The sequence below is a fragment of the Lycium barbarum genome, chromosome 8, assembly GCF_019175385.1.
Source record: "Lycium barbarum isolate Lr01 chromosome 8, ASM1917538v2, whole genome shotgun sequence".
NCBI classification, from domain to species: domain Eukaryota; kingdom Viridiplantae; phylum Streptophyta; class Magnoliopsida; order Solanales; family Solanaceae; genus Lycium; species Lycium barbarum.
In genome coordinates, this window is record NC_083344.1 from 2,345,513 (window position 1) to 2,478,996 (window position 133,484).

At 34.0% G+C, this 133,484-nt stretch overlaps 5 protein-coding genes, 2 long non-coding RNA genes and 2 pseudogenes across 8 annotated transcripts; 3 read left to right on the forward strand and 6 right to left on the reverse strand.

Moving 5' to 3' along the window:
* Positions 1–6,760: 6,760 nt before the first annotated feature.
* On the forward strand, positions 6,761–10,491 carry LOC132605665 (disease resistance protein RPP13-like). The gene is made up of 2 exons (XM_060318826.1): positions 6,761–9,709; positions 10,236–10,491. Exon 1 carries the CDS (start codon positions 7,127–7,129, stop codon positions 9,683–9,685), a length of 2,559 nt encoding a protein of 852 aa, XP_060174809.1. The 5' UTR covers positions 6,761–7,126; the 3' UTR covers positions 9,686–9,709; positions 10,236–10,491.
* Positions 10,492–30,060: 19,569 nt separating this feature from the next.
* Positions 30,061–42,778, reverse strand: LOC132605666 (uncharacterized). The gene is made up of 4 exons (XR_009569398.1): positions 42,520–42,778; positions 33,057–33,125; positions 32,675–32,933; positions 30,061–30,675 (listed from the first exon to the last, which is right to left on the reverse strand). It is a non-coding gene; the product is annotated as an uncharacterized LOC132605666 (long non-coding RNA).
* Positions 42,779–56,763: 13,985 nt separating this feature from the next.
* On the reverse strand, positions 56,764–57,786 carry LOC132604929 (uncharacterized). Its single transcript, XR_009568934.1, has 3 exons — positions 57,480–57,786; positions 57,300–57,324; positions 56,764–57,203 (listed from the first exon to the last, which is right to left on the reverse strand). It is a non-coding gene; the product is annotated as an uncharacterized LOC132604929 (long non-coding RNA).
* An 8,398-nt stretch (positions 57,787–66,184) lies between these two features.
* On the reverse strand, positions 66,185–73,311 carry LOC132606059 (pentatricopeptide repeat-containing protein At1g62670, mitochondrial-like; annotated as a pseudogene).
* A 5,603-nt stretch (positions 73,312–78,914) lies between these two features.
* On the forward strand, positions 78,915–88,844 carry LOC132605667 (elongator complex protein 2). 2 transcript variants are annotated; one of them, XM_060318827.1, is made up of 10 exons: positions 78,915–79,178; positions 80,475–80,562; positions 82,038–82,123; positions 82,968–83,121; positions 83,615–83,775; positions 83,869–84,513; positions 84,953–85,274; positions 86,085–86,302; positions 87,586–87,763; positions 88,213–88,844. In XM_060318827.1, exons 1-10 carry the CDS (start codon positions 79,056–79,058, stop codon positions 88,683–88,685), a joined length of 2,448 nt encoding a protein of 815 aa, XP_060174810.1. In that variant the 5' UTR covers positions 78,915–79,055; the 3' UTR covers positions 88,686–88,844. The 2 variants fall into 2 exon arrangements, with proteins under 2 accessions (XP_060174810.1, XP_060174811.1); XM_060318828.1 differs by having other exon boundaries at positions 86,088–86,302.
* Positions 88,845–89,311: 467 nt separating this feature from the next.
* On the reverse strand, positions 89,312–92,991 carry LOC132605668 (auxin response factor 9-like). Its single transcript, XM_060318829.1, has 5 exons — positions 90,854–92,991; positions 90,673–90,745; positions 90,437–90,575; positions 89,952–90,127; positions 89,312–89,855 (listed from the first exon to the last, which is right to left on the reverse strand). Exons 1-4 carry the CDS (start codon positions 90,982–90,984, stop codon positions 90,066–90,068), a joined length of 405 nt encoding a protein of 134 aa, XP_060174812.1. The 5' UTR covers positions 90,985–92,991; the 3' UTR covers positions 89,312–89,855; positions 89,952–90,065.
* A 5,784-nt stretch (positions 92,992–98,775) lies between these two features.
* Positions 98,776–103,557, forward strand: LOC132606061 (elongator complex protein 2-like). Its single transcript, XM_060319373.1, has 6 exons — positions 98,776–98,846; positions 98,999–99,224; positions 99,664–99,985; positions 100,797–101,014; positions 102,298–102,475; positions 102,926–103,557. The coding sequence occupies exons 1-6, from the start codon at positions 98,776–98,778 to the stop codon at positions 103,396–103,398; spliced, it is 1,488 nt and encodes a 495-aa protein (XP_060175356.1). The 3' UTR covers positions 103,399–103,557.
* A 486-nt stretch (positions 103,558–104,043) lies between these two features.
* LOC132606063 (auxin response factor 9-like) lies at positions 104,044–109,509 on the reverse strand (annotated as a pseudogene).
* A 4,101-nt stretch (positions 109,510–113,610) lies between these two features.
* Positions 113,611–124,113, reverse strand: LOC132605669 (casein kinase 1-like protein 10). The gene is made up of 14 exons (XM_060318830.1): positions 123,433–124,113; positions 123,226–123,266; positions 122,010–122,079; positions 121,485–121,633; positions 121,288–121,383; positions 119,884–119,954; positions 118,238–118,299; positions 118,065–118,128; positions 117,875–117,959; positions 116,584–116,710; positions 116,215–116,288; positions 116,061–116,124; positions 115,001–115,134; positions 113,611–114,179 (listed from the first exon to the last, which is right to left on the reverse strand). The coding sequence occupies exons 1-14, from the start codon at positions 123,506–123,508 to the stop codon at positions 113,916–113,918; spliced, it is 1,377 nt and encodes a 458-aa protein (XP_060174813.1). The 5' UTR covers positions 123,509–124,113; the 3' UTR covers positions 113,611–113,915.
* Between the last annotated feature and the right edge of the window lie 9,371 nt (positions 124,114–133,484).

Sequence of the window (133,484 nt, forward strand, 5' to 3'; positions counted from 1 at the left end):
CAAGATATTAGAGCAAAATTCTCGCATGATCCCAATGTTTAGAAATAGTTGCACGTATAATACACAACAACAATTAGCTAAAATAGAAAAGTATGAAACATTGGCCTTTGAAGTGCATGATGATTGAAACTCTGCTTTTATCATATTGAACCGCCTACGCTGATAAGCTACCAAGAAATATAACATTAGAATTTCTCACTTTGAAACAAAACTAGATCAAATCAGACAATAAAAGGACAGCAAAACGAAAAAGAACACATTTTTGTATTCACTCCTAGTAATAAGATTAAAAACGGAAATATTTACCCAAAAAAATGTAACATTTGATTGTGAGCCTATGCGTTGATTACTTTGACAGCCTCATAAACAGGCAATGCCAATGAATCAGAAAACTTCAAATGAAAAGCTCTAACACCACCCAATTTTTTCGGAACAAACTCAACAATTCCTTCAATGGCAGCTAAAACATTTTCCATAACTTCACCATTTTCCATTCCTCCTCTTCCAATTTTCAAAACACTACAAGTCCCACTCCCTAAACACTACAAAGTCGATGAACATGCTCTTTATATACTATTATAGTTGCACGTATAATACACATAACATAAGTAGCTACAATAGAAAAGGATGACAATATTAGATCAAATCAGACAATAAAGGGACAGCAAAAGGAAAAGGAACATATTGTTGTATTCACTACCCGGTAATAAGAATTAAATGGGAACACTTCATCCAAATTTACCACGAAATATAACATTTGATTGTGATCGAGCCTATACGTCAATTACTTAGGCTGATTTCTAGCTGGAAAAATCTTTTGAAGAGCCAAGATTTCACTTTCTCTACTTCTTTTTCTTCTCAGTATTTTCTCTTTGATCAGGCAAAGCCTCATACACAAGCAATGCCAATGAATCCGAAACTTCAAATGAAAAGCTCTAACACCACCCAATCTTTCCAGAACAAACTCAACAATCCCATCAATGGCAGCTAAAACATTTTCCATAACTTCACCACTTTCCATCCCATTTCTCCCAATCCTCAAAACACTACAAGTCCCACTCCCTGTTTTTAGAAGGTACTACAAGTCCCACTCCCTCAACACAACAAAATTCTCGCCGTATAATACACACAACAACTACTAAATTAGAAAAAGATGATTGAGCGCATGATGATTGAAACTCACACTTTTATCATAAATTGAACCGACTACACTGATAAGCTAGAGATGTAACATTAGAATTTCCTAATTGAAACAACTCCGAAACAGACAATAAAAGGACAGTAAAAAGAAAAAGAACACATTGTTGTGGTATTCACTGCCAAGTAAGCATAAAAATGCAAACACTTCATCAAGATTTACCATAAAAAGTAACATTTGATAGTGATCGAGCCTATGCGTCAATTCTAGCTGGAAAAATCTTCACTTTCTCTACTTCTTTTTCTTCAGAGTATTTTCTCTTTGATCAGGCAAAGCTTCATAAATAGGCAATGCTAATGAATCCGAAAACTTCAAATGAAAAGCTCTAACACCACTCAATTTTTTTGGAACAAATTCAACAACACCATCAATAACAGCTAAAACATTCTCCATAACTTCACCACTTTCCATCATTTCTCCCAACTTTCAGAACACTACAAGTCCCATCCCCTAAACACAACACAGTAGATGAACACACTCTTTCTATGAGTGACTGGTCAAGCTATTAGAGCAAAATTCTCGCATGATCGCAATGCTTAGAAATAGTTGCACGTATAATGCACATAACAAACTAGCTAAAAATAGAAAAGGATGAAACAACTGGCCTTTTGAGCACATGATGATTGAAACTCTCGCTTTTATCATAAATTGAACTGAATTACACTGATAAACTACCAAGAAATATAACATTAGAATTTCCCATTTGAAACAACACTAGGTCAAATCAGACAAATAGAAGGAAAAAGAACAAGACTGTTGTATTCACTGCGTAGTAAGCATAAAAATGGAAACACTTCTCAAAATTTACCACAAAACATAATATTTGTGGGAATACACTGGGTATGTTGTCGTGTTGTTGCTTCAATTACATACGCGCTAGGAAAATCTTTTGAAGAGCCAAGATCTGGCTTTCTCTACTACAGAAAAGGACAAAACATATTTTGATATTTTTTTCATTTTTAAGAAAAAAAGTGAAGAGACAAAAAGAAAAAGGAAAAGACAAAGAAAAAAATAAAGAAAGGAGGTGAAAGAAAGCACTAGACCAATACCATTTTCTAAATAAAACAGGAAAGGACAAAATATATTTTGATATTTTTTTCATTTTTAAAATAAAAGTGAAGAGACAAAAAGAAAAAGGAAAAGACAAAGTAAAAAATAAAGAAAGCAGGTTAAAGATAGCACTGAAGCATTTAAAACAAAACAGAAACGGACAGAACATATTTTGATATTTTTTCATTTTTAAAAAGAAAAGTGAAGAGACAAAAAGAAAAAGGAAAAGACAGAGAAAAAAATAAAGAGAGGAGGTTAAAGAAAGCACTGGAGCATTTTCAAAATAAAACAGAAACGGACAAAACATATTTTGATATTTTTTGCATTTTTAAAAAGAAAAGTGAAGAGACAAAAGAAAAAGGAAAAGACAAAGAAATAAATAAAGAGAGGAGGTGAAAGAAAGCACTGGAGCATCTTCAAAATAAAACAGAAAACGACAAAACATATTTTTTTTTCATTTTTTTCATTTTTAAAAAGAAAAGTGAAGAGACAAAAAGAAAAAGGAAAAGACACCAAATATATGTTTTGTCATGTTGTCTCCTCTATCTGGGCAATCTAGTCTTAGACAACCTGCTAGAATGCTTGTTAATGTAGATTCTATTCTGCTTCAAATAAGTAAAGAATCAAATGATTCCTGACAATCGTGTCTTACACTATATATGCAAAGATGCATCTCTCAGCAATCTATCAAGACTATCTCTGTTGACGCTGAGTAGGTGTCTTATTAAAAAATGTTTCCTCGAAAATTACTAAGATAAAAAGCTAAAGAATCTAATACCTCAAGCGTAGATGAACCAACGATAGTGTCTACAACACACATCTTAATTAATCTCATTATATATAAATGCAAAGTTAGATGAAAAACTCAATGCGAAAAGAATTCCTCTAAAAGAGAGTGTGAGGCATTTTTTCCTTTGTACAGAAAGAAGACTGATTTTAATCAATGTATTCAATTTTGATATGTATAAACTGCCCAAAGAAACAGAGCTATTAAAAGTTCCTTACCAAAATTCTTGTGCCAAACTTTGAGCCTAAAAAAATGCATATTAAGTTTTGTCACATGCCTGAGCGTTTATTCATGCGGTCAGAGACTCTACCTCTAGTTTGAAAATGTATTCTCGTAATTTAGCTGTCAATCCATACTTTTCATTCTAAACTGCATTCTGCAGGTCTGCACTGGAAGAAGCAACAACTGATCAGAGATGCAGATGCTTCAAAATCTTACTGTAGAATTTATACAATCGGTTAATCTAAATAAGCATTAGACCATGTAAAGATATAGTCTATATGTAAAAATGAAAATTTACCCTGGTTTGTGTTTTGTCTTCTACCATTAATTAAATCAAAAAGCTAAAAGAATAAAGCATAATGTCAGGTTAAGAACATGAAGTTTCCGCCTAACTCTTATTCCAATTTGTTGTACTATTTCTCTAGGAAACCCTTCCAACCCCACTGCACTATGCAAAAGTGACAATTTGCAAAGAAACAAACCTAGAGATAAGAAACTCATTTTTTCACCAGAGATAAGAAGCTCATTCAAAAAAAGAGATTAATAATCATCAACAACAAACCTCTATACAACTTCTCTAATATACCAGTATCTTCTCATCCAGAACTTAACTCAAGCTAAAGAAAAGCACAAAAACGGTAATCAAACAGAGTGTACCTCTAAGGATTCTTACCTCCATTTTGTAATCTTTCAGGAACAAATTGAAATGGATCAAAAGCAGAACCTTCAAGAATTTGAGAGTATTTCGAGAAACAATGATAACTCCTCCTCCGTTTGCGTCATTATGCAATTGCGATAACTCACCACTTGTTGTTGTATCTGCCTCAAATTTGTCTGCCCTAAAACTACCACTATCACAAATAGGGAAGAAACTGTTAATCTGCCGCAGTTACATTCTTGTGATTTCTCACTTGTTGTATCTGCCTCAAATTTGTCTACCCTAAAACTACCACTATCACAAATAGGGAAGAAACTGTTGATCTGCCGCAGTTACATTCTTGCGACTTCTCACCCTTTCTGAAGAACTATATAAACTGAAATGGTAACTTTGGAGTTTGGATAGAATCTTGTATCAATATATGGTTATGATAAAGCCAGTTAGCATATTAATTTGGTTAGATACATAATGTGATTTCAAAGTTTTGAAAAAACATACGAAAAATGAAAAGTTCAGAAGAATCAAAGTTTTTGAAAAAAAAAAGTGGGGAACGTGTGAGAAGTTGTACCAGTTTCAAACCTGAAAACTGCAACCGGTTAGGATTTTAATCGAAATTAGAACTTATAATACAAAGACTTACTGTTAGGATAAAGAGACAGAGTTAAATATGGACCATGGCAGAAGCTTTTGCGGAAATTCAAAGTGGAAATCACGACAGAAAATGTTTGAACTTCACCATAGCAGAAGCTTTTGCAGAAATTCAAAGTGGAAATCACGACAGAAAATGTTTGAACTTCAAAGACAGCCTTACACTTACTTCATTGGTAGTTCTAAATTTACGTAATAATCTGCAGTTGAAACAAGAAATTAGAATTTACATGAATGTCCTGATTGTGATAAAAGCCAAAAAGTCACAATGCATCCCAAATCTCCTAGCTTTCAATAATAATGTTTGAGATTGCTTAATTCATCTCAAATACAGCTTTGGATTAACTCACGAATAAGTATATTACACGAAAACTAAATTGAAATCTCTGTAACTGAAGCACGAAATTGGAAAAAAGAAAGAAAAAGACACCCAGATGAAGACAAAACCCAAAAGCACAATACTATCATTCCAAAACAGCCAATCAAATCACCTGCTTTAATTTTCTCGTCTAGATTACAATTCTTGTGATGTGGAATTTGGGAAAATAGTAATAGAAGAATTAAAAAATAGGAGTGTATATATATATTGGAGAATGTAGAATTTGCTTTTAGAAGAAAAAAGTAATAGAAGAATTAAAAATATATATACATTGGGGAATGTGAATTTGCTTTTAGAGGAAAAAAGTAAAAGAACGATTTAAATTTTTTTTATATATATTGGAGAATGTAGAATTTGCTTTTAGAGCGAAAAAGTAAAAGAAAAAATTAAAGTAGTCAAAGCATACAATTGTCATGAATAAGAATTAGGGCCTGTTTGGAAAGCCACCTGGTAATTGGAATTGGTGTAATTACTAGGGTAGTAATTACACAGCCTAGTAATTACACAGTAGTGTAATTACAACGACCTGTTTGTTTGTCATAACGTAATTACAGTGTAATTACAAGCGTGTTGTTTGGTTGCACAAGTGTAATTACACAATCAGTTTAATTTAAAATTAATATTTAAAAAATATTTCCTTTATAAATGATATTAAATTATTTATTTAATAACACATTGTTTCTTGAAAATATATTAATTAATAATCATATATTTGTAACTAATATTGTAACAAAAATAATTGATATATATTTTTCAAATTAATATTTAATTTTAATTAATTATAAAACTTAAAAGAAGACTTTTTTTGTGAGAACGTCATGGATTGGATGTTTGATAAAAAAATAATATTAATAAATATAATGCCATAACATTATTCAGATGTTTGACACAAAAAATTCATCAAATGTAAGTGAAAAATAAACAACATGCAATGTGAAAGCAAATAACTTAAAATTCAAAATATAACCTAAATTCAAAATCCAAAAGAAAAAGTTCAACATAATACTCTTATGTCAAATTCCAACATTACATAAGTAAGTTCCAACGTAACTTAAGTAAATAATTCAAAAGAAAGGAAAAATATAAGTCTATAACCCTATTCACAATGAAATTATACTTTAATAACATCACCTGTTATATGTCAAGTTTGTTAATAACTCATTCTTTCCAATATTAAGAGGTGTAGTTTCAAATATTAGAATAATAACACGGTTATGCTAAATGAATAAAATAAAAAAATAAAAAAAAAATACGAGCAATTACATGGAATCACAAGAAGTAAAGGTTGGGAATGAAAAAAAAAATAAAAAAAATAATATAAAAAGAAAAATACATTTTAAAAAATAAAAATAATAAAAAAGTAAAAATAAAAAAGAAATTAAAATAATAGAAATAAAAAAATATTTAAAATAAAAAAAATTAAAATAATAGAAATAAAATAAATTAAAAATAAAAAAGAATTAAAGTAAAAAAATAAACAGACTAAAAAGTAACCTTGTAATTACAGGGTGTAATTACACCCAATTCTCAGCCTCCCCTTGAGAATTGGAGAGTGTAATTACACCCTGTCAATTACACCCAATTCCCACCTAACTGTGTAATTACCTGGTCAAACAAACAGGCCAAACTGTGTAATTACACCCAATTACACCCAATTCCAATTACCTGGGTGGCTTTCCAAACAGGCCCTTAGTGATATTCTCATGCTACAACAAATTTTCTGTCACAGATACTCATTTGCATTACTATAACAAATTTCTTTACTTTTTATGCAGCACCACTTATTGGCTATAACAAATGGGACACATTTCACTTTCATTGCTCTAATTTTTCTTTATCATTTCCCCATTATTGTCCAAACAGAATTATTAGGTAGTGTACCAATGTGCAACACATATAATTGTTACTTTTAACTTTTCCCCACATAAATTTTTCCACAAGCCCCATGTTTATTCGGATTTTTTATGCTTTAATCACATTATAAATGGACCATCTTAAACATTCAATTCATTAACACAAAAAAAGTATTTATCTCTTATCAAACTCACAATCAACAGCTTCAGATTCTTCAACTTGATCTTAGTTTTATCTCTACTGTTTCTCTTTCTCCAGCTTTCTTCCAATTTTTCCATACAGCCCATTTTTTTCCAGCTCTGAGTATACTAAATATCAAGACTCTTGAAAATGGTTGATGCCTTTGTGTCATTTGCAGTTGAAAGCCTGGGGAATTTCCTCATACAGGAAGTTAACCTGCGGTTAAGTCTGAGAGAGAAAGTGCAGTGGCTGCGAGATGAGCTTCTCTTCATGCAGTCTTTCCTCAAAGATGCAGAAGAAAAGCAAGTTGGAGATCAAAGAGTTCAACAATGGGTGTTTCAAATTAACGATTTTGCTAATGACGTTGTCGCTATACTGGAGACTTACAGTTTCGAGGCTCGTAAAGGTGATGAGGGAGGATTTGCTAGTCGTCTTAAGGCTTGCGCTTGCGTATGTAGGAAGGAGGCCAAACTCTACAAGGTTAGCAAGGAAATTCAATCCCTCAAGAAGCGAATCACGGATATCTCTCGCAAGCGAGAGACTTATGGTATTAGAGATATCAATAATGTAGGAGAAGGGCCAAATAATTATAGGCCAAACAATCAGAGATCTGGCTTGAGGAGAACTATCTCCTACATGGATAAGCAGGATCAGATTTTTGTTGGCTTTGAGGATGTCGTAGAAATATTGCTTGCTGAACTTGTCAAAGAAGAGCCACGCCGAACCGTCATCTCCATTTATGGCATGGGCGAGTTAGGCAAGACTACTCTTGCAAAACATCTCTACCACTCCCCTAGCCTAACCGATATCTTCAATGCACGTGCTTGGGTATATGTTTCTCAACAGTATAACACCATGTATCTTTTTAAGATTATCGTCAAATCCATCCAAGGACGTGATAGGGGAACTCTAGATCTAATGGAAAAGATGACGGTCACTGATCTAGAAGAGCACCTTCAGGATCTACTGAAAGAGAAAAAATACCTTCTGGTGGTCGATGATGTATGGCAGAGAGAAGCATGGCAAAGTCTGGAAAGAGCACTCCCAGATAGCAATAATGGAAGCAGAATTATTATTACCACGCGCAATGCGGATGTGGCCAAAAGAGCAGATGACAATGGTCTTCCCCATAACCTCCGTTTCCTAATAGAAGAAGAAAGTTGGGACCTCTTTTGCAGGAAACTACTCGACATTGAGGCAATGATCCCAGCAATGGAAACGCTGGCTAGGGATATGGTGGGAAAATGTGGAGGCTTACCTCTTGCAATTGCTACACTAAGCGGGCTTCTTTCACATAAAAGGGGGCTAGAAGAATGGGAAAGAGTGAAGGAACACCTTTGGAGCCATGTGAAAAATGACTCCATTGCAATCTCGGACATACTATCACTGAGCTACAATGATTTGCCAACTGTGCTCAAATACTGTTTTCTTTACTTGGGTATTTTTCCTGAAGATCGTCCGATTATTGCTAAAAACCTAATGTGGTTGTGGATGGCTGATGGATTGATACCAAGAGGAGAAGAAAGAATGGAGGATGTAGCTCAAGACTTCCTGAATGAGCTGATAAGGCGAAGCTTGGTTCAAGTGGTAGAGACATTTTGGGAAGAAGTTACTGAATGTAGGATTCATGATCTACTTCGGGATCTTGCCATACAAAAGGCATTGGAGGTAAACTTCCTTGACACTTATGGTCCGAGAAAGCAATCCATTTCCTCCTTATGTCATAGACATACCATCCATGGTCAAGGAGAAAGGTACCTCACTCTTGATCTTTCCAAATTAAAGTTAAGGTCAGTTACATTCTTTGATCTAGAAGGTCTTAAGCTGGATAGGATAAAGTTCCGCAATATGTTCCAACATTTATATGTGCTATACTTGGAGTTTGGTTATGACAGAGTTACACTACCAGATGCCATAGGAAGTTTGTACAGCCTCAGATACTTAGGCTTTACAGGTCATGTTGATATCCCCTCCTCCATAGGCAACCTCAAGAATTTACTAACACTCCATTCTCCAATTACTGGTGGAGGCTACTGCCGACTACCTCCTGAGACAGCTAACCTAGTAAATCTAAGACATTTAGAAGTTCTATACACAGAACCTCTGCAACATATAAACAAACTCACAAGTCTTCAAGTTCTTAGACGCATTTGTCCTGATCAGTGGCGAGATGTTAACCCTGTTGATTTGGTCAATCTTCGAGAATTAAGCATGGATACTGTTGAGGAATCTTACTCCCTAAATAACATTAGCAGCTTGAAAAGCCTTAGCACTCTCGAATTGTGGTGTTTTGGTGATGAATCATTCCCAGCCCTCGAATTTTTTAGTTCTTGTCAAAAGCTCCAGAAATTGAGGTTAGTTGGGAGAATAGAAAAACTGCCCCCATTTCCAAATTCAATCACAATGATGATCCTTGATGACTCACAACTCATGGAAGATCCGATGCCTATTCTGGGAATGTTGTCAAAGCTAAGGGATCTCAAATTAGTAGGAGCTTATGAAGGAAAAGAAATTACCTGCAGTGAAAGCAGCTTCAGTCAACTGGAGATCCTTCGTCTTGATACTCTTCCAAACCTAGAAAGATGGGATTTAGGCACAAGTGCAATGCCTCTCATTAAAGGTCTCGGTATCTATGACTGTCCAAAGCTAAAGGAGATTCCCGAGAGAATGAAAGGCGTGGAGAAGTTGGAGAGATGTCGTTATTCATGAAGCTTTTCAAGCATAATAGCAGAGGTAAGAAGATCCCAATCCCTAATGACCCATTTCTTTAATTGATTTTACTCATTCATTCTGCCGCACATCTCTTAGTATTAGGTTTTTTTTTTACATCACAAACTTACTAATAAAAGTCAATTACAAACAATTGGCTATAAGTAAATTAATTATGGCTGAGATTTTATCTTGTATGACAAAAGTAATTATTTTGATTTTCATGGGGTATACTTTCCTAAAAAATGTTTGTTGGTGTTTAGTACTAGAATGAAAATAACTTCGAAAACACATATCTTACAATTACAAATTATTATTATTATTATTATTAGCACATTGGAGAGTTTCTTGATGAAAATTTGAATACTAAAAATTATTAAAACTGTTTCAGTGTAGATTGGAGGAACTAATATGAAGTTAAATATAATTCTATAGAAAATGAGACTCACCATTAAGTGAACATTATAATTCCTCTTTCATTTAGGTAATTGATAAGTTTGTTGTCTTTTATTGAATACATTATTTATGTCTTACAATTTGGGTGAAACAGGAGAAGCAACTAGCTCTTAGTGAAAAATAAAATGGCAGATGCGGGTATTGTTGTGAACCACTTGAAGACATTCACATTGTAGAAGCATTAATCAGATTTCAGGACTCTCAATGAGAGCTTATCTCAAACTTGAATATTTTGCTTTGGTTTTTGAGTGTTTAATTTCCTTTTGTTTTGGGTTTTATTGAGTGTGTGGAATTGGTTTGAATAGAATTGTTTCTGGGATTCTATGCAAGATGATTTTGTGATGTTTTAATTAATTGTTTTGCAAAAATGTTTTCTTTTACTCTCTTTAACAGCTTAAGTGTGGTTATGTATTTGTTGAGGATTATGATTCAGCATGGGAAGACGATTCAGATAAAGTTATTTATGACGTATCCTATGGGTTCGCTCTATCTCGGGGGTAGTTGGATGATGGCCACTGCCACTGTCTGCCTCTGTTTCAATTTATTTTGGGAGTCAACAATGTAGTTCTTTGATCACGTTTTTCTTATATTTTTTTTTAAATTATTTATATTATAAATTACCATGACTTATAGTACTTTTTATGTAGTTTCTAAATATAAATTTTATTTTTACAAACTTGAAAAATTTATGTCAAAATTTACGGTAACGTTATAAAGTTTGATCCTTGTAATCGAAAAAGATTCACATACATTGAAGGGAGTAATAGTTGATGGCTTAATAAATAAATTCATTAAGATTAATTTCATAGGGCATCCTTAAAAATAAGGACATTTTAGAGCCAAAAGGTTGACGGGAGCATGGAGGGGGTATTTTAGAGCCATAAGGGTATTAGTTCTACTGACTTAAATTTACAGCCAAATATTGTACTAGTGCAGAAAATAATATTACTTTATTTTTCTTATTGATTCAGCACTCAGCCAAAATTAGAGGTGAATTTAAGACTTAAGCTTTACGTTTTAATTTGAAAATCTTCAACATTAAATCTATTATATTTAATTGATTCAAACCTATATTTTATTACATTTTAATGAATTTTTGTATTCAAATTAATGCATTGACATAATAAGGGGCAAATCTGAAGGAAAAGCCGAGAGGAAGGAACAACATAAAAAATAGAATTGACATAAAGACAATGAGAGAAGGCAAGGTAGTTGTCAAAATTTTTAAGGTACATTAATATAGAGAAAAGTATTTAACATAAAAAAGAAAAAGAAAGATGAAAGCAGGACAAATATTGTTTCATGGACATTGGAGGGTGATGAATTATCAAAAGATAGAGCATTTTTCGTGCTTTACAAGCCGGCCAATCTTGACGTGATGTTGTCGAACTAGTGACTTTATACAAAAAAGAAAAAGGAAACAAAGGATCTTTTATTTATTATCAAGAAAAATGAATAAAAAGAAAGGGCGACGCTTAGTTAGTGATATTCATGGCATAATAAATCAAAAAGTGTTTTTAATCACTCTCTTAATTAGTGATATTCATGGCATAATAAATCAAAAAGTGTTTTTAATCACTCTAACGATTTTTGAGATGGTTGAAATTTCTTCACTATTAATTAAAGATTTCATAATCAAATTTTAGAAATCAAGAACTTTATGATATACAAAGCTCGAATTTGTAAATTTCGAATATCGGTTGGTTAAATAAAAAAGTCTTTACTGCAAATTTAATTAAGTTTCAACAATTGATATAATTGAGATACATATTTTTTGTTATTAACTAAAAGAACCAGTGGTTTGATGTGTGGGATTTATTTGTTCATATCAAACAATAAACAAGTAATATATTCCTTACTATCTTTACGACGTCAGGTTTTATATTAAAACTGTCATAGATATAGTTTTCTTTGAATAAAAAATACTCTTTCTTTAAAGTAAAAAAAAAAAAAGAATTGATCTCAAAATGGTCCTTAAATTTCAAAAAGTGCTTCAAGGTATATGATGCCAAATGGTTTGTACAAAAAGAACTTGTTTTAAAAATTTGATTGTTGAAAAAATAATTTCAAACAAAGGCTAACTAACCTCGTGTTGTTGTTGTTGTATATTGTCAAGAAAAGAGACGTGCAAATAATTTTAACAATTGATTAAGAAGACCAAGATGATAAAAATACTTGACAAGTCAATGAATTGTATGTTAATATCACCAATGAACTGTCAATCTAGATCAACACCTTTAGTCTAATATACTACTACTACTCGTTTTCAGATGAATTCATCCATTATATTTTTAATTTTTTTTGGTAACTGATTATTTTATAACCAAATTGATCTTTACAAACAAAATTGAGACTATGGCAAGTCGCCCAGTTATCAACAAAAGTTGTGTTTCCATCTAAAATGAGCATGGAAGCTAACTGGCAAAATCAGATAACCATTCAGGCAAATAACTCTGTTAGGGAAGGGCTTTTCTCTCACTACGATTTGTAGTAGTTGTGGTTATGCAGAAGACAATTGGCTAACAGAAAAGAATTGTCTTTTAATTCTTTTGCGTATGGTTAACACTTAACACCACGTTGATGTACATTAATAAAAATGATTTGACCTGTAAAAGAAAAAACAGAAGATTTTGTGACAATAGAACAATATGTTTCAAGAATTTTAGAAGATGTTCAACTGTCACAGAAAAGTTTGTCACAGGGCTAAGCAAATGTATGTTTGTCGAGAATTTTTGAAGATGTTAAGCATCCGGCGTTACACTAAACTAACATCCCATTAGGTTGAATTAACTCTAGAGTCACCAGAGAAAATGACTCTCAATTGAAGGAAAAAAAATATAGTTCCATCCATTTTTGACGTTTTATTTCCGTTCAATAGATTAGGTTTCACAAAGATTGTCAAAATAATTAAAAATAGACGGAGTCCAAAATAATTCAACGGAATTTTGGTATACTTTTCTGACTTTTTTTCCGTTGCACATTTCTACTTCAATACAGATCAGAGTATCAAAAATTAAACGAAGTCTTAGAGACTAATTAAGAGCATGAATGAGTTGTTTGTTTGTTGATCCAACAGGAAGCTCAAAATTCTGGAATTAAAATAGTGTGGTGTGGAGGAGAAGAGGAATAATAATACCAAATAATTGTCTTGGGTTTAATGTTTTTAAAAAGACTAAGAGGACTTCTTTTAGATATGCCAAGTAGTAATAAAACAAAAGTAGAAAGCAAAAGCATGAATAAATGGAGCCTCACTTGTCTGCCATAAAGTGTAAAAGGAAAAAAGAAAAGAAAGCAGTGACAGAGATTGATAATTAGGTTTAGTTTAATTTAATTAGAAAGCTAATCAAGATTTCTCATAGGAACAATATTCTATTCAGTTTATATTACTTTTTCCGTTTCATTTTGTTCGGCACTATTTTCATATTAGTCGGTTCAGATAATAATGACATTCTTATAATTTCTTAATTAAAAGCTTTTATAGCCATACACATACTATAACATGTTTACGATCGCAAGTTTTATAATCACATAAATATTTTAAGATCACAAGTTTCAAAAATTTATTTCTTTATTAAGCTTTGTGCAAAGTCAAAGTATAGCAGATAATGGCACCAAATAATTGTATTGGGTTTAATGTTTATAAAAAGACCAAAAGGACGAACTTCTTTTAGATATGCCAAGTAGTAATAAAACAAAGGGAAAAGGGTCATATATACTCTTCTATTTTATTTTATTAGCTAACTTTACACTCCGTTAGTGATTATGGATAAATATACCCCTGTTGTTTACAAACATAACACTTATATCCAATTTGGATGGCAAATCCAAATTCTCTTAAATTACCCAATTTCAAAAAAGATTTTTTTTTTACCTAATTCCCTGACCCCCCTCCCCCCGACCCAGCTATTAAACACAACCCCGCAACAATCATAGGTCCCCATTTCCGACCAAAAAAGAATGGACAGTCCGACACACACACTTCCTCACATCCTGCAATATTTTGTACAAAAAAAATACAGCTTAAGAACATTGCAAGGTAAAACAGAGTAATGCCTTTGATCTTCAACCAGTAAAAAGGTTTTCCTCATCATCAATAAAACTAGAACAATTTTCTGTTTGATAATCCAAGTCCAACTGAACAAAAGTTAAGGTATGCAAAAAAAAAAAAGAACAAAAAGAATCACATTCCATAGGAAAATTCACTACAACACAAGGCATATATTGCTATAAAATACGTTGAAGCTAAATATGAAATTTTTCGTGGCTAAACATTTTAGCCACAATATTTTTTCCTGTAGCATTCGTAGCAAAATGTAGCGTAGCTAAAAGTTAGCTACAGACTTTACATGGTCCGTGGCTAAGGACTTATACCTATTGCTATGGAATATTTTTGTTTGTAGTTGCGATGGTAAAAGAAATTTGCCACGAAAAATATACTTATAGCAAGTGATTTTATTTTTTTGCCACGACAAATAAAATTTATAGCTATCTTCATATTGTGGCCACAGAGTGTTGTATTGTAGCAAAAGATTCAATCTGTTTGCCACACAAACTCAAATTTTATGGCTATTTCTATAACTTAATCTCGTAGCAATAGTACTCAGATTTAGTTACGAATTAAAAATTCCATAGCTATGAATTAATGTATTTGCCACAAATACTTTTATATGTAGCTAAAAGTTCATACCTTTAACCATGAAATATATAGCATGATAGCTAAAAAATCTTCATCAGCTACGGAAAGTGAACATTTATAGCCATGTTCTTGATGCGTGGCAATTATAAAAGTATATGTCTAGCTACGAATTCAAAACTCATAGCTAGGATTTCACAACTTATTTTGTTAGGAGGGATAAATTATAGAAAAAGATTTTTTTTTATTTGCTATGGAAATGAAATCATTTTCTTATTTGCGTAGCTATAATATGCATGTGTTACCAATTCAAAAAAAATTGTAGCTGCAACATATTTAGCACAAATAATGTTAGCCACAATAATTTATAAATGTAGCTAAGAATTTATTTTTTACTTGAATTTAATAGACAACTGTAACAGAATATCTTCAATTGTGTAATAGATAAAATATATTAGAAAAATGACTTAACAAAGGCTCAACAATATCATTCAAAATAATGAAATATCATTTTATTCATGCATATCAATATATTTTTACAAGAGAAAAAATAATTATTCATGTCCCCTTCGATTTTGATTTTCATCACTCTCCACAAGCTGCAATAACAAATAAAAACAAATAAGAAAATGATACAATAAAGTATTCTTATATAAATTAAAGATCAAATAGATAACGTCAAGTAAAAATATTGATAGAAGTAAAAAAAAATAAAGAGTACTTGTGGAATACGCAAATTCGTGTACTCCCATAACTGCTTTGTTCACCTCTTCTGACAGGTTATTCCTATCACTTTTTTCTCGAAGAAAAATACTCATAAAAATATCACAATCTTTCGGTAGCATAAGTTTTATCAAGCCATAATTATTTATAAAAAAAAAATTATGAAAACATAAGCATTATAAATAAATAACATGCAGTTCGTGAACAAAATTCTGTTGTTGTAAATGACATTTTAATAATTGAATAAAATTTTTCGTTAAACAAAATTGTAAATAAGAGAAGAAGTAAAATAAAAAATTTACAAGAACGTGGATGTTTTATGTATCTAACAAGGCAAAAAGAAACTTTGTTTAATTTAAATAATAATGGGAAAAGCAAGCAACAAAAGAAAAAGGATATAAAATTTACCTTAGCTATGGCTTGAGAACAAAAATTGAAACTAGGGATTGAGATGACGACACCTTTTTTTGGCTTTCTCTTGAGTGCTCAGTCTTTTAGGGTTTTGGCTCTCTATTCTCTTTAATAGGAATATAAAGTTGTGATTTTGGGGTAAAAAAATAGTGGAAATAAATTGGAGGGAACTTTTTTGTTTTTGTTTTTTGTGTTATTAATTAGGTCTACTCTTCAAATTTAAGCACAGCTTTTACTTTTATATTGATTTCGTAATTAGAGGAACTATTATGAAGTCATCACGTTACCCTCCTACGTTCTAATAATCAAACCAAAAAAAAAAGTTAGGTAGATTTTTCTTAATTCCATTGTAATTAGGTGTAAAGTAATTAATTTTATCCATTTTAGTTTATAACTTGTTAATTATTGAACATTGTTTGTGGTTAGTACTTCTTTTAGGTATGTTCATGGTCGGTTGGGTCAGTTTTTGGTTTAGATCAAAATTAAATCAATAAGTCGGTTTTTTAATTATTAAAACCAAACCAAATATAATTCACATCCATTGGTTTGGTTTGATTTTTACAGTTTTAAAAATCAAATGGTATTTCTCTCTTTCATTTTTTTTTCCTACCATTAAAAAAAATCATCCTTTTCCAACTTATAATCCGTTTTTAACATTTATTGTGGTGGCTACATATTTTCTTGAATTATAAAGAAAAATGTCTTAAATCTATATATAAGATTTAATCAAGTTCATAAGAAATACAAAGAGATATAGGTATATATCATAGTTGTTTCTTTAAATAATTGAGTTTGGATTTACGATTTTCTTTGAATAATTGAGTTTGGAATTATGATTTTCTTTTTAAAAATGAGCTTAAAGTGTAAAGCCCATTAATCTAGTAGAGATAGGTAATTTTTTCATGAAAAAATATACAAAGTATTTAAAGTTTTTTATAAAAGTTAATATATTTTGGATGTGTATATATAAAACAAAATATTAATAAAACCAAACTGAAACTTTACAAAAAATTGATTTGCTTCGCTTTACGTTTTGAATCGGTTTTTAACCAAACATTGAATACATCTGAATTAATTGATCTAAATTATGATAAATATTCACTTCTATATTAGCTATATTAAATTATTAATCCTGAATATTACTAATTATAATTAAAATTTCAATAGTCATTAAGTAATTGAAATAGTAGAAATTAATAAAGTTATTGTCCCAATAGGTTTGTTATTTGTTAGTATTAAATTGTGCGAGTTTGCATATGCACGATTCTTGAAGCACTAGATCAGGACGAAGCTTGAATTGGGCTTAGATATTTAGACATTATTACTTATTTATATAAATTATATTTAAACTTAGATCCCGTAAAATTAAATTAAATCGAATTATTATGAACATCTAATCATATTAAATCGGTGTAAGGTATTGTCTAAATAATAGAGGCCTGAGTCTAAATAACAAATTTTTAAGCACTAGTTCAGAGTGAAGCTTTAGCGACCCTTAATGAAGTTATGTTTAAATCCAATATAAGAAGTCAATTTAATTTAATTAGATATAATCTAACTATTTATTTAAATTATATCTGAAACTTACAATAAGGCCATGTGAAATTAAATCAAAAAGAACGATCACCACCTAATTATCAGAGGCAGAGCTAGGATTCTAAATTTATGTGTTGAACTAGTCCTTCAAAGTTATTGGATTCTAAATTAATAATTTATACATATTAAATAATTTTTTAATACAAATATAGAATTTGGACCAAAGCTACTGGATTTGGCCGAACCTGCAAGCGATAAGCTAGCTTCGCCCCTGCTAATTACACTAGATCGATAGATGAATTGTCCAATTGAATAGGTTCGATTCAAATAATAATTCTCGAAGCACTTGATCAAGATGAACTTGAGTGAGATTTAGTGAAGTTTGAATTTTAAATTCAATATAATTACTTAATCAAAAAATTCGCTATAATTACATAATCAAAGGTTATTAGATATAATTACTATTTAGTCAAATTATATTTGAAACTTACAAGTATGTTTGTAAAACATTCATCAAGTATGTTTATGTAAGCATTTATACCTATCAGAATGTAGAAATCTCTTAGAAAGCGCATCTAAATACATATTTCTGTAACTCTTTATCTCCGTATAAAAATTTGTTAGAACTAATTATTGTGAGTAGTACTGCTTTATGGTAACTTCAACTGTACGAAAATTGTTTAATGTGGCTAAAAGATTATTATTTCTAGACCAAATTTCAACTACCGATTAAAAATAATGATTAGGTATGAAGTTTATCACGATATATATATATATATATATTTAGCTATAATATTTTTTTTAATAAATTTTTGTGGCTAAAAGGATAATACTGATACAGTAAGTTTCAAGTCATGCAAAAAATTGCTGCAATATAATTAGCTACTGATTTTTGTTATAGCAAAAACTATGTGGCTATATCATTTAATTATTGCCACAATTTTTAGAACTTGAAGCAAAATATGCATTTAGCTATAATATTTTATTTCAAATAATTTATTGTGGCTAAAAGATTACTATTGCTACAGTTAGTTTCAACTCGTAGCAAAAATTAATAGTTAGCTACGAAATTTTGTTATAGCAAAACATTTGTGGCTATATCATTTAACTATTGCCACAAATTTTAAAAACTTGAAGCAAATGTTTTTATTTAGCTACAACATTTTGTTTCAAATAATTTGTTGTGGCTAAAAGGTGAGTATTGCTACAATAAGTTTTACCTCGTGGCAAAAATTAATAATTAGCCATGCAATTTTGTTATAGCAAAAATTCTGTGGCTATATCATTTAACTATTGCCACAATTTTTGATAATTTGAAGCAAAAGTATTTATTTAGCTACAGCATTGTGTTTCAAATAATTTATTGTGGCTAAAAGGTAACTATTGCTACAGTTAGTTTCAACTCGTGGCAAAAGTTAATAATTAGCTACGAAATTTTGTTACAACAATAACGTTGTAGCTATTTAAGTAATAATTGCCACGATTTTTAGCAATTGTGGCAAAAACGAAGAATTAGCTTTGTCAATTTAATTTTCGTGGCTAAGAAATTTTACGAATTTGTAAATAGCCACGGAATTTAAATTTTTGTGGCTATTACTAAGTACTAGCCATGCTTTATAAATTCATAGCTAAGATTTCGTAGCTATATATGTCTTTTGTTGTAGTGATTTTTTAGAACAAAAAAAATAAAAGTTTATAGACGGCAGGGATATATTTATCCACAATCACTAACGAAGGATAAAGTTAGCTAATAAAATAAAATAGAGAGATATATTTGACCTCTTTCCCTAAAACAAAAGTAGAAAGTAAAAGCACAAATAAATGGTGCCTCACCTGTCTGCCACAAAGTCTAAAAGGAAAAAAAGGAAAGAAAACAGTAACAGAGATTGATAATTAGGTTTAGTTTAATTTAATCCGAAAGTGAAAAAAGTTTTATTCATTTTATTAGCTTTTCTTTTGCGTGTTGTCTTAGACCTTACAAATTCATGTCATGGAATCTGTGATTGCCAATTTCCTTTGTTAAAATATTGCATTTTGGCCGCACCCAATTTCTACTCATTTGTTTAGTAGACTTATTATTTTAAAGTCACGTGATAATTTTTTTTTCCGGATGAATCAGGTCTGTTTCTTGTTAAAAAATGGGTAGACTAATAATTTCATCGGTGAGAGGGATTTTTTTTCTATCCACATAGCCTCTTCTATTTCTTCTATTTTAATTTTAATGCTATCCACATATGAGGCAAAAGATCATTATTTAGAATTGTCACGATCCATACCTTGTTGGGAAAAAAATAGGACCCCAGTTTGAACAACTTTTTTTTCTTCAATATTTTCCAGAACTTCTCATAATCAGAAAACTATAGTGCTCCTTCCAAGAGTGATTACTTTGCTAGGGACTCATCAACTTTCTCAAGCTGAGATGCTCTTAATTTTTTTATTTTTTATATATCTATGTAATCAAAAAGTTTTTGGCAAAAATTCCACGAGAATATTAAAGGAAAATAAAATTGAATGCCAGCACCTAGTTCTCGGGGACCAAAGGGCATATATATTTTTTGGGTGGAGTATCTCAAGAATTTTCATCATAACACTTCTAGTTTGTATCTTTCTTCTTTACGTTTTTGCCTATTTAACTAAAGTGAAAATGAAGTAGGCATGCATTTATGCAATATTTGAGTGGAGGTTGAAAAAAGGAGTGTCTAAAGTTGAAATTGAAAAAATTTAGACAATATTTGAGAAAGGAGAAAAAAATAAATTGAAGTCGAGGTTAGTAAAAGAAAACGCGGTAAGTTGAAATCACCACTTGTTTGTGAACTATATTTGAAATTAGAAAAGTTTGTAAATGTTAATTGATGCATTAATGAAAGAAAATCAAAACTCTTGTTTGTGAGCTCTATTTGAAATTAGAAAAGTTTGTAAATGTTAATCGATGATTAATCAAAGAAAATCAATTTGTATCTCATTTGATTGAAGTTCAGTATTTGGATAATTCTCGTGACCAAACTAATATTTGCAAATATTGAAGTTCACCATATGCAAATACTGAAATAATATATATACTTAAACGGCCCTGAATTGTTTGTGAAAATAACCATTTAATATTTAATTCATTTGGTGTCACCGCTATCCGTTTGGGGCTCAATTTGTAGTCCAAATTCGCCTCCAGAAATTACGTATGAGAGTGTTCATTTAAAGTTCAAATATTGAACTGATCCCTATGACCAAATAAATATATAATGGGCAAAATTTTATAAATATACAATTTACTCACTTACATTGCAAAAAAAAAAAAAAAAAAAAAAAACTCAAAACTTACATTGCAAACCTATAATTCACATACAATATTATAACCCATATTTTGGTTTCTTTGAGATGAGAAAAAAAAATAAAACGGGTAATCTACATTTTTCCCCCTGTTTTATGCTGATCTTTAATTTTTGCTATATATATTTTCGAATCATAATATCCCACAACTTATGTCCCGCACCCTTAAAGAACTTATGCCCCGCTAGGCATAAGTCCCATTGCTAAAGGCAAAAATTAAAGACCAGCCCATTTGAAGGACAAAACGTGCAATTTCTCCAATTTCAAAATCCATTCAATATAGATGCCCACAGTTAACAATAAAACTTCAAAATCATGTTTTTTCGTGAAGAAAAAAAGGACTCAGAGTTCAAGTCCATATGCCAACGAACTCAATTCCTAGTCAAATTACTCAATTTGTCAAACGAATCCCTAAAGCAACACATAGTTTAGAGTTACCCATATCCACTTCATAATTTAATCTATTCAAGTGCTAGAAAATTAATCACAGTGCAGGTTATCTTAACTATGTTTTTCATAGTGACTAGATTAATGTCACCATGATCAATTAGACGCCAAAATACAATTAAATATGCTTGTAGCCCCACAATTTCCAAGTTGTCATATCATATTTCAATCTCTTAACTTGATTGTACTTCACACATAATGATACACGTAAGATTAAAAGCTAAATTCATAGGTAGAGTTCGATTCTTACCTCAAATACGTGAAATCCTCGGATTATGGGGACATGTGACCTTCTATACTTACAACTCCAATAAAAACTAGTAGTGGTCGTTTGGTTTAAGGTATAACATGGGTTATATCGGTACTAATTTTTATACCACGTTTGGTATAAGGTATAGATTTATCCCGGGATTATTTTATACCTTGTACCAAACGTGGTATAAAAATTAGTGCTGGAATAACTCAACTTATACCTTCTTAACCCACTTATACTGGTATTATTTTATACCATCTTTCAGATGGTATAAAATAATACCAACAGATGGTATAAATTAGTCCCGAGATTGTAATCCCGGGACTATTTTGACCTCAAACCAAACGACCACGTAGAGTAATGGAGCCTCAAAATTCTACTAGTTCAATGTTCTCTACTCCATCAATCCCAAAGTATTTTGAATGAATATGGAATATGGGTAGAAGATTTGAAACTACTATTCCCTCTTTTTACAGTTTACTTGTCTTAATTTTTTTTTTGTCTGTTTAAAATACTTATATATTTAGTAATTTTGAAGTTGTAATTTTAATTTTTTATAATATATATTTTGACTCATAGGTTTATATTTTGCAAACAAAGACCCATCATTTTTAATTTTGCAAGAAACGACCCATGATCGATGTGAAAGATTGTCTGTATCAAGTGGGAGAACTATCTTAAAGAATAGCTAGCTACCACTATTGTTGATTTATTGGGCTACTGGATCTTTGTAACATCATGTATATTTAAAAGTTTATAACAACATGCAATTATAAGATACCACCTATACTGATCTTTTTCTTCCTAATAATATGCAAGTTAACAAAAATTAAATTTAAAAAAAAAAGGGTAGATGAGAAAAATTACTGCAACAGTGAGCCCGCGAAAAATGTCAAGCGAAAGAAGGCGACCATTAGAACCATTCTTATTAGCCTTACTAAAATACCGACTGCCAATATGATCACCACTTGATTTAGGCAATGTAGTAGACAATGGAGATGTTGGTGATACAACAAATTTTTGGAAAGCTAATTCCAAATCATTATCCTTTGTTGATTCACTTGTAATAACCTCAATCCTAGGTGACAAATTCTTGGTTTCTAATTGAATTTGAACATCACCTTGTTGTGGATCCCATCTTAATCTTGCATCATTAGTACCTTTTTTCTCTCTAATTAATTGATAAGATCCCATTTTTAGAGCAAATGCTTATGCCCTTTATATCTTTATACCCAAATTCCTAATTTTTACACCAATTTTCAAGATTTTGGTGCAAAGAATCAATCTTTATACCCAAATTTCCATTTTTACACCATTTTTCAAGATTTTGAGGCACACCCTTAGCAATAATCTGTGTGAAACTTGTAAAGAATCAATCTTTAATGGCGCCAATTCTTGCGGAATAAATCTTCACCTTTTTTGGCACTGCAAAAAAATGAAAAGAAAAAAATTATTTCCAAAGATCAGGTGTTATATTTGTTTCTAAAAATAATGAGATAACAGATAATAACAAAAACGCATGAAAGTAGTAATAAATTTTGGAGGTGTCTAGATATCATTTTGTTAGTTAAAGTGTTCAACTGATAAAGTGGAGACAAGTTGAGGTGCCTATTTTTGCACACTCAAAGTTGGAGGGCATACTTAAAAAATGAGGCAAGTTGAAGGGCCTATCTATGTATTATGCCAAAAAAAAAAAAGTACAGAATGGGTATGAAGAAGAAAATAGTAATAAATATTCACCCTTATTGGCGCTGCAAACATGGATTTTTTTTTAAATTTATTTACAAAGGATTAGATGTTAATTTGTTTATAAAAATAATGATAGATAACAAATAACAACAAAAATGCATAATGGGTATCTGAAAACAAAGCAAAAGAAAAAGAAATTAGTACTAAAAATTCTTGCAGAATAAATCTTCACCCTGTTTGGCACTTCAAAAATGGATTTTTTATTTATTTATAGAAGATCAGGTATTAAAATTGTTTCTAAAAATAATAATAATGAAGATAACGGATAAGAACAAAAATGCAAAATGGGTATTTGAAGAAGAAGAAATTAGTTATATATTCTTTTAAAAAAAAAAGGCTTGGTATTCTCACTTAAACTATTTGGCGAAGAAATTGTCATCTTGATAAATAGAAAAAGAAGTGATCGATCCTATATAAATATAGAGCATGAAAACCAAAAAATAAACAAAATGAAAAAAGAAAAGAAATACTCAAGAACAGGATTACAAATGGAAAGAAATTGATAAAACATATCTACTCAAGAACAAGATTGGGAAAAGGTTTTGTAGGACGTCAAGGGCAATTTTGTGTTGCATATCCAGGTATTAATAACTTTAATATTGTTAATGTCATGGTTTACTATACATGAGAATAGTATTGAATAAGGTATATAAGTAATACTGATATTAATTGTACCGACTTAAATTTACAGCCAAACATTGTACTAAAATTTTACATCGGCACTTTTCTATACAGAGGCGAATCTAGGATTTCATGAGGATGGATTCACCATTGCTTGAAGAAAGATATAAAATTTTATAGTGACATCGATTCTCGTTGTAGATTATTCCATGGAGTTTTTTTTTTTTTTTTTTTGGCTTTTTGAGACTTTGTATAATTAGAAATAAATGAAAGAAAAGTCATCTGATGCAATATAAAATAAAAACATGTTTTTTACTTGGTTAATAATTTAAAAGGAAGGTCAAAAGGTAGCTTTAAAAAATAATAGCAAAAACGTGCAAGAGCTGGGGATTGAACCTGTGACTTGAGGATGTAAACATAGCCTCTACCCAGTGCTCCACTCAACTTATTTGGACCATGTGTTCCTTTAGTTAATATTAGATATATTTTTAGAATTATACACATAATATATCGAGTTTAGTTGAGTGACCATGTGTTCACGTGACTCAAAATCTATGCATAAATTCGCCCCTGATTCTATACCTCATATAGTCTACCAAACGACCCATTACTGTTGTGATTGGGTTGTTGACTCAATGTTTGGGTAATTAAACACACAAGTTTTAACTGACATGATAGCATTTGTGTCTAGTGTAGAAAATTACTTTATTTTTCTTATTGATTCAGCGTTCAGCCAAAATTAGAGGTGAATTTAAGACTTAAGCTTTATATTTTAATTTTTAAATTTTTTAATATTAAATCTATTATATTTTATTGATTCAATCCTATATTTTATTACATTTTAGTGAATTTTTGTATTTAAATTTATGCACGCATTAATGCATTGACAGAATAAGGGGCAAATTTGAAGGAAAAAAAGAGAGGAAGGAACAACATAAAAAATAGAATTGACATAAAGAAAATGAGAGAAGGCAAGTTAGCTGTCAAAATCTTTAAGATATATTAAAATAGAGAAAAGTATTTAACATAGAAAAAGCAAAAGAAAGATGAAAGCAGGACAAATATTGTTTCACGGACATTGGAGGGTGATGAATTATCAAAAGATAAAGCATTATTCGTGCTTTACAAGCCAGCCAATCTTGACGTGGGGTGGAACTAGTGTAACTTTATACAAAAAGAAAAAAGAAATAAAGGATCTTTTATTTATTATCAAGAAAAATGAATAAAAAGAAAGAGCGACGCGTAGTTAGTGATATTCATGGCATAATAAATCAAAAAGTGTTTTTAATCACTCAACGATTTTTGAGATGGTTGAAATTTCTTCACTATTAATTAAAGATTTCATAATCAAATTTTAGAAATCAAGAACATTACGATATACAAAGCACGAATTTGTAAATTTCGAATATCGGTTGGTTAAATCAAAAAGTCTTTACTGCAAATTTAATTAAGTTTTCAACAATTAATATAATTGAGATACATATTTTTTGTTATTAACTAAAAGAACTAGTGATTTAATGTGTGGGATTTATTTGTTCATATCAAAGAGTAAACAAGTAATATATTCCTTACTATCTTTACGACGTCCGGTTTTATATTAAAACTGTCATAGATATAGTTTTCAGTTTGAATAAAAAATACTCTTTCTTTAAAGTAAAAAAAAAAATGATCTCAAAATGGTCCTTAAATTTCAAAAAGTGCTTCAAGGTATATGATGCGAAATGGTTTGTACAAAAAGAACTTGTTTTAAAAAATTGATTGTTTAAAAAATAATTTCAAACAAAGGCTACCTAACCTCTTGTTGTTGTTGTATATTGTCAAGAAAAGAGGCGTGCAAATAATTTTAACAATTGATTAAGAAGACCAAGATGATAAAAATACTTGACAAGTCAATGAATTGTATTTTAATATCACTTTTTGAACTGTCAATCTAGATCTACACCTTTAGTCTAATATACTACTACTACTCGTTTTCCGATGAATCCATCCATCATATTTTTAATTTTTTTTTGGTAACTGATGATTTTATAACCAAATTGATCTTTGCAAACAAAACTGAGACTATGGCAAGTCGCCCAGTTATTAACAAAAGTTGTGTTTCCATGAGCATGGAAACTAACTAGGCAAAGTCGGATAATCATTCAGACAAATAACTCTGTTAGGGAAGGGCTTTTCTCTCACTACGATTTGTAGTAGTTGCGGTTGTGCAGAATCCAATTGACTAACAGAAAAGAATTGTCTTTTAATGCTTTTGTGTATGGTTAACATTTAACACCACATTTATGTATATTTATAAAAATGATTTGACCTGTAAAAGGAAAAACAGAAGATTTTGTGACAATAGAACAATATGTTTCAAGAATTTTAGAAGTTGTTCAACTGTCACACAAAAGTTTGTCACATGGCTAAGCAAATGTATGTTTGTCAAGAATTTTAGAAGATGTTAAGCATCAGGTGTTACGCTAAACTAACATCCCATTAGGTTAAATTGATTCTAGAGTCACTAGAGAAAATGACTCTCAATTGAAGGAAAAAGAATATACTTCCATCCATTTGACTTTTTATTTCCGTTCAACAGATTAGGTTCCACAAAGATTGTCAAAATAATTAAAAATAGACGGAGTCCAAAATAATTCAACGGATTTTTGGTTATACTTTTCTGATTTTTTTTCCATTGCACATTTCTACTTCAATACAGATCAGAGTATCAAAAATTAGACGAAGTCTTAGAGACTAATTAAGAACAAGAACGAGTTGTTTGTTTGTTGATCCAACAGGAAGCTCAAAATTCTGGAATTAAAATAGTGTGGTGTGGAGGAGAAGAGGAATAATAATACCAAATAATTGTCTTGGGTTTAATGTTTATAAAAAGACTAAAAGGACTTCTTTTAGATATGCCAAGTAGTAATAAAACAAAAGTAAAAAGCAAAAGCATGAATAAATGGAGCCTCACTTGTGTTGTCTGCCACAAAGTCTAAAAGGAAAAAAGAAAAGAAAGCAGTGACAGAGATTGATAATTAGGTTGAGTTTAATTTAATTAGAAAGCTAATCAAGATTTCTCATAGGAACAATATTTTGTTCACTTTATATTCCTTTTTCCGTTTCATTTTGTTTGTCACTATTTTCATATTAGTCCGTTCAGATAATAATGACATTCTTATAATTTCTTAATTAAAAGCTTTTATTGCCAAACACATACTATTACGTGTTTACGATCGCAAGTTTTATAATCACATAAATGTTTTAAAATCACAAATTTCAAAAGTTTCTTTCTTTATTAAGCTTTGTGCAAAGTCAAAATATAGCAGATAATGGCACCAAATAATTGTATTGGGTTTAATGTTTATAAAAAGACCAAAAGGACTTCTTTTAGATATGCCAAGTAGTAATAAAACAAAGGGAAAAAGGATCATATATACTCCTCTATTTTGTTTTATTAGCTAGCTTTACACTCCGTTAGTGATTGTGGATAAATATACCCTGCTGTTTACAAACATAACACTTATACCCAATTTGGATGGCAAACCTAAATTTTCTTAAATTACCCAGTTTCAAAAAAGAAAAAAAATTTACCTAATTCCCTGACCCCCCCCCCCCCCCCGATCCAGCTATTAAACATAGCCCCGCAACAATCACAGGTCCCCATTTCCGACCAAAAAAGAATGGACAGACCGACACACACACTTCCTCACATCCTGCAATATTTTGCACAAAAAAATACAGCTTAAGAACATTGCAAGGTAAAACAGAGTAATGCCTTTGATCTTCAACCAGTAAAAAGGTTTTTCTCATCATCAATAAAACTAGAACAATTTTCTGTTTGATAATCCAAGTCCAACTGAACAAAAGTTAAGGTATGCAAAAAAAAAAAGAACAAAAAGAATCACATTCCATAGGATCGAGCCCAAATTTTAACTGAGTGGTCCCAACATATAGATCTTAAATGTGAACGGTGAAGATCGAATTTCGAGGTCTGTAGCTATGCGCTTCCAGCTATGAACAGTAGCTGCGAATTTGATGGATATTTATAGTTTATTGGTCATACAAACCTCAATTTGGTAGAATGATTCTTTGAAGCATGGAGCTTACGTTTGGAATATTTTAACGGGATTTAAGATATGTCTCTTTTAAAAATCATTTTTGGCTATAAAGATTATTTGTATGTCTCTTTAAAAATAAAATCTTTTTTGAATATAAAGGTAATTTGTATATCTCTTTAAAGAAAATCCTTTTGACTATGAAGGTGTTTTGTATGTCTATATTTCAAAATCCGTCTTTTCATATATGTCTAGATTTTCCCAAAAATCTTCCTTGAAGTATGTCTATATTCCAAAAATCATCTTTTCAACTATGTCTACTTGTGAAGTACGCTTGCATTGTGAAAGCATGAATTGCATTTGAGAATCCTTCCTTGATTGTTTGTGTAAGTTGTAAGTCTTGTTTGGTGAAATTTATTCTGGAATTAAAGATAATTTCTTTTAGACAAGGTCATGCGTGTGTAGGGTCAAGCCCGCATCGAACCTTATACGAACTATACTACTTTGTGAATCTCGTTTTTGCCATTATTGGTGATTGAACTTATTTTCTAAAGGTTGGACCTTAAACTTGTTTTGCTGTTAAATGGATTTTGTTGAATTTAAAAATTGAATAAGACTCTAAATGGATTATAACTTGAAATGCCTCTATTTTTAGATGATGACTTGAGAAGTGAGATTCGGCTCTAAGCCATGATTAATAATTTGGTAATAGGACATGATTTGTATTTTGTTTGTGTTTGGGTCTGTATGGGCAAGCTGTGCTAGTCCAGAGGACGATTAGCCGTTATGGATCCTAACGTATCGATACGAGTATTGCTGTGTCAGTCCAGAGGACGATTGACCTCTGTTGCTTCCTAGACCGGAGTATCTATGGCTGTGCTAGTCCAAAGGACGATTAGCCTCTGTTGCTTCCTAGCGCGGAGTATCTATTCTTGTGCTAGTCCAGGGGACGATTAGCCTCCGTATCTTTCTAGACCAGAGTATCTATGGCTGTGCTAGTCCAGAGGTCGATTAGCCTCCGTTGCTTCTAAGCCCGGAGTATCTATTGTTGTGCTAGTCCAGAGGACGATTAGCCTCCACGGTTTCCTAACCCGAACCTGTGGGTGGCTTGTTTCATATCTTGTTGCCTGTGAGTGGCTTGTGGTGATTTGAATTCGTCAGTGAAATACTTGGCCTGGTAAATGGTAAGGAGTTAAGTTAATGTGTCTGTCATTGTTGGGTTCTTTGATGACTCTTTGATGTTGCTGACTCACTTTATTCCTGAGTTTGAACTGTTATTTTCATTAATATCATTTTATTGATTTTATTCACTATATCTTGTTTTGTTAACTATTGCCCCTTAGACACTCACTGATTACCCAGTACTCAGGCATACCATTGTTGTTTTTTATGGTATGTTAGGTATCATTGAGGAGCAGGTTCGTGATACGCCTACGACTTAAGAGAACTTGTTGCTTTCGAGACTATTCGGTGAGCCCACATGATTGTTCGTGGGGCACCATTCTATCTTTACTTTTCGTCTTTTAGTTTCAGGCTGCGTCCCGATGATTTACACATTGCTCATTATTTTAGAAGCTCCATAGTATACGTTCTTATGGGTAGTTGTTGAGTTATTGATCAACTCTCGGGCACATTATTACGTTTGACTAAGTATTTGGTGAATAAAGACTTCCGCTAATTTAATTTATATATCCATGATTTGTTACATTTACTTTATAAACTGTTAGAGGCGAATGTTGAACCAGACGGGTTCAAGTGTTATTATTGTATCGTTTAGGTTCTTTCGATGTTGTTCATGACGTCGGATGCCGGTCACGTCTAGGATAGGTTTTGGGGCGTGACACATATACTCCTCTACTTTGTTTTACTAGCTAACTTTACCCTCTGTTAGTGATTGTGGATAAATATACCCCTGCTGTTTACAAACTTAACACTTATACCCAATTTGGATGGCAAACCCAAATTCTCTTAAATTACCCAATTTCAAAAAAAGAAAAGAAAAAAATTACCTAATTCCCTAACCCCCTCGACCCAGCTATTAAACACAGCCCCGCAACAATCACGGGTCCCCATTTCCGACCAAAAAAGAATGGACAGTCCGACAAACACACTTCCTCACATCCTGCAATATTTTGTACAAAAAAATACAGCTTAAGAACATTGCAAGGTAAAACAGAGTAATGCCTTTGATCTTCAACCAGTAAAAAGGTTTTCCTCATCATTAATAAAACTAGAACAATTTTCTGTTTGATAATCCAAGTCCAACTGCACAAAAGTTAAGGTATGCAAAAAAAAGAACAAAAAGAATCACATTCCATAGGAAAATTTTTTAGAACAAAAAAAAATAAAAGTTTGTATTCGGCAGGGGTATATTTATCCACAATCAAATGGACCAAGATACAATCAAATGACAAGATCATTACTTCTCACTAGCAGCACTACATGCCAACAATTACACAGAAAAACAGTACATGCTGCTGCCACATTCTTTGACCAGGCACTACAAGCGAAGATGCAGCCAGATAAGCCCTTAACTTCCAAGTGATGCACGACACAATCAAATGAAGAAGAGAATACCCATAGAAAAACAGAAAAGAAAGTCATCTTTGAGCCGTATTCAAGCCCACTTGCCAGAACATATGATTTGATTAAGGGTGGCAAAATTAGCCCATGAAAACATGACCGACCCAACCCGCCCATTTATTAGCTTGGCCCATTTCAGCCCGTCTAAAGATTGGGCTGACATCTGGGAACGTCTCATGCCGTTCTTCCTTTTGAGGCCTTCTTTAAAATTATTTGACTGTAGAAGTAAATATAGCAAGCTTAAATTTCTATTCCTAAAGCATTTTTTATCTAACTATAGCATAGTTTTATAATCAACAATTGTTAGAATCACATATAAAAGCTTAAAAATTATTCCAATCTTTTACAAATTTGCTGAAGTTTTATTTTTCATCTACTGAAGTATAAGTTCACTTGGGAGTATGTGGAGTTTTTAATTTTTATATATAGTCCCAAAATAAATAAATTTTTACATAACCAAGAACTCAAATTAAATTGGTATTCTATTTAATTAAGAATAATTTAGTAAAAACGCTTCCTACTTTTCAGAGGTGAGTGATTTCTTAAGGAGTGTGCTCAAACTAAAAACGCCTACACATAAGGACCGGAGGAGTACCTTTTACATTATTTCTCCTTATATATTAGTTTAGATAATTTTGGAGCATAAAGACTTGACACATAAGATAAGAGTGAAAATTAATTAATATCAAAAGAAAACCATTTCTATTGTATTTATAGGAAAATCACATGCTCACAAATTCATAAAAATACAAAAATACTATTCTTTATGATCTTCCTTGAGTTGTAATTATCACACTTTATCATGTTAGTTTATACTTCACTTGCGTCACTTTGGTATTTGCTAATTTCCTACTAACCTTGCTTCCTCATCAATAAATTTTCTTTAAATATTTTCCACTTAAGTAACGAAGGAACTTCAATAATTATGAAAACATATCAACAAGATATGATTAAGTTGCAGTAATATTTTATTAATTATTTAGTAGAAAAATGTGACACAAATTATAATTATTATCAAAATTAAGTACTATTTTTATATTTTGAGTTTGAGCCCGACTTAGCACGGGCCTCGAGCAACTAGTATAGTTATAGTAAAGAAGAAAATAGTTTTATTAGGTTTATTCATTTTACTTTTCAAAAAATAGTTTTATCAAGTACTGAAAATTTATAAAATAACAAACAAAAAAACAGAAACCTAGTAAGAATTAGGCGAGTTGGGTTTACCACCCATTTTTTAGCCCATGTCAGCCCAAGTAACTTTTGGACGGGTCAATAACCCGCTTATTTATTAACTCATCCCATTTTGACCCTTCCAAATTCAGCCCAACCCGCCCATTTGACAACCCTAGCTTTGATAAAGCCCATTAAGATAGTTGCAATGTCCCACATTGATTGAGGGAATCCAATGTTGTCTCCTTAATTGGTCTTGGACAACCCTCACCTAATGAGCTAATAACATTCTATGTTGAGTTAGGTTCAAAGTTCATTTTCATTACATGGTATCCAAGCCGGATCCATCCTCTTGTTGTCTTTGTTGGGCATCATATTATGTTGTCCACATTTAAGCGCACATGGGAATGTTAGAGTCCCACATAGGTTAGAGGGATTGAGATGTTGTCTTGTTATATAGTCTTAGACAATTCTCTATCTCATTAACTTGCTCAATCTCGTTAACTTTCTTTTTGAGGTAGAGTTAGGCCCCAAGTATATTTTCTTAACAAGCACGTCATATTAGGATATAGGACTCAGTACCTCTTATTTCATACTCAGAGAAGAGATAACTTAAAGGTACAAGCTTTTGAGGAACGCCAATGGATATAGATACCCCAACTTAATCCAACAAATGGGATCTGGGGAGGGTGGTGTGTATGCAGCCTTGCCCCTACCTTGTGAAGGTAAAGAGGTTGATTCCGATAGACCCTCGGCTCAAGTAAGGCATATTAAATCAGGTATGAAAAGGAAGGTTATATACTTATATTAATCAGATTCGCTCTCTTTGAGAGTCGAACTCAAGACTTCCCGCTTATACTTTATATATATATATATATATATATATATATATATATATATATATATATATATATATATATATAGTATAAGCATGTTTTCCTGTTACGCAAGAAAAGATAAACTATTGGTGTTTATAAGGAAAAAAAGTTTTATTAGTTTTAGTTCAATAACTTTATGAGAAAATATATGAAATCTTACTAAATGACCTTATCAGCTTCACATTCAGGATCCTCTTCCATGTGATCAACATGATCATCAAGTATCCAAGGCCTACGCCTAACAGGACTCTTAAGCTTTCCTGTGCTAATAATTGTTGAAGTAGAAGCACCTGGCTAGGACCTTCCTGACTATTTTCAACCTTCTTTAGTGTGAAGGACGTTAACGATTCATAATCGGGTGGAATAGAAAACTTTTTCCTGTCGTCACTTTCACCCTGTGATCTTGTGCGCTTGGCCCCCGTTAGCACTGAAACAAAAGGGAAAGTATTAGCGGACATGAAATGTGGCATGGACTTACTTTACCTTGTAACACTAAGGAAGAAAATAACCAAATACAGGCATACTTCATCAATGTTCATGTAACTAGTACCTCTTAACTTCGCCTTTATAGCTCTATCAAGTACAATTAGACATTTGTCTGTGAGAACTTCAGACTAACCTGCAACAAGAGAACACAGATAAATAGGTAAATACTAGCCAAATATGACGTATAGTCAAAGATTAAGGCTCCGTTTTTCCATAGATACAAAAAAAAAAATCACTCTTTTGGGGACTTTGGAGTTCGAGTTGTGTTTAGCTATAGTTTTCGAAATTGTAGTTTTTGGTGAAATGTAGTTGTAAAAAAGTGAAAAAAGTGATTTTTTTTTAAAAACAAGCTTTTTGAGTTTTTGGTATTCCAGAATACAACTTCAAGTTGTATTCGGAATTCTCATGGCCAAACGCTGATTCCGGAAAAAAGTGAAAAAAATTCCGGAATAAAGTGAATAATTCTTATGGCCAAACGGGGGCTAAATACTCTGTATATACACATACAAAAGAGTAAAGACTAACAACAAATGGATTTGGTCGTGCCTGGTATTGTAAGCAGTGTTATCAAAAGCGAAAAGCGCGAAAAAAGCTCTAAGGTCAGCTGGGGCTTTAAGCGCGAAGCGCATATAAAGCGTGGGCTTTAATGAAAAAGAGCACAATGGTGTAAAAATACAAATATATATATGTTTTTAGTCCAAGATTAATAATAATAAGCATGAATAACAAATATATGGACAAAGAAATTGTAAAAATATTAGGATCATTGGCAAGGAAAAGTATGTCTTAGAGCCTGGATGACGACACTGAAGCGCACATAAAGCGAGGCGAAGCGCTCAACATGTTTTGAGCCTCGCTTCAGGGCTTAAGCGCGCTTAAAGCGCGCCTTTGATAACACTGATTGTAAGGTAAAAAAAAAAGTGTAGATAAATTTTAACCAAATTCTTCATTTTTTTAAATCAAGTAAATGTATTTTCATTCATAAACATGGCCAAAAATCTATAGTGTGATTTTGAGTGTTTTTTTATGTTGTATTCTCTCTCTAGAAATGCTTCCAGGCACTCTCCCCAAGAAAGTTCTCTCTCCTACTTCTTAGGAGGGGAACTAACCCTTTTCCGGTGACTTTCTACCGGAATTTCTTTCTATCTCTCTCATCTATTCTCAAGTTATTACCTTCTGTGATATCTTATCCTTCTCTTTCAGTTCGGCAACTTAGATTCTCTTCTCAAACATGGGTGATAATAGAATTTACTTCAATGCAGGATTTAAATCCTTTGACATTACTAGATGGTCCTCCAGAAACTCTGACTAGTATGAATGGGTAGAAAGAAGTAGAAAGATGATGAGGAGGGCATCCATAAGTAGCAAAATCATGGAGTGGATCATTTTCACTTTGAAAGAAGCCTCAACAGATCAGGTGGTGAGGAGATAGAAAACCTCTGAACGAGAAGCAGAGCACTTTTGCACCAGGAAACACAATGAGCATGGGAGATATATGAGCATCCTATCATTAAATGGTAGTGGCAGATCAGTCCTAATTATTCCAGAGCCTGTATTGAATGCTGGATGGGTTGACTTAGCATTTAATATTGAAAGATTCATTAAGTGCCACACAAAGCAGGAACAAGCAGCCCCTCCTAGAATTAATGAAACCAACTACCCTTTCTCAAAGGTAGTACAAGAGATTAAATGGCAATCGAGAAATCTCCGTACAACAGAGGTTAAAAGCAAGAAGGGAAGCATTGAAATATCAGAATCATCTGCAAATCAGGAAAATGGACTCTTGAAGAGATGTTTAGTTGGATGTTGTGGAGAAAAGTAAAAGGAAAAACCTACCCTAGCAGATATAAGGAGGTGGTCTTCATCCAACTAGAAAAAGGCTATTGGGACAAACATCTATGAGCTATACAATGATATGTTCCTATTTGAATTCCCAAATAGACATATGGCTGAACAAACTCTCCAAGGACAATGGAGGTAGAAGAACATCTGTTTTAACCTCGAATGGTGGAGCCCATTATCAGGAATTGTCCCAAACTCCATTGAAGTAAAGGAGACTTGGATCAGAGCAGTGGGCATTCCCCTGCATTTGTGGTCACAAAAATTTTTCCAAGAAATATGAGAAATCTTTGGGGGATAGGTGGCTACAGAGGAGACAGAACTCAAGAACCATATGAAATGGGCAAGAATCTTGGTGTCCAATGATGGTAGATTTATTCCGAGGGAGGTATCGATCAATCATAATGGAACCACGTATTACTTCCCAATCTGGGTTGAAAGTAAAACGAGATTCGAAATCATGCCGGAAAAGGAAGGAAGAACCTTCAGAGATGCTGCTGTGTAAGATCCAGGTAAAGCTATTGCATGCTGGGTAAAAAGAGATGACCTTTGCAAAGAAGTACAAGAATCCCATCCTCCTAGGGATTCTAAAGATACGCATCACATGGGACTGTCAGATACAATGGTTGACTTCACATCAGAGGTATCACGTGATGGGCAAGTGAACAATTTACATGAAATTTCAGGATTGGGCCGGGTATGTGAGCCCACACCTAAGAAACCTCTGAAAGTGATAAATGGGCTTGATTTTGCTGGAAAAGTTATCTTTAATGACTTAACTTGTGATTATTACTTGCCCTCAACATCGTACAACGACAATTGGCACTGCATGACCATGGCTGAGCTCTTAAAACAATAAGAAAGGCATGCATGCACACAAACGGCAAAGGAAGTGAACACTTTTGCAGAAGTGGTGATGAACTTGTCTGGGGAGGTGATTGGGGAAACTTCAAAAGTGGTGGAAAAACATGATTGGCAGATAGTGGCTGGGGAAAGTGGCGGAAAGAGGGTGGCAGAGGACCTATCTGAGATAGCAGATCTGAATCCTTTCAATGCTATTGAAAACTGGGAAGTTGAGGAGGTAGAGCCTATCTAAATTCAGCAACAGTAAACAATCATGGATAAAGTGCAAGAAGCTTTGGTATGGGTACAACAAAATATGAGTAAATTCAATAAAAATTTTGGGGTAGATTTCCAGGGGCATGAGGAAGAGGCTATGGAACTATTACTACAAATTGACAGCAACAGACAAGCAAGAAGAATAGTGCAGGATTCTGAATGCAGAAAAACAAGGTTTAAGGGTGCACAAGAGCTGAAAGGTCTTGTTTCTTTCGATGTTAATTACAAGAGCAATGAGAATAGGTACAAGGGGAGAAGTATCATCCCTGTTTCTTAATGCAGTTCAAACTAGTAACATGGAATGTTAGGGGATTAAACAATAGGGACAAAAGGAGATTGGTGAGCAGTTTAGTTTTTGACTGGAGAGCAGATATCATCTGTTTTCAGGAAACTAAAATTGAGGGTGACTTTATGGAACTGGTGAAACAAATCTGGGGGGAAGATTGATTAGTTTTGCTTGTTTGAAAGCAAGTGGAACAAGAGGGGGGATTCTGTTGATGTGGGATAAAAGAGTATGGAGGGCGGATATTCTTGAAATAGGTGCTTACACTCTAACCTGTAAGTTTGAAGCACAATTACAAAACTTCTCATGCCATATCACAGGAGTGTATGCTCCAAACTCTTATAAAGAAAGAAGATCGGTGTGGGAAGAATTAGGTTCTGTGAGGGGCTTAATGGAAGGGCCATGGGCTGTTTATGGAGATTATAATGTCACTAGGTTTATCTCAAAGAAGAAAAACTGTACTCAAAGAACCAGGGGGATGAAGGAATTTTCTGATTTCATTGAAGACATGAACCTAATTGACCTACAGCTTGAGGATGCTACTTATACTTGGTTCAAAGGTGACAATCTAGAGATAGCTTCGAGAATTGACAGGATATTAATCTCAAAAGAGTTTGATAATAGTTTCAACAATTTGAAACAGAATCCTCTTCAAAGACCGGTTTCAGACTATATTCTTGTTGCTTTACAAGGTGGTTCATGGAATAGGAGTAAAAGTTATTTTAAATTTGAAAACTGGTGGCTAGGTTCAGAGGGTTTTGTGGATAGAGTTAGGGGTTGGTGGAATTCTTTTAACTTCACAAGCAAACCAGACTACATACTTGCTTGTAAATTAAAAGCTTTAAAGTCTAATATCAAGACTTGGAGCAGAAGTGAGGATGGAAACTTGGGCTCTAAAAGAAGAAGTTTGCTAGGACAGATGGCTGAAATGGATGTAGTGCTGGAAGAAAGAGTCCTAACAGAAGAGGAATCAATCAAGAAGGCAACTTTACTTATGGAGTATGAGGAGTTGGTCAAGAATGAAGAAATATCTTGGAGACAGAAATCAAGATCACTCTGGTTAAAAGAAGGGGGCAAGAACACTAAGTTCTTTCACCAAATGGCAAATGCTCACAGAAGATATAACAATATTGATCAGCTTGTGATTTAGGGAGAAACAATTGAGGAGCCAGCTAGAATTGAAGAAGAGATAATTGATTACTATCAAAAGTTGTATTATGAGACCACACAATGGAGGCCAGCCTGTAACTTCACAAATTGCCCTACTGTATCAGAAGAGGAAAAGGAGTCTTTACAAAGCAGTTTTGAAGAAAATGAAGTATTGAGATGTCTAAAATTGTGTGCAGTTGACAAAGCTCCAGGCCCTGATGGATTCACCATGGGTTTCTTTATAAAATGTTGGGAAGTAGTGAAGCATGACATAATGAACACTTTTCACAACTTCCATGAGCAAGGAGTTTTTGAGAAAAGTTTTAATGCAACTTTCATTACTCTCATTCCAAAGAAGAAAGGTGATAAGGAACTAAGGGATTTCAGGCCTATCAGTTTGATAGGTAGTATTTATAAAATCTTTTCCAAAGTGTTGACTGAAAGAATGAAAAGGGTCATTGCAAAACTAGTGGACTCTCAGCAGATGGCCTTCATTAAAGGCAGACAAATTATGGATGTTGTACTAGTAGCTAATGAAGCAGTAGATTCCAGGTCTAAGCAGAAGAAACCTGGAATACTTTGCAAGTTAGATATTGAAAAAGCATATGATCATGTAAACTGGAGGTACTTACTCCAGGTTTTGGAGATGATAGGTTTTGGACAGAAATGGATCCAATGGATCAAATTCTCCATATCAACTGCTAGTTTCTCAGTTCTGATTAATGGTTCCCTAGCAAGTTTTTTTAAAGAACAAAGAGGTCTCAGACAAGATGACCCCTTGTCACCTTTCCTATTTTTGATTGCAATGGAAGGTCTAAACAATATGATCAAGACAGCAAAGGTGAATGGATGGATAAATGGTTTTGAGCTGGCTAGAGCTGGTAATGAAAGTCTGGAGGTGACACACCTCCAATATGCAGATGACACACTGATCTTTTGTGATGCTGAAGAGGAGCAACTAAGGTTTTTAAGGATGATACTAGTCCTATTTGAAGGAATCTCTAGGTTGCACATTACCCTGGAGGAAGAGTTTTTTGTATCCTCTCAGTGAAGTCCCAAACATGAACTTCTTGGCTGCAAATCTAGGTGGTGAAGTTGGTACTCTGCCAACTATCTATCTGGGAATGCCTCTGGGAGCCAAATCTAATTCAACAGAGATTTGGAACAATATGATTGAAAAAAGTGAGAGGAAACTAGCCAGATGGAAGAGCCAATATTTGTCCTTGGGGGCTAGAGTGACATTCATCAACTCAGTCCTTGATGCCCTACCAACATATATGATGTCTCTGTTCCCAATTCCAGCAGGGATTATCAAGAGGTTGGATAGCATCCGGAGGAAATTCCTGTGGCAAGGAAATAAAGAAAAAAAAAGGATTTCACTTGGTGAAGTGGAAAGTAGTGATTACTGGCAAGATGAGTGGGGAACTGGGAATAAAAGATATGAAAATGCAGAGCAAAGCACTCAGAATGAAGTGGCTATGGAAGTATGCCAATGAAAATCAACTTTTATGGAGAAAAGTTATCAATGCAAAATATGAAGAGGAAGATAGCTGGATGACAAAAGAGGTTACTACACCATATGGGGTTAGTCTGTGAAGATCCATAAGAGCCTTATGGAATAAGTTAAGTGCAACTCTAAGATCAAAGAAGTGAATGGGGTCAAAACCAGATTCTGGAAGGATAATTGGCTTGAGGTTGGTCATCTGGAAACACTATTTCTAGATATATACAACATTGTCTTAGATCATCAAAGGACTGTGGCTGATTTGTGGACACCTCAAGGATGGAATTTCACTTTCAGAAGGCAAATCAATGATTGGGAGATACAAAGAGTGGCTGATTATCTTAACATACTGGAACAATTTTAAGGGACTTCAGGTAGGAGAGGACGTTGTTTGGTGGCTGGGGAATAAAAAAGGAATGCTCAAAGTTAGTTCAGCCTACAGGATGATGAATCAATCAATTCAACAGATTACCAACTGGCCCTGGAAACACATTTGGAGATCCAAAATTCCACATAAGGTTAGCTGCTTTGTGTGGCTTTTAGCTAAAGAAGCAGTTCTTACATAGGATAATTTGATGAAAAGGGGGATAATTTTATGCTCTAGATGTTTCCTCTGTGGAGAAACAGCAGAGACAGTTAACCATCTGTTTCTACAATGTAAATTTACACAATAACTTTGGAGAATATTTTTAAATCTCAAAGATAATAGCCTGGACCATGCCTAGCAAGGTTTCAGAGGCTCTAAAGAGTTGGGAAGAGGCAGGATTGCAGGCAAAGAACAGAAATAGATGGAGAATTGTCCCTGCCAGCATACGGTGGGCAATATGGAAGGAGAGAAACTCCAGATGTTTTGAGAGCATAGAGAATGGAGTGCAGAAGGTCAAGTTGAATTGTATTTTATTGCTTTGTTTTTGGTGTAATCAGGCTTACTCGGATGATACTATTTCCATTATTGATGTATTAGATTCAATATAGGATTAGAATAGTAGAGTCTTGGAGTACTTTCGTAGATATGGTTTCAGTACAACCTATGTACTATATTGTTCAGATGGAATACAATATAGTTACCAGTTTAAAAAAAAAAAAAAAAAAACATGGCCAAAAATCTGGCTGTATACAAGGGGCGTGAAAAAAGGTAACCAAACTCTTCATAAAATTCCATTTTTTTAATTGCAGAACATAAATCTTGTTAACCAGGGAACACCAAAAGTAATGGGGGAAAAGGGATACACAACAAAAATGCCTTCACTTCCCTTCTTGACACTACTTTCCTTTTTCTCAGAAAAATCAAGTATCAACTACGTCTCAATCTCAATCTAATTAGTCAACTGTATAATTCTATTTTGGGTCCATTTCGTTCTTTCGTACTAGATTCCGAAAAAGAATGATGTTGGCATTAAATCCACTACAAACTAGAACAAACGCATTTCATACCGGCACAATCACAAATGACAAATAAAAATACACACACATATATGACATCTATTTTCCATTTGAAAAATTGAAATGAACCAAAACTTGAAAAATAAAACATGTATAAAGCAATAGGAGATTGAAAATATGTTGAAGTAACTAGAAATTGGACCATAAAAGGTGATAGTAGTTTTCTCATTCTTTGATACTAAACTCCCAAAGAGAATGATAACAACAACAACAACATACCCAGTGTAATCCGATAAGTGGGGTCTAGGGAGGGTAGGATGTACACAGACCTTATTCCTACCTTTGTAGGGTAGAGAGACTGTTTCTAATAGACTTCCCAAAGAGAATAATGGGGGCACTAAATCCACCCAACTTACTAAGTCGTAAGAACTAAATCAAACTAGCACAAACACATGTCATATTTCAGCACAATGACAGAGAACAAACAGAAACACACACATATGACACATCTATTGTCCATGCGAAATAATCGAAGCTTTTTTTTTTCCTAATAGGTATGAAAAAGTCAAAGCTTAGGCCAAAACTTTCAACTGTACATAAGACATGTATGAAGCAGTATAAGAATAAGAACACGTTTACCAAAGTTCCCAAAAAGAACGGTGTGGGCATTAAATCCACTAAACTTAATCAGCTCTTGGAAGTATTACACACTAGCACAAACCCATTTATATTTCAGCATAATGACAAATACAGATACATAAACATGACACATCTATTGTCGATGTGAAAAATCGAAGCTTGAACCAAAAACTTGCAACTGTAAGTAAGACAAGTATGAATTTTGCTTAGGGACGGCAAACGTGGGGGGCGGTGCGATTGCTGGGAAAACCTGCGGACGCGAAGACTCCAAACCGCACCAAAAATTTCTATTTTCAATCCGCCCTGCCTCGCATAATTCTTTTTAAAGGAGTTGCCAATTGTGGAACTCTATGAAATGGACTAATTGGCTGACCAACTAGACCATATACATAGACATTGAAACGAATTCTTAAGGGTGCAAAAGATGAGTGATTTACGATAAATAGAATTGCTAGAAAGTTACTTCCTGTAATGGTGAAAACGTATAAATTTCATACTAAGAGAATGAACATAACTAAGAAGATTAATCAGATATGGGTCATAGTTCACAAAGCAAGTAGGTGGAGAACAAAGCAGTACTCGAAAATATTAGGAGAATCATACGTAATATATATCAAAAATACATTAAAAACAAACAAGAGCTCTACTGTATCAAGAAAAGAAATCAGATTTGAAAAAAAAAATATTAAAACCGCAACCCGCCCCGCCAGAAAAGCCTAAAACCCGCACTGCCCCGCATATCCTGAAACACGCACCGCCCCCTTGCCATCCCTAATTTTGCTATAAAATTCTAATTAAAGTAAGCTATATGAATCCATTTTGCTCTACTTGAGCCAATTTTCATTTTTTGATACTAAATTCCCAAAGAAGAATAATGTGGTCATCAAATCCAACCAACTTAATCAGTTCTTAGAAAATATCACAAACTAGCACATACCATTTGCATATTTCAGCACAATAACAAAGAATAAATAGAAATACACGCATATGAATCCATTTTGCTCTATTTGGGTCAATTTTCATTCTTTGATACTAAATTCCCTAAAAAGAATGATGGTGACATTAAATCTACTCAACTTAATCAGTTCTTAGAAAATACCACAAACTACCACGTAACCTTTTCACATTTCAGCACAATAACAAAAATAAACACAAATAACAGCGAAAAATCGAATCTTGAACCAAAATTTGCAGTATCAGAATATATGAATCTTGTGTATCGATTTTGCTTTATTTGGGTCAATTTTCATTCTTTGGTACTAAATTCCCAAAAAAAGAATAATCTTGGCATTAAATACACTCAACTTCATCAGTTCTTAGAAATATAACAAAACTAGCACATACCCTTATCATATTTCAGCACAATAACAGAGAATAAGCAGATATAAACAGCAAAAAACCAAAACTTGGGTCAATTTTCATTCTTTGATACTAAATTCCCAAAAAGAGAATGATCTTGGCATTAAATCCACCAAACTGTTCTTAGAAAACATCACAAAACTAGCACAACCCCGCTTCACATTTCAGCACAATAACAAAAAATAAATAGAAATAACAGCAAAAAATCAGGTCTTGAACCAAAATTGCAGTATAAAATTGAGAATACGTTACCTAAAAGGAGTTGCAGTGTTATAAGATTCTCCTTAATCTTTGATTTGTACTGAAAAACAGTAATTAGCAGAACTTGTTGTGTTGAAAATGGAGAAAAGGGTTTGAACAGAGGAGGAAAAAAAGCATAAACCTAGTACTTAAAGACAAGACTTATGTTTGAGGTACTTAAAGGAATCTAACTATGGAGGAATTTTATCGAGATTCTGCTTCCCCAACTCTCAACTGAAATAATCAGAGAAAATGACAAAAATAGTCCTTATGTTTGAGGTAGGTTCAAATTAGTCACCTAAATATATAGTATTAAGTAATTTTGGTCCTTCAAGGTTTTTGCAAAAGAGTTGCTAAAAATATATTTTATGTCTTTGTCAAGTTTTTGTCGAATTGTGTCTGTTAGATTGAACGAGGACTATAAAAGGAAAAAGGAGATTAGTGGGATCCACATTTATAAGGTATAATTATTGTAGTTTTTGTATCATTACATTATGTATATTTATAGTCTTGTGTAGCCTTGTAGTTGTTTGATGTGTAGTTTTTGTTATTTTTTATATTATTTTTGGTGTTTAGTGTAATTTTTTGAGTTACGTTTTTTTAAATTTGATGGAACTTTTTTGTGTTTAAGATTAAAAAATCATTGTTTCTGTCAAATTTAGCAAACATAAACTATTAGGCCCCGTTTGTCCATAGATACAAAAAAAAAATCACTTTTTTGAAATTTTGGAGTTGGAGTTGTGTTGGTCATAGTTTTTTAAAGTGTAGTTTTTGATAAAATGTAGTTGTAAAAAAGTGAAAAAAAAATGATTTTTTTAAAAAAACAAGTTTTTTGAATTCCGGAATACAACTTCAAGTTGTATTCAGAATTCTTATGGCCAAACGCTGAAAAGTGAAAAAAGTGAAAAAATATTCCTGAATAAAGTGAATAATTCTTATGGCCAAACGCCTACTTAGATATTTGATAGTGACGCAAAGTGTTAATTTTTAGCAAATTTAGAAAAATGGAAGCTTGAACCAAAACTTGCAATACAAGAATGAGAATATGTTACCTTGAAAGTAGACAATAAAAGATTGACGATAGTTTTGCAGTAAAGAGGGAGAACTTGTGTTGAAAATAGAGAAAAGGGTTTGAACAGAGATGAAAAAAGCATAAACCTAGTACCTAAGACAAGAATTTAAGGAGTCTAATAGCTTGTTTGGCCAAGCTTCTAAAATAGTTTATTTCAAAAAGTGTTTTTTTTCAAAAAAGACTTTTAGCTAAAAATCAGTTTGTGCTTGGCTAATCTATAATATATTAAAATTACGAAGGATCTTAGAAATATTGATTGAACTTTTTCCCCTTCATTAAAAGACTCTATAATATACAAAATCGTCATTTACTATTTTTCTCAAATTATTATTGTATTATTTTTATAATATTTTTCTAGGGTTTTTATGTGAAATCGTATCAAAAAAGGACTAGGATTAGGGTTTGGGTCAAATTATAAATAGACCAAAAGGAAAATAAGCAGAGAGCAATGGAGAGGGGAAAATCTATATATTTCATGCCCATAGCTATAGTTAACCATGTAGTAATTTTCCTTTGTTGTCTTGATTGAGAACAATATTAGATGTAACGACAATAATGAAGTACACGTGGAACTGCTTGTATACCCAATTTAGTCCAAATAATTATGAATGTTGTTTTAAGTGGAAGCATGGGTGTTGTTCTATAGAATATTATCGTCCATTCTTTTGTATATATATTAGGACTCAGTTACAGTTAGTCCACCTTTATTTAAAAATCAAATATTTACATATCGTGTACAATAAAAATTCTCAGTTACACCTTATACGATGTATATCGGTAATATATTAAAATATAATCATTAAAAGACAAACTAATACTATAAATAAGACCTTTTTATTAATAACTTTTGTGAAATCTTAAAACGAAAATAAAAAAGTTTTACAAAATATTTTACTAATGCCTTTGTTATAAAAATAATAAATATTTTTTGAAACATTTATTTTTCGATACTCTTAAATAGGAAAATTTACACGAATTATTTAACAAGATGTACCAACTATATTAGTAATAACTTTTTTGCACTTTAAATATGTAAGTAATTTATAATTTTATTTCATTATAATATTTATTATATAGAAATTTCTCTTTTTTATTTTAGCTTTTAAATTTATTTTTACACTTCAAAATTATTTTATATACTTTGTTAGATGAAATTTCATTTGTGTAGGATTTTCATTATTAAAAGGTTTAAATTCTTTTAGAAAAAAATAACATCATAAGAGGTGTAAATGCAGAATTTTCATAATATGCGGAGTGTAAATATTTGATTTTAAAATACAGGGAGTTATCCATAATTGAGTCAGAGTACGTGAATCTTTACTGTAGTTAACCCATTAAATTATAAAGGGTCAAAAATACCCCTCTATCTTGAAAAAAAGGTTAAAATATCCTCCATTTATAAATTTTGATCAAAAATAGTCCTCTCGTCATCAAAGTTTTTAAATATATTCCTATCTTAATGAAAATTCTTAACATAATCAAATTTCATTTTTAAATTCACTCTAATTAATTTCGACCTAACTAAATAAAAAAATCATATGGAGGGGTCACATATGCTATTCCAAAATTTTAACACCACTATGAAAAGAACATTCCAAGTAAAATCTCTGAAGGACGTTAAAAGAATACAATTAGACTTGGCCATTTCAGGATATCATCTGATGGAATGTCAATGATGGCACGGCCATTTCACTTAATTTACTGCTAAGTGATTTGACTTAATTTTGTCTAATAATGTGTTGAAAAGCATTTACTACTGACATCAAACAGTAATGGCTCAAGTTACTATTTACCTCTGTCCACTTAAAAAAATAAAAAATAAAAAAAATCTATGGAGGAAATATTTGAACAAGCATGTTATTCTCCCATGCACATTATCCCAAGTCAATTTATAATCTTTCTAAGTTTAAACTTTGCAAGCTCATGTCATATTAATATTTTGACTTCTCTCTCAATGGGGCCAGTTTCATTTATCCTTCTAACTTGGAAAAAGGAGAAAATGTTTTTGCAGTGAAAATAGTTCTCTTGCCTTATACAGTGACACTTATTATTTTCTGGTATATAGGAAGCAGTATACCATTCTACTCATCTCAAGTTATGCGTCTTGTTTTTACTTTTTAACTTTTTATTAAATTTGGGATAAAGAAGGGCAAATAAATGAAGAGACTACAAGGTGGGAAATTGAACATTCACCACTAAGGTGAAAATTCAAGTAGTAAACTAACTGAACTTTTAAAATTCTCCATCTCAAGTTATGTGGTGAAATTTGATTAATTACGAAAATCTAAAAAGAAAGAAAGATATTTAAAAATTATGAAAATTTAAAATTAAATTCTTACTAAATATAAAAATATCCCTAACATTTATTTGAAAACAATAGTACTTGCATTTTATAAGAGGGAGAGGGTTTCATTTTTTTTTCTTTTTTTTTTTTGAGATTGATTTTCTACGGGAGAAACGAAGTGCCAAGGCCCTACTGAAGGGTCTGTATCGACTAATCTTTCGTTCCTGAAAATAATAATCAAGACAAGAAAAATAGCGACAAAGAATAATATTTGATTTCAAGAATTTGTGCGGGGGTTATAATCTTTATGAAATCTTAAATAAAAAGATGTAATCCTCTGATTCTTCTCCTCACGATACGACCGTCAATCAAGGGATTTTGCTTGTTCTTGAATGGACGAATCACTTGTTGTTGATATTTCACTACGAATGCGGAGCCGAGCTTTAATCACAAACGTAGAGGTATGGAAACTTGCGGCTCACCACTTGGAGCGAAGACTTCTTAGTATGTGTAAGACTTGCGGCTGAGAGCTTCTCTATGTATTTTTCTTCCTGGCTTTGTGAAGACCCCTATTTATAGTTGCGGAGGGGAGCTAGGGTTTGTATATGATTGGTTGAACCATGTCATTTGAACACTTGGCGACGTTTGGTTGGTTCTTCTATTAAACTTGACATGCTGCGTCACTTATGCACGTGACATGATTTTATTGGTCGTTGACTTGACTTGGCGCTCCACGTCATTTGACACGTGGCATGGACCTTGGGCTAATAGAGTGGGCTCATCATGTGAAGTCCGACAAGATAGACTAGCTGGCACAATTGAATTGGTCTTTCAATTAAATCCATACCAATTGAACTTAAGCAATTAATCCAATTATATTAGCCTATAATATTTGTTCGGACGAATATATTTTGGATTTAATATAATTCGAATTTCTTGTGGATTTACTTTTAATAAAATTTTGTCATCTACAAATGCCCCCTGCTTCAAGGTTTGTCGGAATGTCCAAACTTTTGTAGACTAGGCTTGAAGTATTAACTTAATGCTCTAATTGCAATGTTATGCCACACCAAGTAAGGATATGATGGACGTTGAATTAAATGTTCACGTGATGTCTCTTATGAAAATTTTAGTCCATACTACATTAAATCATACTTTTCAAATAGGGTTTTACTTTTCCTTGTATGCCAATATACTAACCCCTTGGTAATATATTTTCCCGAATGTGTATGGTTCCTCCTAGTTTGTATATGATTAGGAGACTTCCAAAGCTGATGCGTTTTTTTTTTCTTAAAGGAATTAGGACACCCAGTTGATTTTGGACAATATGTTAATCACCGTCCATTCCAACTTTAGCTATATAGCCGCCTTTCAGATCATTGAAAATAGAGATATGCTTCTCTTTCGGTTGGCGTCGTCAATCAGGAAGATGCTTTTAATCCCGAGCAAATCATATTACCAACATGTATAACTCTCCTATATTTTCCATATTTGCATGGTATTTCTTTGTGATTTATGAGGAGAAAATATGAACTTTCCATAAGTTTAAACTTTCCATGTGTAAGCCCTTTCTCATATTAGGAGAGAATAATGACTTTCCATAAGCCTAGACCTTCCATATATAAAGCCTAAACTTTTCATAAGCTTAAGCTTTCCATGTGTAGATTCCAACTGGAGCAAGGATTTCTTTGTGTAGTCCATGTAGGAACCAGATTTTGACATCTATAAATACACCCCTTCTCTTGGTGTTTGAGCGTCAATTTGAAGTATCGTCGAGCTGGTTCGACCCATCGCTATCAGGTAATTTCCTTCTTCCATATGTATTTTCGTCACTTTCTTCACAGTTCTGCATGTCTGTGGTAGAAAATTTATATCTCAATGTAGGAATGTCGAAATCATGATCCGCTTGATGTTTCGGAAACTAGACTCGTATAGCTTCGTCATACGCAGAAACCGTGACCAAATTGCTTATATATTTACTCAGATATTGATCGAGAATCAGACCTTCAGTTCTGGTTCACTGGTTCAGTAGTTTTGTGCGTCCTAACGAAAAATCTTATATCTTGACTTAGGAACATCGCAATCACGAACGGTTTGTGGCGTCAGAAATAAGACTCATAGAGCTACGTCATATACGAAAACCACAATAAAATTGCTTCTATATTGGCTCAGGTATATTTCTTTTAATCAGCCACAAAATCTGATTTTGCTCTCTTGGCTTTGGACATGTTCTACGAAACTTACCTGTCCCTTTTTTTTATTTCTTTTGCAGGTCTTTGGGCGCATCTGTACGACTTTAAATTTGAACAAAGATGATGTACTTTCGTGATCGCGATACGCCGCATCCTCATCTAGAGATAGTGAGCGACAAACGAAATCCGAACGCCAAAGTCCTTGCCTTGGAGGTTCAACCTTCGGTGATCGGTGCCTTCTCACTTGACGGAGAGCTTTCTACGCTTCATCTTGCTGAATGGTCTAAAAAGGAGACCAAAGACGTCATGAGCAACTTCTCAGGCAAGGCTACTGTTATGGACGTCCCTCTGTTGAAGTCCGCAATTCATCGAGAAGTCGCGCCCACCGAATCTTCTCATCCCAATGGATGTTTCAATACTTGGATTATTCCCCTTTCCGTATTTGGTAAAGTTCGCCAGTTGAGTTCTTGACAACAGATCCAATGGACATGCCAAGACGACTTAGCATTAGTGGCAGAGAGATTGATATTCAAGATCAAACTATTGGCCGCAAGATAAAGCTTCGTGATATTGGGGCCTCAATCCATGTCTATCGTGCCAAATTGAAGCGTCGTGTCGTTGGCACTGAGAGCTCAAGTTTTTTTTTTTTTTTTTGCAGGTTTTCAGAGAGTGTTTCGCTATCAAACTAAGGATATTTAACTGTTGGCTAAATGACTGGCGAAGAACCACTTGGTATACCTTCGTTTGCAGTTACGGCTTTGGCGCCGAATCACACGTGGTGCATTTTTTTTGGCGACGAAGCTCATGAATCATGGAGCATCCTCTTCTTGAGTTTGTCGAAGATGTACATGGTGAATTCTTCGTCCCATATTTGGCATTGAAGTAGATGAAGCTGTCTCCTCTTTGCGGCTCGGTAAAAAAAAAGCACTTGGAGCACTCCTTTGGCAGCGTTTAGCATCCCCTGTTGAAGCTTGGAGAGAAACTATGTGGTGCATATCATCATTGCGACTTGGCGAGGTTGACTCTTGGGGTATTCCTTTCCAAACTTCGGCGATCAAGTACTTGGCGTATCTTTGCAAAAATATTTATTCTTTGATGTAGGAATGATGGAATGGAGATCCTCTTGATTCTGAAGAAACTAGACTTCAAAAGAGGCTACATATCAAAATATTAGAGCCAAACTCCTTCAAGATCGGCTTGAATTAAATTTTGAAGTTGATCAATGGATCTGCCGCAATGACTTTCCAGATTTGCATGCTTGGGTGGGAGAAAATTCATAACTCGGAGTACGAGCGTTGGAATCACAAGATTCCAATTTCTATGGAAAGAGGACTCATTGATCTACAATATATATAAAAATCACGGCCAAATTCCTTTTAGATTTGCACAGATAATTCTCCAAATTTTAACTCCGATGCTGCCTTGTTCTATTTTTCAGCTTTGCGCTTCGGTGGGAGAAAATTCATAACTTGTGATACGAGTGCCGAAATGACGAGATTCCAATTTCTATGGAAAGAGGACTCATTTATCTACAATATATATAAAAATCACGACCAAATTCCTTTTATATTTGTACAGATAATTCTCCAAATTTCAACTCCGATGCTGCCTTTTTTTTTCAGCTTTGCGCTTCGGTGGGAGAAAATTCATAACTTGGGGTACGAGTGCCGAAATGATGAGATTCCAATTTTGTTGGAAAGACGACTCATTGAACTACAATATTTTTAAAAATGACTGTCAAATGCCCTCTACATCTGTATAGATAATTCTCCAAGTTCAGCTTAGAATATATCTTGTTCGACTCTTCAGCTTTGCGCATTTGTGGGAAAAAAAAAATCTCAACTTGTCATATGAGCGACATTAAAGCTTTGGCGAGCGACTACTTGAAGCATCCATCAGATTTTTAGTGGCATCATTCTTTGAAGAAGTAATGCTGACTTGATATAAGCGTTTAAAACGAACTGCAATCATCTTTGGCTTCAATTGTTGTGAATTGTCTTCTTCTTTCCAGTCATGTTTGTCTCCTCGCTGAAAGAGGTCAAGCGTCGATCTCATATCGCCGTGCTATATATGTGTATTTAAGTTTTTTTTAATTTTTTTTTACCTCATGCGACTGAACTTAGAATATCGTAGTTCAGAAGACAAAAAAAGGATTTTTTTATGCAACTGAACTTAGAATGAAACTCTAAGCGCCTACGTACCTCGGTGAAGAGGATCAAGTCATTTCGTAGTTCCGAAAAAGAAGAGTTTTTTTTTTGTTCTAACTTTTGCCTAGGTCGTCCCTTTCGAGGTTTTCAACCTAGCGGACTTTTTTTTTGGGGGGGGGGGGGGGGCATACACAGTTTAAACTCATGCGGGCTAGGAGTATCATCTTGAAGACGGAGCTTTTGTAACTTTATGAATCTGCTTGATTTTGAAGAGCTTAGTAACTTCAGAATTTAGCTCAAATTTGAAGAGCTTTAAAACTTGAAGATTTGGCTCGTATTTGAAGATCTTTGCAACACGAAGACTCGGCTCGTATTTGAAGAGCTTGTGACGTACAGTTTAGACTCTTGTGTCAAGGAGCATTTCAACTTGCAGTTTATGCTCATGCGTCAAGGTGCAATTCAACTTGCAGTTTAGGCTCTTGCGTCAAGGAGCGGTTCAACTTGCAGTTTAGGCTCTTGCATCGAGGAGCGTTTCAACTTGCAGTTTAGGCTCTTGCGTCGAGGAGAGTTTCGACTTGCAGTTTAGGCTCTTGCATCGAGGAGCGTTTCAACTTGCAGTTTAGGCTCTTGCGTCGAGGAGCAATTCAACTTGCAGTTTAGGCTCTTGCGTCAAGGAGTGGTTCAACTTGCAGTTTAGGCTCTTGCGTCGAGGAGCGTTTCAACTTGCAGTTTAGGCTCTTGCGTCGAGGAGCGTTTCAACTTGAAGTTTAGGCTCTTGCGTCGAGGAGCACTTCAACTTGCAGTTTAGGCTCTTGCGTCGAGGAGCGTTTCAACTTGCAGTTTAGGCTCTTGCGTCGAGGAGCACTTCAACTTGCAGTTTAGGCTCTTGCGTCGAGGAGCGTTTCAACTTGCAGTTTAGGCTCTTGCGTCGAGGAGCGTTGTAACATACATGGACTTTTCTATTTCATCTTCGGATTCAAACTTGCCCCCACTATGGATGTCTTTTATATCTTCATCTTCGTGAGGCTCACGGACAGAAAACCATTGATCTCCATTTGTATCAATGCTTAATTCCATATCATGTGCACGAGTTGCCAACTCTTCAAATGTCTTGGGCTTTATTCCTTGCAATATGTAACGAAGACCCCAATGCATACCTTGGATGCAAATTTCGATCCCAGAAGCTTCACTAAGTCTATCTTTGCAGTTTAGACTTGCATGCCTCCATCGGTTGATGAAGTCAATAACTGGTTCTTCCTTTCGCTGGCGAGTGTTTGTAAGTTCCACCATGCTTACGGTGCGTCTTGTGCTATAGAAGCGGTTGAGAAACTCATGCTCCATTTGCTCCCAACTATCAATGGAACCAGACTCAAGGTCTGTGTACCAATCAAAAGCATAGCCTTTAAGGGAACGAACAAACTGTTTGGTAAGGTAATCACCATATGTTCCAGCGTTGTTGCATGTTTCAATGAAGTGTGCCACATATTGCTTCGGATTTCCCTTGCCATCAAACTGCTGAAACTTAGGAGGTTGATAGCTAGCAGGCATCTTCAACTTATCAATCCTTCGCGTATAAGGCTTTGCATATGTAAGTGAAGATTTGAGTGCGGGCTCAAATTTATCCTTGATAGCCACCATGATGAAGTCCTTCAACTGGCCAGTGGGAATCAGACCTTCGGGGGGGACTTGGACCTTCTTGATCGTTGTTGCTTGTTTTGCGGATGACTCTTCTTCCTCTTGTGTTTCATGAAGCTTCACAGGTGCTTGGGTAGACTCTCCTTCGGCCATGCTCTCCAATTTATTTGTTAACTTGGTGATTTTAGCATCTTGATCTTTAACATACCTTGATAGGTCTTCAACTGCTTTCGTCAAATTTTCAAGTTGTTCTTCTATGGTTGAAGCATTAGTCACCATTGCATGTGCCACCATCGTAGGTGATGGAGAAGAACATGGATTTTCGCTAACATATGATGCGAACATGTTATGCGGAGTAGATCCAGTGCTTAAGACATCATCATCGGCTTGCATGAAGGATTTCTTGGACTTAGATAAACTAAGTTGGGCAAGAACCCTCTCCACCATCTTGGCGACATTCTCCCCTTCTTCAGTGGTGTTTGCGGAAGACGAACCAAAGACGACAGCAGGTTCAGGCTGTGCTTGCGGAACTCGTTGCCCTAGCAATTTGGCTTGGTTCCTTGTGATAGGTCTGATGCTCCCCTCAGTAACATCTAGGATGTTGTCAACAGCAACGGAGAATTTGGATCCGACAGTTTTTGCGGATGCGGATTTCAAGTTGACCTTCTTGCACTACTAAAAAAACAGCGTTTAGTGACGGACGTATTCCGTCACTAATCAGCATATATCTGTTGCTAAACATGTGTTGCGACGGATTAGCGATGGAATGTCGTCTGTTGCGATTTTGCGCGTTGCTAACCTATTAGCGACGGAAAAATGAAATCCGTAGCAAACTTAGCGACAGAGTAGCGACGTATGAAATCCGTTCCACATTATAGCAACGGATTATTTTGTTGCTATTGTTATGAATTCCGTGACTAATTTCATATTTCATTTCGTCGTTTTAGTAAATTAGCGACGAAAATATTGTCGCTAATCCGTCGCAAAATCTTTGAATTATTTGTGCCTGCATTTAGCGACAATACAATGTTTGTCGCAGTCTGTAGCCTACTGTTTTCCCTCTAGCAACGACCAAAATCCGTCGCAAATCTGTCACAAATATTTTTCTTCCAATTTTTTATTTTATTTTAAATACACCTATTAACACATACTAAATACAAAGTAATAAATACCCTTAAAAATAACTGACATTCACATAAAATAATATTTATAAAAAAGATTCAAAATAGATAGCGAAATCCTAATCGTTAAGTCCAAAACACCGACAACACCAAGCTGTCAACTATCAAAAGAACCCACACATCCATCAAGTATTGTTAGTGCATAATTTTGTTCTTTCCAACAAAAAGCAGATAACTTTGTGCTTGAGATCCAAGACCATATATTCTTTCTCTTCCTTGTTCCCCTAGCAGCTTCGTAATATGCTTCACATTGATCAATATCAGACTGAGATCAACAGCATTGCCCTTGGCATCCTGCAAAAATTAAAAGAGCTTTAGCCATCCGATATCTTGTCACGGTTACAGCTTAAGCCGCATAATCCTGAGAAAGAACTACTCTCAATCAATAATGTTTCATTACTTATCAACATCAAAACAGAATTGAAACCAAAACGTTAGACTATAAAGAAACTAAAACAAGCCCCACAAAATGCATATATCACAAGTTAATTGGCTGCTAGCACTAAGCTAATACCATATACCACAAGTTTACACCTTCTGCTCATATTTTCCTTTCTGTTTTACTGATAAGTTTAATCAATTGCATTAATAGCACTTAGATGGTTGGAAAATGTATACAATACACTATGCTTGTGTTGTTCAACCACATCCATTTTAACAAAATATCCCAATTATCTACACGTCATAGCTAGAACCCTTTACACCAAAACTATAAGTAACATGGAGAAAAGTATCCAAATGTTCAAGTATAAGAAAGGTATGATTTCCAGTGACCCTATTTCATAATTCATTAGTTTTGAATTTCATCTACTTACAGCTTCAATAACTTCTTCTGCCAAAGCTTGATAAACTCTAGAATGTGGCAACTACTGCCTGCCCATTTATACAACAGAATGTGGCAACTACTGCCTGCCCATTTAACACTGATAAGGCTCCAATTGCAGTAACGGTTAACCAAAAATATGCAGTAATAGCTTACCTGATGTTCAGCAGCCAAATGATCCAAAATGCAGCAGTTTCTTACCAACAAACCCAACTCCAAATGTGGCTCGAAAAAACAACAGCAGGCAGCAGTCACTCCATTTCAAGTTTAGCAGCAAATTAGGGATTTCGATAAGCCCCCAAGTTATGCAAAATGTAACTTCTTAGAATAATGGTTTTACATATACAAAGACTCAATCGAAGTAGCCAATTTACATTGCAATTTTCCTACTAAAACGTATTTCTTATTCCAAGCAAATCATTCTTATAGACAAGTTAATAAACAGTAATTGAAAACCATGAAACGACATTGGTAATTCATAGATTGTATTCAACCATCTTTATTGGCATTCAAGTTCAAAGGAAACGAACACGATCAACACCTATATATTAGAAAGTTAAGAATAAACCTACTCATTTGTCAACGTCAAGAATATACTTTTCTGCATGGGATAGCACTTCTCAATAATTTGAAGATCTTGTGATCCTCCAAAGGAACTATTGGAGATATGGTGAGATATGGTCTGCATTTCTGCACAGTTTTTCAGCATTTCTGCACAATTTTTCAGCATTTCTGCACAGCGTTTCAGCATTTCTGCACTGTTTTTCAGCATTTCTGCACTGCGTTCAGCATTTCTGCACTGCGTTTCAGCATTTCTGCACTGCGTTTCAGCATTTCTGCACAGTTTTTCAGCATTTCTGCACTGCGTTTTCAGCATTTCTGCAATGCGTTTCAGCATTTCTGCACGATTTTCTAAACTGCGTTTCAGTATTTTTTTAGTGTTGTGCTTCAGCAGTGATTTTTTCTGCACTGCCTATTTGTATTTTTGCACTGCATTTTTCGCATTTCTGCATAGGTTTTTCAGCATTTCTGTACTAAGTTTCAGCATTTTAGTACAGTATTTTTAGCATTTTTGCACTGCATTTCAGAAATGCTGAAATGCAGTGCAGAAATGCTGAAACGCAGTGTAGAAATGCTGAAAATGCAGTGCAAAAATGCTGAAAAACTGTGCAGAAATGCTGAAATGTTGTGCAGAAATGCTGAAACGCAGTGCAGAAATGCTGAAAAACTGTGCAGAAATGCTGAAACGCAGTGCAGAGATGCTGAAAATCTGTGCAGAAATGCTAAAACGCAGTGCAGAGATGCTGAAACGCTGTGCAGAATTGCTGAAACGCATTGCAGAAATGCTGAAACGCTGTGCAGAAATGCTGAAAAATTGTGCAGAAATGCTGAAACGCAGTGCAGAAATGCTGAAACGCAGTGCAGAAATGCTGAAAACGCAGTGTAGAAATGCTGAAAAACTAGCATTTTTGCACTGCATTTCATTAGCATTAGCAGTACAAAAATGCTAAAAATACTGTACTAAAAGCACACCAGTAACAACATAGAACATCAACAGCAATGCAGCTTTATATCCCATTTGTAACAAAAGCATACATATATCTGAGCATACATATATCTGAGCAGTAACAAAAAGCATACATATATACCATTTGTAAAAATATAAAGCAGATTAAAGGAAACATATGAAAATATATATAAATATACCTGGAGATGGCTTGCCACATTCCCTCTTGTAACTCCTTCAACATTTATCAGGTCAAAATCTTCTTACGGACATTAGAAACAGGACGAAAAAATTAGTCCATTAATATGGAAGTATGCATATAATAAAAGATACACAAAGACTAACCACAGTGATGCTAAAGAAAATCACCTCTAATGCATAAATATGACTGCAATTTGCGGATACCATTTATGCGGATGACTGCAATTTGAAATCGATTACAGTAGAAAAATCATAGTACAACAGTAGATGATATACTTTTTTTATCTTTTAATATGTACAAACAAAAAGGTTCTTATATACTTTCATGCAGTAAACAAGAAATGAGATACAATTCTTATGTAAGGTCTGTAATCAACTTTTCTAGCAGCAGTGGAACTGCTGAATTGCCTTAAGAAATTACAAATACCAAAAGAAGCTTCAGTTTCCATATTCCAAGGGAGCAAATAATAATCCACACCACCTATCCAACAAGAAAGTGCTAGAATCATTAATTATCGGTTGGCTGCTATAGTCTTGCAACTACAACTTCATAGTGTTACAAATCACCAAATAGCAAAGGGCATATTATACTCCACAAGTAGAATCAGTAAAGCACAGAAACATAAACTTGGCATGATGTCAATCTATGCCTGCACACATAGCTACAACACAAAAAGAGCAAGAACTGCCGAAACGCCCCAAATAGACTCAGCAGAAATCATTCTCACCGTTTTGTCAATAATAATTGAATTTTGACATGAGTAATCGTCTTATCTCAAGTAATCGTACTAGTTCTCCACAATACAGCATGAACATTTTAATAACAAAATGACGGAAGGAGATCTAGGAACTACGCAGATCTTGCAGTCTCAATAAATGTCATTTAAAAAAAGTATATCATCTTCTGTGTTTTAACAAAATGCAGTCACTTCTTTGCCTTCTAAAAGACAACAATCATGTCAAGTGTAACAGCTTCTATCAAATGCACAACTATATATTAAGAGCAACAGTTTTACCCCAACATACAACAGCAAAATGACTAAAAGTGCAGCAATTTTTATTCAGGATTTTCGCAATGTAGCATCAATTCTTGTTTGGCAAAAGTAGGCACCAATCAAGTATAGGAGTTTCTATCTCAAAGACCACATATGTTTGTTGTAAATGCAATCATTCAAACACAGTAAAAAACTCTCAAAGTGCAGATACAAAACTCATTCAAATGTAGTAGCAGTTCATCAAATAGCAAAGTAAGGCACAAAATATGTCTCCACTATAGCAGTTGCTTGCCTAAAAAACAATCAGCAACCTGACACTTATTTCAGCTTCTAAAGATGCAGTAACATTTCAAGTACTATAAGTCACAATATTTTATACTAAACATTGTTTACATATAAATATATGAACAATCTATGTAACAAACAGTGTGTATTCACTAATGGGGTTGAATTGTTTACATATAAATATATAAACAATCTATGTAACAAACAGAGTGTATTGACTAATGGGGTTGATAAAAAATTCACCTTTGGACCCATAGTGACTTAACAGCATCAGCAAGTTCTTCAATACCTTGAAGCATTGCAGCTCGAGCTTCAACACCAAATCTAATATCCTTTGCAGCATAACTTCTACTCCAATTTAACCTTCCACCAATCTGCAACAAAAACCATTTATAAACAGACAATCCAAAATACAGCTCTTCTTGATCTATACCAAAAAAAAAAAAAGTATCTTGCAAAATAGTACTCACTTGTTGGGTGTTGGTTCTTGCCACTCTGTACAAAACAAGAAAATGGGTATTTGTTAAAAGTAATAAAGATTACATTTTTCTAACACAAAAAAGAAAAACAAGAAAATGGGTATTTCTTAAAAGTAATAAAGAATACATTTTTCTAACAGAAAAATCCAAGTTATAAAATGTGAATATTACCTGGCTTTGGAAGCAAGATTTGCTACAAAACGATACATTTTGCTAATGAGAAATGCTGCTAAGAGAGAAGAACAAGCTGAAATAACTTATTGAAACAGAAAATATCATTCACCTTTTAGTTAAAAAAAATGACAAACTGAAATAAAAAAAATCGAGTAAGAAACCCAGTTCACTAACACTGATTTCAAATCACAGAATATAAAGAATGTTGAGTTCTTCAAGCTTTTTCTCGACATGCAACGAATTAAAACAAACTTTAACCACCAAATAATATTATCCTACAAGATTTAGCACAAACAAAGGTCGAATTTCCATTTTCATCAGATTTGGCCGAAATAGAGATTCCCAACACTTAACCTTCAAATAAATTATAAACCCAATAGTTTTCAACACACCCAACTTCGATTTTAGCCCAACGACGGAATAACGACGAATTTTATATTCCGTCGCTAAATAATACATTCATTTCTTTTAATAATTAATATTGCGACAAAATATTTCGTTGCTGCAAATATATATTTTTTTGTAGAAAAATTAAAGGCCTAGCGACGGATATTTCGTTGCTGAATCTGTCGCTAATTAAAAATAAAATTTGTCGCGCCTCTTCTGTTGCTAAATCTGTAGTGAAATTTAAGGCGCCAAAAATTCGCGCTAATTATTAGTAACGAAACGCAGTTTTCGTTGCTAATCCGTCACTATATAATGAGATAAAATTTTAGTTGCTAGTCTTGCGACAAAATGAGAAATCCGTAGCTAATCCGTCGTTAATTAGCGACAGAATATGGTCTGTCGCTAATATTCCGTCACTAAACGCTGATTTTTTAGTAGTGTTGGAAGCCATCTTAGTGTTTTTGAAGTTCGATGAGAGAAGAGATGAGAGGTAAAGATTGTCCCACTGGGCGTGCCAAATTTGTATCGACTAATCTTTCGTTCCTGAAAATAATAATCAAGACAAGAAAAATAGCGACAAAGAATAATATTTGATTTCAAGAATTTGTGCGAGGGTTACAATCTTTATGAAATCTTAAATAAAAAGATGTAATCCTCTGATTCTTCTCCTCACGATACGGCCGTCAATCAAGGGCTTTTGCTTATTCTTGAATGGACGAATCACTTGTTGTTGATATTTCACTACGAATGCGGAGCCGAGCTTTAATCACAAACGTAGAGGTATGGAAACTTGTGGCTCACCACTTGGAGCGAAGACTTCTTAGTATGTGTAAGACTTGCGGCTGAGAGCTTCTCTATGTATTTTTCTTCCTGGCTTTGTGAAGACTCCTATTTATAATTGCGGAGGGGAGCTAGGGTTTGTATATGATTGGTTGAACCATGTCATTTGAACACTTGGCGACGTTTGGTTGGTTCTTCTATTGACTTGACATGCTGCGTCACTTATGCACGTGACATGATTTTATTGGTCGTTGACTTGACTTGGCGCGCCACGTCATTTGACACGTGGCATGGACCTTGGGCTAATAGAGTGGACTCATCATGTGAAGTCCGACAAGATAGACTAGCTGGCACAATTGAATTGGTCTTTCAATTAAATCCATACCAATTGGACTTAAGCAATTAATCCAATTATATTAGCCCATAATATTTGTTCGGACAAATATATTTTGGATTTAATATAATTCGAATTTCTTGTGGATTTACTTTTAATAAAATTTCGTCATCTACGAGGTCTAATCGCCAATAAAATATGCCTTCAATAATGAAATTAGAAAAGAAAAACAAGAAAGTTAATAGTTTTGAACTGCATAAATCTTAATCAGGAGTACTATTTGTATGAATTGACACTGCTATGAAAGAAACGAAAAAGATTAGGAAAACTATAGCTCATTTGTTTTTGCTTGGAGGGCTGTTTAAAATTCTTTGGCTTTGCTATTGATTTTACTAAAAAGGACGAACAAAGATTTACAAGCTATGACCAAAATTATAGTTGTATTTCCACAGTATAGAAGAGTGAAGCCCTTGGATGACCAAGGGCAATCTTGTCATTTAACAAAGAAAGAAATCTGAAAATTGTATCGCATAAAAATAAAAAATAATAGGTAGAGTATTTGCAAGCAGTGCCATACTCCCTACTATTGGTCCACGTGAGCGATGGGGTAATCATTAGTCAACATTGACACAGTGTACTTAGGACAATGTTGGCATTTGCAATGGACTCGGATAAAATGACAATAATGTCCTTGGACGACCATCTTCACCTTTCTATATTACAGAAAAATATAGGCCAAACCCATCGATAGATACTTGTGGTCGTCCGATTCTTTCACTTGAACACCTCATAAATTTTGTTTCATTTAGACACCCAAGATAGGATCCGACTGTTCCATTTAGACACTTTTCGTTGACTTAGCTAAATATGTAAAGAGTGTGTAACATACTCGCTGATGATGTGGCAAAATATTTACATATAGATTTGGTTATTTGGGGGTTGGGGGTAATTTTCATTGAGTAACAAAATAATAGTTTTGAAATTTTAAGGCAATATGATCTAATATGAGTAAATCCAAAATTTGAAATAACTAGAAATAATATTTTAGTGGTATATTAGTGATAAAGAAAAATAGAAGAGCTAGAATGGGTTATTGCTCATACTCTAACTCAAAATGTTTGTCTTACTTTTAAAAGGTAACCTCCCAAAGTATAAGACTTATTAGAATTTAAAATAAGAAAAATTGGAATTATATTATAAAAAAATAAATTATAGCTAAGACTTCTGTAACACCCCTCATCTTGGAACTGAGTTTAAGCTCATATCATTAGAGTTCTAGTGGAAACACTGAAGGTTTGAACGTTTTGCAAAAATGATTGATAGGCCTACTTCGGGCAGCGATAACTCCTTGATCGGTTTGGAATTTTGAAAAGCACCCTCAAGGAAGTTGTAGTATGTAGAAATACCTTTCTAACGATATAAGGACCAAGCTAATCAGAGATCGGAGCAAGGAGATATGATCGTCTCAATATGGCTAATAGTAAGGCACTTGAAATCCTATAGAATCGGCTAAGTTTTCGATACGTCTGCCTTCTAGTTAAATTTCGTGAAAATCCGTTGGGGATTTTGAGAAAACTTCCTTGATGAAAGTTGTATCCCTTTGAAATATCTTTCCAACGGTATATTATGGGGGTCAAACGGACATCTGTGCAAAGAGTTATGCCCATTTTACAGAAGCCTGTTCGCTGGAAATTTCACCTGAGTTACGGTCACTGTTACGGACCGTAACACGTGTTACGGGCCGTAACAGTGGACCGTAACACACCAAAAATTTCCATAACCTCACTGTAAATTTTCACCAAGGTACGGTACCAAGTTACGGTCCGTACTTCGTGTTACGGGACCGTAACAGTGACCGTATCTTGGTCCGTAAGTACGTTTCGGGTCACCTGACTTCGGGAGGCCATAACCCTATCATAAATTGGGAATTTGGGAAAACTCAAAGAACTAAAGTTGTATATAATTGAAATAACTTTCCAACCATAGGTCGTGATCTCACAGGTGACATCGGGATAGGGAGATATGGGTATTTTAAGACAGAAAGGTCCCAACCCGATTTCAAGTTGGGTCAAACCCATTTCCCCTTGGTATTTAAGGTAAATGTTAACCCTAGCAGCCCCATTTCCTCCATATTTTCAGATTTTATAGAGAGAAAGGGATATAGAGGAGAATTATAGAGAGAAACTAGAGAATCAACCAAGTTGAAGGCCCTGAATCCCGAGGCTCGTGAAGGATAAAGTGTAGTACAAGTTGTTGCCGTCATTCTAAGGTAAAAATCGAACTTGGGGATGTTGATTTCGTGGTGACTACTTATAAAAGGTAATGTTTCTACTCTCTAATCATTTATAGTTGTGAATTGATGAATTCTTGGGAGAATAATAATTGGGTTGATGAAGAGAATTATATGAACTATGCTAGAGTTGTTGAATTGTTGACTTGGGATTGTTGTATTCATATGGGTGATGAAGAATGATGTTAATTACATCTAAATGAGATTGTAGAATCATCTAGAAGTAATAGAATGGGATTGGGTGAAGAAAACACCATTAATGAAGGTGGTGGAGCTTCATGCCCACCAAGTGTTTGATAAAATGCTTAGATGAACAAAGCATGGATATTGTTGCTAATATAGAATCCCTATGACCTGTATTGCTATAGATTAAAGTTGAAGGGATTGAAGGAAATCGTGATACGCTTAAAAGCGGGAAGTTAAGGTATGTAGAACTTCCATCCACATGTGGGAATCTCTACGTTCTTCCCCATGATCCATTTTTGTAAAATCCATGAAGTTCAAATCCTAGGGCATTAAACCCAACATATTGGTAGCCCGTAATTATGTATGTATGTACATGAATTTTGTATCTATGTTCATTATTGTATTCCTACTCTTCCATTACGGATATTAGGAATCCTCGCTTAATCCATGAATCATGAATTCTTCCTCATGTGTTCTCATTATGTTCATATGAAACTTATGATTTTATTTTTGCAAGTTACAACCATGTTTTCAAGTCAATTACACATATATGATTATGAACTATTGTTATTACTCATGAATCAAGAATATGTTTACAAGCTATTTCATGAAACTATGTTTACAAGTTATTTCGTGAAATCATTATTACAAGACAAGTACAAGTTAATTCACGAAAATCATGGGCTTCTTAGCCAACTATATTATGTTAATGTTTTTGGAAGTTGCGCGAATTACCGAGAAGGCTCAAATAGCCTGAAACTATGTAGCCACCATAGGACAAGGATCGCTCCGCCTAGTTAGTACGATACCTTAATTTTACACTGAATAGATCCATTAGGTACGTTACCACCTTATACCCTGGCAAGGTATAGGGGCTCTGCTGGTCCGGCGAGGTACCAGACTCCACGTACCCACGTGATGCTATCACATGTCGGTTTATGAAATGCTCTCCCTACTTGTCATGTTTTACTTATGTTATATATATACATATGTACTCATGCTCATGTTCATGTCCAGGTTTTCAGTTTCAGTTCTTATCATGTTATTCCATGTCCCATGTTATTTCTTTCGGTTGCTTTACATACCAGTACATTCAATGTGCTGACGTCCCCTTTTATTGCCCGGGGCCTGCATTTCACGATGCAGATACTGATATACAGGACGACACATCTGCTCAGTAGGACAACATTTGTATCAGCTTATTGGTGAGCCCCATCTCATTCGGGGTTTAGTCAACTTTTGTTTTATGATTAATTATGCATCTAAAGGTATGCTGGGGGCCTTGACCCAGTAAGCATGTTTTCCAGTCAGACTCATGATAGAGGTTTCATAGACTAGACAAGTCAGTTATGTCATGTCAGACATTTGGAGTCGTATAGCCATTTTGGCTCACTCATGTTTAAACAAGTATTTTATTAAGTATTATGACTTACCATGTTTTATAAAGGTTCATCACGCATTCACGTTATATTCCGCTTATGTTATGTATCATGATGATTCAGCAAGCCATGTGGTTCGCTCGGTCACATGCAGTCAGGCACCGAGTGTCGTGTTACGTCCAGGCCATGGTTCGGGGCGTGACAACTTCATAACAGAAGATTTAAAATATAAAATATTGAATATAATATGTAGAAAACTAATTAAATACGAGAGAAAGAATGTACAAAAGGGGGGGGGGGGGTATATTTATACTTGGAATTAATTTTAAGAATATAATGAAGTAATTGGATAATACACAAAATATTATTCATAATTTAAGAAATTGAAGAGTTGTGAACAATGAAATATTTTCATATAGATTTGGTTATTTGGGGGTTGGGGGTAATTTTCAGTGACTAACAAAATAATAGTTTTGAAATTTTTCAGGAAATATGATCTAATATGAGTAAATCAAAAACTGAAATAATTAGAAATAATATTTAAGTGGTATATTAGTGATAAAGAAAAATATAAGAGCTGGAATGGGTTATTGCTAATACTCTAACTCAAAATATTTGTCTTACTTTTAAAAGGTAAACTCCCAGAGTATAAGACTTATTAGAATTTAAAATAAAAATATTTGAAAGTATATTATAAAAAAATAAATTATAAATAAGACTTCATAACGGAAGATTTAAAATTTAAAATATTGAATATAATACGAGAGAAAACTAATTAAATACGAGAGAAAGAATGTACATAGAGAGTTGTGGGGGGGGGGGGGTATATTTATACTTGAAATTAATTTTAAGAATATAATGAAGTAATTGGATAATACACAAAATATTATTCATAATTTAAGAAATTGAAGAGTTGTGAACAATGAAATATTTTCATATGGATTTGGTTATTTGGGGGTTGGGGGTAATTTTCATTGAGTAACAAAATAATAGCTTTGAAATTTTTAAGGCAATATGATCTAATATGAGTAAATCAAAATTTGAAATAATTAAAATAATATTTTCTTAATATTGTCCGTGCATCGGACGGGTACATATATTAGTGATAAATAAAAATAGAAGAGCTAGAATGGGTTATTACTCATACTCTAACTCAAAATGTTTGTCTTACTTTTAAAAAGTAACGTCCCAGAGTATAAGACTTATTAGAAGTTCAAAATAAGAATATTTGAAATTATATTATAAAAAAAATTATAGACAAGACTACGTAACGGAAGATTTAAAATTTAAAATATTGAATATAAAAAGAATCCAAGTACCAAATTAAAAAAAATTAAAAATACAAAAATAAAATAGCATGTGGGTAAATTTAAAACACAACATTCACAAATTCTTTTCTTTCCAAAGCACATTTAGAAGTAAATACCTTAAATAATAGTTATGCCAAATAAACTTTTTCTTTTGTAGTGATATGATTTTTTATATGTTAGAGATGAAGATCAGGATTGTGTAATGATATAAGGTTAATCATCACATGATAATTAAATATTTGTTAAATTAATATAATTCAATGTGCTCAAATAAGTAAAACTATAATTTAATATTATTTCAGCATCAACTAATTTTCAGTAAATTTTTATTTAAGTTTTACATTACTCATGATGTTAATCAGTAATTATTTTAATATTTCACAAATTAAATAATTATAAATATGTCAAACAAATAAGATAATAATTTTCTATGACTAATTTCATTTGATACCGACCGCGCATCGCGCAAGTACGAATATTAGTATGTAAAGAGTGTGTAACACACTCGTTGATGATGTGGCAAAATAACCAATTAACTTATTACATGTGGCATTTTGGGTCCGAAATAATATTTAAAAATGAATTATTCAAAAAATAAAAATAAAAAAACCCCAAACCCACCTACCCAGCCCCTTATTCCCTTTTCTAAACAAATTCCACATACTTCTGGCCGGAAAATGAATAGTCTTTGTTGGAAAAAAAATTTCAGTGAACTTTTTTTTTTTAAAAAAGTTCAGATCTATTTTCCTTTGTAGGCTGAAATTTTGTATTACTTCTAAGATAATTATTTATTTATCAAAGTCAACCACTGAAAAATATTTCGAAAGGGTGGCCGGAGAAGAAGAGGACACGGGGTGGGCTAATTTTATTTTTTTTGGCTGAAATTCTTTAATATTAAACTCAAAATTCATTTTTGATTTTATATAAAAATTGCCACATGTTCTTAGAAAATGGGGGTGTTATTCCTTTTTCTGGTAAGCAAGATAATAATGGTGGAAGGTTTATTAATGGTAGAATATTAAGTGGAGAAGAAAGAGAAAAGGAATAAAGAAGAAGAAGAACAAGGAGGAGAAGGAGGAGGAGGAGGAGGAGGAGGAAATAAAAAAAATAAAAAAATCTGTTGTTTTAGCCTTTTCACGCGCTTTTTTGTGTGAAAATCACACAATTTGCCAAGTCAGCGAAATGTGTCCAAATGGCACAGTCGAACCCTACCCTAAATTAGGCCTGTGCACAAATCGGTTCAACTCGAATTTTTGAACCGATTCGAAGTAATTCGGATAATACAATTTGGATAATACAATTCGAATTTGGTATACGAATTCAATTATAAATTATTATGATTTCACGGTTCGGATACAGTTGGGTATATTTACAAACCGAACCAACTGACAAACTGAATTGTGTATACACTTTATTGCCCGAGCCCAAATCCCAATACATCCCCTTCGATATTTTGCTAATTCCTAGACGTAAACCTGATTTTCTCACCTCAGTTCTCTCACTCACCTTCGATAGACAGTCTCTCTCAATCTTAAGAGTCCAGAGATTCCAGCCGTCTCCTGTGACTTTCATGTGTTGTTGGCTGCTGACTACTGGATTTGTATGCTTGCACAAGTTTTTTAAGCTCTTGTTTTGTTATTATGCTTGCAAGTTTATGTTCTTTTTGTTAGTTAATGTCTTGGTTATAAGACTGCAAATTTAGGACACCATTACTTTTGGTTATATTTGCTGTAAAACTGAAATGAATATAGTTGCTTGTTTAAATTTCAAAATCGAATAAACCGAACAAACTGATTCGTGTAATCGAACTAAAATAATAAAAAACAAATCGAATTGGACCTAGAATGTGTCACGCCCCGAACCATGGCCTGGACGTAACACGACACTCGGTGCCTGACTGCATGTGACCTAGCGAACCACATGGCTTGCTGAATTATCATGAGGCATACATGAGCGGAAATATAACGTGAATGCATGATGAGCCTTTATAAAACGTGATAAGTCATAATACTTAATAAAAATACTTATTTAAACATGAGTGCAGAAATAACATGAATGAGCCAAAAATGGCTATACGACTCTGAATGTCTGACATAACATAACTGACTTGTCTAGTGTATGAAACCTCTATCATGATCTGACTGGAAAACATACTTACTGGGACAAGGCCCCCAGCATACCTTAGATGCATAACTAAGCATAAAACAAAAGTTGACTAAACCCCGAATGAGATGGGGCTCACCAATAAGCTGATACGAATGTCGTCTTACTGAGCAGATGTGTCATCCTGTATATCAGTACCTGCATCGTGAAATGCAGGCCCCCGGGCAATAAAAAAGGACGTCAGCACATTGAATGTACCGGTATGTAAAACAACTAAAAGAAATAACATGGGACATGGAATAGCATGATAAGAACTGAAACTGAAAACCTGGACATGAACATGAGCATGAGCATGAGTGTGTGTGTGTGTATATATATATATATATATATATATATATATATATATATATATATATATATATATATATCATAAGTAAAACATGATAAGTAGGGAGAGCATTTCATAAACCGACACATGATATCACCGCGTGGATACGTGGAGTCTGGTACCTCGCCGGACCAGCATAGCCCCTATACCTTGCCAGGGTATAAGGTGGTAACGTACCTGATGGATCCATTCAGTAAAAAAATTAAGGTATCGTCCTAACTGGGCGGAGCGATCCTTGTCCTATGGTGGCTACATAGTTTCAGGCTATCTGAGCCTTCTCAGTAATTCGTGCAACTCCCAAAAACTTGAACATAATATAGTTGGCTACGAAGCCCATGACTTTCATGAATTAACTTGTAATCATGATTCCACGAAATAACTTGTAACATGGTTTCGTGAATTAACTTGTACTTGTCTTGTAATCATGATTTCACGAAATAACTTGTAAACATGGTTTCATGAAATAACTTATAAACATGGTTTCATGAAATAATTGGTAAACATGGTTTCATGAAATAACTTGTAAACATGGTTTCATGAAATAACTTGTAAAATAGTTTCATAAGATAATTTGTCATAGTCTTGCAAGCATGTTCTTGATTCATGAGTAATAAGAATAGTTCATAATCATCTATATGTAATTGACTTGAAAACATGCTTGTAACTTGCAAAATAAAATCATTAAGTTTCATATGACCATAATGAGAACACATGAGGAAGAATTCATGATTCATGGATTAGCTAGGGTTCCTAACAACCGTAATGGAAGATAAGGAATACAATAACGAATATAGATATAAAATTCATGTACATAAATACATAAACACGGGCTACCAATATGTTGGGTTTAATGCCCTAGGATTTGAACTTCATGGATTTCAAGGAAACGACGTATGGGGAAGAACATAGAGATTCCCACATGTGAATGGAAGTTCTACATACCTTAATTGCTCCAAAACTTGAATTAGAGACTTGAGTTTTGAAAAAGATTTCCTAAATCTCGATTCTTGAATCTTGAGATGGGTTTTATTGAAAACCCTAGAATAGGAATGATGATTTCTTGTTTAGATTACAAGGATATATGTTAGAATTGAGTTGGAATAATTAGAATGGACTTACCTTGGTGTTCTTGATGTTGGAGGAGAGTAGGAAGTCGTTCTAGGGTTTGAGGGAGTGAAAAATAATGAGTTGAACTGATATGGACGAATATATAGTGTTCTGGAACATTGCACTTTACGTCCAGCAAAATACTGGCCGTATTTCAGTTTACTGGCCGTATTTTGCCCTATGGACTGCACTGCATCGCTTCAGTAAAATGGCCATAACTCTTTGTACAGATGTCCATTTGACCCCCATAAGATACCGTTGGAAAGGTATTTCAAAGCTCTACAACTTTCATCAAGGAAGTTTTTCCAAATTCCAAATACGGTTTGAAATACGGGCCGTAAAGTGAAATACGGTCCGTATTTAACCCTATGACCTCAAAATGTCAAATTCCAGAATGTTCAGAAATTCTTGGTTTCAGTTCACGACTTGGTTCATGGCCAGTAAACTGAAATACGACCACTGTTCATGGGCGTAAACCACCATATCACAACTGAACAGGAAAATTTCAACTCCACATTCTTTATATGATTTTCTAAGTCTAGGATCGTGGTCAAAACTTTCGTTAAAGGTACGGGGTGTTACAGAATAGATCGACTTTGGATGAGAATTTTAGAAAATCGAAATTCAAAATTTCAAATCGATGATGGCCGAAATCGAACCGAACCGATTCGTGCACAAGCCTGCCCTAGATGTCTAAATGGAATAAGGTTTAGTTGAGGTGTCTAAGTGAAAGATGTTGTCAACTACAGGTGTCTCTCAATGGGTTTGACTAAGGGAGACGTGTTGGTATGTGGTTGCTTATGAGGAATACAGGGTCCCACCTGTTAGTGAAATCATCCAAGAGAGGAACGACCACTTTATATATGGATCATAAATCATCGTCGGGGATAGATTTTGGGCCGAGTATGACAAGCTTTACAAGGATTGGTTGAGGTTACACTTGCAAGGCACCCTCACTTCAGATCCCGACGTTTATCATTGTGTCCAAGACAAATTCTAAGGTCGTACTCAAGATACGCCTAATCTAAAGATAATCCTATGATAGGGACAAGAAGTACTGTGAGAAGATGGAATACGATGGGAGAACCATAGCTAATCTAACTCACGAGTTAGGGATTGTCATCCAATACGTGAAAGATCTTGATAAAAGGTTGAAGGGACAAATGCTCACTCTTGGACCATTGGAGTTGAAGGAAAAGGGGCGTTTGGAAGATGCATTCATGCTTTGAACCATTTTCGGATTCAGACAGCTCTTGGGAAGGTCAAGAGGATCTGGATCGGTGAAGGATCATCTACCACTCCTCAGTAGCAGCTCACTTGTTTTTGTTTACTTTCTGTCCACTATTATAACCCTCTTTTGGCTTGCTACATTTTTGTAACTTTTAGGGGAATATTATTAAATATGAAATTTTGATTGTGGGGGCAATGGATTGGTTCACAAAATGGCATATTTACCTTTCAAATGTTAGGATGACCTTAACATAAAAGGTCACACATATATAGGACTCGCTTTAAAAACAAATTATGTGATTTATTTTCTTTCTGTGATTATGTGCTTTCATACATTTTGTCTAAATGTGATTAATCTGTTCTTCCTACAACCTTTTTAGCTAGCAAATCGTCATTCTTACAATCAGGAGCACATATTTTTATTCATTTAATATTTTTATAATTCAGACGCATTATTTAGTATTTTTAAAAATTATTTACTTACTATCATGGATAGTTTTATTAAAAATTAATTAATTAAAGAGTCTTAGTACTTGAAATTAAATTTGAAATCAACTAAAACCTTATTTGTTAAAGATTTCCATATTTGATTTATGATGCAAGAAGTCCTAATATTAAGCATACTAAAAACAATAAAACATTTTCCTTGTAAAAAATTTCCAAAACTTTCTAATAATTCAAATTTCAATGTTTTAATCTGTCATCATTGATTCGGATTCAAGTCATTAAAATAAAATATTGAAAAACTACCAAATAACATTTTTTGACGAAAATAATTACTACTAGTCTAGATTAGGAATTTAGCTTAAAATAAGCCAAACATATGACGAATATGAGGTATTTAATTTCTATTTTTGTTAATCACATTTGTTGTTGTAGGTTTAGGCTAAGAGTTATTCCATATGTTCTAGGTTTGCAGTCCTAAAAGAATTACCATTATTAATTAACTTGTTTCTCGATGTAGCTTCAGGAGTCCTTATTCTATGTGCTTTAGGTTTAGTTTTCCTTAGTACAATAGTTTTAATAATAAAAAGGAAATATATAGTTAGTTTTACTCTTTAAAAATAGATTTCACATTAGGTAAATTTTCATTTAATATTTTTCTAACATTTAGGATTTAGGACTTTCAATCAACTAAAACTTTATTTATTAAAACATTCCATATTTGAACTATTATGTAGGGTGTCCTAATATTAAGGACATTAAACCAACTACGAAATTTGTACAATTCAAGTCCTAATATTTGGGACGAAAAATATTGCACCAAATGAAGACCAAATATAAGAACCAAATCATCCGAATAAAAAGTTTTCTTTGAATTGTTTGATCTAAGTAAGAGTTCCTAATATTTTAGGATCTAATTAAAATAAGAAAAAATAGAATAAGTTGGATTTAATGTTTTTTTTTTTTTTAATTTTGTAGGATATCGCAAGGCTATTTAAAAAATCGGGGAGAGAAAAAGGTAATGAGGATTGGTTGTCACAATTCTCAGATATCAGAAGATAGTGTATGTTGAATTTATTTAGAAACTTTTAAAAGTCAATTGTTGGTGTTTGTCTTAAACATTATGTTGTTAGTTCTTTGTCTAATTGCTAATAAGGGTTTGAAAAGTGTACAGGCCATTGATAATTGCATTGAATATTGTGCCAAGGTATGTGTTCGACATGCAATATGTAGAATCTCTAAAGTTAAAGTGCCAAGACCAACACTGTACTGCTGAAATCAAGTTAGATTTAGGGGGGAAAATTACAACAAAAGGCTACCTGCAGAAGGATGTAATCGTAACCAAAGCTTGTTGTAACATCTCTAGAGTCTGATGTTAGAGACACCTGCATGGAAGAAAAGAGTTTAAGAAAAGCAAGTCACAAATGCAGCCGTTAAGATACTACAACAATAGTACTAGTGACTCTTAAAACCTTACAAAAAAATTCTGAACTTAACTCAGTGAAAGCATTCCAGTACTATCAACTTGCCCTGCAGCAACCTGCAGAAAAATTAACAAACACTAAATAATGCGAAAATCCTTAAAAGAAATAAAAAGTAGAAAAATGAAACACCTATGAAAAAGACAATTATAAATAATTAACGCTGGTGAAATCGGCAAAAGATAATATAGTAGATATTGTTATTTTTTTCTCTTTGGGAGGTTTTACTCAGAAACATGAATATTTTAATGTTCCTGAAGACAACTAAATAGCACTGCAAATGATAATACTAGAACTAGACTTATAGTGTATACACGTAAGGAAACTCACTATTATTCCTTTTTTTTTTTTCAAAAAATCATAGTCGATATCATTTGTTCTCATATTAAGAGTGCATAAACATTTGATTTCTAAGAAAAAGAGAGACTGGAAAAAAACCTTAAAATATCAAAATTGATGTAACTCCTCAATAAGCCTCCCTGGTAAGCTCAGGCAGCGTTCTAATTGGCTTCAACTTCTGCAATTGCATTGCATGCCATTTCTTTTGCAGGGATAAAAAGGAAATTGTATCACACTCACAGCGTAGCCGAATAAACCAAGCGAAAAAAATATTCACTTCTTATTTATCGAATGAAGCTTTGGCATCATGTCAAGGACATAAGGTTTCTCCCTAATAACGTTTATCAATAACTTAGTTGTAGTTGCATCGAACAAGAAGCCCCTTCCAACCATTTCCTTCATAAAAGTTGCCATCTCACTAAATTTGTTGCATCTTAGATATCCTCTCACAAAAACACCGTAAGTAACATTATTTGGCATACAACCGTTGTCCTCCATTTTTCTAAGCGTATCTTTACCTTCATCGAACAACCCTCGTAGACAAAATCCAGTTATCATCGTATTATATGTTCTTGCATCCGGAAGCACCCGAATTAAAGAAAGCGTCTCAAAGATAGCACAAACTTTATTGAGTTTACCATTTTTGCACAATCCATTAATGATGATATTGTAAATATAATATCAGTATTTTCTCTCTTTCTTTCCAATTTATGAAAGAGTGACATAGCTTCTTCAACAAGTCCGTACTTAAAATAACCATTGAGCAAAATGCAATGAGTGTATATATCAGGTACGGCCCCGCAGATAGCGTCTCTATCATAAATTTGTTTTGCATCGCCAATTCTTCCAACTTCAAACAAACCTTGCAAAATAGTATTGTAGGTAATAATATCAGGCTTTGATCTTTTTTTAGAAATTTCATGAAACAATTGCACGGCCTCGGTCACTTTCTTTTCCTTACAGTATCCACGTATAAGTATATTATAGCTAATAATGGTAGGTTCAATATTCTTATCTATCATGGAATCAAAAACCCTCCTCGCTCTATCCAGTTGACGGCACAAACAATATCCATCCATTATCGCACTGTAGGTGATTATATTAGGCTCCACACCTTTTTCGATCATGTGTTTCATTACTTCCTCGGCATCTTCAACTTTTCCTTCTTTGCATAGTCCATCTATCACTATGCTGAAAGTGTGCACATTTGGATAAATATTAAGGTTCACCATCTCAGAGAACAAAGTCTTAACCTTTTCCCACCAACCAAGCTTACACAAACCATCAATCAGTGAACTATATGTGACTATGTCTGGATGAACGCCTTTCAACTTCATCTCGTTCAAAAGGTTGATAGCAATATCTAAGTTTCCATCTTTGCAGAGGGCATCTACAACAATGTTGTAGTTATACATGTTAGGCTTAGTGTTCCCCTGTTCCATTAACCGGAGCAAACTTAAAGTTTTTTTACTCTGGCCCCTTTTGCTGAGCCCATTCATGACGATTCCATACATGACTTGGTTAGGCTCACAAATCTTCTCTTTCACCACTTTTTTAAACAGTTCAACTGCATCTTTGATCTTATTTTCAGCAAATAATCCCCTTATTAGTATGGTAAAGGTGACAACATTAAACGGAATGTCATTCTTCAAGTAAATGGGTAACACCGAAAACCCACAATCAGCACGATGCATCAGGCAATAACTGTTAATCACGGTACTCAAAACGGATCCGTGTTAATTGGGATACCCAATTTCTGCATTTCTTGAAAAAGAGAAACAACAGCAGAATAATGCTTCATATTTAGAATAATCTTAAATAATTTAGAGAAGTCGACAACATGAGGAAGAGGCTTCATTCTAACCATTTGATAGAAGAGAGTAACAACATCATCTAAACACTTGACATTCTCAAAATTACTACTATTTACCAAAAGTTTACCCGAAATGGATGTACTACTACTATGACTTGAATAATAAGCTCTTACTGTAATTTCCGAACCAGAATGTAAAGCAGCAAGAAAAGAGATATTAAAGGGAATAATACCATTGAGAGAAATTTTACTCACCATCTTCCTGGAAATACTTCAGTTCAGTGGATATGGAAGCGGGCGTGCCCTAATTTTGTATGCAAATTGTTTCGTACACAAACAATCTTATATCCTGGTTGCTCAAGTTTATTTTTTTGAAAAGTATTTATTTTTAATGGGAAAAGGGTCAAATATGTCTCTCTACTAGGGCTGTTCAAAATCGAACCGTCACCGATAACTCAATCGTAAAATTGGCTTATTGGCTTATTGGTAGTGAGCTATCGGATTAGCGGTTGGGGAATGGATTAAAATTTTGTAGTTAACGGGCTTATCGGTGCGGGGGCGGATTATACAATTTTCTTATTAGGCAAACCGTTAACCCGTTAAGAATTTATCATATTTTATTTTTACCCCTAAACATAGAAAATATGTATTGTAAACCTAAAACACTAAAATCTAAAGCTAAAGCACTAAAGCACTAAAGTGAAAAGTCTGAACCATCATTAATTATCTTCTGTAAACTCTTCCATTAACCATAAATTATTATTATTATTATTATTATTATTATTATTATTATTATTATTATTATTTTGTGTTGGAAGTTACTATTGCAATAATTGTGGTTCCAGAGAAAGGTGGTGAAGTGATCACCATCGGAAGGGTTGAGATTAAACTTGTGAATTCTTAACTGTTAAGTCCTTCCCTGTGGCTATGGGGCTTAATTGACTTCCTAGTTGTTAAATTATGAATAAAACGTTTGTCTTTCAAGGCAAAAAAAAAAAGATAGTAGTTACGTAATTTAACCGATACACCGCCCGATAACTGTCCGATAATTGCTAACCCGATACCGAACCAACCGATATCTTATCGGTTGTCTAGCGGATTAGTACTTTTAAAAGTCGATAACCGTTAAGCGTAGTTATCCGCCCAATACACCCGATAAGCAGCCCTACTCTCTACTTTGGAAAAAAAGTTAAAAATATACGTCATTATAAATTTGGATAAAAAATATCCCTTCCATTATTGAAGTTTTCGTTGTCTTAACGGAAACCCCTAATATAACCCAATTTCATTTTTTAAACCCGCTCCATTTAAACCGGACCTAACTACATAAAAAACCCATATGCGATCAGCTTGTTCCCTAGTACTACATCTGGAACCACTAGGCACATAAGCGAGGAATCCATATGGACTTCTTATTTAGTTGGATCGAATTTAAATAGAGTGAATTTAAAAATAAAATCGGGTTATGTTGGGGATCTCCGTTAAGACATGAGTATATTTGAAAACTTTAATGATGGAGGGATATTTTTTATTCAAATTTGTGATGGGGGATATTTTTAGCTCTTTTTCCAAAGTATATAGATATTTTTTACCCTTTTCCTTTTTTTTTTAATAAGCGCTTATTTTTAGAAAGGTAAGTGTGTGACGAAATTTTTGGGAAAAAATAAGTGCTTGTGGGGAGTAGCAGGAGCTAAAAAAAAAACACTTTTCAAAATAAACTGATTTTAGAAGTTTGTCCAAACAAGTTATTATTCAGAGTATTTTGCTCCTTCACATTTTTAAAAGGGAAAAGGGTCATATTTGCCCGTGTACTCTCACAAATAAGTTACTCCTTCTGTCTTAATTTAAGTGTCTTAGCCTGACTTGACACTGAGTTTAGGAAATAAAGGAAGGCTTTTGAATATTGTGGTCTTGAATTAAAGATGTGTGTAGTCATTTAAATCTTGTGGTCCTAACTTTGTCAAAACTTACTAAATATAAAAAGACACTCTTTGGACATACTAAAAAGCAAAGTAAGACACTTAAATTGAGACGGAGAGAATATATTTCATCTTCGTTATACTTTCTTTTATGTATTTGTCCTAATACTCTTTAAAAAAAGCTATATTTACTCCTACTACGTTAAGTCTTGATATCACCACATAAAATTACTACGTGACGCCTTTTTTCCTAATTAAATCTGATCACCATTTAAATCATTTCAATCCACCACTCGATTAAACCTTGCCCACTAACCAAAATATAGAACTTAAGTTATTTACAAATCATCACTTTTCGCTGGCTACTTTTGGGATCTATCATGGTTCTCACTTGTAAAAGTATTACATATTGTGATTTGTGATGTTATTGTTTTGGATATGTGCCCAAATAAAATGTCCAAACACTCGTTACAATTTTATTATTTTAGAGATGGCAAATAAGCGAGGCAAAAATTGGTCAACTCAATAGATAGGTCATGATCCAATTCATTTAATATGACCAAACTTTAATCCTTTTTCGTTTTGCTTTAAATAAATTGTGAAAAGTTAATGTAAGTTCTTTCAAGTTAACATATCTCCAAATTTGATTTTATATATTTGAGTTTGGGTTAAATTTTGACTTGTAGATTACATTAATTTGACCCATTTTGGCCAAGATAGTTTGATGGATCATTTTGAATTTCATTTGTTGGTCAGACCAATAGATGGACCATAACTAAATCCGTTTTAATTTGGCAGATTACTACAAATGGATTGATTGATTGCCACCTTTAAATAAGTATAATATATTAAGTAATTAAGACATATAAGGAATGGCGTGTTCGTTGAACACATTCTAAGCAAAAGAAAAATGGAGAGAATGACGTATACATACATAAGAATAAGATATATTTACAAAAATATGACGATACTTTTCTGTTTACAAAACGATAGATTTCTTACGAAACATATACGAAAATATTCGCTCAAAATTTTGCGTATGAAAATTGTATGAAATGTGTATATCTAGCTCAAAGCTTAAAATTTCGCTAAAAAAATTGTGTGTGAAAACTGTATGAAATATGTATATCTCGCTCAAGGCTTAGGATTCTCACATTTTTCGTATATGAAAATTGTATAAAAACGGTATGAAATATGTACATAACTGCGTAAATTTTGTTTCAAGTTCATGTTAGCTTTTTGGGAATTTAAAACAAATACAAATAACGTTATATACAACTTTCATACAATATTAATACAAATTTAATTACAACTTACCACAACAACAACAATAACAACATAGAAAACTTAATATACAATTTTCATACAAACTCGACATACATTTATCATACAACTTTAACTCAAATTTGAATCTCGCTTTGAAATTTGGAAAAAAAGACATGCTTCAAATCTCGTGTAGGGCTTAAAATTTCGCACAAATTTTCCCTATTTTGCTGCTTCTCACCAGTTGGAGAACTAATGATTAACACATTAGCCTGTTTTATTTTTTTTATTTTTGTGCTAAAGTGATACCCACATATGTATCAGCTGTCAAGCAAAGCTGGAGTGCTTGAAATTCCCTGGAAGAATCAATCTTGAAAACTTCAATTGGTCTCAAACTACAAAGCTTTCTCATTGTTACCCCAAGAAATAACCGAATCCGATGAATGGCCATCAACCAAATCAAAAGTCTTTATAAAAAATGGCGGAATTGGTGTTTTTCCGTGCCGCCAAAGAAGACGTTGGAATATGGGCTTACTATTAATCGATCACAATTGAGATTCTCCTTTTCGAAGTCGTCAGTCCATACTTTAACAAAAAGAGAGAAGGGGGAGAGGGGGAGGGGAAGGATGGGGCGGTGGAGTTCTCGGAGGAAATAGAGAACGGGGTGAAGGGGAAAGGAAGAATGGGGCGGATCTGTTATGTATGAAACAGAGAACAGGAAAAAAAGGGGAAGGTTGGGCGTTTAATTTTTTCAGATATGGTATTTTTGTAATTTATTGGTATATATTTTGTAAATAAGGAAAAGTATCCTGATGTTTTGTAATATAATATCGTTAGATCATTCCCAAATTAAAATGGTGATGTAAGAACTGGACATTTCCAAATATAAGCCATTCAAAAGGGCAATTCGCAGAATTGCCCTTCTTTTGGGGTGGTCTTTAAATTTTGCCCCTCATATTTGAAATCTTTAAGTTTTGCCCTTCGGCTAAACCCCATGAGTTCCAGGTTCGAACCCCTACACAGTCAAAATTTTAAAAAAAATTCGCAAGACACAGTTTAAATTCGCTATGCCCCCACCGACATACACTTGTGAAGGAATTACCAAAGTTATGCTGGACCCGACATACTTATGCCTTATGGGCAGACTTGGCATAAGTATGCCGGGTCCGGAAAAACTTTGATAATTCCTTCACAACTTTATGCCGGATCCGGCATAAAAGTTTTCCCATTAAAAGTATGCCCCCAACGGCATAAACTTGTTAAGGAATTACCAAACTTATGCCGGTCCCGACATACTCATGCCTTATGGGCAGACTTGGCTTAAGTATGCTAGGTCCGACATAACTTTGGTAATTCCTTCACAAGTTTATTCCTGATCCGGCATAAAAGTTTGCCCATTAAAAGTATGCCCCCACCGGATGAGGGTACCTAGGAAGAATTTCATTGTCCTCCTTCCAATATTATTACAGAACTAAAAGGTTTCATGGTAAAAACTTTGTGTGTGGCCTCTTCCACTCATCGTCATGTAAATGCTGTCAACAATTATCATAGTGTTAATACTCATGAAAAACTAGGCTTAGATATAATGGAACAAAATCACGACAACTACTCTTTTCTAACACTACCCCATAATATATTAACAAGAGCAGTTATAATATATCCAATACAGGAAATGTAGCAAAGAAAGTCTTTAGGCCACATTGACACAAAAACCACTTGAATTTTAATAGAGCATTTTGATGTCACTAAAAATCTGTAAAAAGTTGACATGAGATCTCAAAGTTATGCCGGACCCGACATAAACTTATGAAGGAATTACCAAAGTTATGCCGGACCCGGCATACTTATGCCAAGTCTGCCCATAAGGCATGAGTATGCCGGGTCCGGCATAACTTTGGTAATTCCTTCATAAGTTTATGCCGGGTCCGACATACACGCGACCCAAACCTTGCCTTGCGGTTTTCTTTTTTAATTTATGCTTGAGCGGGGGTTCGAACTCAGAACCTCATAATTTCTGCGTGAACGCTCAGTGTTGCAATGCGAAGGGCAAAAATTAAAGACCAGCAATATGAGAGGCATAATTTAAAGACCACAAATATGAGGGACAAAATTTAAAGACCACCCCAAAAGAATGGCAATTTGCGCAAAAAATTGCATTCAAAAGCCATTGGGTCCAAAAAAAAAATTTGGGCTTACATACCAAAAAATTGCACAAATTGTCCTTGATATGGATTGGTCTTTAATTTTGTCCCTCAAATCGTTGGTCTTTAATTTTTGTCCCTACATCTCATTTAATAAAATTTTGTGGGCCAAAGCATCCTTATTCGATTGTCTACAAAATCAGAGATTCTGGGTTCGATCTCAGCAGAGTTAAAAAAAAAATAAAAAAATCCCACGACAATACTTTGATAGAAAGTACGCCTATATGTAACTATGCCCTATCTGGCATACTTCTGCATAACTTTATCTGTACATAACTTACGCCTGACAAGACATAATTTCTACGTAACTTTGTCCGAATATGCATAGCTTCTATGAAACATTACTTTGCGAAATTAGGTCATAGATTTGAATTTCCTTTTTGTTTTTTTCGATACCAGAAATATTTTCGGCCATTCTGTTAGTTAAAAGTGTCAAAAGGACAAAAATTAAAGTCCACCCCAAACATTGGGTCCATTCGTGAGAATCTAAGTGTTGGGCCTATTTTGGGCTTTGAAAATAAGATTCCTAAGCTCTACTGAATTGCAACTGAGTAAAACCACCTTCTCTGCTCCGTTAACGGCAGCAATTCCTCCGCCGCCGTCTCCGTCGACTGAAAATATGGAAGTAAAGAGAGTGTTTATAGGAGCAGGCTGTAACAGAGTTGTTAATAACGTCTCTTGGGGTGCTTCTGGTTTACTCTCTTTCGGTTCCCAAAATGCCGTTGCCATTTTCGACCCAAAGGTGTTCCCCTTTTTTTTCACTTGCTCAATTAACTCCTTAAAACTTGTCAGTAAATTACTCTTTTTTTTTCCAATTGAGCTCTTGAACACGTAATAAATAGGCCCTCAAACTGGGTCTCTAACTGGCAAGCGTGCCCTCCAACTTTAGGTGTGCTAGTAGCTAGTAGGATCTCAACTTGTATAAAGTTGAATAAGTAAACACGAATGTTGACGTGACACCTCCATTATTTATGTGCCATGTCATTGCCATGTCAGTATTTGTGTTTACTTGTTCAACTTTGTACAAGTTGAGGTGCCTATTTGTGCACAACTAAAGTTAGAGGGCATACTTACCAGCTGAGGCTAAGTTTGAGGGCATGTTTATGTATTATGCCTAGTTAAAGTTAAAGACATAGAATATGTCAATCTTCTTAATTATACACATCGGTCTTAATTGGAACAAATCTTGAGGTTTTACAGGTTATTGAGGCTAATGCGTATAATTAAATAAGGTGACATATTTTAACACTCTATTTGGATGTTGTTTCTTGTGGTTCATTAATGTACAGTATAGTATGGTATGGTACGGTATAGTATGATGTTGTATTATATTGTACTGTATTAATGAACAATCTTTCGTTGTGGTTTAATAACATTTTTATTGTTTGGTTTGATTGTAGGGTATTGTATAGTAGCATGTAAGTTTACTAAAATACCGTTAACTCTTGATTAGATTTATATATATATATATATATATATTAATAAACTCACGTAAAGGATAAATAGTAACTTTAAAAATAAATAGGCTGTGGAGGGGTTGATGGTGGCGGTGGTGGGTGGTAGGGTGGGGATGGGGTAGTTGGGGGTAGGGGTGAGGGTATAATGGAGAAATGAAATATGTAACCGCGCAAAAAACACCAAATCCGCTGTTACAAAAATTGAACTTTTTCATGGTTATATAACCACAAAATTACAACGGGTTTACAACACCATACAACATAATTTTATGAACAATGGATACAAACATGATTTCATAGAAAACCATACATTAATGAACCACAGGAAATAACCATCCAAACAGGGGATAAGTGCTTAACTTATCTATTAAATACGCACTAGAGATGGCTTGTAATTTTTTTTTAATTTTTTTTTGAAAAGTTGAATTAAAAGTGTCTAATTAGAACACTGTCATCTGTCCAGTTGCTCAATTGGAACAAAACATAGTATGTAAATGAAATAATGACAAGTTTAATGGGCTCTCAATGTATTAAGATGTAGTTCTTTTTTTGAAATTTATGTTCTAATTTTTGTTTATCAGACTGCTCAAATATTGACTACACTACCTGGTCATAAAGCTTCTGTGAATTGTACACTTTGGCTTCCCAATAGCAAGTTTGCATTCAAAGGTACTGCCTCTTTTTTTTTTTAAATTATTTTTTTAAACCTTAGATATTTGTGTGCTTATGTTTGACACTTTGATACAGTTGTTCCTACATTAGTTAGTTAGGTTGCACAATTTAAGAGTTAGGTGATAGAAGTAAGTAGAATTTAAGACTCCGTTGCTGAAACCTTCTGCCATTCCTCTTGAGAGTACTGATTCTAGATGCTATATTGATTGTTAGAGACATTATTCTGCAAGTGTTTATCAAGGGGCAAAGAATGATTCACTGGAATACCATACTAGAAGCTCTCAATAGTTTTCCATGTTAAAAGGCTCTATGCTGCTACATGATGAGGAATAGCCATGGAATCCTCCTGCAAAGGGCCATGGCTAGACTGCTGATAGCTAAGCACTGGGTTGCCTTATAGGAATTTGTTGATTTGGTTCATACTTGTGAGTACTGATTCTAGAGTTCCATGAGTCAGTCTGTACATACACTTGTTCACTGGTTGAAACGAAAATTGTTACTTCGACCCAAAAAAAAAAAAAGGAAAGTGGTATAAAATAATGGTTTGGTTAACTAATTAGTTATGTGCTTGGATAAAAGTGCTTAAACTGATAATAAGCAATTGATGTGTTTGGTAAAAAAATGTTGATAAGCTGTTTTTTTGACAAATTCTCTAGGGAAAAGGATGAACACAGATACGGAACGAGGAAGTTAGGTCTTTTTTTTTTTTTTAATTCTTTTTCGAAAAAGGTATTTTGAGAATTAGAAAAAATATCAAGGATAAAATTTTAGTAAATAAGCTGAAAATCATAAGTTCGGAACGACCAACTTATGGATTTTGGCTGATTTTGTCTTATAAGCATTTAGGGTTTAAGGTATTTACTAAATGCGTAGTTAAGCCAAAATGGGTTTATAAGCCAGTTTAACCAGCTTATAAGCTTAGCCAAATGCCGTCTAGGTCACTTCTCACTTACTTACACTCTTACTTACTTATACAAGTGGTTGTGGAGAACTAGTATCATTAGCTGTTCATAGTACAATACTTCAGCTGAAAATCAGGGGAAGGACCTAATTTACTAATATTATATTAGATCTTTTACTTGCTCATAACTTTTGCGCAACGTAGTTGTTCGATAACATACAAATTACCTGCTTCACTCATCACCTTTTTACTCGAGTTGCTAAATATGTAAATATTATACATGTTTGTGATGACTGGATATTTAAGCTAACTGTAAATAGTTTGCTAAATGTAGAAAAAATGAGCAATTTATAAAACGCTCTTCTTCTGTTTCCATTTTGTTGGTGATGGAGAATCTGTGGTTGTTATGTCTTTTTGTTTCTCTAGTATTAATGAATATGAGAACCAGCCCAAATATTTGCTTTTCTAGAGAATTTTTTATTTCCTGGCAGAAATAATCAAATGCTCCTAAGGAGTAAGGTCTGTCCCTGCAGCTTCTATCAATTATTGAATAAAGCTTTTTCTATTGCAGCTAAGCATATGGAACAGCATTTTTTGCTTTCTGGAGATGCAGAAGGTGTAATAATTCTATGGGAGTATTCTCTTGTGGATGCCAAGGTAGTTCTTTGGGTGTTCCAATATTCTCTTGTTACCCTTCACTGGTTCCCTCAACTCCCAACAGAAAAAGAATGATAAACTAAGGGTATAAAGGAAAATGTTTTCCTGGAAAATAAGTGGTTTTCGTACTTATTTTCTTGTGTTTGGTATGTAAGCAGAAAATATTGTTCCAAAAGCATTTGTGTAATAATCTAGGCAAATACTATGGGAGTTGGAGCCGGGGCTAGGGGTATAGGGGATATGGGGGTGGGGATCGGGGGTGGAGTGTGTTGAATGGTGGGGAGGACACAATCAAGGAAGTCATTTTCCTAATTTTTAAGGAACTTCTTTTCCTAGAGAATATTTTCCAAAACATTTGTCCAACCAAACATGGGAAAATTGAAAATATTTTCTGGAAAATGTTTTCCGTCATACCAAAAAAGGCGTTTCATTTTCAGGGAATGGGAGGGGTGAAGATGAAAAGACAGTTCAAGATGGTAAGCTGGTATATGATCATTTGAGCTGTTTTACTATCACTAAAATTGTGGTGAAGGAAACAAAATGATGAAGAAATGAATTTCCTTGAAACATATTCACAAGACTCTAGAATAGTCCGTTATAATATCTACACTTTGTTTTCTGATTTTTTTATTATTCTCCTTTAAAAAGATGTATTTGCCTTGAAGTCCTTCATATTTTCTTGTCTTAAAAGCACAATTTATTAGCATCTCTGTTCTCTAAGTAGGTAAGAAGGCAGTTGGTTGCAGTCTTTGCTTGAGAATTTAAAGAAACAACAGTAGATTATTCTTCAATTACAGCCAGTATTCATGTTTGACTCATTATTATTTTCTTTGCTGCCCGATAGTGGAGATATGTCTTACAAGTGCCACAAGCCCACAAAAAAGGTGTTACCTGCATCACAGCGATCATGGTGTCTCAGGAAGAAGCTGTTTTTGCATCTGCATCCTCTGATGGCACTGTGAATGTATGGGAAATAGTACTTCCATCTACTCGTGGAGGTGAGGACATAGTTTGTTTGCTTCACAGTCTAGCTTTAGTTGTTACACGATGATCGACCTATCAATAAAAAAAGTTGTTACATGATGATCAGTAGGGGTGTAAAAATGGGCGGATTGGGCTGAATTCGGGCTGGTCAAGATGGGGTAATTGACCTGCCTAAAAGTTACTTGGGTTGAAATAGGTTGTGCTGACATGGCTAAAAAGCGGGTCATAACCCAACCTGCTCAATTCTTACCAAGTTTTTAATTTATTTGATTGTTTATAACTTTTTAAGTACCTAATAAAACTATTTCTTTCTTTATTATGGCTATGTATAACATATCCAATGAAAATTGTATTTAAAAAAAATATATATATTTTGATAAGGTTTCTATGGGCCAATTTGGGCTGACTCGCCCAATCTTGAGCTCGTTTGGCGGGTCATGTTCTCATGGGATAATTTTGCCACCCCTAGTGCTAATATTACCTTAATGTTTGTTCTGGCTTTTGTAGGTGATTGCAAATTGTCATGCTCGGATTCTCTGTTTGTTGGTCAGAAACCTATGGTTGCTCTTTCACTAGCAGAGCTCCCAGGGAATAGCAAGCAGCTGGTTCTGGGCATGGGAGGATTGGACAGCAAAATTCATCTATATTGTGGTGAGAGAAATGGAAAAGTATGAAACAGCAATTCATATTTCTTGTTCATTTGCTTACTTAACCATCTCCTTTGCTAATAATAAACCTATGTTTCTGTTTTTATTTCCTAGTTTGCTCGTGCTTGTGAGTTAAAGGCTCACACAGACTGGATTAGGAGTTTAGATCTCTCATTGCCTGTGTACGTGAATGGTGAAACTAGTCTTCTACTTGTAAGTTCATCTCAAGACAAAGGCATACGCATATGGAAGATGACCTTACAAGACTCTTCAGCTAATAACAAGAAGCAACAAACAAGCTTGGCTTCTTACATTAAAGGTCCTGTGCTTGTAGCTGGCTCGTCCTCTTATCAGATCTCTATGGAAGCTCTCCTCATTGGACACGAAGATTGGGTATACTCAGTGGAATGGCAGCCCCCATCGACTGAGTGTTTTCAACCGCAGAGCATTTTATCTGCATCAATGGATAAGACAATGATGATCTGGAAACCTGAAAAGACAACTGGTATCTGGATGAATGTAGTTACCGTTGGGGAATTAAGTCACTGTGCTTTGGGATTTTATGGTGGGCACTGGAGTCCAAATGCAGATTCTATTTTAGCTCATGGATATGGTGGATCTTTTCACCTTTGGAGAAATGTTGGTGTTGATTTTGATGATTGGAAGCCACAAAAAGTTCCATCTGGACACTTTGCTGCCGTGTCAGACATTGCCTGGGCTAGATGTGGGGAATATATGATGTCTGTCAGTCATGATCAGGTAATCTTTTTGCACTTAGAAATTCAAGATTTTCGGAGTCTTTTTTGGAATGGTATATGTTGATTTAAGCTAATTGTCAGCAAATTGGTGACATTTCTGATTTTCCTGCCTAATAAACACCTTGTTAATAAGAAAGAATATTACGCAAGTAATATTTCCCAAACTGATTTAAGCTCATGTTTGACTTAAACGAGTCAGTGATGTATAGATTTTGGAAGGAGTTCAGGTAGGAAATATTACCACTTTGGAAAGTTCCTGATTTGTTTCTTAAACTTAATTATGTATCACAAGTCTAGCTTTTGGAAATATTTAACAAGATTAGTCTTGAACTGCGGTTATAATGGTCAATTATCCATGAATGTTATCTCTTGATGTTTACTTTCTCTTCTGCTGAATACATTATCAAACTTCTGAGCTCAATCATCATTTTTTTTGGCAGACAACTAGAGTATTTGCTCCTTGGCTTAATAATACAAGCTCAGAGAATGAAGAATCTTGGCATGAAATAGCTCGCCCTCAAGTTCATGGTCATGACATAAATTGTGTCACAGTAATCAAAGGAAAAGGAAACCATCGTTTTGTTTGCGGGGCAGACGAGAAAGTTGCCAGAGTTTTTGAATCTCCTTTATCCTTTCTGAAGACATTGAGCCATGTTACGTCAGATGACCCTAGTTTTTCTGCTGACATTCCAGCTGATGTGCAGATATTAGGGGCAAATATGTCTGCTTTAGGTCTATCGCAGAAACCTATATATGTTCAGGGTGAGTTTTCCAGTCTACTGTGTGATATCATTTTTGCATAATAACACATAAGATATTCATTTATTTTTCCATCATCACTTTGATGTTATGGGGTGATATATAACTGAGTTGTTGACCTGTCAAAATTAACTGTAAAGACCTCTTAACCAGAGAAAATGACAAAAATGGTCCCTTATCTTTGAGCAATTTTGGTCCTTTAAGTTTTGCTAAAATTGAGCACCTTTGGTCTCTGTCAAATATTTACCGAACTTTGATTGTTAAATTTTACTGGGACTATGAAAATGAAAAATATTTAACGGGAACTCACATTTGTTTACGTACAAATTTTGTAGTTTATGTTATTGTGGTCTATTTTAAGAGTCTGGTGCAACTTTTTGAGGTGCAATTTCTATTTTTTTTTGGTCTACTTTTTGTGTCTGGTGTATTTTTTTATGTTGTGGTTTCTGGAATTTTAACGGAAATTACTGGTGTTTTTGGTTAATAATTTTCTTCAAAAGTTCCGGTTAAACTTAACAAGTAGAGTTTGGTAAATATTTTACGAAGACCAAATCTGTACAATTTTGGCAAAATAGTTGATACTTAAGGGACTATTTTGAACCTACTACCTAAAATAACGGACCGTTTTTGTCATTGTCTCTCTTAACCACATGTTGAATTAGGCTTAATTTGAGGTGTTACTGAGTCTTTTTCCAAGTTTGCTTATAGAGCTGTGATAATCTTATGCACACTGTTCTGATACAAATAGAGATTATCCTGAATGTTTCCTTTGAAGACTCTTGTATGTTTTAAATCTCATACACTCTTTTGCAGCAGCATCGACACCAACAGACAGAAGCAATACGGAAGGTTTTGATACGCTAGAAACTGTTCCGGAAGCAGTTCCAGTTGTCTTGACAGAGCCACCTATTGAAGAGCAATTGGCATGGCATACTTTATGGCCGGAGACACACAAACTCTATGGTCATGGGAATGAGCTTTTTGCTCTATGTTGTGATCACCATGGAAAGCTTGTAGCTTCTTCCTGCAAGGTTTAGCGGCCTTTCCCTGGTTTCCCTTCTATTGGGTGTTAACGTCGACGCATGGTTTTTCCTTGGCATATGCTTACTTGAATATCCCGTTATAGCAGTCAACTTGGTTATATTTTTGCTAAGTGCCCTGATAACGTTGGTTTTCGGTTTCTGTTCTTAGAGCCCGTTTGGTTTTAGATGATTATAAATAGCTGATAAGTATTACGTGTTGATAAGCATTTTTAAGTGCTGAAATTAGTTTGATTTTAAGCAGTTACGTGTTTGGATAGAAGTGCTGAAACTAATAATAACCAGCTGATGTGTTTGGTAAAAAAGTGCTGATAAACAACGTTTTTAGTAAAATGACTAAAATACCCTTAATTTTTTACCAAAAATAAAATTTAAAAGTATCTTTGTATGGAGAAGATTAATGACTAATATGGAAGGGAGGAGAAGTAGGAATTTTGTTTTGGAAAAAAAATTGAGAATTAAAAAAAAATTACTCCCTCCATCCTAATTTAAGTGTCTTAGTTTGACTAGGCACGGAGTTTAAGAAATAACGAAAGACTTTTGAATCTTTTGGTAAATTAAAGATGTGTATAATACTAAATGTCCTTTGAATCTTGTGGTTATAAACTTGCCATGTAAGATGTTTGAATTGTCGGCTTACTAAATGTAGAAAGAGGCACTCTTTTTGGGACAGACCAAAAAGGAAAGTAAGACACTTAAATTGGAACGGAGGGAGTATTAAGGATAAAACAGTAAATATTTTTGTCAAACTAAAGTGCTTAAAGCTGAACAACTATAAGTTGAGGGAGACTAACTTATGGCTTTTGGTTGACTTTGGGTTATAAGCACGTGGCTTATTTAAATAGTGCTTATAAGCTAGCTTGACCAGCTTATAAGCTTAGCCAAATAGCCTCTTAATATGCTTCAATAAAATATAAAAATAGAAGTACGCCTATCCATATATGGTGTTAATTTTGTTCAATATCTTGACCATTAGAAGCCTCCATTTTATTGGTGTGGAGGGCTAGTTAAGGGGTAGCTGGTTTTGATCCTGCGGCTTTCTCACTCTTATGAGAAATTAAACGCCAATCTGCTCATATTGTGTAACTTACTGGTGAGGCTCATTACCTCAAAAAACTTCTTTGCGTTGTTAGGGACCTTTGTGAACTATAGCGACACGTGATGGAATTCACAATATTCTTCTAGATACTCCTTTCAACTTCTAATGATGTAATTCTTTTCTTGTTTTAATTAATTGTGAATACTAATTATGCTGTGAATATACAATCCTGCAGGCTCAATCAGCACCGGTTGCTGAAATATGGCTATGGCAAGTTGGTACGTGGAAGTCGGTTGGCCGTTTGCAGTCTCACAGTTTAACAGTGACCCAAATGGAGTTCTCTCATGATAACCAGTATCTGTTGGCTGTTTCAAGAGATCGCCACTTCTCTGTTTTTCGAATCGATCATAAAGGTTTGTTACTTATTGGCTTTGCCTTTTAAGTTTTATGCATCATGAGCAAGACTAGGCTCTAGAAATAAATCAAAAATAACAACAACAACAACCCAGTGAAATCCCACATCGTGGGGTCTGGGGAGGGTAGAGTGTACGCAGACCTTACTCCTACCAAAAATAACAGAAACTCCAAAATTTGTCCCTCTGAATGTGAGTTCCGCTTTTTTTTTCTTTTTTTTTTTCTTTTTCTCCATAGTTCTTGTCAAGTCTAATAGATAGAGTTGGGTAAATATTTGACAGAGACTTGGCGAACTTAAATGACCAAACCTGTTAAGTGCACATACTTAAGGGACTATTTGAACCTACCCTCAAACATAAGGGACTACTTTTCTCATTTGCTCATGATGAAACTTTTTGTTCTAGTTGTTATTTTGTCATGTGCTCAAACTCGTCTTTGTGTTATGCAGGAACTGATGAGATCAATTACCAGCTTGTAGCTAAGCAAGAAGCACATAAAAGAATAATATGGGCATGTTCTTGGAACCCATTTGGCCAAGAATTTGCTACCAGTTCAAGGGACAAAACTGTCAAAATATGGGCTGTGGAAACTGAAACCTCGGTGAAGCTACTTTTGACACTTCCCACTTTCAAAAGCAGTGTCACTTCCCTGTCTTGGTTAGGTCTAGACAGCCATGGCAATCGCGGGCTTCTTGCTGTGGGAATGGAAAATGGCCTGATTGAACTTTGGAATTTAAATGGGCATTTATCAGTCCAAAACGCTTCTCTTGCTGTTAAATTCGATCCATTTCTATGTCACGTGTCCACTGTCCAACGACTATCTTGGAGAAGTCCCCAGAAGAGCAAAGATTCTGAGACCGTGCAGCTTGCCTCCTGCGGAGCTGATCATTGTGTGAGAATATTTAGGGTAAAGGTTACCTAAGCTAAACAGTTTTTTAGTGGTAGATAGACGTTTGTTTTAACCTTGTATTGCTGAAATTGTTGTATCAACTTATTGTTATGGTAATAGTCAACTAATTAGCAAATGTTGGAGATGGATCTGATTGTTAGAGTTTCATAGTTCTCTATACCAATTTTCTTATATTCGGTGTTTGCACCAAATCAATAGATGCATAATATGCATTTGCATGTAAACTTGTATCAGTTAACCATGATGCAAGTAAAAATTTACAGATGTTATTTAGTACTCTCCCTGTCTCAATTTATATGAACTTATTTGACTGAACATGAAGTTTGAGAAAAAAGAAAAATCTTTCGAACTTGTGGTGTAAAAAGAGGCACATATATTTTGTGTGACTATATATCATTGCATAAAGATTAATTGTTTTCACATATAGAAATGGGATCACAAAAATAAAAAACGGAGGGAGTATAATATGTTCCTTCACTGAAACAAAGGGTCAAGCGTATGCACGGTTTGAGAATTGATGCATAACAGACTCGTTCCTCTACAAGTTGAGCCCAACTTAAAAGAACAAAAAGGAAGTATCTACCATGCCAGTATGTCAACATCTTCCTTTTTTGTGCATGATATTTGGATAATGAAGTCAAAGAGATGACATAATGATTCAACTTAGCAAACATCCACTTGGGGGGCTATCCGATAATTGTATAGCAAAAGTAATACTGTTTGCTATTAAAGCTTCCATAGCAAACACAAGAGGAACTTCCATATAAACAAAATGATCACAAAGTTGCGTAGGTCTGTCACTGCTCTGCTCCCAATAGCTATGTATCAATGACCTTCTACGCAAGAACTATTAGTCTATTAAAGCTTCTATAGCAAATACAGAAGGAACTGTCATATAACCAAAATGATCAAAAAATTGTTTTCTCGCTCCTTACTTCGCGAGAAGGTCCTTCACCCCATTCTACTCCGGATATATATCTAAGGAGCAGCCTCCTAGCCTAACCATCATCGACCTTATAATTCTGCTACGCAAGAACTATTGGTCCATCTCTATGTTGTAATGTTGTTTGTTAATTTACAATAATATCTTTCATCACCCAAAAATATACAATCGAATGTTCTTGAACTTCACATATCTTGACTAGAACGAATGAAATCCTCCTCACCATGTTGCAAAACTCTCTGCAAATAAAGTATTTGAGTCACATATAAAGATATGGGAAGTAGCAAGAGTTCTTTTATTCAATCTCGAATTGCTAAAGGGAAGAAGAAACTTACATCCATGGATAATCACCCAGAAGCATCATATCCCCTTCATCATTTGTAAACACGATTTTCCATTTATTTTGTATTTGGATTTTGAACATCTTCTCAAGTTCCTTTATAAGCTCATCATATCCTTTCAGTGCGGTTAAATCTACTGCTCGACACACATCTACCCCTTCCATTTGAACCTTATATTTTAAGACACAAAAAAATGTTTAGAGTTTCGATAATATCTTACAAGGCAATAACAAATTTGTAAAAATGCAATTGACTAAGGCAGTTTTCTTTGATACCTTGGTGCGACTTCTTGTGGAACAAATCTGCTTGCTTTAACTAAGTCCTTCGATATAAGACGTTAATGTGCATTTATCGGTTTGAGAAGCATGCAAAGTACAACTTAACTTTAAAGAGAATGACTTCCTTCATACTAGACACTCTCTGAATATCAACAACCAACAAAACAAAAACTTCATAATCTAGAAACTTTTCATCGCCACCTGAAATTTTGGTTTCACCATGTGGTCGATGCCTTCTATTCTTCATTGCAATTTGCTGGACAACGGGATAAAAAGGTTCAATTTCCCATGGAGAAACTCTGTTGATCCTTAACTTGGATGCAGGCTCATCCCATTGAACCTGAAACAAACAGAGGAAAATGTGATTACCAACTGAAAGAGAAAAACAATATTGCTGAGTATGAATATTCAACCAAAGAGATCAACTAATATCAAACCATCAATGATTGCCATGGCGAATCTTTCCAATACGATGAAGAATCTGAAATCCTGAATATAGTGCCAGTAGATCTGAAATAATCGTAAACAAATAGCTGAAGAATCCAATACAAGTCAGCTCTAAGAGTTGGCAAATTAACAATCAATATGAAGACTTCTATATATTTGATATCTCACTACCTTCTCTCGGAATTCTCTTCCCCCTCAAACCTCATCTTAATTCGCATGCCAACCAAATATCCATGTTTTACAGCCTCTAAGTATTTGTCAAGGCCTATGATGAACTGGCTGCTTATGGGTTGTAACAGCATTAGATGCAGCAGCTAGGACCCCTCGGTGCTCATTCACACATGATTTCAGTTTCAGCGGTGATGGAAATGGGACCTGCGGAAGAGCAACCCGCCTGACCCTAACTAGTAGTTCTCCATTCTCAACCCTTAAGGCAAAATACCCACACAATGTAAGTTATTCGGACTAAAGTGTTGCCGCACCCGTGTCGGATCCTCCAAAAATGCACTAGTTTTGAAGGATCCGACATGCATCCGACTGACATTTTACGAGAGTCCGAGTAACTTAGCACACAATACAGTTATAATAAATGTGTTTTTAGTTCATTGACGGTGGAAAAATAATTACACTATCAGATCATTTGTTATTTGGTAATTACAGGTAAATCGTTTCGATAAACATTAGTATTAACTAAGCGAAAAAGACAATTAACCTACCTATAGCAAGTAAAAAGACACTGATAGTGTAAGATAAATCATTACACTTCACGTGAGCCAGGATATTCGCTAAGAGAGTTCAAACTATGAAGAAGTAAACACATGAAGAAGCCACAGAGATTCATCTGCTATATATACATGCCAAGATTTGATTTTTTTTTTTTTTTGATGAACCCCCTTGCCCCTACCTGGTCCCCCCTCACACACGTGCATATATTTTAAATCCAACTAATGAGCAAATGTACACCAGCTATTCCAGAGATATGTCATGCAATAGTCATGAAAATTTACACAATCGGATATCATAACCATACACGAAACCAGGATCAGAGATTGATACCTCAAGAATACAAAAGAATCCTCGGCAACTAATCTCTTGGAACCAACAAAGGTACTCCACTGTGTAGTTAGGAAATGCATCCAACATTGGCCTGTTTATTAAAGCAACCAAGAGTGAAATTTTAGCTATTATAATTAAAAATGGTAAAGCTTTCATTGCTGTTTTCTCATTGCAGGCTGACACAAACTGAAAAAAAAAAACATATTCTATTATCACTGCAAACAGAACAGTGTTATCAAAAGTGAAAGCCACAAAAAAAGCTGTAAGGTCTTTTGGGGGTTTAAGCGCAAATGGAGGAGAAAAAAAAAATACAAATATGTATATGTAGTCCAACATTAATATTCATAAGCATGAACAGAAATCTATGGACAAAGAAACTGAAAAAACTTACGATAAAGTGAAAATCAATTGTTTAGTGTCACATCTTCAGTATTACGCTCATTGGCAAGAAAAAGTATGCCTTAGAGCTTTGATGACGACACTGACGCACCCATAAAGCGAGGCGAAGCGCTCAACATGTTTTTTCGCCTCGCTTCAGGGCTTAAGCGCATCGCCTTTGACACAAAAAATTATCTTTGGCTATATGTTTAAAGTGCCACTCAATTCCATGAAGGTCTTTTGCGATGAGTTCCTGTGTTGACGTCTCCTGGTTCATACCCTGACAAAGCATAACAGCAAGATAATTAATGCATCAATTTGTCAAAAAGGGTATAGGCTGTAGCCGATACGAAAGGGATAAGCTAATATTACCAAGAAAAGAGAAAGTTCAGGATGAATGATCATATCAAAGTCAGTCAAAACCTTGCGGAAGGAATGAACTTTAGGCCTAGGAGGCTCAAGAAGTCTTGTATATTGACTAGTCAGCTCGGCTTGCTAAATTAGATGAACAGATAAACTACAGCTAAGTCAATCACCTAAATGTATAAAAGCAAGTGAATACTACAACACTATGTTGCGCTAACTCTTCAAATATGTCAACTAATTGTGCCGGATCTTCCAAAAATGGTGCATTTTGTGAGGATCCGATGCGGGTGCGGCAATATTTTTGGAGAGTCCGACAACTTAGCTACAACATAATATTTTCAAGAAAGAAGAGAGGTTCTTCATAACTTCTTACATCTGGTGCTTCAGGTGTCAAAGTGATCTTAGCATAGACCTCATCAGTATCTTGGTCAGCCTACAATAATTTTTTTTGCAAAAAGCCACTTATCAAGCAGACGTTTAACAGGAGTTTGTTGCAATTTGACCAAAAAAAAAAAGTATTTGAAGTTTGAACTTGAAAATGGATATTTGAAAGTTAAATTTGTGTTTATCATATCATCATCATATTATTGTAAAAGTGGGAAGCCACAAAGTGAAAAGTTAATTTATCATAATATCCTTTAAAAGTTGATATATACCATTTTGTCCTTGACCCAAAGTAAAAGTCCCTTTTTAGTTTTTTTTTTTGCATTAAAAACAAACCACATCAGTAAGCTTGTATTATGAATATGAGCTTGTCTGTTTCACCACTTTCTGCGTCTTTTAATTTCCATCAGGTTGTGGTTTTTTTAAAAGACGCAGAAAGTGGTGAAACGGACAAGCTCATATTCACAATAAAAGCTTGCTGATGTGGTTTGTTTTTAATGCAAAAAAAAAAAAAAACTGAAAAGGGACTTTTACTTTTGGGTCATGGACAAAATGGTATATATCAACTTTTAAAGGATATTATGGTAAAATAACTTTTCACTTTGTGGATTCCCACTTTTATAATAATATAATTTTTTGATTCTTTTGTCTTCTATTTGTTGAAAAACTTTTCATATCCTTTATCAGATATTATTAAATGCTACAACACTCCAAGTCACTAGCTGATCCTTTGGTCTTTCACCACAATATTATATGCTTCTTCCCTCAAAATATTCACCACTTGGTATACGTTCAGCATTTTCTTGCAAACAAAGTTACACTACTACTTTATGTTAGTTTTGTTTATCATAATTTTATAATTATTTAAGAAGATTAGCATGGAAGTTGCATGTGTCTGAAAACTAGTACATTAAAACAAAGTTGAAATTTTGACAAAAATCTTTAAAAACTCCAAAAACACTATTCTTCAAACTTCAAATTCTATAATTCAAATTTAAAATTGAAATAATGAGTCAACTATGATAAACAAACACTAATTTAAAATAGTCTCCAAATAATATTTCAAATCTTTGAGCCAAAGCCTATGGCGAAAGAGGTCACAAATCTTTTGCATTACAAAATACGGATGAATTACTAAGAAATAAACATGAAAAAATTACAAGTAGATAAATTGCACCGAAGGGTGTGACATAGTGATCAAATGAAGTAGGTCAAGAACCATGAAATAGCAATTTCAAATCCCATCAAAAGCAAAAACATTCAATAATTTCTTCTCATTTGTTTAAATTTTGGTGGACAAAATTATCTAGTATGTATAACGGATATCTATACTGATAGTACTGGGTACCCCAGTGAATCACGGTTACAAAAAGAAGGGTAAATACACTAGTAAAGAAATACAATAAAACTAAAGCTAAACAGAAATATCAAAAAATACTAGCATGAAAAAAGAAATTACCAGGAGCTCAATGTTAGTAACACGACAAAGGATCTTTGGTTTAAGATTGAATGATGGATCATCAGGCCTCATATGCACATGACTTGCTGCTAACAACTATCAAAACCGGAAAAAAGAAGAGGTGAGAAAAAATAAAAGATAACTACAATTCTTACAATCCCCATAAAATACTAGTAAATTAAACATAACCAAGACAGAAGAAAACCCCAGTTTTTTTTTTTTAAATAAAGAAAAAAACTTACTTGTTCCATGTGACCTTGTGGGCACGGGCGGAGCCACAGCCATTGAAGGGTGTCCATATGAACACCTTTCATCGGAGAAAATTATCGAATGCTTATGTTAAATATAGAATTTTGTGGATATATACTAGTAATGAACAACCTTGATATAGAAACGAAGAATAGCCTAGCAGCAAAGGGTGAGTAAACTATCGCTCACTCATCCGCTGTCCTAAAATATGAACATCCTTCGTCGGATTCCTGGCTCCGCCCCTGTTTGTGGGAAATAATAAACTCTCTGCATTTTTTGGAACATCCACTGATGGACCTGCACACAACTTCCATAACTCTCTGTACAAATCATCTTTACCTGAATTTTACCACAAAAACAACCACATTTTACACAACCCCCACAATTAAAAAAACGTCAAATTTCTAAAGCTCAAAAATATCAAACCTTTAGTTGAAAAATTACCATGATACATTCTGGAAATGTTGTAGAGGTAACTATAATCTTTTCACCCTAGAAAGTTCACCTTTCATAACAAATAGACCCACGATATGGACTAATATATGCTCTTGAATTCTCAATCAAGAAACTGATCACTCAAAGAACACACTTTTCCCAAATAAAAACAGTTATGCTTACAGAAACAACCCCAGAACACATATTTTCAAGTAGAAAAAGATAAGAAGTGGCCTTAAATATGGAAGCAGCGTGCTCCTTTGGTCATTTGAATTTTGTTGGAAGTTTATTGGTCCCACTGTCCAATAAAATAATCATAAATAGCAGTCATAGGAATATATGTCTTGGTACCTGTGGATATGTAGTCATCTATGAATAGCAGCGCCATGCAGCTAACTTTGGACAGCTATATACCTCGGTACCTGAGGATTTGAAGAGATGAACAGAATTACTCCCTCCGTTTATTTTTACTCGTTCATTTTTAATTTTTCACGCTCTTTAAGAAATAATAAATAAAGTATATATTTTACTATAATGCTCATATTAATTAGTATATAGTGATATTAGTTTGAAAAATGATTTTTCTTAAATAAAATATGTATTTTACAGATGATACTCATATTAATTGGTATATAATGGTATTAGTTTTGAAAAATGATATAAATAAAGTATATATTTTACTATGATGCCCATATTAATTGGTATATAATGGTATTAATTTTAAAAAAATAATTTTTCTTAAATAAAGTATGTATTTTACTATGATATCCATATTAATTGGTATATAATGGTATTAGTTTTAAAAAATGATTTGGAATGAGTAATTGATATTAAGGATAAAACAAGAAAAGAATTTGTCCTATTTTAATATATGAAAAATGACAAGTAAAAATGAAAATTTATTTTAGAAATAGTGGATAAATAAAAGTGAACAGGGAGAACAACTTTTGTATCAACACTATTCACTCTTTTACAAGTAAGTTATGTAAAGTTTTATCTAACATGTTTTAAGCGTATTTTTTATCATTATTCCCTCCATTTCAAATTAAATGGTGTTTTAATTTTTTATTTGTTTCAAAATAAATAGTGATTTATATAATAAAAAAGACATGAATGATGTTCTTCAAATTTTACACTTATTTGATTAAAGAAAGTTTTATAAAACCAAGAAACTACTAAAGAGCTACTCTTTTATCTTTTTTTATGATATTTATTAAGGATAAGTTAGTAAAAAAATACATCTTACTTTCCAAGGATGAGTAGTTTTTTAAGGTGTGTACCCAAGCTAAAAACAGTATACTTTCAATACTCTTATTTTACTAATTTTGTAATTTTCTTGTTGAATGCATCCTAATTTGTGTAATTTTCTTGTTGAATCGTACTGTTTTCTGCATTTCAATTTGTGCAAATGTGAGAAGTCTTTGGATATGAAGATTCGCTAATTATTTTATATTAAAAGTGAGAAGTATCTACCATTAAAGTTGAATTACTATTTTGTCCTTACTGTAAATTAAAATGCAGTAAAATATAAAACATCTAATATAATAAATATTAAATAGTAATATTATCATTACATGAAGGCTCATTAATCACATTCAGGAGCATTAAGTTATTTTCTCCATTGAATGAAATCCTAATTAAAAAGGATGAGTGAAAAAGAAGCTCATAAGTTCTATTTTAATGCTCCACATTCACTCCCTAAACGTGTGAGTGAAAAAGAAATTAAGCAGTCATAAAATGTAAATTAATTTAATTTAAGACAAATGTGGGACCCATTCACATGCTTAGCTTTAAGTAGCACTTTTGGAAAGAAGTAATCTTTTTTAGCTTTCGCTACTCCCTAAAAGCATTTATTTTTTCCGAAAAGCTTGATCAAACACTTTACTTTTTTTAAATAAGCATTTTCTCGAAAAAATAAGCACTTTTATAGAAAAATAATCTTAGCCAAACAGGCTATTACCAGGTTTTAGAAGAGGTAGAAGTAGGTTGAAAACTAAAAAAAAATGCCAGTCACTATATGAATGACTAAACAAATACCAGCTAACGAAGAATTATTTGAGGGGGGGAGGGGGGGAGTGATTAGACATGACATGACACAATCCCAGCTCACTAAGAAAATAACCCTAGATAGGAAGATTCGAAGGTCGAGAATAAAGGTTGAAAGATAATAAGTAGCCGAGTGTTGTCGTACATTATGTGGGTGAGGCAAGGGCTCAGTCTACTCTTCTCATCTTCTCCTTATCTAGTAGCAATAGTTAGTATATGTGTAGTATCTTATTCTTCTAATTCTCATTGCTACTTGTTGCTTCATTTGTTCTGTTTATCTGGCCCTTTTGCGGTCGGTATTTTCCTTTTTGTCATGCTTTCATTACACTTCTTTGAGTCGAGAATCTATTGACAATAGTCTCTCTACCATATAAGGGTAGGGGTTAGTTTTGCGTACTTTCTATCATCCTCAGACCCCACTTGTGGGACTGACCTGTTGTTGTTGGTTCGATTGATATCAGTTACTAACATGTTAACAATGTCAAAAGTTATTTAGTTTCGCATAAGCTTTATGTCCAACAAGACTGATTTCTTGTACAATTGTACTCATGATATTTGCAAAGAATGGCAGGGATTTCATATAGAAGCCATACAACCAAATTTTTACTTGAAGTCAAACTTGACTTTAAAATCTGCCAAACTTGTAATATACGGAAACCAACACGCTAATACGAAAATCCCCTACATAATGCTCGTTTTTAGCAATCAAAAGTATTGAAAAAATAGTACTTAATAAGTATTATTAGGATTATTTTGTTTGTGGTTTTGAGACTTGATTAACAAGTAGCAACACCATATAACATTATCTTGTAAATTTTTTTATTAGAATTTAAATAAAAAAATTTATAAAAAATACTAATATAAAAAAAAGTGGGTGGCTCAGCCTGGCTTGATCGGCTCACGGCCCACGTAAGGCTGGTTGTTTTAAGGCCCATCAAAATAATGGGTCAGCTCGACCTAAGCCCATCAAATTCCAAAGCTCGTGTGGGTTAGGTCGGCTCGTATTGACAGCTCTATAATTAGTCTCACTCACTGACTTCAAATGCTTTATATTATTATCATGATGTCCTCCAATATCTATATTTTGTCTTTACGAAAACCCTTTAAGATATTTATATATCTATATTTTTTCTTAACGAAAACCCTTCAAGATATTTATATATAATTTTTTCCTACCCGAACCCTAGTTTTTTGTTTGTTTGAAGTAATTCATACAATAACAACGATTACTCATTAAACAAATAAATGAATCACATTATTTTATTATTGAACTACTAAGTTTCCAAATTAATGGAGTACATATAAGCTGAGTTCATAGTTAGAGTTGAACTAAAATGTTACTATTTTTAATAAATGAAAAGTGGTTAGTGATTTCTGTTAAATAATAAGAATCATTCTAATTCAAAGTCCAAACTTAATGGATTATTTTGGCCCTTTTTTTTCTTAAACTGACTTCCAACCTTTGTTACTTTGCAAGATAAATGTATAAATTTGAATTACATTAGTGGAACAAAAAGAAAATAAATGACTTTACTAGATAATTTTCTTAAGTTGAATGACCATATCAAGAATTGACTCTTAAAACACAGGAAATCTTAGTAGCTCGGTCGGAATATCATGTCAATGCATAAAAAAATCAACACATCACAACTTTATTAGAGGTCAATGAACTGGTTGAAATAATGGGAGATCAAGATTCAAATTTCAATAGAACCAAAAAATGCAAGGTGATCTAAGCCTGGTTGGACATAGACACAGTTTCCCGATACCTGCGCTGGTGAAAAATAACAAGTATCCGATAAAATATTGGAGATATGTGCAAATTGGTCCAAACTACTGTCGAGAAAAGGATCAATCTTCTACTGAGTGAAAAAGATACATCCATTGATACAATAAACAATATTTATTACATACTATCCGAGTGTACATGTATGAAACTCTAGCATTTTACTCATCAATTCTTTGGGATTTTATGGTGGGCACTGGAGTCCAAATGCAGATTCTATTTTAGCTCATGGATATGGTGGATCTTTTCACCTTTGGAGAAATGTTGGTGTTGATTTTGATGATTGGAAGCCACAAAAAGTTCCATCTGGACACTTTGCTGCCGTGTCAGACATTGCCTGGGCTAGATGTGGGGAATATATGATGTCTGTCAGTCATGATCAGGTAATCTTTTTGCACTTAGAAATTCAAGATTTTCGGAGTCTTTTTTGGAATGGTATATGTTGATTTAAGCTAATTGTCAGCAAATTGGTGACATTTCTGATTTTCCTGCCTAATAAACACCTTGTTAATAAGAAAGAATATTACGCAAGTAATATTTCCCAAACTGATTTAAGCTCATGTTTGACTTAAACGAGTCAGTGATGTATAGATTTTGGAAGGAGTTCAGGTAGGAAATATTACCACTTTGGAAAGTTCCTGATTTGTTTCTTAAACTTAATTATGTATCACAAGTCTAGCTTTTGGAAATATTTAACAAGATTAGTCTTGAACTGCGGTTATAATGGTCAATTATCCATGAATGTTATCTCTTGATGTTTACTTTCTCTTCTGCTGAATACATTATCAAACTTCTGAGCTCAATCATCATTTTTTTTGGCAGACAACTAGAGTATTTGCTCCTTGGCTTAATAATACAAGCTCAGAGAATGAAGAATCTTGGCATGAAATAGCTCGCCCTCAAGTTCATGGTCATGACATAAATTGTGTCACAGTAATCAAAGGAAAAGGAAACCATCGTTTTGTTTGCGGGGCAGACGAGAAAGTTGCCAGAGTTTTTGAATCTCCTTTATCCTTTCTGAAGACATTGAGCCATGTTACGTCAGATGACCCTAGTTTTTCTGCTGACATTCCAGCTGATGTGCAGATATTAGGGGCAAATATGTCTGCTTTAGGTCTATCGCAGAAACCTATATATGTTCAGGGTGAGTTTTCCAGTCTACTGTGTGATATCATTTTTGCATAATAACACATAAGATATTCATTTATTTTTCCATCATCACTTTGATGTTATGGGGTGATATATAACTGAGTTGTTGACCTGTCAAAATTAACTGTAAAGACCTCTTAACCAGAGAAAATGACAAAAATGGTCCCTTATCTTTGAGCAATTTTGGTCCTTTAAGTTTTGCTAAAATTGAGCACCTTTGGTCTCTGTCAAATATTTACCGAACTTTGATTGCTAAATTTTACTGGGACTATGAAAATGAAAAATATTTAACGGGAACTCACATTTGTTTACGTACAAATTTTGTAGTTTATGTTATTGTGGTCTATTTTAAGAGTCTGGTGCAACTTTTTGAGGTGCAATTTCTATTTTTTTTTGGTCTACTTTTTGTGTCTGGTGTATTTTTTTATGTTGTGGTTTCTGGAATTTTAACGGAAATTACTGGTGTTTTTGGTTAATAATTTTCTTCAAAAGTTCCGGTTAAACTTAACAAGTAGAGTTTGGTAAATATTTTACGAAGACCAAATCTGTACAATTTTGGCAAAATAGTTGATACTTAAGGGACTATTTTGAACCTACTACCTAAAATAACGGACCGTTTTTGTCATTGTCTCTCTTAACCACATGTTGAATTAGGCTTAATTTGAGGTGTTACTGAGTCTTTTTCCAAGTTTGCTTATAGAGCTGTGATAATCTTATGCACACTGTTCTGATACAAATAGAGATTATCCTGAATGTTTCCTTTGAAGACTCTTGTATGTTTTAAAATCTCATACACTCTTTTGCAGCAGCATCGACACCAACAGACAGAAGCAATACGGAAGGTTTTGATACACTAGAAACTGTTCCGGAAGCAGTTCCAGTTGTCTTGACAGAGCCACCTATTGAAGAGCAATTGGCATGGCATACTTTATGGCCGGAGACACACAAACTCTATGGTCATGGGAATGAGCTTTTTGCTCTATGTTGTGATCACCATGGAAAGCTTGTAGCTTCTTCCTGCAAGGTTTAGCGGCCTTTCCCTGGTTTCCCTTCTATTGGGTGTTAACGTCGACGCATGGTTTTTCCTTGGCATATGCTTACTTGAATATCCCGTTATAGCAGTCAACTTGGTTATATTTTTGCTAAGTGCCCTGATAACGTTGGTTTTCGGTTTCTGTTCTTAGAGCCCGTTTGGTTTTAGATGATTATAAATAGCTGATAAGTATTACGTGTTGATAAGCATTTTTAAGTGCTGAAATTAGTTTGATTTTAAGCAGTTACGTGTTTGGATAGAAGTGCTGAAACTAATAATAACCAGCTGATGTGTTTGGTAAAAAAGTGCTGATAAACAACGTTTTTAGTAAAATGACTAAAATACCCTTAATTTTTTACCAAAAATAAAATTTAAAAGTATCTTTGTATGGAGAAGATTAATGACTAATATGGAAGGGAGGAGAAGTAGGAATTTTGTTTTGGAAAAAAAATTGAGAATTAAAAAAAAATTACTCCCTCCATCCTAATTTAAGTGTCTTAGTTTGACTAGGCACGGAGTTTAAGAAATAACGAAAGACTTTTGAATCTTTTGGTAAATTAAAGATGTGTATAATACTAAATGTCCTTTGAATCTTGTGGTTATAAACTTGCCATGTAAGATGTTTGAATTGTCGGCTTACTAAATGTAGAAAGAGGCACTCTTTTTGGGACAGACCAAAAAGGAAAGTAAGACACTTAAATTGGAACGGAGGGAGTATTAAGGATAAAACAGTAAATATTTTTGTCAAACTAAAGTGCTTAAAGCTGAACAACTATAAGTTGAGGGAGACTAACTTATGGCTTTTGGTTGACTTAGGGTTATAAGCACGTGGCTTATTTAAATAGTGCTTATAAGCTAGCTTGACCAGCTTATAAGCTTAGCCAAATAGCCTCTTAATATGCTTCAATAAAATATAAAAATAGAAGTACGCCTATCCATATATGGTGTTAATTTTGTTCAATATCTTGACCATTAGAAGCCTCCATTTTATTGGTGTGGGGGGCTAGTTAAGGGGTAGCTGGTTTTGATCCTGTGGCTTTCTCACTCTTATGAGAAATTAAACGCCAATCTGCTCATATTGTGTAACTTACTGGTGAGGCTCATTACCTCAAAAAACTTCTTTGCGTTGTTAGGGACCTTTGTGAACTATAGCGACACGTGATGGAATTCACAATATTCTTCTAGATACTCCTTTCAACTTCTAATGATGTAATTCTTTTCTTGTTTTAATTAATTGTGAATACTAATTATGCTGTGAATATACAATCCTGCAGGCTCAATCAGCACCGGTTGCTGAAATATGGCTATGGCAAGTTGGTACGTGGAAGTCGGTTGGCCGTTTGCAGTCTCACAGTTTAACAGTGACCCAAATGGAGTTCTCTCATGATAACCAGTATCTGTTGGCTGTTTCAAGAGATCGCCACTTCTCTGTTTTTCGAATCGATCATAAAGGTTTGTTACTTATTGGCTTTGCCTTTTAAGTTTTATGCATCATAAGCAAGACTAGGCTCTAGAAATAAATCAAAAATAACAACAACAACAACCCAGTGAAATCCCACATCGTGGGGTCTGGGGAGGGTAGAGTGTACGCAGACCTTACTCCTACCAAAAATAACAGAAACTCCAAAATTTGTCCCTCTGAATGTGAGTTCCGCTTTTTTTTTCTTTTTTTTTTTTCTTTTTCTCCATAGTTCTTGTCAAGTCTAATAGATAGAGTTGGGTAAATATTTGACAGAGACTTGGCGAACTTAAATGACCAAACCTGTTAAGTGCACATACTTAAGGGACTATTTGAACCTACCCTCAAACATAAGGGACTACTTTTCTCATTTGCTCATGATGAAACTTTTTGTTCTAGTTGTTATTTTGTCATGTGCTCAAACTCGTCTTTGTGTTATGCAGGAACTGATGAGATCAATTACCAGCTTGTAGCTAAGCAAGAAGCACATAAAAGAATAATATGGGCATGTTCTTGGAACCCATTTGGCCAAGAATTTGCTACCAGTTCAAGGGACAAAACTGTCAAAATATGGGCCGTGGAAACTGAAACCTCGGTGAAGCTACTTTTGACACTTCCCACTTTCAAAAGCAGTGTCACTTCCCTGTCTTGGTTAGGTCTAGACAGCCATGGCAATCGCGGGCTTCTTGCTGTGGGAATGGAAAATGGCCTGATTGAACTTTGGAATTTAAATGGGCATTTATCAGTCCAAAACGCTTCTCTTGCTGTTAAATTCGATCCATTTCTATGTCACGTGTCCACTGTCCAACGACTATCTTGGAGAAGTCCCCAGAAGAGCAAAGATTCTGAGACCGTGCAGCTTGCCTCCTGCGGAGCTGATCATTGTGTGAGAATATTTAGGGTAAAGGTTACCTAAGCTAAACAGTTTTTTAGTGGTAGATAGACGTTTGTTTTAACCTTGTATTGCTGAAATTGTTGTATCAACTTATTGTTATGGTAATAGTCAACTAATTAGCAAATGTTGGAGATGGATCTGATTGTTAGAGTTTCATAGTTCTCTATACCAATTTTCTTATATTCGGTGTTTGCACCAAATCAATAGATGCATAATATGCATTTGCATGTAAACTTGTATCAGTTAACCATGATGCAAGTAAAAATTTACAGATGTTATTTAGTACTCTCCCTGTCTCAATTTATATGAACTTATTTGACTGAACATGAAGTTTGAGAAAAAAGAAAAATCTTTCGAACTTGTGGTGTAAAAAGAGACACATATATTTTGTGTGACTATATATCATTGCATAAAGATTAATTGTTTTCACATATAGAAATGGGTTCACAAAAATAAAAAACGGAGGGAGTATAATATGTTCCTTCACTGAAACAAAGGGTCAAGCGTATGCACGGTTTGAGAATTGATGCATAACAGACTCGTTCCTCTACAAGTTGAGCCCAACTTAAAAGAACAAAAAGGAAGTATCTACCATGCCAGTATGTCAACATCTTCCTTTTTTGTGCATGATATTTGGATAATGAAGTCAAAGAGACGACATAATGATTCAACTTAGCAAACATCCACTTGGGGGGCTATACGATAATTGTATAGCAAAAGTAATACTGTCTGCTATTAAAGCTTCCATAGCAAACACAAGAGGAACTTCCATATAAACAAAATGATCAAAAAGTTGCGTAGGTCTGTCACTGCTCTGCTCCCAATAGCTATGTATCAATGACCTTCTACGCAAGAACTATTAGTCTATTAAAGCTTCTATAGCAAATACAGAAGGAACTGTCATATAACCAAAATGATCAAAAAATTGTTTTCTCACTTCTTACTTCACAGAAGTTCCTTCACCCCATTCTACTCCGGATATATGTCTAAGGAGCAGCCTCCTAGCCAAACCATCATCGACCTTATAATTCTACTACGCAAGAACTATTGGTCCATCTCTATGTAGTAATGTTGTTTGTTAATTTACAATAATATCTTTCATCACCCAAAAATATACAATCGAATGTTCTTGAACTTCACATATCTTGACTAGAACGAATGAAATCCTCCTCACCATGTTGCAAAACTCTCTGCAAATAAAGTATTTGAGTCACATATAAAGATATGGGAAGTAGCAAGAGTTCTTTTATTCAATCTCGAATTGCTAAAGGGAAGAAGAAACTTACATCCATGGATAATCACCCAGAAGCATCATATCCCCTTCATCATTTGTAAACACGATTTTCCATTTATTTTGTATTTGGATTTTGAACATCTTCTCAAGTTCCTTTATAAGCTCATCATATCCTTTCAGTGCGGTTAAATCTACTGCTCGACACACATCTACCCCTTCCATTTGAACCTTATATTTTAAGACACAAAAAAATGTTTAGAGTTTCGATAATATCTTACAAGGCAATAACAAATTTGTAAAAATGCAATTGACTAAGGCAGTTTTCTTTGATACCTTGGTGCGACTTCTTGTGGAACAAATCTGCTTGCTTTAACTAAGTCCTTCGATATAAGACGTTAATGTGCATTTATCGGTTTGAGAAGCATGCAAAGTACAACTTAACTTTAAAGAGAATGACTTCCTTCATACTAGACACTCTCTGAATATCAACAACCAACAAAACAAAAACTTCATAATCTAGAAACTTTTCATCGCCACCTGAAATTTTGGTTTCACCATGTGGTCGATGCCTTCTATTCTTCATTGCAATTTGCTGGACAACGGGATAAAAAGGTTCAATTTCCCATGGAGAAACTCTGTTGATCCTTAACTTGGATGCAGGCTCATCCCATTGAACCTGAAACAAACAGAGGAAAATGTGATTACCAACTGAAAGAGAAAAACAATATTGCTGAGTATGAATATTCAACCAAAGAGATCAACTAATATCAAACCATCAATGATTGCCATGGCGAATCTTTCCAATACGATGAAGAATCTGAAATCCTGAATATAGTGCCAGTAGATCTGAAATAATCGTAAACAAATAGCTGAAGAATCCAATACAAGTCAGCTCTAAGAGTTGGCAAATTAACAATCAATATGAAGACTTCTATATATTTGATATCTCACTACCTTCTCTCGGAATTCTCTTCCCCCTCAAACCTCATCTTAATTCGCATGCCAACCAAATATCCATGTTTTACAGCCTCTAAGTATTTGTCAAGGCCTATGATGAACTGGCTGCTTATGGGTTGTAACAGCATTAGATGCAGCAGCTAGGACCCCTCGGTGCTCATTCACACATGATTTCAGTTTCAGCGGTGATGGAAATGGGACCTGCGGAAGAGCAACCCGCCTGACCCTAACTAGTAGTTCTCCATTCTCAACCCTTAAGGCAAAATACCCACACAATGTAAGTTATTCGGACTAAAGTGTTGCCGCACCCGTGTCGGATCCTCCAAAAAAGCACTAGTTTTGAAGGATCCGACATGCATCCGACTGACATTTTACGAGAGTCCGAGTAACTTAGCACACAATACAGTTATAATAAATGTGTTTTTAGTTCATTGACGGTGGAAAAATAATTACACTATCAGATCATTTGTTATTTGGTAATTACAGGTAAATCGTTTCGATAAACATTAGTATTAACTAAGCGAAAAAGACAATTAACCTACCTATAGCAAGTAAAAAGACACTGATAGTGTAAGATAAATCATTACACTTCACGTGAGCCAGGATATTCGCTAAGAGAGTTCAAACTATGAAGAAGTAAACACATGAAGAAGCCACAGAGATTCATCTGCTATATATACATGCCAAGATTTGATTTTTTTTTTTTGATGAACCCCCTTGCCCCTACCTGGTCCCCCCTCACACACGTGCATATATTTTAAATCCAACTAATGAGCAAATGTACACCAGCTATTCCAGAGATATGTCATGCAATAGTCATGAAAATTTACACAATTGGATATCATAACCATACACGAAACCAGGATCAGAGATTGATACCTCAAGAATACAAAAGAATCCTCGGCAACTAATCTCTTGGAACCAACAAAGGTACTCCACTGTGTAGTTAGGAAATGCATCCAACATTGGCCTGTTTATTAAAGCAACCAAGAGTGAAATTTTAGCTATTATAATTAAAAATGGTAAAGCTTTCATTGCTGTTTTCTCATTGCAGGCTGACACAAACTGAAAAAAAAAAACATATTCTATTATCACTGCAAACAGAACAGTGTTATCAAAAGTGAAAGCCACAAAAAAAGCTGTAAGGTCTTTTGGGGGTTTAAGCGCAAATGGAGGAGAAAAAAAAATACAAATATGTATATGTAGTCCAACATTAATATTCATAAGCATGAACAGAAATCTATGGACAAAGAAACTGAAAAAACTTACGATAAAGTGAAAATCAATTGTTTAGTGTCACATCTTCAGTATTACGCTCATTGGCAAGAAAAAGTATGCCTTAGAGCTTTGATGACGACACTGACGCACCCATAAAGCGAGGCGAAGCGCTCAACATGTTTTTTCGCCTCGCTTCAGGGCTTAAGCGCATCGCCTTTGACACAAAAAATTATCTTTGGCTATATGTTTAAAGTGCCACTCAATTCCATGAAGGTCTTTTGCGATGAGTTCCTGTGTTGACGTCTCCTGGTTCATACCCTGACAAAGCATAACAGCAAGATAATTAATGCATCAATTTGTCAAAAAGGGTATAGGCTGTAGCCGATACGAAAGGGATAAGCTAATATTACCAAGAAAAGAGAAAGTTCAGGATGAATGATCATATCAAAGTCAGTCAAAACCTTGCGGAAGGAATGAACTTTAGGCCTAGGAGGCTCAAGAAGTCTTGTATATTGACTAGTCAGCTCGGCTTGCTAAATTAGATGAACAGATAAACTACAGCTAAGTCAATCACCTAAATGTATAAAAGCAAGTGAATACTACAACACTATGTTGCGCTAACTCTTCAAATATGTCAACTAATTGTGCTGGATCTTCCAAAAATGGTGCATTTTGTGAGGATCCGATGGGGGTGCGGCAATATTTTTGGAGAGTCCGACAACTTAGCTACAACATAATATTTTCAAGAAAGAAGAGAGGTTCTTCATAACTTCTTACATCTGGTGCTTCAGGTGTCAAAGTGATCTTAGCATAGACCTCATCAGTATCTTGGTCAACCTACAATAATTTTTTTTGCAAAAAGCCACTTATCAAGCAGACGTTTAACAGGAGTTTGTTGCAATTTGACCAAAAAAAAAAAGTATTTGAAGTTTGAACTTGAAAATGGATATTTGAAAGTTGAATTTGTGTTTTATCATGTCATCATCATATTATTGTAAAAGTGGGAAGCCACAAAGTGAAAAGTTAGTTTATCATAATATTCTTTAAAAGTTGATATATACCATTTTGTCCTTGACCCAAAGTAAAAGTCCCTTTTTAGTTTTTTTTTTTGCATTAAAAACAAACCACATCAGCAAGCTTGTATTATGAATATGAGCTTGTCTGTTTCACCACTTTCTGCGTCTTTTAATTTCCATCAGGTTGTGGGTTTTTTAAAAGACGCAGAAAGTGGTGAAACGGACAAGCTCATATTCACAATAAAAGCTTGATGATGTGGTTTGTTTTTAATGCAAAAAAAAAAAAAAAAAAAAAAACTGAAAAGGAACTTTTACTTTTGGGTCATGGACAAAATGGTATATATCAACTTTTAAAGGATATTATGGTAAAATAACTTTTCACTTTGTGGCTTCTCACTTCTATAATAATATAATTTTTTGATTCTTTTGTCTTCTATTTGTTGAAAAACTTTTCATATCCTTTATCAGATATTATTAAATGCTACAACACTCCAAGTCACTAGCTGATCCTTTGGTCTTTCACCACAACATTATATGCTTCTTCCCTCAAAATATTCACCACTTGGTATACGTTCAGCATTTTCTTGCAAACAACGTTACACTACTACTTTATGTTAGTTTTGTTTATCATAATTTTATAATTATTTAAGAAGATTAGCATGGAAGTTGCACGTGTCTGAAAACTAGTACATTAAAACAAAGTTGAAATTTTGACAAAAATCTTTTAAAACTCCAAAAACACTATTCTTCAAACTTCAAATTCTATAATTCAAATTTAAAATTGAAATAATGAGCCAACTATGATAAACAAACACTAATTTAAAATAATCTCCAAATAATATTTCAAATCTTTGAGCCAAAGCCTATGGCGAAAGAGGTCACAAATCTTTTGCATTACAAAATACGGATGAATTACTAAGAAATAAACATGAAAAAATTACAAGTAGATAAATTGCACCGAAGGGTGTGACATAGTGATCAAATGAAGTAGGTCAAGAACCATGAAATAACAATTTCAAATCCCATCAAAAGCAAAAACATTCAATAATTTCTTCTCATTTGTTTAAATTTTGGTGGACAAAATTATCTAGTATGTATAACGGATATCTATACTGATAGTACTGGGTACCCCAGTGAATCACGGTTACAAAAAGAAGGGTAAATACACTAGTAAAGAAATACAATAAAACTAAAGCTAAACAGAAATATCAAAAAATACTAGCATGAAAAAAGAAATTACCAGGAGCTCAATGTTAGTAACACGACAAAGGATCTTTGGTTTAAGATTGAATGATGGATCATCAGGCCTCATATGCACATGACTTGCTGCTAACAACTATCAAAACCGGAAAAAAGAAAAGGTGAGAAAAAATAAAAGATAACTACAATTCTTACAATCCCCATAAGATACTAGTAAATTAAACATAACCAAGACAGAAGAAAATCCCAGTTTTTTTTTTTTTTAATAAAGAAGAAAAACTTACTTGTTCCATGTGACCTTGTGGGAAATAATAAACTCTCTCCATTATTTGGAATATCCACTGATGGACCTGCACACAACCTCCATAACTCTCTGTACAAATCATCTTTACCTGAATTTGACCACAAAAACAACCACATTTTACACAACCCCCACAGTTAAAAAAACGTCAAATTTCTAAAGCTCAAAAATATCAAACCTTTAGTTGAAAAATTACCATGATACATTCTGGAAATGTTGTAGAGGTAACTATAATCTTTTCACCCTAGAAAGTTCACCTCTTATAACAAATAGACCCACGATATGGACTAATATATGTTCTTGAATTCTCAATCAAGAAACTGATCACTCAAAGAACACATTTTTCCCAAATAATAAACAGTTATGCTTACAGAAACAACCCCAGAACATATATATTTCCAAGGAGAAAAAGATAAGAAGTGGCCTTAAATATGAAAGCAGCGTGCTCCTTTGGTCATTTGAAGTTTAGCTTTTGAATTTTGTTGGAAGTTTATTGGTCTCACTGTCCAATAAAATAACCATAAATAGCAGTCATAGGAATATATATCTTGGTACCTGTGGATTTGTAGCCATTTATGAATAGCAGCGCATGCAGCTAACTTTGGACAGCTATATACCTCGGTACCTGAGGATTTGCAGAGATGAACAGAATTAATCCCTCCATTTATTTTTACTTGTTCACTTTTAACTTTTTACGCTCTTTAACAAATAATAAATAAAGTATATAGTTTACTATGATGCCCATATTAATTGGTATATAATGGTATTAGTTTTGAAAAATGATTTTTCTTAAATAAAATATGTATTTTACTATGATATGCATATTAATTGGTATATAATGGTATTAGTTTTGAAAAATGATTTTTCTTAAATAAAATATGTATTTTATTATGATATTCATATTAATTGGTATATAATGGTATTAGTTTTGAAAAATGATTTAGAATGAGTAATTTGATGTTAAGGATAAAATAGGAAAAAAGAATTTGTCTTGTTTTGATATGTGAAAAATGACAAGTAAAAATGAAAAATTATTTTAGAAATAGTGGATAAATAAAAGTGAACGGAGAGAATAACTCTTGTACAAGTAAGTTATGTAAAGTTTTATCTAACATGTTTTAAACGTATTTTTTATCATTATTCCCTCCATTTCAAATTAAATGGTGTTTTAACTTTTTATTTGTTTCAAAATAAATAGTGATTTATATAATAAAAAAGACATAAATGATGTTCTTCAAATTTTACCCTTATTTGATTAAAGAAAGTTTTATAAAACCAAGAAACTGCTAAACAACTGCTCTTTATCTTTTTTATGATATTTGTTAAGGGTAAATTAGTAAAAAATACACCTTACTTTCCAAGGATGAGTAGTTTTTTAAGGTATGTACCCGAGCTAAAAACAGTATACTTTCAATACTCTTATTTTACTAATTTTGTAATTTTCTTGTTGAATGCATCTTAATTTGTGTAATTTTCTTGTTGAATCGTACTGTTCTCTGCAGGGGCGGAGCTACCCTTGCCCGAGGGGTGTCGAGCGACACCCCTTCGCCGGAAAATTACATTATATAGATAGGTGAAATTTTGGTTTATAAGTATATATAACAGTGTTGACACTCCTTGACACAAGATGAAGGTTTAGTTCAGTGGTTAAGGGGTTGCAAAAATTTCCTAAGGTCTTGTGTTTGAACCTGGATTGTGACATATCTATATTTTTTGACATCCCTTAATATAAATCCTGGCTCCGCCACTGGTTCTCTGCATTTCAATTTGTGCAAATGTGAGACGTCTTTGGATATGAAGATTCGCTAATTATTTTATACTAAAAGTGAGAAGCATCTACCGTCAAAGTTGGATAACCATTTTGTCCTTGCTGTAAATTAAAATGCAGTAAAATATAAAACATCTAATATAATAAACATTAAATAGTAATATTATCATTACATGAAGGCTCATTAATCATATTCTGGAGCATTAAGTTATTTTCTCCATTGAATAAAATCCTAATTAAAAAGGATGAGTGAAAAAGAAGCTCATAAGTTCTATTTTAATGCTCCACATTCACTCCCTAAACGTTTGAGTGAAAAAGAAGTTAAGCGGCCATAAAATGTAAAATTAATTTAATTTAAGACAAATGTGGGACCCATTCACATGCTTAGCTTTAAGTAAGACTTTTGATTTTCATGAAGTGCTTTTGGAAAGAAGCTATCTTTTTTAGCTTTCGCTACTCCCAAAAATACTTATTTTCTCCCAGAAACTTGACCAAACACCTCACTTTTTTTAAAATAAGCATTTTCTCGAAAAAATAAGCACTTTTGTAGAAAAATAAGTTTAGCCAAACAGACTATTAGTAGGTTTCAAGAGAGGTAGAAGTAGGCCGAAAAAGAATTATTAGGGCGCGCGGGGGGGGGGGGGGGGGGGGGGGGGGGATTGATTAGACAGGACATGACACAATCCCAGCTCACTAAGAAAATAGCCTTAGATGGGAAGATTCGAAGGTCGAGAATAAAGGTTGAAGGGTAATAAGTAGCCGAGTATTGTCGTACTTTATGTGGGTGAGGCAAGGACTCAGTCTGCTCTTCTCATATTCTCCTTATCTAGTAGCAATAGTTAGTAAATGTGTGGTATCTTATTCTTCTAATTCTCACTGCTACTTGTTGCTTCATTTGCTCTGTTTGTCTGGCCTTTTTGTATTTTCATTTTTGTCATGCTTTCATTACACTTTTTTGAGTCGAGAGTCTATTGAAAATAGTCTCTCTACCACATAAGGGTAGGGGTAAGTTTTGCATACTTCCTATCATCCTCAGACCCCACTTGTGGGACTGACCTGTTGTTGTTGGTTCGATTGATATCAGTAACTAACATGTTAACAATGTCAAAAGTTATTTAGTTTCGTAGAAGTTTTATGCCCAACAAGACTGATTTCTTGTACAATTGTACTTATGATATTTGCAAAGAACGGTAGGGATTTCATATAGAAGCCATACAACCAAATTTTTACTTGAAGTCAAACTTGACTTTAAAAACTGCCAAACTTGTACTTTACGGAAACCAACACACTAATACGAAAATCCCCTACATAATACTCATTTTTAGCAATCGAAAGTATTGAAAAAATAGTACTTAATAAGTATTATTAGGATTATTTTGTTTGTGGTTTTGAGACTTGATTAACAAGTAGCAACACCACATAACATTGTCTTGTAAATTTTTTGATTAGAATTTAAATTAAAAAAATTATAAAAAATACTAATATAAAAAAAAAGTGGGTGGCTCAGCCTGGCCTGATCGGCTCATAGCCCACGTAAGACTGGTTGTTTTAAGGCCCATCAAAATAATGGGCTAGCCCGACCTAAGCCCATCAAATTCCAAAGCCCGTGTGGGCTGGGCTGGGTCGGCTCGTATTGACAACTCTGTAATTAGTCTCACTCACTGACTTCGAATGTTTTATATTATTATCACGATGTCCTCCAATATACATCTATATTTTTTCTTTACGAAAACCCTTTAAGATATTTATATATAATTTTTTCCTACCTGAACCCTAGTTTTTTGTTTGTTTGAAGTAATTCATACAATAACAAAGATTACTCATTAAACAAATAAATGAATCACATTATTTTATTATTGAACTACTAAGTTTCCAAATTAATTGAGTACATATAAGCTGATTTCATTTTTTTTTAGCACCGCTGAAATGATTAAGTTTTTTCTAAAAAAATTAAAAAAAAATTCTAACGTTACAAGTCACATTTCTTTGGGGGCTTCATAGTTAGAGTTGAACTAAAATGTTACCATTTTTAATAAATGAAAAGTGGTTAGTGGCTTCTGTTAAATAATAAGAATCATTCTAATTCAAAGTCCAAACTTAATGGATTATTTTGGCCCTTTTTTTCTTAAACTGACTTCCAACCTTTGTTACTTTGCAAGATAAATGTATAAATTTGAATTACATTAGTGGAACAAAAAGAAAATAAATGACTTAACTAGATAATTTTCTTAAGTTAAATGACCATATCAAGAATTGACTCTTAAAACACAGGAAATCTTAGTAGCTCTGTTGGAATATCATATCAATGCATAAAAAAATCAACATATCACAACTTTGTTAGAGGTCAATGAACTGATTGAAATAATGGGAGATCAAGATTCAAATCTCAATAGAACCAAAAAATGCAAGGTGATCTAAGCCTGGTTGGACATAGACACGGTTTCCCAATACCTACGCTGGTGAAAAATAACAAGTATCCGATAAAATATTGGAGATATGTGCAAATTGGTCCAAACTACTGTCGAGAAAAGGATCAATCTTCTGAGTAAAAAAGATACATCCATTGATACAATAACAATATTTATTACATACTATCCGAGTGTACATGTATGAAACTCTAGCATTTTACTCATCAATTCTTTGGATGAGTCAAAAGGCTTTTACAAATGGCCAGAACCCAAGCTCTAAATCAAAACCAAAACAAGGAACAATGGAAAGTTGGATAAGCTTTTAGTTGTCACAGAGAACTTTTTTCAATATACAACACTTAAAAGACATCCTTAAATAGGATTTTGCAATGTTCCAAAACAAACAGGAAATTCTCTTTACAAGTGCGTGCTTTTTTTACTTTCTGATCGAAAGGAACTCGAAGCTCCGAAGAGGGTCATCACGTGTCCCCTTACGTGAGAAAGGTGATGGTTTTGGTTCCATACTTGAATGAATTCTTTGTGTGGTAGACACGCGCCCGTTGCTTGATACTAATCTGCTCGAGCGACTATCAGTGATGGTGGGGTCAACACCAGAAGAGCTCGGTCTGCTGCTAGAAATGGCAGCCCTTTTTGAAGAGCTACCGTTTCTCGAAGTACGGCCTCTTTCTGAATCAGCTTGCTGCAATATACAAGAAAATTTATTGATAGTACTACTTAGGCAAGCATAAAATCCACTGGCAGAACTAGGATTCTAATAAGAGGACAAGAAGCATGCAAGACTACAATTTTTTGCCACCTCTCTCACTACACTAGAAGCTTCCCTTATGTAATGAGGGGATTCAACAATTTCAGAAGTTTTTATCCTATTTGCACAGTATAATTTTTAACGAGGGGGATTCAATTGAAACCCCTTCAATACATTAAATGCTAGTATTTGGGATGTTCATACCATAAAGGAAAAATATATAAACCTATTACTAAATAAATTTAATTTCTCTCTTACGACAGTTGTCGTTAAGGATTGAGGCATAGTTACTTCTACTACTATTTTGGAAGACCGAGGGTTATTACACGTGAATAAATGAGAAGCTCTAGACTGTTGATTCTCAGATCAGCTAGTTATATTCCCTCTGTCCCAATTTATGTGACACACTTTCCTTTTAGTCAGTCCCAAAGAGTGACACCTTTCTATATTTAATAACAATTTAACTTTAAATTTCCAACTTTACCCTTAATGAGATGATTTATAGCCCCACAAATTTCTCTGACTTGTTTTAGACCACATGTATCAAAGTCTTTATTTCATTCTTACACTCCGTGCCCAGTCAAACATCACATAAATTGGGATGAAGGGAGTACTTATTTTTCGAAAATACAGAGATCGGCTAGCTAAACTACATTAAGTAAGAACAAATAAGGAGGCAACTAAAACAGCACTAACTCCAAAATATTTAATAGAAACAAATGAATCTTTCTTAGAGAAGAGGGAATGATCGATACCACATCTCTAGATGAAGTCATATCCTCTGAAGTCTTGTGTCTGGAATGTTCCCCATGCCTTCCCGTACCGGAACCATTCCTTCTCGAAAATGCTTCAACAGCACCAGAAAATCTGTCTCGAATATCTTGTCCAACTGGATTACAAAAATTAAAACATTTTGTCAAGCGTCAATCAACGATGAATTGTCAGAAGCATTAGTAACATTATTCAACTTCAGCATGCGAAGCTCACACATAATTTTATTCATGAAGCATCTCAGAAAATCAGAAGTTCCAGCAAGGGGCAGAAAACTTTTAATTCATGAAGCAAGGAACACATGTTCCAGAGGTTATCCAATATGCAAAATTTAGAACAAGAACTCATAGATAGGATATAGTTTCGAGAAAATGACAAAAATGGTCCCCTATGTTTGAGGAGGTTCAAAACAGTTTCTTAAGAATGCCGTGAACAGTTTGGGTCCTTTAAGTTAGCCAAAAGTTAACACGTTTAGTCTCCGTCAAATATTTAACAATTGTTCTTTAGAACTAACGGAAGCTATGAAAAAATGATTTAACCATAAACACCAAGAAAGTCCAATTAAATCCTAAAATATGAAATTGCACCAGCCACTAAAAAGATATTAAAAAAAAATAACAGAAATTAAAATTCAAAAAAGGCACTACACTCGGGAAAAAAATCAAAAATAGTAGAAAATACAAAAATTGAACCTCTAAAGTGAGTTCCCGCTATTTTTTGTCTTTTTTCATAGCTCCCGTCAAATCAAACCGATAGAGTTCAATAAATATTTGACGAAGACAAAGTGTTAATTTTTGGCACATTTAAAGGACCAAAACTGTTCAGTGCATACTTGAGGGACTATTTTGAACCTACCCTCAAACATAAGGTACCATTTTTCTCATTTTCTCGGATATAGTTTCTGAACCTTGTCTTGACGAAATAACTAAAGACCAAAAAGGAACTAACCGACCTATTGAGATTCCTCTTTAATTAATTAATGCAACTACTAAAACTAAAGAGTATATCTTGAGAATATCCACTACTTCTGTTCAGATATAATACCCGATGCCCTTCCTGGTCTTTCAGCAGACGGCCCCGCATTTAGTCCAGCACTTCCATTAGGAATCTGGTAGCAAGAAAATGCATGACAATTGTTCATAATAACCAAGAAGAGTGAAAAGTAATAATCCAAAGGCAAAGTTTGATAAGCACTAACTCGTCCTCTAGAACTGGAACCAATCTGAGGATACTTCAAAATGGTCCAATCAAAAACATAGTCAAATTGATAACCTGCAATATGTCAAAGATAACAAGACCGATTTGCAATTAGACAACTTTTGGACCCAAATATATGTAAAAGAAAAGCAAAGTACTCATTTTTATCTTTTTTAGCCTGTCTCAAAAAGAATGTTATACTTCTTTAGTTAGAAGCAATTTGACTTTAAACTTTTCATTTTATCCTTAATGAGAGGAATTACAGCCACACAAATGTTTATGACTTGTTTTTTATCACAAGGTTCAAGAAAATCCATGCCTGCGTGGTCAAATATATCACATAAATTGGGATGGAGGGAGTATTATTTACCTTCACGAATAAACAAGTCTCTGAACAGCCTCTTCAAATATGAATAGTCAGGTTTATCTTCAAACCGTAATGATCGACAATAGTGGAAGTATGATATAAATTCTGATGGATAGGATTTGCATAACACCTGTTACAGTAAAAATTGAATCATGTGTGAATTGCCCCGTCAGATGATCCATATCGCTAGCAGATAATGCAATCAACAGCAAAACAGCCCAACTAGGGCCAGATATTATCCACAACCAGCTCAAGATAATTATAGGGTTAGCCAGGATCAATACATTGAATGATCTACTTTGACAGAAACCAGATTGTAGTGAAGAACTTCCATCATAGCTCGACTAGATAATACGACATAAGGATAGCTGGGGGTGTCATGACGGATGCTTTCGTAATTGGGAAAATGACAAAAAAGGGTCCCTTATGTTTGAGGGTAGATTCAAAATAGTCTTTTAAGTATGCACTTAACAGCTTTAGTCCTTTACGCTTGCCAAAAGTTTAACACTTTTAGTCTCTATCAAATATTTACCAAACTTTGCCTGTTAGATTTAACGGAACCATGAAGAAAAAACATTAAGGGGGAATTAACATTTAGAGGTATAATTTTTGTAGTTTCTGCTATTTTAAATTTATTTCTAGAGTCTGGTGCAGCTTTTTGAGGTGTAATTTCTGCTATTTTTATATCTTTTTAGTGTCTAGTGTAGTTTTTTATGTTGCATATTTTTAGGATTTCATGGAACTTTCTTGGTGTTTGTCGTGAATTTTTTTTTTCCATTATTTTTGCCAAATCTAACCGACAGAGTTTGGTAAATATTTTACAGAAACTAAAAGTGTTACCTTTTGGCAAACTTAAAGGGACAAAATTGTTAAGTGCATACTTAAGGGACTATTTTAAAGATACGCAGACCTTACCCCTATCTCAGAAGATAGGGAGGCTGTTTCCGGAAGACCCTCGGCTCGAGAAAACACGACGAGAAAACGTCAGATAAGCACAAGCAGTTCAAAACAAAATGAAAATGAAAATGAAATTAAAGAAAGCGAAAAAGTCATGATAGAGCAGTCTGAGAAAAGGAAGGAGTAGCTACCACAGATAAATAAGATAATCAAAGTACAAGAAACCACATATAATAGCAAGGATCAAAGGACAATAGACTATAGATCAAAACTGCGACTACTCACTAGCCTTCTACCCTAATCTGAGGGACCATTTTTGTCATTTTCTCTCTCGTAATTCACAAAAGGTGATGATGGTGTCACGTAAATAAAAAGCTTTGATGATCATAACAAGTACCTCTATTGGAGTTAACATCTTCTTCTCACTGATTTTATCGTATTTCTGCTTCTTGGTACCAGCTTTCAGTCCCTGCCATGGAAGGCTGAACCAAGAAGAATGTGTCACGAGGTCAGCAAACAAGTCTATAATTTAGAACAAATACACAAAAAGATGCTAAAGAGAAAAGGTGAAAACCCTAAAATCCAACCTTCCTCTAAGAAAATACATAAGCACATAGCCCAGAGATTCCAAATCATCTCTTCTGCTTTGCTCTGTCCAGGAAAACAAAAGAAAGAAAAACAACAATTTATGAGTTATAAATGACTATTAAAGCTTCAGAGTACCCCTAGTTATTTGACAACATAAATTATATACACCAACCAACACCAAGGTGTGTGTTGACACTGGCATAACGAGCTGTGCCGGTCAGATTCTTGTTTTCTCTGGAAGATATTGAAAAAGAAAACACATCAGAGGCAGTCCAGATACAACTTCTTAACTGAGGAAAAGAAACAAAGTGTAAAACCAAAATTAGATTGATATAAGCTTTTATAACACAATCTAGAAGTGCCAGTCAGTTCAAACAATCAAAAGTTGCAAAGGCCATCAACAGTGAAGATCTTTCTGAAGGTTCTTCCTTTCAATAACACTTGGAGACGAGAAAAAAAGTTTGCTACAACAATCTCAATGGGATAGAGTAGGAGATGAATAAAATTTCATACTCCACTAATCTAAATGTAGTGAAACCGCACGTCTAGAAGATTAAAGTAGCGGAAATGTGGATGTTGAGAAGGATGTGTGGGCATACCGGGAGCGGTCGGATCAGGAACGAAGATATTCGGGTCAAGAGGGTGTGGTCTCCGTGGAGGACAAGAAGAGGGAGGAGGCTGAGATGGTTCGGGCATGTGAAGAGGAGATGCACAGATGCATCAATGAGAAGGTGCAAGAGGTTGGTTGTGGCGGGTATGAGGAGAGGTAGAGGTAAGCCAAAGAAGGATTGGGGAAAGGTGATTAGACAGGATATCGCATGTCTGCGGCTTACCAAAGACATGATTCTAAATAGGAGGATATGGAGGTTGAGGATTAGGGTAGAAGGTTAGTAGGTAGTCGAGCGTTGTCTAGTTTCCCTTATCACTATTGTTATTTTTACGTCCTACTATCTCATTCTTCGATTTTATTATTACCTATTGTTTCCTTTGCTTTGGTTACCTTGTTGCGACTGTTCTCTTCTCTTTATTTTTAGCATGGCTTCTTCATTACTATATTTCCTTTCCATACTTGATTTTAATATGTTTTACTTGAGCCGAGGGATTATCGGAAACAGTCTCTCTACCTTTACAAGGTAGGATAAGACTGGAAACACACCACCCTCTCCAGACTCCACTAGTGGGATTACACTTGGTATGTTGTTGTTGCTGAATATGATAAAAATGCCCCCAGGGCTTTGGTCTAGTGGGTAAGAGCGCAGAGCGATATGTGGATTAGGTGCATGTCATGACCTTGAACCCTGTCACTGACAAAAGTATGGTGTATTTAAGTGGAGGGTAAAGGGGGCAGATCCATTATTCACTAAGTTTCGAACCATGTGCCAGCTCGTCCTACGGGGTTTTTTGATATAAAAGAAGAATATATTATAAAAACATTTGCATTCTCAAAAAGTAAACTCATAATTAACAAATTTACCATCGAAGAAAATTCTACCTGGCTTTCAAAAGGCTCAGTAACATGCTATGGTTGGTCATAGGGCTATTGAATCTAATTAATGCTTATGTAATATACTACAGAGGATTTGAGTATTCAATTGCTAGTATGATGTTTACGACATCAAAAACATTAAAGAGGGGATCTCAATGGAGGAAAAAACACCAGGTCATAGGACTATTGAATCTAATTAATGCTTATCTTGGCAATAGAGACTTGCTAGGATCAGTGAAAGAGAATCAAACATTACCATCCCGTTCCTTCTAAAGCGATGAAAAGACAAACAGGACAACTGCAAGGACCAGTCAAGTAACGAGTGTGACTACCTGTATGGTATATGCTTGTGAGTCTGTAGGTCCCGATACTTTTTGGCAAGCCCAAAATCGATGGCATAAACCTGTGATTAGCGTTAAAATCAATTTTACTGCCATATAACGACTTTCAAAATATGAAACATATCTTTTTCCTCAAAGCTCTTACTTCAGCACTGATATTTGGTAAAGGTATCACAAACATTGAAGCACAATAGATAAAAATGTTTTATAATTTGGTAAGCTAAATGTTCGCTTTGAAATTGGAAATGAATGATACAGACCTATAAGTCTAAAAGAACATAATTCCGTTAATACTGTCTTCTTAGGCATTCCTTTTATCCTCTGAAGGACATCACTTCATATTTTTCAGCAACTATTGTGGAGGAAAATCCGCCATTCTTATACAGAACGCAATTAGGCTGTCCTGTCTTAACCATCATTGATAAGATCAAATATGCACCACCCATGAATATCTTTTTCATTATAAAAGACAATCAACCAAAATGAACCATCAACTCTTCCAACTTATTGTCAAGTTGCATTTCCTATTTAAGTACACTTGCCATCCCAAATTAAGAAAAAAAGGAAAACTTTTGAAATTTGTGATCTAAAACAAACCTTAAACTTTTTTTTTTTTGGGGGTAAGGTACAAACCTTAGACATTTGTGTGGCGATAAATCATATCATTAAGGGTTATAGGGGAATTTTAAAGTTAAATTGTTCTAACTATGGAAAGATGACATTCTTTTGGAACAGACTAAAAAGGAAAGTGTGCGACATAAATTGAAATGGAGGTTAAAATAGCATGAAAAGCTACCAAAAATAACAACATAACCCCAAGGAAGCAACCCGACAATAACTCACTGGAAAAGAAAAAAAAGATTTCATTGTTTCAAAAGTATCTCTGCAACTGTTACCATTATCAAAAAAAAAAAAAATTTCAGCAATTAGTTTTTTTTTTTTTTTTTTTTTTTTGTTGAAACAGATTTCAGGAATGAGCTTTAGCCAACCTCAAGTCTGGATTCAGAACCCAAGAGGTATGAAAGCGCTACTCTAAAGAAAATTTAGATAAAAAGTAGTTATTCCTCCAACATTATGGCCACATAAATGCTCATTTTAGCCTATTTTCTAGCTTCTGCACACTACAAAGAGAGTGAGGGCCACTCTCCATGCCACTTGGCACTGCGGAGGGGGTAGAGGGTAAATGCAACACCCCTTATTTAAGTATTAACCTGACAAAACATGAAAAGTTTAGGGAGTTTTGAGGTATTAACTCTTAAAAATTTGATAAAACTAACAACTGAATCAGCAAGGATTGACATGAACCTATACCGGTTTAGGTGAGGTGGTGAAGGAATATTGACATGACATATATTCAAAGCTTTTTTCAAACTCTGACAGGACGTGAACAAATACCTGATTTGCTTTGCGACCTAGGCCCATTAAAAAGTTGTCCGGCTTTATGTCCCGGTGAAGAAATCCTCTTGAGTGCATATACTCAACTCTATTAATCTGAAAATGACATAGAGCAAGATTATTACGTCAGGCTCATACTCAGCAGTTATAAAAAAGCTAATCTCTGGAAGAAGTTTGCATGACAATGAACTACTTACTAGTTGATCCGCAAGCATTAAAACTGTTTTCAAAGTGAACTTCCTATTGCAATAGTTGAAGAGGTCTTCCAAACTTGGTCCAAGAAGGTCAATGACCATTACATTGTACTCGCCCTCAACTCCGAACCATTTGAGGTTGGGAATCCCGGCTTCATAATTAATGGCAAAGGTAAGGGGTCAATTTTGTATTTATAACATTCCCAACCAAAAGTTCTTTGATTAGACAAAACACATAGAACTAGTTGGTTGCTACTTTGAGTCTACCAAATATTTTATAAACACGAGACATTATGTAAAAGAGGACAGAAAATACCCTAATAAGTAATTAAAAAGGTCCATTCAAGCTCATAATTAGTGAAGGGGTCAGTGAGTTTGAACTTCTGACAAGTAGCATATCACGCTGCTTCACTGGCATTCCACCTAAAACCCCCATCCTTTTCTTTTGATAGGTATTTTAGAGTAATCAACAAAGTTGAATCATCAATAAAAGCCAAGGATATGTAAAGGACACGAAAAAAGACTTACTTCCTCCTTGGAGAAGCATATATATTTTTGACTCGTAATGAAGTTGAGGGTGCTTTGTCTTGACAGATTCCTGATTTAGGAAGAGTAAAACAATAGCCATACATAAGTGTAAATCATTTTTTTTTTTTTAAAATGCGTAAGTGCAATGCAGAATCAGGAGAGTTGTTGCTTCTTACCAATTTTAGTGTTATAACTAAAAAGACGAGCTAAATGTTATATTAATAATTCAATCAACAATTACAACCCAGTCTCAAGTTAGTTGCGGTCAACTATATGAATCATCTCTTCTTTTGATGACGAGGGAGCTCGCAGCCACTACCCTTTGGGTGCGCAAAGGGTAAACCCCGCCCCGCTCCTGTGTAATAGCCCACAAACCAAACAGGAGAGATAACCCGCACTAAGCAAGCCCCATGTGACGAGCTCGACCCAGAAGGCAAATGAATCATCTTTTCTTTTGGATGAGTATGAATCATTTGTATTTGTTCCCCTGTATTTCATTCCAATTCTAAATGATTTGTCTTCGCGTCCTTAGAACTAAAGGTTTCCTAACTTGCATACTATCCTCTACACTGACATACAAGTCTCTGACCATTATGTTCTGTTCAGTCTGCCATAACTACATAGACATAACGGAGAAAATGACAAAAATGGTCCCTTATATTTGGGAATAGGTTCAAAATAGTCCATAAATTATGCTCTGAACAATTTTGGTCCTTTAAGTTTGCTCTGTCAAATATTTAATGAACTCTGTCCTTTAGATTTGACAAGAACGGTGAAAAACAAAAAAAAAATATATAATAAAAAACACTAGGAAAGTCCGATCAAATCCTAGAAGGTACAACACAAAAACTGTACTAGACAAAAATTGCACCGAAAAAACTGTAACACTCTAGAAAGAGACCAAAAATAGCAGAAACAGCAAAAATTGTACCTCCAAATGTGAGTTCCCACTAAGACCTTTTCTTTTTACAGTTTGCGTCAAATCTAACTAACAGAGTTGGTTACATATTTGACAGAGACCAAAAGTGTTACCTTCTGACAAACTTAAAGGACTAAAACTATTCAGAGCATACTTTAGAGACTACTTTGAATCTAGTCCCAAACATAAAGGACCATTTTGGTCATTTTCTCGACATAACGCAACAACAAAGAAACAACTTAACAGCATGAACCAAACACTAAGCAGCAAAAAGTAATAGAAATGAGCAACCAATACCAGCTTAATGGCAACTTCTTCTCCATTTTGTATATTCACACCTGCACAAATAAAGCAACAAGAAGCAAAAAAAAAAAAAAAAAAACATAAGAAACACAAAAGAAAAACAAAAAAAAAAAACTAGTACTACTACTAAAAACACAAAGGTCAAAAGCAAAAGGAAATTAAGTATAAAAAAAATTTTAAAAAAAATGTTGACCATCATACCTAAATAAAGTTCACCAAAAGAACCACTACCAATTTTCCTTCCAAGTTTAAACTTCCCACCTACAACATGATCCATGGTGATACCAATAACCCCACTTCAATAAATTTCACAAACAACAATTTTATAATTAATTTTCTCAAATTTTCACCAACTTAGATTAGCCAAACAGCCCCTAAGAAATCCAAGAAACAATTAACCCCATCTAATTACCACCCTTAAAAAAATCAAAATCCATGTTAAAGTTCACAACTTTATTAATCAAGATTCAAGAAAATTATTGTCCAGCTACATCCTTCTATAAATAGAAACACCCATCATCTCCAAATAACCCAAGAAGGATTAAAAATCCAATCTTTACAAGAAAAATCACCCCATTGATTAATAAAAAAACAATCTTTTATGCAAACCAAGATGCAAAAAATAAAAAATGTGAATTTGAGTCTCTCTGTTTTTTTTTTTTTTTTTTGCTTAAGAATTCTGGCAATGGAGAAAAAAAAATGGGACAAATGAGAGAGGATTGAGGAGAGAGAGAGAGAGTTTTAGAAAAATTAGAAATAATTTTTTTGTGGAATTTTGTGTGTTGTGGAAAAGCAAGGAGCATACAGAGAGAGAGAAGAAGAAGGGATTGATTGAATTAATATTATTTTGTTTGTATCTTCTTCTGTTTATTTTTCTTTCTGTCTTGTTGTTTTACCATACTTTTACAGCTTGTTTGGAGGGTCCTCCTCCTTTCATAATATATCATTTTCATAATGTATATCATATAACAGTTTGTGTTTCGTATCTAAAATTTTATTATATTAATGTTTGCTATGAATACAGAATCGGCAAATTTATTAATATTTTTAAAAAGAGAAGACTTGTTTAAAAGAAAACTATTTTCCTCTCTTTGAGATAAAATAATAGCAATATTTAAGTATCAATTGATACTTTCAATTTTAATTCGATTAATTTAAAGGTATAAAATACTTATTATTTTTTATCAAATTTTGATTTGAATAATTCTAACTCAAATTATTAAATTAATTTTATATGTTTAAAACGAAACAAATTAGAAATTAATTTTCTATTTAAATGAAGAAATACTATTTTTTTAATTTTTGGTAAATATTCTCGATTTAGCTCATTTTACTTGTCATGTTGTCTTTTGCATGAATTTTTAAGAAAACGTCGATTAGAATTATAATTTGACTAATTTACCTTATTCATTATTTGATCTTCATTTGATATATTTTTTTACGACATTAATCGCTTTTCACATTTATTAGAGTACAATAACAACAACCCAGTGAAATTCCACATCGTGGGGTCTGGGGAGGGTAGAGTGTACGCAGACCTTACTCCTACCAAGGTAGGACGACTGTTTCCGAAAGACCCTCGGCTCAATAAAAGCATAAAAAGAAGTCAGATAAGGTTAAGAGATTCGGATAAAAGATTCAAAGCGATATGGAAATGAAATAATGCAAGCGACGCAGATAACACAGGTTAATCAAAGCACAGGAAATAACAGATAATAGCATAAATCGGAGTAGATAACACAAGATAATCAAAACACAGGAAATAACAGATAATAACATAAATCGGAGCACAAGAAATTATATTGTAATAATGCGACTACTAATAAGAACGGATAACGAGACTATCTACTAGCCTTCTACCCTAATTTGGGTCCTCCAAACCCTCCTATCTAAGGTCATGTCCTCGGTAAGCTGTAGTTGCGTCATGTCGTGTCTAATTACCTCTCCCCAATACTTCTTCGGCCTCCCCCTACCTCGTCTGAAACCATCCATGGCTAACCTCTCACACCTTCACATTTATTAGAGTAAGAATAAAAATAAAAAAATAATTAAATTCTATCTTATTTTAAAATATAAATATTTTAAGTATATTTATTTTAGTAAACATAACAAATAAATTACATGGCGGAATAGCAAATACAACAGTTTAATATCTAGATTAGATCTCAGGCTAATATAAAAAATAAAAAAAAATTGTATGGTTTGACTACTTACCCTTTTGAAGAAAAGCAATTTCATTTGCTCTCACTAATGTATTGATACGCACGTGGCAATGAATCCATCATTATTGACTTAATGAGATACTTTGGAAATTATAAGAATATTGTTTGATTTTTTAATATGGAGTACACTTTTTTTTTTTTACATTATTAATTTGCACTATTTTTATGCATATATATATATATATATACTATGTTCAAAACACGATTAATATAATATTGTAATTTGTACTCCATATCTAAAAATTTATTATATTAGTGTTTACTGCGAATACAAAGTCTGCACTTTTTTTTAACATTATTTTTTTTAATATGGGTTTCACTTTTTATTTTTTGATATTGCTTGATTTTGTTAATATGAAGTTCACTTTTTTTTACCGTAAGTTTGGAGATGGTGGGTTTCACTTTTTTTTTTTTTTAATATTGATTGATGTTGTTTAGTATGAGGTCCATCCTTTATGGGGTGTACTTTTTTTTTTGGACATTATTAGTTTGTACTATTTTTATGCATATAATATATATACATATACTATGTTCAAAACACGATTAATATAACATTGTAGTTTGTGCTCTGTATCTAAAACTTTATTATATTAGTGTTTGCTACGAATACAAAGTCAACACTTTTTTTTTAACATTATATTTTTTTAATATGGGGTTCACTTTTTTTTTTTTGTATTGCTTGATTTTGATAATATGGGGTTCACTTTTTTTTTTCCATGAGTTTGGAGATGGTGAGTTCCACTTTTTTTCTTCCTTTTTTTTTATTGCTCGGTGTTATTTAGTATAGGGCCCACCTTTTTTTTTTATAAGGGACAACGGACGACGAAGCATGGGTCTAAACCCATGCTTTATATAGTTTCTTCTTTTTTATTTTTTTATTTTTTATATTGCTTGGTGTTGTTTAGTATGGAGCTCACCCTTTTGGACATTATTAGTTTGCACTATTTTTATGCATATAATACACACACACACACACACATATATATATATATATACACACACACTATGTTCAAAATACGATTAATATAACATTATAGTTTGTGCTCCGTATGTAAAACTTTATTATATTAGTCTTTGCTACGAATACAAAGTCTGCACTTTTTTTTTTACATTATTTATTTTTTTAATATGGGATTCACCTTTTTTTTTTTTTTTAATATTGCTTGATTTTGTCAATATGGGATACTATGTTCAAAACACGATTAATTTAACATTGTAGTTTGTGTTCCGTATCTAAAACTTTATTATATTAGTGTTTGCTACCAATACAAAGTCTCCACTTTTTTTTTAACATTATATTTTATTTTTTTTAATATGAGGTTCACTTTTTTTTTTTTGATATTGCTTGATTTTGATAATATGGGGTCCACTTTTTTTTTCCTATGAGTTTAGAGATGGTGAGTTCCACTTTTTTTCTTCCTTTTTTTTATTGCTCGGTGTTATTTAGTATGGGGCTCACCCTTATTTTTTTTAAAAGGACAACGGACGACGAAGCATGGGTTTAAACCCATGCTTTATATAGTTTCATCTTATTTTTTATATTTATTTTTTATATTGCCTGGTATTGTTTAGTATGGGGCCCACCTTTTTAGACATTACTAGTTTGCACTATTTTTATGCGCACACACACATATATATATACACACACACACTATGTTCAAAACACTATTAATATAACATTGTAGTTTATGCTCCGTATCTAAAACTTTATTATATTAGTCTTTGCTACAAATACAAAGTCTGCACTTTTTTTTTTTTTTGACATTGTTTGTTTTTTTAGTATGGGATTCACTTTTTTTTTATATTGCTTGATTTTGTCAATATGGGATATTATGTTCAAAACACGATTAATATAATATTGTAGTTTGTGCTCCGTATTTAAAACTTTATTATATTAGTGTTTGCTACGAATACAAAGTCTGCACTTTTTTTTTTTGACATTGTTTGTTTTTTAAATATGAGATTCACTTTTTTTTTATATTGCTTGATTTTGTTAATATGGGGTCCACTTTTTTTTTCCGTGAGTTTGGAAATGGTGGGTTTCAGTTTTTTACTTTTTTTTTTTAATATCGGTTGGTGTTTTTTTTTAATATTGGTTAGTGTTTATTTAATATGGGAACCACACTTTTTTTTTAATTGCTTAGCGGACGACAAAGCATGGGTTGAGACCCATGCTTCTATATAGTAGTAAATATTGTATTGTATCGTATGTTTTAGTAATAAATATAATATTTAGACCAGATTGATTATATTATTTGTTTCATAATATCACATACAACACGAAGAATACTCCCTTCAATTCAAAATAAATGAATTTCTATCACCGTAAAAAGGAATGGTGGTGGAATAGGAGGTTCAGGGCCAAGTAGAAGCCAAGAAGGTTGCGTATATGACATTAATGGAAAGCATAAATGAAGAGGATCAGAGGAAGAATAAGGAGCGGTATAAGACGGCGAAGAAGAAAGCGAAGTTAGCTATTATGGTTTCCATAAGCTCTTAAATTAAAAGGGGGGCGGGGTATTTTGCTAGGAGAATTAGTGCACTCTGAGAGTCTTAGAGACATTGAGTTGTAGGAACATAAAGTCGATAGAGGTTGAGGGGGCAATCTGTAAGATAAAGAGGGGAAGAGCGACCGAGTCAGATGAGATCCTAATAGAATTTTGGAAGAACGAAGTAGGTATGAAGTGGCTGATTAGGCTGTTTAATATGATTTTAGGATGGCTAGGATGTCCGAAAATGGGGGTGGAGTACAATGACCTTGTTGTACAAAAACATGGGGTGGGTATCAAGCTACTGAGCCACATTATGAAAGTTTGTGAGATGGTGATAGAGATAGGGGTGTCCTTTATTTATTTATTTAAATTAATTTTTACCCTGCTAGGCATTACCTACAATAGTTTTTTATTGAATAATGTAGAAAATAAAATGTAGTTGTCTCTGTCCGTTACATTTTGCCTAAAGTAAGGTCGAGATGAGGATGAGGCGGGGTGTGTGTAACACCCCGTACCTTTAACGAAAGTTTTGACCACAATCCTAGACTTAGAAAATCAGATAAAGAATGTGGGAATTGAAATTTTTCCGTTCAGTTGTGATATGGTGGTTTACGCCCATGAACAGTGGTCGTATTTCAGTTTACAGGCCGTAAACCAAGTCGTGAACTGAAACCAAGAATTTCTGAACATTCTGGAATTTGACATTTTGAGGTCATATGGTTAAATACGGACCGTATTTCACTTTACGTCCCGTATTTCAAACTGTATTTGGAATTTGGGAAAACTACCTTGATGAAAGTTGTAGAACATTGAAATACCTTTCCAACGGTATCTTACGGGGGTCAAACGGACATCTGTACAAAGAGTTATGACCATTTTACTGAAGAGAAGCAGTGCAGTCCATATGGCAGAATACGGACCGTATTGCAGTTTACGGCCCGTAAATTGAAATACGGCCAGTATTTTGCTGGACGTAAAGTGCAATGTTCCAGAACACTATATATTCGTCCATATCAGTTCAACTCATTATTTTTCACTCCGTCAAATCCTAGAACGACCTCCTACTCTCCTCCAACATCAAGAACACCAAGGTAAGTTCATTCTAATTATTCCAACTCAATTCTAACATATATCCTTGTAATCTAAACAAGAAATAATCATTCCTAATCTAGGGTTTTCAAGAAAACCCATCTCAAGATTTAGGAAATCTTCTTCAAAATCCAAGTCTTTAATTCAAGTTTTGGAACAACTAAGGTATGTAGAACTTCCATCCACATGTGAGAACCTCTATGTTCTTCCCATGCTTTGTTTCCTTGATATTCATGAAGTTCAAATCTTAGGGCATTAAACCCAACATATTGGTAGCCCGTATTTATGTACATGAATTTTGTATCTATATTCGTTGTTGTATTCCTAATCTTCCATTACGGTTATTAGGAACCCTAGCTTAATCCATGAATCATGAATTCTTCCTCATGTGTTCTCATTATGTTCGTATGAAACTTAATGATTTTATTTTGCAAATTACAAGCATGTTTTCAAGTCAATTACATATATATGATTATGAACTATTGTTATTACTCATGAATCAAGAATATGTTTACAAGTTATTTCATGAAACCATGTTTTCAAGCTATTTCATGAAACCATGTTTACAAGCTATTTCATGAAATCATGTTTACAAGCTATTTCATGAAACCATGTTTTCAAGCTATTTCATGAAATCATGTTTACAAGTTATTTCGTGAAATCATGATTACAAGACAAGTACAAGTTAATTCACGAAACCATGTTATAAGTTATTTCGTGGAATCATGATTACAAGTTAATTCACGAAAATCATGAGCTTCTTAGCCAACTATATTATGTTCATGTTTTTGGGAGTTGCACGAATTACCGAGAAGGCTCAGATAGCCTGAAACTATGTAGCCACCATAGGACAAGGATCGCTCCGCCCAGTTAGGACGATACCTTAATTTTACACTGAATGGATCCATCAGACACGTTACCACCTTATACCCTGGCAAGGTATAGGGGCTCTGCTGGTCCGGCGAGGTACCAGACTCCACGTATCCACGTGGTGATATCATGTGTCGGTTTATGAAATGCTCTCCCTACTTATCATGTTTTACTTATGATATATATATATATATATATATGTACTCATGCTCATGCTCATGCTCATGTTCATGTTCAGGTTTTCAGTTTCAGTTCTTATCATGTTATTCCATGTCCCATGTTATTTCTTTCAGTTGTTTTACATACCAATACATTCAATGTGCTGACGTCCCCTTTTTATTTCTCGGGGGCCTGCATTTCACGATGCAGGTACTGATATACAGGACGACACATCTGCTCAGTAAGACAACATTCGTATCAGCTTATTGGTGATCCCCATCTCATTCGGGGTTTAGTCAATTTTTGTTTTATGCTTAGTTATGCATCTAAGGTATGCTGGGGGCCTTGTCCCAGTAAGTATGTTTTCCAGTCAGATCATGATAGAGGTTTCATAGACTAGACAAGTCAGTTATGTTATGTCAGACATTCGGAGTCGTATATCCATTTTTGGCTCATTCATGTTATTTCTGCACTCATGTTTAAACAAGTATTTTTATTAAGTATTATGACTTATCACGTTTTATAAAGGCTCATCATGCACTCACGTTATATTTCCGCTCATGTATGCCTCATGATAGTTCAGCAAGCCATGTGGTTCGCTCGGTCACATACAGTCAGGCACCGAATGTCGTGTTACGTCCAGGCCATGGTTCGGGGCGTGACAGTGTGATCATCTCTAAAGACCAATTCGAATTTATACTGAGGCGGTCAACCGCTGAAGCCATTCACCTTGTAAGGAGACTTGTGGAGCAGTACAGGGAGAGGTCCATGGTTCGGGGCGTGACATATGGTGTTTATTGAGTTAGAAAAAGTCTACGACAAAGTCATCATGGAGTCTCTGTGGAGATGTTTGGAGTCCAAATGTGTACTTGTGGCTTACATCAGGGCAATTAAGAATATGTACGGTAGCGCCAAGACACAGATAAGAACAGCAGGCGGAGACTCACATCACTTTACGGCAGTGATAAGGTTGCATTAGGGTTCAATCCTTAATCTGTATTTGTTTGCCTTAGTGATTGATGAATTAACGTGGCACATCCAGGAGGAGGTACCATAGTTTATGTATTCACAGATGGCATAGTGTTGATTGACAAGACGCGCGTGAGGGTGGGGATGGAATTAACTGAGACAGGAAGTTTGGAGACTCACTTTTGAGTCTAAAGGTTTTTGGTTAAGTAGGACTAAGACTGAGTATCTAGAGTGCAAGTTCAATGACATAGCACATTAGGCGGAGGTAGAAGTGAAGATTGATACGCAAACCATACTCAGGAGAAGAAGTCTTAATTATCTTGTGTCCATACAAGTCACGGGGGAGAATGTCACGCACCGCGTTGGAGAGGGGTGGGTGAAATGAAAGCTCACTTCTGGGTTATATGTTATAAGAATGTGTCTCAAAGGCTTAAGGGTAAGTTCTACAGAGTGGTGGTTAGATCTACTTTATTGTAAAGGGCAGAGTGCTGGCCAGTCAAAAAACTCATGTTTAGAAGATGAAGGTAGTGAAGATGAGGATGCTCAGATAGATGTGTAGGCATACTAGGAGAAATATGATTAGGAATGAAGTTATATGAGACAAGGTGGAGTGATATCCGTGGAGGATAAGATGAGGGAAGCTAGGCTAAGATAGTTTGGGCATGTGCAGAAGAGGAGCACGGATGGGCCAGTGAAGAGGTGTGCGAAGTTGGCCATATTGGGTGTTAAGAGAGGTAAAGGTAGGCCGAAGAAGAACTGGCGTGAGGTGATTCAATAGGACATGACATACCTCTAACTTACTGAGAACATAACCTTAGATAGGAAGGTTTGGAGGACGAGGATTAAGGTAGATGGTTAGTAAGTAGTCGAGTATTGTAGCACCATAACGTGGGAGGGATAGGGGGCTAGTCTCCTCTTATCTTTTTGTCTTTATTAGTAGAAGTATTACTATTTAGTACTTACGTAGTGTTTATCTACTTCGTTTTTATTGTTTCTTGTTGCTTCATCGTCTGTGCCTATCTTCTCACTCTACTGTCGTTATTTTTTTCTTTCCAGCCTGTTTTGGTAAAGCGTTTTTTGTGCCGATGGTCTATCGAAAACAGGTTCTCTAATTCCATAAAAGTAGGGCTAAGGTCTGCATATATTCTACCCTCCTAGACTCCACTTGTGTGATTACACTGTTTGTTGTTGTTATTTTCTTTGGTCCAAAATAATACATTTTTCAAAGCACAAAGAGGTATTAAGTTATTTCAAAGTTACTCTTGTCTCAAATGGAATTTTAAATAGCACACTATTTCTACCTTTAAGAAAAGTTTGAGGAAAGTAAAAGGATGATATTGTGAAATAACCCGTTAATTAATGTAATTAATTAACTTCCTTAAGAGGAGTGTGACGCCCCAAAATCCACTTATTTTGGACCGGAGGGAGTAACTTGTAAAATTGTAAAATAAAAAAAATAAAAAAAAAATAAAAAGGAAGGAAGGAGAAGAAGTAAGGCACGGAAAAGAGTTATTATAAAAAAAAATAGGTGTAGAGTAAAGTAAAACTACTACATAATAAGAAAGAGCAAGATGAAGGGACACTAAATCGATCGTTTCATAAAATAACAATTTTAACTACACAACAATAAATGTAATAGTATAATACAATAAATATAAGTAACAATCGGAACAACCATTGTATTTAAAATAATGATATCATACAATATTATTGGTAACAATCATCTAAACAAGCTGTTAGGAGTTTGCTCAGATGGTAAGCACCCTCCACTTTTAACCCGAAGGTTGCGAGTTCGAGTCACCAAGGGAGCAAAGGGGAGCTCGGGGGGTAAAAAAAACTGTTAGGAATATATAAAAGTGAAGGATATTAATTAGTATACTAAATAATTTGAGTGATTATTATTTAATTGCTTGCAAATGATGATTTGATGAGTGGTTCTTGTCTTCTAGACAACATGATTTGCAAGGGAAGGATACTGTTAGGACTAGATTTGTCTGCCGCCTCGTCTCCGTGTGATACAAGAAAAAAAAAAAAAAACAAAAAAAAAAGGTTTACTTCTATGATTGCAATTTATATGTTTATTTAAAAATCTGCTTGCATCGAATATTTCTACCAAATTAATAGACGACATGTATTTGTACACATATTTTTCTTATTTAATCATCATTAATTTAATAGGTATATATTTGTACCTCGCTAAATCGCTTAATAGTAGTAATATGATATGGTTTAGTATATACATCTGGTGCGGATAAATTCTTATCTCACTCTTCCCAGCCTAATTCATTTATTATTGAAAACAATTCAGCACTTAATGTTTACACTAATTAAATAAATCTATATACTTGTATCACTTAATTATGCTTAACTAATGTATATTTGTATACGGGCAAAACCGAGGACAAGATATCCTCGGTTCCCGACAAGGGAATTAAGAACATGATGACCAATG

Excerpts from the sequence above, each read along its gene's own strand:
- LOC132605665 (XM_060318826.1), top strand. The coding sequence starts at position 7,127 with ATGGTTGATGCCTTTGTGTCATTTGCAGTTGAAAGCCTGGGGAATTTC.
- LOC132605667 (XM_060318827.1), top strand. The coding sequence starts at position 79,056 with ATGGAAGTAAAGAGAGTGTTTATAGGAGCAGGCTGTAACAGAGTTGTT. Across the intron at positions 83,776-83,868 it reads GTGGTGAGAGAAATGGAAAA|TTTGCTCGTGCTTGTGAGTT; the intron begins GTATGAAACAGC and ends TTTATTTCCTAG. Across the intron at positions 86,303-87,585 it reads TTGTAGCTTCTTCCTGCAAG|GCTCAATCAGCACCGGTTGC; the intron begins GTTTAGCGGCCT and ends ACAATCCTGCAG.
- LOC132605668 (XM_060318829.1), bottom strand. The coding sequence starts at position 90,984 with ATGCTGTTACAACCCATAAGCAGCCAGTTCATCATAGGCCTTGACAAA. Across the intron at positions 90,576-90,672 it reads CGCCATGGCAATCATTGATG|GTTCAATGGGATGAGCCTGC; the intron begins GTTTGATATTAG and ends TGTTTGTTTCAG. Across the intron at positions 90,128-90,436 it reads TGGTGAAACCAAAATTTCAG|GTTCAAATGGAAGGGGTAGA; the intron begins GTGGCGATGAAA and ends TTAAAATATAAG.
- LOC132606061 (XM_060319373.1), top strand. The coding sequence starts at position 98,776 with ATGCAAGGTGATCTAAGCCTGGTTGGACATAGACACAGTTTCCCGATA. Across the intron at positions 99,225-99,663 it reads TGTCTGTCAGTCATGATCAG|ACAACTAGAGTATTTGCTCC; the intron begins GTAATCTTTTTG and ends TTTTTTTGGCAG. Across the intron at positions 99,986-100,796 it reads GAAACCTATATATGTTCAGG|CAGCATCGACACCAACAGAC; the intron begins GTGAGTTTTCCA and ends ACTCTTTTGCAG.
- LOC132605669 (XM_060318830.1), bottom strand. The coding sequence starts at position 123,508 with ATGGATCATGTTGTAGGTGGGAAGTTTAAACTTGGAAGGAAAATTGGT. Across the intron at positions 123,267-123,432 it reads TTTTGGTGAACTTTATTTAG|GTGTGAATATACAAAATGGA; the intron begins GTATGATGGTCA and ends TTATTTGTGCAG. Across the intron at positions 122,080-123,225 it reads AAGAAGTTGCCATTAAGCTG|GAATCTGTCAAGACAAAGCA; the intron begins GTATTGGTTGCT and ends TTCCTAAATCAG.